Source organism: Amblyomma americanum, chromosome 5 (genome assembly GCF_052857255.1).
Source record: "Amblyomma americanum isolate KBUSLIRL-KWMA chromosome 5, ASM5285725v1, whole genome shotgun sequence".
Taxonomy (NCBI): Eukaryota; Metazoa; Arthropoda; class Arachnida; order Ixodida; family Ixodidae; genus Amblyomma; species Amblyomma americanum.
Window position 1 is genome coordinate 189,916,869 of NC_135501.1, and position 137,685 is coordinate 190,054,553.

General features: G+C 46.3%; 5 protein-coding genes, 4 non-coding genes and 1 pseudogene across 14 annotated transcripts; 5 read left to right on the forward strand and 5 right to left on the reverse strand.

The window, feature by feature from the left end:
- Positions 1 to 5,372: 5,372 nt before the first annotated feature.
- On the forward strand, positions 5,373 to 48,549 carry Amnionless (amnion associated transmembrane protein). Its single transcript, XM_077666216.1, has 13 exons — positions 5,373 to 5,660; positions 7,891 to 8,054; positions 8,507 to 8,591; positions 26,118 to 26,368; positions 30,889 to 31,023; positions 32,222 to 32,321; positions 34,373 to 34,452; positions 36,224 to 36,380; positions 37,360 to 37,455; positions 38,604 to 38,718; positions 44,670 to 44,805; positions 46,985 to 47,132; positions 48,343 to 48,549. The coding sequence occupies exons 1-12, from the start codon at positions 5,609 to 5,611 to the stop codon at positions 47,093 to 47,095; spliced, it is 1,482 nt and encodes a 493-aa protein (XP_077522342.1). The 5' UTR covers positions 5,373 to 5,608; the 3' UTR covers positions 47,096 to 47,132; positions 48,343 to 48,549.
- LOC144135601 (U1 spliceosomal RNA) lies at positions 14,617 to 14,762 on the forward strand (annotated as a pseudogene).
- Positions 26,728 to 26,799, reverse strand: TRNAT-AGU (transfer RNA threonine (anticodon AGU)). The gene has a single exon. It is a non-coding gene; the product is annotated as a tRNA-Thr (tRNA).
- On the reverse strand, positions 48,265 to 66,947 carry yata (N-terminal kinase-like protein yata). Of its 2 annotated transcripts, none has more exons than XM_077666213.1 (19): positions 66,514 to 66,947; positions 66,281 to 66,340; positions 66,107 to 66,187; positions 65,890 to 66,009; positions 65,558 to 65,778; positions 63,927 to 64,017; positions 63,636 to 63,791; positions 63,385 to 63,543; positions 62,026 to 62,133; positions 61,700 to 61,906; positions 61,277 to 61,339; positions 59,709 to 59,897; positions 57,902 to 57,977; positions 57,667 to 57,810; positions 55,025 to 55,179; positions 53,470 to 53,586; positions 52,713 to 52,862; positions 51,851 to 51,941; positions 48,265 to 48,479 (listed from the first exon to the last, which is right to left on the reverse strand). In XM_077666213.1, exons 1-19 carry the CDS (start codon positions 66,625 to 66,627, stop codon positions 48,319 to 48,321), a joined length of 2,463 nt encoding a protein of 820 aa, XP_077522339.1. In that variant the 5' UTR covers positions 66,628 to 66,947; the 3' UTR covers positions 48,265 to 48,318. The 2 variants fall into 2 exon arrangements, with proteins under 2 accessions (XP_077522339.1, XP_077522338.1); XM_077666212.1 differs by lacking the exon at positions 48,265 to 48,479 and adding an exon at positions 50,239 to 50,727.
- A 1,543-nt stretch (positions 66,948 to 68,490) lies between these two features.
- LOC144135446 (uncharacterized) lies at positions 68,491 to 81,571 on the forward strand. Of its 3 annotated transcripts, none has more exons than XM_077668112.1 (10): positions 68,491 to 68,565; positions 69,244 to 69,285; positions 69,844 to 69,897; positions 72,809 to 72,847; positions 74,179 to 74,268; positions 74,672 to 74,740; positions 75,487 to 75,567; positions 78,818 to 78,889; positions 79,756 to 79,785; positions 81,187 to 81,567. In XM_077668112.1, the coding sequence occupies exons 2-10, from the start codon at positions 69,265 to 69,267 to the stop codon at positions 81,472 to 81,474; spliced, it is 744 nt and encodes a 247-aa protein (XP_077524238.1). In that variant the 5' UTR covers positions 68,491 to 68,565; positions 69,244 to 69,264; the 3' UTR covers positions 81,475 to 81,567. The 3 variants fall into 3 exon arrangements, with proteins under 3 accessions (XP_077524238.1, XP_077524239.1, XP_077524240.1); XM_077668113.1 differs by having other exon boundaries at positions 75,487 to 75,564; positions 81,187 to 81,563; XM_077668114.1 differs by lacking the exon at positions 69,844 to 69,897 and having other exon boundaries at positions 81,187 to 81,571.
- Positions 72,248 to 72,321, forward strand: TRNAT-GGU (transfer RNA threonine (anticodon GGU)). The gene has a single exon. It is a non-coding gene; the product is annotated as a tRNA-Thr (tRNA).
- Positions 81,572 to 87,678: 6,107 nt separating the features above from the next.
- LOC144133276 (glutaredoxin-related protein 5, mitochondrial-like) lies at positions 87,679 to 88,908 on the reverse strand. Its single transcript, XM_077666225.1, has one exon. It carries the CDS (start codon positions 88,734 to 88,736, stop codon positions 88,245 to 88,247), a length of 492 nt encoding a protein of 163 aa, XP_077522351.1. The 5' UTR covers positions 88,737 to 88,908; the 3' UTR covers positions 87,679 to 88,244.
- Positions 88,909 to 89,279: 371 nt separating this feature from the next.
- TRNAR-CCU (transfer RNA arginine (anticodon CCU)) lies at positions 89,280 to 89,352 on the forward strand. The gene has a single exon. It is a non-coding gene; the product is annotated as a tRNA-Arg (tRNA).
- A 1,015-nt stretch (positions 89,353 to 90,367) lies between these two features.
- Positions 90,368 to 96,785, reverse strand: LOC144133275 (dnaJ homolog subfamily C member 4-like). 3 transcript variants are annotated; one of them, XM_077666222.1, is made up of 6 exons: positions 96,589 to 96,785; positions 96,399 to 96,492; positions 95,825 to 96,003; positions 92,999 to 93,184; positions 92,036 to 92,125; positions 90,368 to 90,520 (listed from the first exon to the last, which is right to left on the reverse strand). In XM_077666222.1, exons 1-6 carry the CDS (start codon positions 96,657 to 96,659, stop codon positions 90,430 to 90,432), a joined length of 711 nt encoding a protein of 236 aa, XP_077522348.1. In that variant the 5' UTR covers positions 96,660 to 96,785; the 3' UTR covers positions 90,368 to 90,429. The 3 variants fall into 3 exon arrangements, with proteins under 3 accessions (XP_077522348.1, XP_077522349.1, XP_077522350.1); XM_077666223.1 differs by having other exon boundaries at positions 96,399 to 96,488; positions 96,589 to 96,783; XM_077666224.1 differs by lacking the exon at positions 96,399 to 96,492 and having other exon boundaries at positions 96,589 to 96,783.
- Positions 96,786 to 113,061: 16,276 nt separating this feature from the next.
- TRNAS-ACU (transfer RNA serine (anticodon ACU)) lies at positions 113,062 to 113,133 on the reverse strand. The gene has a single exon. It is a non-coding gene; the product is annotated as a tRNA-Ser (tRNA).
- Positions 113,134 to 137,685: the final 24,552 nt, after the last annotated feature.

A 137,685-nucleotide genomic window follows, 5' to 3' on the forward strand; every position in this document is an offset into this window, starting at 1 on the left:
ATAATAATAATGATTGGTTTTTGGGGAAATGAAATGGCGCAGTATCTGTCTCACATATCGGCGGACACCTGAACCGCGCCGTAAAGGAAGGGATAAAGGAAGGAATGAAAGAAATGAAGAATAGAGAGGTGCCGTAGTGGAGGGCTCCGGAATAATTTCGACCACCTAGGGATCGAACCCGACCGCGGCGGCTGCGTTTTTATGGAGGAAAAACGCTAAGGCGCCCGTGTGCTGTGCGATGTCAGTGCACGTTAAAGATCCCCAGGTGGTCGAAATTATTCCGGAGCCCTCCACTACGGCACCTCTCTCTTCCTTTCTTCTTTCACTCCCTCCTTTATCCCTTCCCTTACGGCGCGGTTCAGGTGTCCAACGATATATGAGACAGATACTGCGCCATTTCATTTCCCCAAAAACCAATCATTATTATTATCATTCCTCATTTTTCGTGACAAAATGAGTGAGCACTACTTAGCGGAATCACTGCGACGTTCTGTGTATATGATAAAGATGTCGGGCACACGTGTTCGACTGAAGCCTGCGAAGCGTAAACAGGTTTCTTATGCACCGCTCGTAAGACGACATGCACATCTCTCGGCAGCCGTCAGGTCAAGTCTGTCCGTCTAGACTTCGCCTCCTGTTGGCGTACATACATTGTACAATGAATCGTTTAACTGACGTGAGATGAAATGCGAGCACACAGGTAAAGCTTTCTGACATAATAGCATAGTTGCGTTTTTGTCGTAAACGGGCAGTCATAAGGTACAGTCATGGACACAAGTTTGCGTGATGCAAATTCGCGGGAAAAAAACTGATTTCTGTGTTGCCTCGCTGGCCATTCAGATGGTATTCTTCTACCAGATGAAGCATGCATGTCTCATCAGGCTTCTATAACTTTCATTGCCCTGTTGTGCCTAACCGCTATGCAATAATTTTTTTCCCGCGAATCCTGTCCATGACTGTACAATTAGTAGCAGAAGTTTACGAGATGCGGATGTGTTGTAGAAACAAAACTCACAGGGATACCTAATTACATTATGTGTTGGTAATGGTATAGTATATTAGACGCTGCTGATGTCTTCACATCGAGTTGTCTGTTATTCTTTCATCGTAGCGTTTGCGGACCCATACACGTCGGTCTGCACACAACCAGAAAATGAATAATAATAATAATAATAATAATAATAATAATAATAATAATAATAATAATAATAATAATAATAATAATAATAATAATAATAATAATAATAATAATAATAGGTTTTCGGGAAAGGAAATGGACCGCACCGTAAGGGAAGGGATAAAGGATGGAGTGAAAGAAGAAAGAAAGAGAGAGGTGCCATAGTGGAGGGCTCCGGAATAATTTCGACCACCTGGGGATCTTTAACGTGCACTGACATCGCACAGCACACGGGCGCCTTAGCGTTTTTCCTCCATAATAACGAAGCCGCCGCGGTCGGGTTCGAACCCGGGAACTCCGGATTAGTAGTCGAGCGCCCTAACCACTGAGCAACCGGGGGTATCTCAGTGGTTAGGGCGCTCGACTACTGATCCGGAGTTCCCGGGTTCGAACCCGACCGCGGCGGCTGCGTTGCATGAGCAGGATTGCGTATAAAAGGCGGAGATGTATAGTTGGGCGTCTGTATCACAACGTTTGACATGCATGCAGAGAAGGAGAGTCCAGCCGCTGCTAAACGGCGGTATAGAAAGGAGAAGATTAACTCTTCCGATGCTGAGGTTGTCGCCTGGCAGTTGGCTTGATCCAAATAAGAACGCTGGATTACGTGTGTATGTGAAACAAGGTATCACCGCTGTCAGACATCTCCCTTCGATCGCGGTGATTAATGGTGAAGCCTGTTGTGTTCGGCTTTGGGAAAGCGGCATTATCATCCAAGGAGTCTACGTGGCACTGGGAACATCTGTCAAGCAGACGATTGATGTGGTTGCCACGTGTATACCAGCCTACGGCACGGTTTCACAGTTGTGGGTGACTTTGGGTGATTTTAAGAGGAAACAGGACTCTCTTAGTGTATGAAAGAAAAGTTTGACTTTAGCTTCGGACTCTCACGTCCAGACTGCACAATGGTGAACTACTATAGAGCTTGCATACTAAATAGGCTCTACCAAATCGAAATACTGTATCGACAAAATTGAGACCGCTGCATGCTGCTTCACAGATCATCGCGCAGTCTTCGTCTCTGTCAAACAAAATGAATCAAAGATGTGTGTACCCAATGCCGCTCATTGAATTTTACGGTACTGGGTGCACGCATGTGCCCAACCATAGCCTCCACTATATTTTCAGAAATACAGGAGGCGATGGCCAAACAAAGTATAAAGCAATATTTGCGCGGTTACTTTTTACGTTGCGCGTACTACAACGACGGAAGAGACAACGGGCGCGCACACCAAAACGCCTCTTAAAATATTCAGAGATAACGCGTTTTTATTTTGTCCACTTCTCTCAAGGTACTATGCCTAAACCGTGGCCGTCAGAGATGTGTCGCGCTGTTTACGCCTATACGAGGGATCCTAGAGGGCTGTACATCGTGCCCAGTGCGAAGTCACTTATCAGCTTTTCTAGACGCAGCGAAGGCGCTGTGGCATTATCGTTCTCGGGTAAACGTTGGACCCGGGTTAAAAGCGTGCGGCTGTGCAAGTTTTCCTCTCAAGGGGCAGATTTCGGCACTTTATCACTGGGGGAGTTTGACCTCTAGAGGCCCTCTTAACCGACAGCCTACATAAACAGTATGATGAACTTTGAGAGCGCCGATATTGTATCTAAGTCGCAAATCACTTTGGACTGCGAAGTAGTTTCCAGACAGCACCATGACTGCAGGCTGCGGGGAACTTGCTGCGCGTATAGATGCATTTTTTTGTTTCTTTAGTGCAGTAGCGTTTTCCAATTTCGGGCGCACGTTTTTGACTAAAGTAACCAGGCTGCCCGGTTTGCTTCTTTCTTGTGTAGCAGAACAGTTACCGCACCCATAAACCTATAAATCAATGTGGGGTAAGGAGAACCCTTTTCCTCACCTTCCAATACCTTTTGGTTTTTAGGGAAGCCATGAGGGCTCCGCTATATGAGGGAGAAGAAAACCATGTAGCCTGGTTACTTTTGGCAAAGACTGTACGTACGTAAGTGCCTGAAGCCTGCTTTGTGGCAGGCGGCCCACATTCCCACCTGGTTGCGGGAAACCTCCCTTACAAAAATTTGTTTAGACAGTCTATAGACTTTCCTTACACTTCTGTCTATGAAGTCTAAAGACTTTCTATATATAGACAAATTCTAGAGAATAGTCTATGGGCAATACAAATCCTAGTCTATAGACAATCTATAGACTTATCTATAATCTATAGACTCGTCAGACTTATGGCCATACACTCTTAATAGACTCGTCTATAGACAGTCTATAGATTATGAATACACAAAAAGAAATATCTATAGGAAGGCAATATATTCTATAAAAAGTCTATAGACTGTTTCTATAAGGGCTGCCGTGTGTTTACCATGCAGGCTTTCATCTGGGTGAAGGGTCCGCCTGTGTGAAGGCCTTCAAGGTGAATGCCTTCAAGGTAAAGTCCTTTAGGTGAAATAACTTTGTGGTAAAGGCCACTAGGTCAAACGCCTTTGAATCAGAGGCCTTCATGGTAAATGCCTTTCGGGTTACCATGGAGGCCTTTATGGTAAAGGCCTTTAGGTCAAATGTCTGCAGCACGTAAGGGCCTTAAGTGCCCATCGTAACTAGTGCTACTGCACGATATTCCGCGCTTAGCCATACTAAACCGACTGCTGTTTTCTTTCCTCTGAATACCACCGTGTGTAGGTTCACGTGACCGGCCTGCCTGTCATTTGCCTTTTGTGTTTTGACCAGTTATTTAATGCGCTTGATTACGACAAGTGGGAGCGTCGCTAGAAGAAAGTGCAGCACGTGAAATCACTCTCGCTTATCGCTGATTTGGCGACTAAGTCACACTTCTACCCTGCATTCATGTATACGTTGAACAGAATTAAATGAAACAACCACTGATGTGCGCGCAGAAAATTACGTAGTGAACCTTGTGCGAAGATTTATTTGCAATAACACATATATTAGTTACTTTTATTTAGTTATTCAAGCATTTACAGAAATATATCGCGCGCTGTTAGGTTCACGCGTAAACACATACTTTTTTCAGGCATATACACACATATGCTTCAAAACAAGCGCCTTAAAGAAAAACAGCATTGTAGTTTGGTCACAAACACAGCATTTTTTTTTCCGAATCGACGATTGAACTGTGCTTAACCTAATGCGTCTGTGCGTATTTATTACTAATTTTCATTCAGCTGTCCGGCTGGATCTGCACAGCTTTTCCGCGTTCTTAATTAGCAGTAATATTTATAACTACTACAAAACGATTACGGCTATGGGAGTGATGATTCATTAGCATTTATTCAAGCGAAGGGGTATGGCTGCACTCAGGTGGACGTTAATGAGTAATTACTTCTCTTATTTCCAACTTACTCCACCTCGGGGGATTCCTACAAACACACTGGACTAACAACGATCCCATTGAAAGTTGTTGAGGGTACAAACGCGAGTTAATGGTATCTTAGTTTAAATCAAGAATAAATGGTCATGACATATGGACATGTAGCACGAAGGCAAGAGAACCGATTGTCGTTAAGAGTAGCGGAGTGAATTCCGAAACAAAGCAAGTGTAGCAGGTGGGGACAGAGGGACAGGTGGGCGGATGAGAGTAGTTAGTTTGCAGGGATAAGGCGGCCACAGGTGGCACAGGACAGGGGAGAGTGTGAACGAAGTTAGGCTGGTGCTGCTGCTGCTGCTCCTGATGATGATGATGGATACACGGAGAGTGATTCAGTCAAATAAGGCCTCATTTTAACTTACAAACTCACTCACTCCCTTACTCTTGGCATTCGGTTATTAAGCCGGAGTACCTGGGTTCGAACACGGCCCCATCGGCCGTGTTCCGATGGAGGCAAACATTAAAGGCGCCCTTGTGCTGTGCGATGTCAGTGCACAATAAAGATCCCCAGATGGTCGAAATTATTCCGGAGCCTTCCACTACGGCACTTCTTTCTTACTTTCTTCTTTCCCTCCCTCCTTCCTCTCTTTCCTCATGGCGCGATTGAGGTGTCCATCGAGAAGTGAGCCCGTTATTGCGCCTTTTACTTCCTCAAAAACCAACTGGTTGTAGAGTTATGCGAGTCTTCAACAATTTAGCGGTGCGAAACGCAGCATGGCTCCTGGTTTAGGACAGAAATCGTGCCCTTCTCAGTTAATTGATGTCGCTATTGGCTGCTGCACTGGAGAACGTGTTTACACTCCAAGAAGCGTAAGACTCCGGCATATGTAACGCCCGGCGTGCAAGAGCTTGTCGCCTCGATGTTCTCGACGCGACGGTGGGCGTTCGACTGAGCCGCTCACGAAATTCGACCCCCGCCAAGGGGGAGGTGCGCGCCAGTGGCGGCGGGCCTCTCGACCATCGGGCTCCTTCCGCCGCTGTGCCCTGCCTGGGTTCTTTTATTCATCTCCAGTGCGATTCCGTGCTCTGTAAACCTACAGCTTCGTGATCCCTGCTGTGCGCCACTTGCCTCGTGACCGAAATGCTGCTGCTGCTGCCGCCTCTGCTCTGCCTTGCACTGCGCTGTCTCCCAGGTAGGCGCGGTCCAACGTTTGCGCACAGCCACAGGACGCCTTTCGGGTGTCCTTCGTTCCTGCCTGAAACTTTTCGTACGAGCTGCCATTACGGTTACAGTCGAAAAATACGACAGAGCCGATCCCGAAATACAGCAGACGTTTCCGTCGTGTTGTCGTTACGACAGATTTTTCGGTAGTATTGCGACGTTGTCTGCTGCGACATAACTGGCTTTGTCGTTACGACAGGACTCGAGACAGCTCAATACTACAGAAAATCGCGTAGTTACTACAATAATTTCTGTTATTCAGTCCTAAAATAGTATAGAAAAGTCAGCTGTGAAACAAATTTTTCGGTTGTGTTTTTCGACGGGGATATGTATTTTTTTTTATTATACGTGGAACTTTACGGCCAGTTTCTTTTTGTGAGACAGCGAGGTTGATTATTCTGCAGTAAAAATTGCGGCGTTTATGGTTTTGAGCGACGATTCATGGATAGCTTCGTTTTGCTATAAATGGCGCGGCTGCTTTATCGGCTGCAAGTGATAGACGGGGTAGTTGCGCATAAAGACACTGCGGTAGCGAAGCTAGGACTTTTGTCCTAAGTATGTGCAACAAGATTTGTCAATCACCAAATCCTTACAGTGGTTTTCAGTTAAGCAGAAATATTTTTGGCGACCCTCAAACACTCTAAACTCACTTCGGGCCAATCACCTTCTCCAAAAAAGTGACGAGTGACGGTTTGAAAACACACTTAAGGGAATCTATTCCCAGGTGGCGCCTAATATTAGAATTATGTTTAAAAAATGTTACTGAAGTTGCAGTAACGTTATATGGTAATTTGAACCTTACATTGTCAAAAATTAACATCTAACTTTATATATTATATCTAAAGTACTAGTTTTACATTGACCGCAAACATTTATGTAATGCTGACATCTAAATGTGTTTATATTGTCAAAAATTAACAAAAATACTATGTGTTCTAGCATCATTATAGTTTAACGTTCCAAGTAAACACTGTTCTAATATAGTCTTTTAAGCATTACTATAAAGTCTGAATTACGAAACAACATTAGAAATATATTTCAAGCACTGAGTCCCGGAACTGTTCCCGCTGTCTTTCTGTGAGCATGTTTTTCAACTAGCAGCACTTTGCAACTAAACCTCTCAGAATCTGTACAGCACAGATAGCGTGCACAGCCCCCGTATATTGCTAGAAATATTTATTACCCGTTTGCCCCTATCGCTAATGGGACACCCCTCAGTAACGGGTATATAAGCTTGACATCCTTTCTGAGTTGATTGCATACGAGTTGCATGTTGTGCTGTACTGTTTGGAGCTGAAGTGTCGCCCTCACTTCTGTTCTTTGCAAAGCGTTCATTAAATTGCGTACCGTCACACTGGCGGGCCTTCATGCTTGTGCAGGATTGCTCCGTCATTTTCGAGAATGTTAAATTTATGTTGCCTAAATGCTAAATAATGTTAGGCAAAGGATATCTGAACGTTTATGTTAAAAAAGTAAAAAAAAATGACATTAGGAACACTCAATTACCGTTTGACCAAAACAAAAAAAATGTAACATTGTTGTAATGTTTCGGTGTTATCCGGGCGTGCGATTTACAGACAAGCCGCGGCAGAACTGAAGGTATCAAAGCGAGTGCTGTCGTGGCGTTAGATATGCGGGTCACGTGAGGTGCGGGGGAGGCTCAGAGATCACTGTACACCTGCTTAGAACCTGTGCCTATCTTGTGCATAAAGCATGTAGCGAGGTGTCCACCGCCGTAAAAAGTATGTAGCGAGGTGGACAAACACGCTATAGCAACAGCTTTCACAAGACGCTATCACTTGGTATAAGCGCATGGCGGCAACTGTGTTTCGTCCGCTCCGAGTAGTTCTATTTGACTGGGATCCCTACAAAAATGGTCTATAGACAGTCTATAGACTTCTAATAGACTCTATTGCCTTCCTATAGATATTTATTTTTGTCTATTCATGGTCTATAGACTGTATACCGACAAAAGTGTAATGAAAGTGTATGACCATAAATCTATAGATTGCCTTTATGATTTGTATTGCCTATAGACTGTTCTTTAAGGTTTGTCTATAGATAGTCTATAGACTTTATAGACAGAAGTCTATGGACAGTCTATAGACTGTCCATAGACTTTTTTAAAATAAATTCTTTAAGGGGGAAGGCTTCCTATGGTCACCCCCGTCATCCCTCTACCCCCACGTTGCGCGCTGCAGTGAGTGGCGAGGGTGCCGTGAAGCGGTGGCTCCCGGACACCCGATGGGAGACCGCACGCAACTGGGCCTCGGGGAAGCCGCCGTGTCCCGGACAGAGGACCTCGCTGGGACACGCCCAGGGACTCGCCGTCCACCTCAGCTCGGACGTGCAGCTCGGAGCACTGGTCGGTGAACCTCGTTTATCGATTCTTTTAACGCGACGTTAGCACTTCGGTTTTGCTTCGAGGCTCGGTTTTCAAGGTCAAGCTGTTAACACTGGGACACGGTCCGCGGCGTCCTGTATTAACTCCGTTAGCCAATCACAACAGTAAACGAAACCAACTTTTTGATGTTTTACTATATCAAACAAGCTAAGGTATCACAATTCTAGAGCTTAATTTATTTCTCGTGATTAGCTTCTTGTTTAGTTAAGAAGAAAGTTTTAACAACGGACTACTTTTTTTTTTGTCGCGGAGGAATGCTGTGTGGCGGTCATGAATGTGGGCGGAGCTTTACTGCAGACTTGTTGTATCCGATTTTAATTGAGGAAATTTTTGCCTGCGCTAATAAAAGTCACCGCGGAACCCAACACCATGGCAGCCGCGCTCACGAGCCGTCGATGTCATCGAAATCGCAGGTGTTTCCCAAGACGGGGCAACTGGTGCTCGACGAAGGCGCCGCGCTCAGCTTCGAGAGCTTCGAGAACGATGGAGACTGCGTCGGTAAGTGCACCACAAGTGCATTGTGTAGCATGCACTGCGACACGGTTCGAAAGTTGGACGGGGGTCGGTTTATCGTTTATGGGGGTTTAACGTCCCAAAGCGACTAAGGCTACGAGGGACGCCGTAGTGAAGGGCTCCGGAAATTTCGACCACCTGGGGTTCTTTGACGTGCACTGACATCGCATAGTACACGGGCCTCTAGCATTTGGTTTGGTTTATGGGGGTTTAACGTCCCCAGCGACTCAGGCTATGAGGAACGCCGTAGTGAAGGGCTCCGGAAATTTCGACCACCTGGGGTTCTTTAACGTGCACTGACATCGCACAGTACACGGGCCTCTAGCATTTGGTTTGGTTTGGTTTATGGGGGTTTAACGTCCCAAAGCGATTCAGGCTATGAGGGACGCCGTAGTGAAGGCCTCCGGAAATTTCGACCACCTGGGGTTCTTTAACGTGCACCGACATCGCACAGTACACGGGCCTCTAGAATTTCGCCTCCATCGAAATTCGACCACCGCGGCCGGGATCGAACCCGCGTTTTTCGGGTCAGCAGCCGAACACCATAACCACTGAACCATTTAATTTTGCCCCCGATAGTACGTACATTACGAGCTCAACAAAGTGGCAATTCTCTCGTGCGTCTCGTTTTGTCAGCGCACACGTGGGTAGCTTTTAAAGCGATAGCGTTAACCCTTACAAAAATGTCTTTAGACAGATCATAAACTGACTAGACCTTTGTCTATGAAGTCTATGGACTTTCTATAGACAAACCTTAGACTAGTCTATAGACAGTCTATAGATTTATTTCCGTACAATTTTAGTAGACTTGTCTATGGAGTCTATAGACAAATGTCTACTGAGTATCATAGACATGTCTATGGATAGTCTATAGTTGATATATAGACTTATGGCCATACACTGCCTGTAGAGTTCCGTCTATATACAAAAGTCTACTGGTCCAGTAGACACAGGTCTATAGAATGTCTATAGACATTCCATTATTTATGGCCTGGCAATGCTAAGACCTTTGTCTATACAGTCTATAGACCTCTGTCTACTAAACCTTCAGTAGACTATTGTCTATAGACTGTCTACAGACAGGCAGTCTACAGCCGTTGAGAAAAGCCACCAGATGGTCTTCAAAAATGACATGAAGATATACTTAAAAATAAACTTAAAAATATACTTAAATATCCAGGCTGGGAATATGCAATACATGCACCATAAGAATTCTCGATCCACATTATACAAATACATGTTTAATGTAACAGTCCGGCTAGTTTCCTCAAAAGCATTCTTGCAGCCAGTTGTCTTCAGACCATCATACAGGCATGTTGGCCTGTACAGCGCAAGAAAAAAAATATATGTGTAAATGAAAAAAAATGTATCCATCACCATATATAAAGCAAGGCATATATTGGCTACCCCATTCTATAAAGGTAATCTTGTTCGCTTTGGTTTGGTTTTACGGAGTTCAAAGACCCAAGGCAACTCAGGCTATCAGGGGTGCTGTAGTGGTTTGTGGTTTATAGGGACTTAACGTCCCAAAGCGACTCGGGCTATGAGGAACGCCGTAGTAAAGGGCTCCGGAAATTTCGACCACCTGGGCTTCTTTATCGTGCACTGACATCGCATAGTACACGGGCCTCTAGCATTTCGCCTCCATCAAAATGCGACCGCCTAGTCAGAGCTCGAACTTACGTCTTTCAGGTCACCAGAAATTACGATAAGCACTGGCCCATCGCACCGACCTCATCATTTCAGTAAATACGCATGACAAATTCTAAACGATTTTCATAAAACATTTTAACAAGGACCCATAATCCCTGGAGCAATCTCCATCTGCACTAAATACCTGCCGTCAATACTGTCTCTGTATGGGAAATATCTTACGTTGCAACAGAAAACTTCGAAGAATTGTGCAACATATTAGCATTGACTCAATACGAACAGTTGTGAATGTCATCCCAATAAAATGTACAGTACTCACGGATTGAAATAGGACATTCGGAGCGCGTGGCCGTCGCTTCATGGAGTGCCGCCCGTAGACGCTCATGAAACCAAGGTGGTGCATTGTGGTATGGCGCGAGAGGGAGAACATCTACAAAGCAGAATTGTTCCTTCCAGTAGCCAATGAGCCGGCCTGTGGTTTACCACATGCCGCGTGGCACTGCAAGGTTAGCGCTCCGAATGTCCTATTTCAATCCGTGAGTACTGTACATTCAGTGCTCCTTACAAGGGGATTCCAACAGGAGAATATTGCAGCATTAATTCTTATATACGGTATTAAACAAGCGCTTCAAAATACCCTGCGTGAAGCCTGGCACGTACGCCGCTACTCAAACGGACACAAGCCACACAAAACCTACCAGGCAGACGGGAACCAGGTCACCACAGTTTTGCGCCCATAACTTGAAGCACAAATAGGGAATACCATTGTCACGCATCAGTGCGCGCCTCCATGCCGAATGCATTCAGAAAAACTCAGTGGCTGCATCTGCACCGTTTCAAAAGCAGGCGTGAGCTTGAAACAACATACGCATTAGTGTCAATACCGTCTCAAATTCGCTTAATTTTGAAGCGAAGGCTTCACAACGCCAGGTTTTCAAGAGGGAGTGTAGTTCCGTTTATGATCTTGAAAAGCTTTAGAGGTCAAACCGTGGAGCAAAGTCACGTAGGCCATGGTGGTGCATATATGCCAAGCCAAGATGGTGGGCCACCCCCAAATCTCTCGGTCAAGGTCAAAATCAAGGTCAAAGGTTGAAGAGCTGGGAAAACGTACGGTGCTGTATGACGGTGACGTCATATCCCTAGTAAAAAATGTGTACAGGTTTGAATAGGAGACAAATAGGATTATGGCACATTTCGTTTAACATTATAGGATGAAGCTTCCAAAGCGATTCAGCCTTTGAGTGACTCCTTAGTGGAGGGCTCCGTATAACTACCATTACCCGTGGTTAATTACCGTACACTTACATCACACAGTGCATGCAAGTCGTGGGTTCGAACCCGCCCACTACGGTAGCACTTCGATGGAGGAAAAATGTGAAAATTCCGTGTACTGTGCGTTGTTAGTGCTCTTTTAAGAACCCCAGGTGGTCGAAATCATCCGGAGCCCTCCACTATGGCGTCCCTCATAGGCTGAGCCGCTTTGGGACGCCCATCCTATAAAGCCAAACCAAATGTGCCATAATCCTATTTGCTGACCCGTTCAAACCTATATACATTTTTCAGTAGGGATAAAAGGAATTTGAGCAAACAAGCACATCAATCATGGAGATAGATACTCTGCTTGACAATTGGGGCGTAGCCATCATCTGTGACGTCAGACGAGAGCTGTGTATACATACCAACGGCGAGCCGGTGGGGGGTAGAAACCGGTTTTGCGATGAAGGAGGAAGAACATCCTTCCGTTATAGCGCGCCGGAAAGCGAAGCTTCAGCGTTTCAATGAGGCTAGGAAGGAGCGCCGTACCGGAGAGGCAGAAGAAGAACGTGCGACACGCGTCGAGAAACGACGGAAGAGGGCTACTGGCGAACAAACAGCAGAAAGTACTCCAGACGGTATACGTCCAACCAGCGACGCAGAGTGGGAGGTTTCTTCCGCTTCTCACCAGGTTTAACCAAAGCTAAACCACGGCAAATTTTTTTCCTTGAAGTGCAGCCCGAACAGCGCGCTAAAGAGCTGTTTCTTAAGGCTGCTAGAAATATCAACGAAAGCAACGAACACGCTCCAAGTAGGAACTATTTCAATGAAACAATTGACGTCTTCAACTACAGGTGCAGCCATAACACAGAGCGAGGTGAATTGCATTCGTCTGCGCAAATACGCGCCGAGTTACATCGGCGCTTTCGTATAACGTAGAAATCTGAGAACAGAAAGGCAAACTGTGCCTCTCGCGCAAATGCTGTTAGAGAAATTTGTATACGCGTGAGCGGGGTTCATGAACTAACCTTTCGGAACGAAATGTAGGCCATCTCCTGTTGAGGCGACCTTTACTCAGCTTTCAAAATGAAAGCGCAGCCTAGCGGGTCGTATAAAAGGGATGGACGAATCCATGCGTGTGCAACGTAAGGGGAGACGGGATGCAGCTCGTAGGTTCTTCGCGGTGTTTGTACACGCTGTTCATTAAACCACCACACTATAAGCGTTCCTCCAGCGCAGCTTGACTGCAACTTTGACAAACGTCCCGTGCTCCAGTCTATAACGTTACATCTTTGATAAAACGTCCCTGTCCACGACACGCGCCGAGCGAGCCTCTATGCGTAACTAGCAATGCACACCTCTCAATGAACAGCACTCCATAGTCCGGATGGGCGATACACAAAGATTAAGAAAAAAATTTGATAGCCTAGCTCTATTAGGCCAGGATATACGTAGCGAAAGCGCTGAGGCTTCTTCTGCATCGGAAGAGTGAATTCACTAGATGCGCCTTTATTCATGGTTAATGCTTGAGCCGCCGTGGCGGAGTGGTAGCGTCTCCGGCACTCCTCCGAGTGTACGGCTCCGAGCCGGACGCCGTATGGGTGGACGCCGCCTGCACGGGTGACGAAGCAACCGCAGCCGTGGTGGACTGCTCTTCATCCGCCCTCCTCACACTACCTCTCCCACCTGACACCACCCCAGAGGCTGCAGAGGAAGCCGCCATCGCAATTGCCATCACCCGCACGGAAGCCCAGTACATTTTAACAGACTCTAAAACTGCAATTCTAAATTTTGCGCGAGGCCGAGTACACGTCCCTGCTTTTGGCATACTGGGCTCGCCCGATGCACCCCCACCCCGCCATGTAGAGATATGGGTGCCTGCGCGCTCCGGGAATCCCGGAAACGAGGCGGCCAACCTTTTAGCCCGAGGTTCTTTAAACCGGGTTCAGGTGGCCTCGGATCGGGGATTCGCGAGGGAGCGAATGCATTCGTTCAGCGAGATGACGCAGGCCTACAGAGCCTCGCGCCAGCTCTACCCACCGCCCCACCCCTCCCTAGACAACACGCAACACTCTGGCGCAAACTACACACACACACACTCCCCTCACCCCTGACCCTAGTCCACTATCACCCCTCCTTCCCCACTCCTGCCTGCACCTTGTGCCCAGAACCATTCGCCTCTTCCCTCCACATCCTCTCCCTCTGCCCGGCGGACCCTCCCCCGCGCGGCCTAGAGGACCTCAAGACCTGGGAGGACTGGGAGACCCTGCTGCGCTCGGAGGACCCGGCCGTGCAGACAATCGCCATCGGCCGGGCTGCCAGTGTTATGGACCTTAGGGACAAACACTTGAGTGCAGTGGGGTCGTGCGCAGACCCAGGGGCGTGCCCCGACTTACTCTCCAACAATGAAGTTTTTTCTCTCTCTCTCTCCGCCTCAAACGCCAAAGGCCCAGGTTCGATTTCCCAGCCTCGGCACAGGTTTTTAACGCGACAGCGTTAAGGAGCTCGTGTCGCAGAAACGCCGGTGTCGTCGGCGTCTTTGGCCGTGAGCGAAAAATGGCGCATCTCGGTGGACACCTGAGCCGCGCCGTAAGGTAAGAAATTTTCCTTCCCTTACGGCGCGGTACGGGTGTACACCGAAAAATTCCTTCCCTTACGGCGCGGTACGGGTGTACACCGAGATATGTGAGAGAGGAGTCCAGGCCTTTCCTTAAAAAAATTATTTTCATTTTCCTTGCCTTACAGCGCCGTTTGGGTGTCCACCAAAATGTGTTTAATTTCCTTAAATTGTCCGGACAAGGGGTCGCACCAAAGGACGATGGCGTTCCGTGGAATCCTTGGCAATGCTGCAACACGCTGTCGCGTCCTGCTCTTAAAGGCTGTTTAGGCGTCCTCCAAATTTTTTTTTCTTATTAAAGTCATTTATTAGGTTAACTTCAGTTACTCCTTCCTGTCTGAAGTCCGTCCCCATCCCGCTGTTGCTTCTTTAACAAAATTGCGCCTAATGCGGAACAAGGAACTTCGTAAGAAGTGTTTTGGACACTGGTACTGAACAGAGGTATGAATCGCATGACATAAGATTTCGGTCGGTCTTTCGCAGACCCTGTTTACCTTGTGCTGGGTCACCGGTGATCATGAAAGTCGGGACTCCGTGCTGAGGCCTGCCTGCGGCAGGCTGAAGCACGCCACTGGAATATGTGGGGCACGTAATTTTTGGTAGTCGGGGCTCGGCGTTCGCGCCAGCCCCCTTAACGAAATTCCAAAATCAGAATGGTACCACACATTAGAGCCATTTTTGAAGCGAAAAGCTTCACTACGCTAGTCAACACCGCGCTCGTAAGTGAGCACGAGTGATGTCACGGACGGCGCAGGTGGCCGCCGCCTGACCTTTCGCTGCTACCGTGCGTGACGTCAAGCCGCCGCGGTCGGGTTCGAACCCGGGAACTCCAGAACAGTAGCCGAGCGCCCTAACCACTGAGCCACCGCGGCGGGTACAGACATAAGCGGCATTCTGCTGCTTGTAAACCAGCTTACAAACGAGGATAGGAAGTTTGTCGCTGTGATAATAATAATTGGTTTTTGTGGAAAGGAAACGGCGCAGTATCTGTCTCATATATCGTTGGACACCTGAACCGCGCCGTAAGGGAAGGGATAAGGGAGGGAGTGAAAGAAGAAAGGAAGAATGAGGTGCCGTAGTGGAGGGCTCCGGAATAAGTTCGACCACCTGGGGATCTTTAACGTGCACTGACATCGCACAACACACGGGCGCCTTAGCGTTTTTCCTCCATAAAAACGCAGCCGCCGCGGTCGGGTTCGAACCCGGGAACTCCGGATCAGTAGTCGAGCGCCTAACCACTGAGCCACCGCGGCGGGTAAGTGTATGATTAAGTTGGATTTCGCTCGAAACGTAATCGACGGGAGAACACGCCGATGACACCAACCATGACGGAAGGAAGGAAGGAAGGAAGGAAGGCCTCAGACGTTGCTGGCACATACCCACTACGGGGGAGTGGCCAAGACACAGGCGGTTAATTACTGGATGCAGGAAATTTTTGACGGGAAAAGCAGTGGAAATAGTATGTAGTCTGATAGATTGGAAGAGGGAAGGAAAGGGGTCCAGTTAACTTGGAGATCAAAGACGGGACAATTGCTTAATGAGCATAATAGTACACAATGCCTGTAATGTTGCAATGTCTTACTGACTGAGATCGGGAAAAAGAAATTAGAATGGGAGTCGCTGCGTTTCTTGAAGAAAATTTTGCACAGCAGAGCGCACACTCCTGTCGCTTCGTCCAAGCAAAGAAGCGCCAATGGAAAGAACAACCGCGGAAGACACAGGCAAGCCCAGTTGATGAAATGGAATTTGCAAAAGACGCTTCCTCAAATGAGAAAAGCGGCGGCAGACAGCAGGAAGTGATCTATTGTCTCAGGTTCGGCACAAAAAGGGCACAGTGGGGAAGCTGCCAGGCCAGATCTGTGAAGGTAGAAATTTAGAAGGCGAACCCGGCAACGCAAGCGCGTGAAAGAGACCTCTAGTCTGCGTGAGCGCCAGTCTTTGCTACTCCAAGGATGCAGAAGATGCTGATATTCGGGAGATGATGTAAGAGCCGAGGCAGCAAATTCCTGAAATATTGTGTAGCTGCGAAACCTCAGCGCAGCTGTATATGCACACGATGGTAGGACAGCAACAATTGGGCCGCTGAGAGAGGCTCTTGCTAAGGAATCTGCAACCTCATTTAAGTGAAAGCCCATGTGACCTAGTACCCAAAGCAACCTTACCGAATTTAGATGCAGCGGAATAAGGAACTTAAAGAGGCGTAATGGCCGAGAGTCAGTGGGTGAGGATAAGGAAGAGCAAATGGACAGAGAGTCTGTCATAACCACGACCTGGGAAACGGTAGATTCTAATTTTCGTAAGGCTAAGATTACTGCTGATAATTCAGCCAGAAAAATTGGAGTGAAGTCAGGAAGACGGAGAGAAAAAGACCAATCCAGTGAAAGTGAAAAAATTCCCACACCTGCCTTTTCGCGATCCTGCGAGGCATCGGTAGCAATAAGAACATGAAAGGGAAAGGACCTTAGGTGGTCCTGCAATAGACCCTGAAGAAGCGGGAAGGGCTGCAGCTTTGCATTCGATGGGAAAATGTCATCGAATTCAATCTGGACAGATGAGGAGTTGTTATATATTTGGCGGACATCAGTGAAATGAAAATTTATGCGATCAAGGAGGGACTGCGCGCAACATATCTGCGGGGTATGAAATCGAGACCAGGCAGCACTAAAAAAGGCGGAAGGTTGACTAAGAAATATTATACTGGAAGCGTGAAGAGGTGAGTCGCACAATTTTAAAAATGTTTGAACTGTTAAAAGGCGAAACCTAGCTGATAACGAAGGCATTCGCGCCTCAAGGTGCAGAACAGCATTGGCGACATATTTTGGAAGCCCCAGACAAAGGCGCAACGCCTCACGCTCCAAAAGCACAAGAGGGCGAAGTTTATAGGCAGGAGCACCCGAGAATAAAACACACCCGAACTCCAAAATTGGGCGGACGTACATTTTATAAATCATCAGAAGCGTATGCCTTCTCATGCCTGACCTAGCACTACAAAGCCTGCGCAGGATGCCAATGGCCCGAACTCCTTTTGCAGAAACTTGCTCAATGTGTGGCCGCCAGGAGAGAGTAGAGTCGTATATGACACCGAGATACTTCACCGTCTGAACTTGAGGTATTATGTTATTTCTATAGACCAGGCAGATGTTTACAGGAACAGAAACTGGAAATACTAACAATGCGCATTTCTTCACATTAAGGGACAGATGAATTCTTCCTAGCCAGTTGTCAAGAACATTGAGGTAATTTTGCAGGGTTCGATAAAGAGTGTGAATGTCACCTGCTGATGCAAAAAATGCAATATCAACGGCGTACACATAAGTTTTCACATTTTGAATGCATGGAATTGAGCTTAGAAAAATGTTAAAAAGAACAGGTGAGAGAACTGATCCTTGCGGAACACCTCTTGTCTGTGGAAATCTCCTTGAGGAAACACCATTTTGGCAGCAGTAAAATTCTCTATTTTCTAAAAAAACAGAAATCCAGGCTACAAAATAGCTTGGGAAGTTGAGTTCCTGTAATCTTAGTAATAGAGTGGAGTGCTCCACGCTGTCGTATGCTTTTCTGACATCCAAGGTGACAAGCGCAGCAAACTGTTTTCTATTGCGAGCTAATTTAATACGACTCTCAAGGTCAGTATGAGCACACCAAATTGAACAACCCGGCCTGAAACCAATTTGACATGGATTCAATACAGCATTTTCTGAAATGAATGACATGACACGGCTGAGAAGGACCCTTTCCACCAATTTCACTAGGCTCGATGTTAACGAAATAGGGCGTATATTGTCTAAAGTTAAGCCCTCCCCTTGGTTTTTAAGCAATAGAACTATTTCATCAAGACGCCACTCATGCGGTATCCAAGGGCCTTTAATAGAATGGTTAATTAGAGCCAACAGGTCTGCAGGAGATTCATTGAACAAAATTTTGATCATAGATGAAGTGACCTTATCGGGGCCAGGAGCCGCTGGGGATAAGCGCAGAACCATTTGCGACAGCTCAGGCATAGAGACCTCAGTGAAATCACCTGAGGTGCATGTGAATATAGTAGGAGAAGGTAAAGCAGATGTAAAGCGAAGCTCTAGGCCACACGCAATATCTTCTAAGGCCTTTGCGATGTCAGCAGGGGACTGAACGAGGGATTCGATGTTGGCAGTCGGAGGAATCACCTTGTTGCGCCTCATGAAATTAAACAAAGCTCGTTTACTTCCTGATTGGGAAAGGAAATCATAATGATTTGTATTATACCCCTCCTTTGCACGGGCGACAGTGCGCTTAAATGTTGCTGCAACATACTTATAATCCAGCCAATTTTTTGGGCATTGATTGATGAGAAGTTTCTTCCAAGCTGCTTTCCGTCGCCTATATGCACGCGTGCACTCAGAATTCCACCAACTGTTCGCGATTGCACCCTTTGTTCTCTTAACCAAAAATTCAGACTTTTGCCTTGCATGGTCCAGTACTGAACATAGATGTGCAGCCTTGCTTTCGGCACTAATCTGAGCGCGAGTGTCTGAAGTGATTTGGAGGGCTGATTTTAGAGTGTCTTTAAAGCAATTGCAATTTATTAACGTGCGCTGATGTCGCTCAGGAAGAGTTAATTTACACGCAAACTTGAAACTAATCGGTAGATGATCACTGTTGCACAGTCAACAGGCGCCCAAGACATAACGGAGACTCCTGGGGAGGAAAAAGTTAAATCCAAGGCAGAGCGGCATTGACTGCGAACAAACGTAGGCAATCCGGAATTGTTGCAGATCAAGTTGTTGCCAGAAGCCCAATCAAATAGCCTAGAACCAAAGCTGTCTGTTTTAAACCCCCAGGTCACATGGTGCGAATTGAAGTCGCCAAGTAATAGAACCTGAGATCGGCTACTAGACATGAGTGAGTCAAGGGGCCGAGTGTCACGCACACCAGACGGGAAATATGCATTAGCTACCGTAAAGGGCTGTTGACCTGGGACACTGAGGTCAACCGCAAGGATTTCACATTCATTGTCCGCATATTGAAAAGAAATGCATGCCCTGTGGCAAAACTTTGTAGATATGAGCACTAACAACCCTCACCCTCGTGATGACCGGTCAAGCCGGAACGGATGGTAATCCTTGAGATGATAATTGAAATTTGGAGTTAGCCATGTTTCCTGTAAAGCAACTAAATCTGGTAGAAGCTGATTGCATAGGCAATTTAAATCTATTGAAGCTGAGAATATTGATCGACAATTCCACTGGAGTACACTTAAGAACCCTATCTTGGCGGAAGTGCCGCAGCCGCGACTGCCTTTTCTAGAATCCTGGTCTCAGCATTTTGACTTACGTTACTTTTCTTTGTCTTTGACTGGGGACAAGACGGACCTGCAATGTTCAGAGGAGACCCACTTCGTTTCTGGGCGCGGAGATCAGACTCCATATCCATACAGTCCATAGAGGATGCATCTATAACGCTGTTCGAAGGAGAGGCCTGAGAGGTCTTTTTTTGCTGACATTGTTCTTGGCCCTGTGGAGCGGAATCGATTACTACAGAAGGAGGAGTGGCTTCCGAAGCCAAAGAAGACAAGAGCGGAGCGGTGGACGCCTGCAGAAGATTGGTCATCTGAGCAGCTATGACCTGCGAAATGCACGTGGACACGGTTTCCATAATGCGATCCATTGCATTTGCCACAGCTTTCTCAACTGCCGCTGTAATAGCCTGGGACAAACTAGAATCCATTATGGGTGGGAATTGGGCGGCCACACTAGAGTAGGCTGAGGCTCTCTCCTTGACTGCGGCAAAAGCCTCTCTCCGCGTGCATCTGCGCTTGTCTATAAGATCGAGCACCTGAACTTCTTGTGCTCGTGCAGGACAGTCAGGCGAATCAGCAGGATGAGCACCGCTACACAAACAACACTTCTCTTGCTGTTCAGGACATTCCTCTCTGCAATGACGTTCCCCACAGGCACAGCAGCGTAAGGCCGATTTGCAGGCTTTGCCGCTGTGGCCAAATCGCCAGCACTTTTGACACTGAAGGGGTCGAGAGTTAAAGGCATCTACACGAAAACCCAATGGCCACACCTTAATCTCTGACGGACAAAATATTCCTGCAAATGTGGCAATGACGGACTCCGTAGGAATTTTTACTCCGTCAACCAGCCTGCTGCATCGATGGACAGCAATCACTCCCGCAGGCGAGAGGTTCTCAAGCGTTTCCGCAGGGCTCAATCGAGAGTCGACCCCTCGGACCAAGCCCTTGGAACATGCTAGATGAGGCGGAATGAATGCGCTCACCGGGTGGCTGGCGAAGGTCGTGCACTTTAGAAGATCTTCAATACAGTCTTTATCCGACGACCGGCACAAAACACCACCCCTGCCGAACTGCCGGACATCAGTAATGTGCATAAAGTGCTTCGATGTGGACTGAAGGGCCGCCTGCACTGCCTCCGGGTTGTTCAGTCGTATAGCGCCTCCATCGGAAGGCACTAAAGCGACCGGAATGCTTGAAACTCCACTGCGGAAAAGGAGATCAAGTGGGAGCTGGTGTTGAGGAAGAGATGCCGACCAAGGGGAAAACCCCTGGCCAGGAGAAGTCGACATTAAGCTCTCGTCCCGCACCCAATCACCCCAGAACAGGAGCAAACAGGCACAGACAAAAAGAAGGAGAAATTTAGCAAGCTAACGCAACACCGCCAGGTACATAGCCACTGCCCCGCAGCCTGGGTAGCTGAGCCACGTCAACAGAACAGCAAAACAGAACGTGATCGAAGAGGCATCGGCGCACACGGTTGCTTGCAGGCCGAATGATTTTCCGCCATCTCGCGGTAAAATGAATAATAATAATAATAATAATAATAATAATAATAATAATAATAATAATAATAATAATAATAATAATAATAATAGGTTTTGGGGGAAAGGAAATGGCGCAGTATCTGTCTCATATATCGTTGGACACCTGAACAGCGCCGTAAGGGAAGGGATAAGGGAGGGAGTGAAAGAAGAAAGGAAGAAATAGGTGCCGTAGTGGAGGGCTCCGGTCGTATCTTTACCGCTCAAACTCTTGCCGTGTCTAGCTTGATCTGGTATCCAAGACCACAGGGGGAAATTGGCTTATAAGCGTAATTCCTCCACTCGCGCTTTAAAAATCGCATTGATTACGGAAAACAAATCCGAAACCTTACTGATTTGTCCATACGCTCCGCGTCTCCTATTGAATAGTATGTGGCACACTTTTCGAATAATTAAAAAGTTACAAAGCATAAAGTCTTTTTCTGTGTGTTTGTGTTTAGAAAACTGGCATGGGTGACATCAGCGTGTCATCGGCTCCGAAGAAGCAGTTGTATCGGGAGGAAAGAAAAAATACTGCCTTTGTGATTGTTGCGTCGCAACATTTTCCTGCGTGAATGCAAACGGGAAAGGTGTAAATGGCAGATGTTAATCGCGAAAATAATAATAATAATTGGCTTTTGGGGGAAAGGAAATGGCGCAGTATCTGTCTCATATATCGTTGGATAGGATAGGATAGGAAAACTTTTAATATCCAACAGAAAGAGGGTAGCCAGAGGGCTACCCGCCTAGACGACGGCCGAAAGGTCTTGACTCTCGGCGGCGGCTTCGGCCAGTCGGACGAGTTGTAACTGAGTCGCCGGGTCGGAGCTCAGTAGTAAGGTCTCCCATTGATCTTTTGTGTTAATACCTCGTCCCTCCCGGGGAGCATGAGGACATTCCCATAGTATGTGGTCCGAGGTGGCCCTAAGTTCGCAGTTCGCGCATTTTTCTGAAAATTGCCTTGGGTACATAAGACTCCAGAGGGCCGGGTTTGGAAATGTGTAAGTTTGTAACCGGCGCCAGTTGATGGCTTGGTATCTGGACAAGGATCTATCCGCTGGAGGAAGTCTAGCTCGTTGCAAACGATAGTGTTGTGTAATTTCTCTGTAGGTCACCATGCGATCCCTGTCTGTAAAGACCACCTCGCTCGGGTCCGCCCGGAAAGAAAAGCCTCGGGCGAACTCGTGGGCCGTCTCATTACCAGGCAGGGATGCATGTGCTGGTGTCCAGACTAGCGTAATTTTCCGGTCTATTACATGACGGCTTAGAATTGTATTCGTTAGAGGGGAGACCCGGCCCCTGCTGAAATTTAGTATGGCAACTTTGGAGTCACTGATGATGTATCTCGCTTTTGTGCCTACACAAGCCAGTGCTATGGCAGCTTCCTCTGCAGTCTCTGGGTTATCCGAGAGTATGGAGGCACTTATTTTGAGGAGTTGTTTATTATTGACGACCGCGACGGTCATCGTGTTCTTACCATACTCAGCGGCATCCACGTAGACCACGTCCTCGTCTTTGTAGGAGCGGAAGCGTTTCTCTAGCGCCTCTGCCCGCTTGGCCCGGCGCACTGAGTGATGAATAGGATGCATATTCCTGGGTAATGGGCGTACATCTATATTGTCTCGAATTTTTCCGAGCATGTCAACTTTGGCGGTTGTTCTGTTATCTCGGCTAAGATTGAGTTTTTCTAGAATGGCCCTGCCGGTTGTGGTCCCGGCTAAGCGTTCGATTTGGGACGTTCTCATATATCGTTGGACACCTGAACCGCGCCGTAAGGGAAGGGATAAAGGAGGGAGTGAAAGAAGAGAGGAACAATGAGGTCCCGTAGTGGAGGGCTCCGGAATAATTTCGACCACCTGGGGATCTTTAACGTGCACATCCTTTAATGGGCACATCCTTGAATTCTCACCCCCGTCTTTCCTCCTTTGTTTTCAGGAAGCTTTAAAGAGAAGTATAAAATCGCTGATGAAACGTTTCTGAGTTAAGCGCGGTGGGCATTAACGATCGAAATATGGAATGAAATTGTCTCGAGCAATTCCTTTAAGAGAGAGCCTGTTCTTTTGATACGATACACGCACCCTTACTTCTAAGATGGCTGGCTTTCTCGCTTTACCTGGTAGCATTAAATATTCCTTATTTGTGTTTACAATATACGTCACCGTATAACGAAAACGAGCTTTTCAAGGCTTCTAAGCCCCGCCGCGATGGCTCAGTGGTTAGGGCGCTCGACTACTGATCCGGAATTCCCGGGTTCGAACCCGACAGCGGCGGCTGCGTTTTTATGGAGGAAAAACGCTAAGGCGCCCGTGTGCTGTGCGATGTCAGTGCACGTTAAAGATCCCCAGGTGGTCGAAATTATTCTGGAGCCCTCCACTACGGCACCTATTCTTCCTTTCTTTCACTCCCTCCTTTATCCCTTCCCTTACGGCGCGGTTCAGGTGTCCAACGATATATGAGACAGATACTGCGCCATTTCCTTTCCCCCCAAAAAAACAATTATTTATTATTCAAGGCTTCTAAAAACAATATCCAGGAGGGCGTGGCTTTGTTATCACCGAAACAGCTAATTTAATTCCCGAAACAGCGAAGGAGGTGGAGGGCTCTAGCTATATTTTAAGGCTGCCCGCTGCTGGGTTCCCCTCGGCATGAAGTGCAAAAAGAAATTGAAATTGTAATAGACTCTAGTCAATAAATAGTCTACAGACAGTCTAAGAAAAAAGGAGATCAAGGCTGTTATAGACGTTAGTCTAAGGATAGTGTATAGACTATCTATATACAAAAGAAAATTAAGGGTGTCGTAGACTTAAGCTATAGATAGTCTATAGACAGTCTATAAATTAAAAAGAAAATTAAGGCGGTTATAGACTTAGTTTATAGGCTCTATAGACGAAAGAAAAAGTCTAAAGGATGGCTATGGAGTCTATAAAGTCTATAGAACTTTTTTATGAGGGAAAAGTCCCATTACGAAGAAAATCTAGAGTCGGCGTTGTCGGCATCGGCGGTGTGTGCGATAAATAAGGTGGCGTATAGTGTGGAAGAAGTTAGGACGGCGCTAAAATGACAAAGACAAAGAGGCGCGAACACAACAGGACGGGCGCCCGTCCTGTTGTGTTCGTGCCTCTTTGTCTTTGTCGTTTTAGCGCCGTCCTAACTTCTTTCAAGATATGAACCAACTAGCCCAAATCAAAGTACTTCTTGAGTATAGTGTGGCTCAGGCAGCCACGCCCGAAGAAGCATCCTAGGTAGGCAAGCTAGGTGACGTGACCTTGTGGGTTCTTCACAACCTAGCCGCCAGATTGTGAGCAAACTAATCACGCTGGCAGGTAGCAGTTAAATTAATGGCTGATCGCGAGCGGTTCCTCGAGAAAAGCAACTTGGGTCGCACCAGACCCACAGGTGGCAGCACCTGCCATCTCAGGGCAGTGGCGTGTCCCTTAACCGCTGCACCATTGGGCAGGGAGTGGTGTGAGGACACCCAGGGACATCGGGCTGTGAAAGTGAGAATGACTAATTCCGCATATGGAAATTAACTCATTAACGCTATCGCGTAATATTCCTAAGGCGGAGCTTAAATGCACCCTCCAATTTTTTTTCCTGTCCCATTCCTGCACATTTTTTCCGCGTTTACGTATGTATATACCAACTCGCTAGGCTATATGCACTTTCGTAATTTATAGCATACTAGGTTATAGAGCGCTTTCACGCAAGCAGGTAGTATCATGCAGGGTGCTGAACTGGAACCTGGACATATACACTGGAAAATTAAAAAAAGATACGAATAACTATTCTTCTGGGATCCAAACTGAACAGGAGCATTACAATTTAATTCCGCTCCAGCATTGAGGCGCAAAGTAAAACAGAAATGACTGAATGGTTATTCTGTGGTGATGAGAATTGCAGCGACTTGTATGGTGAGAATTTCTGATGCCAGCCGGGGTGTTTAGTAACTCTGCAGGCGTGGAAGGCGTCTATTGACTACACTTGCATTAGCTCCACGGGTGAGCTCCAGTGCTAGCTGAGAGCCTTTGGACGAGTGCCTTGGAACAGCCGGAAGCAGTATCTAGTCATTAGCGGCGTTTACATGACCCCGACAGGGCCAGGTTTAGTGGAGTTATCGGGTCGAAAGCCGCTTACTGGGTTCATCTGAACGCGCACCAAGTCGGGTCGCTAGTCGACGGGTCGGGTTCAGTCAACTCCGCCGCAAGGGGCAAGCTGACTCTACCCTCCCCGGACTCGACCCAACGCTATCGGGTTCGCGTAAACAGGCCTGCCGCGACGTGCTTGGGAGTCGAAGAATGTGATTAGCGAGAGGGAAGATGATTAATGCGAACCTGTTTTTCGAACCCCGAGACAGCGGCGGTGTACCGCAATCTCGGGGGTTGCTACTGCTCGCTCGCATTGCGCTGCTCGACGCTCGGTGTCGCTGCAGTTGAACCGGTTTCGACTCGCTAAAATCGAGTTCATGTAAACACGCAGTAGTCGAGTTGGGTGACCTTGCTCAGCCCGACCTCCGACCCGCGGCAGGCCATCGTTGTCTCGGAGGCGCGACGGAGCAAGCGAAAAACAGGTTCGCATATATCATCTGCTCTCGCATTAACCCAACTCTTCGACTCGAGAGCGTTTACAAACACATTGAGGCAGGGTCGAGTTGAGTCAGCCTACTCCTTGCGGCGGAGATGACTCGACACGTCCCCTCGACCCCCGACCCGGCTCGGTGCACATTTACATGAACCCAGTAGCCAGTTTTCGACCCGATAACTCGACTCAACACGGCCCTGTAGGTTCATGTAAACGCCGCTTATCTTAATTATGGCGCTCGGCTGCTGACCCCAAAGACGCGGGTGCGATCCCGGCCGCGGCGGTCGAATTTCGATGGAGGCGAAATTCTAGAGGACCGTGTACTGCGCAATGTCAGTGCACATTAAAGAACCCCAGGTGGTCGAAATTTCGGAGCCCTTCACTACGGTGTCCCTCATAGTCTGAGTCACTTGGGGACGTCAAACCCCATAAACCATGAACCAATCTTAATTCTTCCGCTATCCTTGGCTGAAGAATAACTGCTTAGCGGATGTGAACATCAGGGTTTCCAGTTTAGTTTGCATTTAGAGCGTGTAAGTTCAAGCTCAGCACTAGCCAGGTGTTGTCTTTTGTGCGGAGTGCGACCATAAATCATCACGAGCGTACGTGCGCAGGCGAGGCCCAGTTCACGGCGCAGGAGCGCGTGCACTGGTACAACCCGGACCATTGGGCGCTGCGCCAGTCGTCGCAGCTGCTGCCCGAGAACGTGGAGAACCGGCCGGACACGCAGCCCCGGCCTCCGGCGGTGCCGGACGCCGAGATGGTGCCCTGCCCAACAGACTTCGTCGTCTTCGAGGACGAGCGCTTCCGCGTCGACACGGACGAGCTCACGCCCAAGGTCCGCGAGGTCCAGATCGGCGACAGGGTTAGCCTCTACAGCCCTTTTTGATCCCCGAAGCAGCCCTTCTGCTATAGTTAACAGCAGTTATAAACACCGGGCCACGGTCCGCGACGTACTTTATTGCTCCGCTAGCCAATCACAAAAGTAAGCTTCCTTCAATTGGTTTTTGGGAAAAGGAAATGACGCAGTATCTGTCTCATATATCGTTGGACACCTTAACCGCGCCGCAAGGGAAGGGGGAAAAGAGGGAGTGAAAGAAAGGAAGAAAGAGGTGCCGTATCGGAAGGCTCCAGTATAATTTCGACCACCTGGGGATCTTTAACGTGCACTGACATCGCACAGCATACGGGCGCCTTGGCGTTTTTCCTCCATAAAAACGCAGCCGCCGCGGTCGGGCTTGAACCCGGGAGCTCCGGATCACTAGTCGAGCGCTCTAACCACTGAGCCACCGCGGCTGGTAACAAAAGTAAGCGAAATCAGCTTTTTTAAGGGAAAACTTCACTACGCTACCTCGTAACGATTTCGCGGTGCTTGTAGTTTTGGCCTTCAAGTGAGCCAGAGGTCAAACTCCTTACGGCGCAGTTCGAGTGTCCACCGATATATGTAAGACAGTTACTACGCCATTTCCTCTCCTCAAAACCGGTTCGGGTGTCCACCGACATACGTGAGACCGTTACTGCGCCATTTCTTTTCTTCCAAACCAATTTTAAAAACCAATCTTCAATTTTCTTCGAAACCAAAGGAAAGGCGCATAACTGGCCCCCTGGGATGGTGGACACCTCAGTCGCGCTTTAAGCTTATGTGGGAGTAGTGACACATGTGCGCTGCATGCGTTGGCATTCACAACGCTGTAGCAGAAACACGGCACTGAAGCTATGCACATCGGCGCTCTTTGTGCTCATTGGCGTTAGCGATGACAGCGTTATAGACTCCGATGATATTGAGGAAGCGAAGGCTCATAACCGGCTCCCTGGGGCAGTGGACGCCTCAATCGCGCTTTGAGGTACGTCGTGGCGGTGAGAGAGAGATGTGGGCTGCATGCATTAGCGTTGTGGCAAACACGCGCCACTGCAGCAACAAGCCGCAGCGTTCATTCGGTGACCAATCTCTCGCGAACAACCATTAATTTAACCGCCACCTGGCAGGGTGGGCGCGTTGCCTATCCAGTGTGCGGAACGCACACAATGTTATAGGACAAGCCGTGTTTACTTACCCGATACGCCACAGCTTTCGCTCTCTAACCAGGTTCAGCAGCTGAATCACAGCTAATTTTTTAATGCCTAATTTTATGACACAAACCAGGTATCAAAATTATAGAGCTTATAACATTTTCTTGCGATTAACTTCTTGTTTAGGTGACAAGAAAACTTAACAACGTATCTCTTATTTGTCGTGGATGAATTCTTTGCGGCGGTCATGAATGTGGGCGGAGCTTCACTGCAGACTTAAGTTGTATCCGACTATGGGAAACTTGCGATGAAGTTTGCGGTGCCGATTGCAGCGCCATAACACACTGCCTAGCGAGAAGAGCAAGAAGTTTTGGGTAGTACTCTTAGTACTTTCCCGCGCCACATTCAGGCGCTTATTGGCGTGAGCCTCCGCGCTCTGTCGAAGGCGCACGTGCCGTGCGTCTGCTATCTGCGCTACGCCGAGAGAAGCTAGGCAATGAATGCGGTCAGCCAATCGTCAGCCAAAATCACGCAGATTGTGTACTCGCGTTTGCAGCGGCCCAAGCGGCTGACGAAAGCAGTTTTGAGTCACCGAATGGAACAATTGCAGTGCCACTTTGGCAGCGCAGGTTCCCCATAGGCAAATTCGTTTAGAGTGCGACATCAGAAAAGAACTGTGCGAAGTTACATATTATATTATCGTTTACTGCAACAGCTGTTAAGGGCACGCTTTGGCCATTCCTGCGGCGTTGGTGTAACGGGAAGGAGTTCGAACAGGAAAGGGAGAGAGCGAGGCAGGTGACCAAGCTAAGCTGACTGGCCAGTATGTTGTTAGTAACGCCACGCATGGCGTCACCTCAAAGCATCACGCTGATTGGTCTGAACGCAGTGACGTCACCAGTGACAGCCTAGCGGCGTCACACGCCCTCTACGATAGAAGAAGACAAGTAATAAAAAATGAGCAATGAATGAAATAAAGCAATGAAAACTAAATGCTAGAGGTTCATGTGCTGTGCGACGTCAGCGCATGCTAAACAGCCCCAGAATTATCCGTGGCCTTCTACTACGGCGTCCCTCTCACCCAACACATGGCGGAGCAAGACCTCTACCCGCACAGCATGGTGGGCTTCCGTCCCCACCTGTCGGCACAGGACGCCATGCTCCAGCTCACACAGGATATTTTCGACCCCTCATACCAGGCCACACAAAAGCTGTCCTCGCCTTGAATCTCTCCAAGGCTTTTGATCGCCTAGACCATCAAGCTATTATGGCGGCGCTCTCGCCCCTGAACATAGGTCAACGTGTGTACACCTATATTCAAGCATTCCTTACTAACCGCACGGCCGAAATTCACTTCGGTCCCCACACATCCCGCCCATACACCCTTAGTGGGGTTGGCACCCCCCCCCCCCCCAGGGATCTGTCCTCTCCCCCTTTCTCTTCAATGTCACTCTCATTCCCCTTGCCCGCAAACTACAAACCATCCTTCACCTTCGGCATACATTGTATGCTGATGATATCACGCTGTGGACCACCCATGACAGTGATGGAGACAGAGAATACTCTGCAGTCGGCAGCTGCCCTCACCCAAGCACATGCGCGGAGTGTCGGACTCTCATGCTCTCCGGAGAAGTCGGAGCTCCTCATACTCCGCTCCACAACTCGAAACTGCCCCACAGCCCCCATAACCGTGACACTGGAAAGCCGGTACATCCCGAAGGTACACACTCTCCGGGTACTGGGCCGCCACATCAAGAACAACGGGAAAAACACTCTCACCATCCACAAACTCAAGCAGACGGCGGTGTCGATATCCCACCTAATTCGCCGAGTTTCTGGACACCACCGGGGCATGAAGGAGCATGACCTATGTCGCCTCATCCATGTCTTCTTCCTCAGCGCCGCTTTCTTTTCACGCTCCCCTAACTGAAACTTTAGGGCAGAGAAATCTCCACCCTCGATGCCACGATCCGAAAAACATTTAAGACAGCACTACACGTACCACTAAATACCTCAACCGAAAAACTCCTCCAGCTAGGCCTACACAACGCGATAAGTGAGCTTACCGAGGCCCACCGACAGATACAATACATACGTCTCGCGAGAACCACTACCGGCAGACACATCCTACACACCCTCGGCATCAGGATACCAGCCCCGGATCCCACACAGCTCCAGGTCCCCCACCACATTCACCGCGAACTACTTATTAAACCTCTCCCCTAAAACATGCACCCCACCCACCACGAACCCTTCCGCAGAGCTCGCGCATGGGCGCTCCACAAGCACTACGGCACGGAACCGTATGCCGTGTGGGTGGATGCCGCATGCACAGGCGAGGACGCGATTGTAGCCATCATGAACCCCTCCCTCCAACCAATTGCCACCTTTCACATATCCCCCACTGCCACTTCGGAGGAGGCTAAGAGGCCGCTATTGCCCTAGCCATCACGCGCACGGAGGCCCGGTATATACTGTCAGACGACTCTAAAACTGCCATACTAAATTTTGCTCGCAGGAGAGTTCACGTCCCTGCATTTTGCATACTGAACTCCGTCGCCGCACACTCGCCCCGCCACATGGAGCTCATATGGGTGCCTGCCCACTCCGGGAATCCCGGAAACGAGGCTGACAACGCTTTAGGCCGAGGTTCTCTCAACCGGGCACCGGCGGCCTCCGGTCTAGGGTTCTCACGGGAGCGCATGCACTCATTCAGTGAACTGACGCAGGCCTGCAAAGCCGATCGAGCGTCGGCTCTACCCCCCACCCCATCCCTCCCTCGACAATTATCACCAGACACTTTGGAGGCGCCTCCAAACACGCACCTTACCCTCCCCTTATATGCGCTCGCGCTATCACCAAGTCTACACAAACCCCTCCTGTACCTTCTGCCACCACCCCAAAGCCACTCTCGATCATATCCTTTTCTTCTGCCCGGCGGATCCTCCCCCGCGGGGCCTGTAGCACCTTACCACTTGGTAGACCCTACTGCGCTCCGAGGACCCGACCAAGCAAGCCATCGCCACAGGCGGGGCTGCCAGCGTCATGAGCCTCCAGGACATGAACGTTTGAGTGCAGTGGAGCCATGCGGGAGGGGGGGGGGGGGCGGGGGGGCAAGGACCTGCGTGTCCTAAACTCCCCTGTGCCCATTAATGTTATTACCACCACCACCGTCCCTCATAGCCTAAGTGGCAAATCATTTCTCGACATGTTTGCTGAATACACGCTATTACTGCTGTTACTGTTGTGTTATAGATATAAAATACCTTTCCGGGAACTTTCGGTTTTAATTATAAAGAACGTTTTGTCTACCTCGGCTGAACAGGCTGGAGCCAACTGTCTTGTGTCGCGCTGTCTTTGCGAATGGCGGCGCAGATATACGGGCGCTCCGAAATGACGTTGCTGCTCGACTCGGACGAAGGCAAGGCGATGTTCAGCGGCGTTGTAACCAGCGGCACACCGGACTGCGACGATACCCAGGGCTGCGCTTGCGGCAACGACGCGCCTGAAGTGAGTATACATACTGGGCCGCAGCCTTTCGAATGTGTTTTGTATGCGGGAAATATTCATCCGAAGATGTGTCCCACGGGAGCTGTACTAAAGCTCACTGCACTCACCAATTTTTAGCTTACCTGGACAATCCGGGCGAAAGCTCAACTCATCATCATCAGCCTGACTACGCCCATTGCAGGGCAAAGGCCACTCCCACGTTTCTCCAATTAACCCTGACCTGTCCCAGCTGCGGCCATTGTATCCCCACAGACTTTTTAATCTCATCCGCCAGCCTAACCTTCTGCAGCCCCCTGCTACGCCTGCCAAATTTTCTTGAAATCCACTCCGTCACCCTTAAGGACCATCGATTACCTTGTCTTCGCATTGCATGCCCTCATCGATGTGTATGTCTACTACTGTGCGAGTTCACGAAAATTTGCCGTAGTTTGGCTAAGAATAGGTTGAGTTAGGCTTAGTATTAGGTTATGTTTAAAGTAGACGTGCTAGAATTAACTACGGGAGTTCGGACAGACTAATCTATAGGATTAGGTTAGGTTAGATTGCGGTAACTTTAAGATGAAATTAGGTTTTAAACAGGGGCGCTAACAGTCAACTGTTCTGTAGAAGGATTGCTGGGAGGCTTCGGTGTGGTAAGCTTTTGTACGATACCACGAAAGAAAGCGGTAGGCTTTTGTCTGGGTCCGTTCAAAACAGATTAGCTTTTGACTGGTGATCTTTTATCCAGGATTCGTGATGCACGGCTGGAAAATGACGAGAAAAACAAGACGTCGCGCGACATATCAGCCATCCTTGAGGCCCGCTGATATGTCGCCGTTCATAACGACAGCTCTTTACACGTGTCAGTCTTTAAGACTCATCTTTTTAAACAGCAGCTACTATTAATGAGCAGTAAGGAGACTGAGAGCCAAAGAAATAGACTATCGAGTAAAGCAGAGGGACTGCCGTCAAAATGAACTGTTTCATTTAATTTTTTTCATATTTCATGAAATGTTTAACACCATGTTGGCGTTAAGACGCTGCTTTTTCTGTTTTTGATAACTGCAGTTAAGGGCTTCTGGTTTTTATTCTCGAGCTCCCCATCTGAGAGGAATCGGTCGTGGCTCGGTACAGAACAACGGGGTTCCCTTTGGATATTGTCATATTGCCGGTTCCCTAGCGCCGGTTCTCTGTGCATAAAGCCGGTTCTCTTCTGCAGCCGTTAGAACGAATCTGTATCCTGCACGCAAGTCGGTGCTCCGAGAACTTACCCTGCGAGGACGCCATCGTTCCGATGGGGAACTGCTGTCCCATCTGCGGTACGTGGGGCCACCATTTCTCGCGCACATCATTGCATTGATAGCCAACGCTCTCTTTATGCCTAGTTGGTATAGTCGGTATAGGGAAAGCCTACGCAATGTAGAATGTTTTTAAGCCTGGACTCCATGTAAGCGAAAACTCACGCGAAGGCGACGGCGGCAAGCGACGAGCGACGCCGTCGCGCGAAGCAAAATGCATATGTCGCTTGCCGTGTCGCTCGGATCTGCACCCACAGCAAATTTCACTCGTCGCCCGAAAGTCCCCCACGCGACTGGCCAATCAGAGCCCCCCAAGGCCTTTCCGGTTTGTCCACGGTTTCTCACGGGTACATCTCACGAAACCCGCCCGTCGTCTTGGTCATCGCCACCGTCGAGAAAATATTTGGTTTTGTAGCTGAGAGGCAGACCAGCACGATTTAAATAATTGAAACAATCTATTTGTTGGGTGCGGAGGGCTAACAGCATATGGAGCGGGCTACGCGAGCGGGCGTACTGCAGGGAGAGATGCGTGTCGAGCCGCGGGTACCGGCGCTCGATCCACCGTGCCGCTGCGCTCCAAGTGCAGAAACACTCGCGGCGCGCATTCTCACTGGTAAATTATAGTTTGCTCACTTACAATCAAACTACGGTGACAGTTTATGGGAGTGTTTTTACTAAGCCGGAGTGCACAGGCACCGAACGAAAGCACACCTCCCCGTGAACCCGTGATGTGACTTCGTCTCCGCAGGCACGCCGGCTTGGTTATCTCCGCTGCCGTATAGGAAACATTTCATTTGCCCTGACTATGAGGCACACTCACAAAATTTTAAGAGAGAGAACAGGTTACGGGCGTGTTTCTAAGCTTGAGTCCGCTGTGCACGTCGCGGGTTCGCGTCGCCTGCCGCCTTCGCTTGCATGGAGGTCGCCCACAAGCGACGGAGCGAGCGTCGCCGTGCCACCCTGTCGCGTCGCTCGCTCTTTCGCGCACATGGAGTCCAGGCTTTACAGCGAAAGCTGCTATACGCAGGCGGATTCAAAGCGCAGAGCGTCAACGTCCGGTCACGTGATCAGCGTCAGGCACGCGACCATGCACCCGTTGCGATCGCTGTGGCAGCCTAGGTCATTGCAAAGTCTTTAGTTCTCAGACTTTACTGTGTAGGTCTTGACCATTGACAAAATATAGGCAGCAACACGGCAATAGTTTTCGCCGAGTTTAGCGCGATACGCAGCAGAGCATGAACACAACTGGTAACCTTGCAAGGTATGACCCAATGCCAGTTTCACGAGACGTTTCAAAAGTGTCAGTGTCGCACTTTGATAGAGTGTGTGCGTACTTCTGGTTGCAGCAATCATCTCGGCAACCGCTTCTATCGTGTAATATCCAAGCAATCAGTAGAACTGCATCATTGCTTCTATATGCTCATTCGCTTCTAACTTAAGACATTATAGGCTGTTGCAGTACGGCCCTTACAAAAATGGTCTATGGACAGTCTATAGACTTCTTATAGCCTCTGTTGCCTTCCTATAGACATTTATTTTTGTCCATTCATACTCTATAGACTTTCTATAGACAAAAGTCTAATAAAAGTGTATGGCCATAAATTTATAGATTGTCTATAGGCTGTCTATAGGGTTTCTATTGCCTATAGACTGCTCTCTAAGGTTTGTCTATAGAGAGTCTATAGACTTTATAGACAGATGTCTATGGACAGTCTATAGACTGTCTAAAGAAATTTTTGTAAGGGGGTACAGGGTACAAACCCTTTCCACTAAATTAGGTAGTTGCAATTGCCACGAAAGACTTTGAGAAAGATTACGAGAAAGAGAAACAAATAAATCAGCACAATATAGCTCTGGCAACAAAGCGCTTAGCGTGGTTCCAGTTTCTTTTATTGTACAGTTTAGCTGAAACTATCCTTACAAGCCCGTTTCACCTCACTCAAGCCTGTCACATGACTTCGCGTTAGAGAGAGATATGCTTCCGAGGGCGGATGCTCATTCGTCAGCCGGCTGAATCTGCAGCAGCATAGCGCGGCGTTGACGTTCAAAAAAGTTTGACTACTTTTACGCAGCTTCCTCTGTGCTGGTGAGACCGGGGTCTGATTTCGTCTTCGACAACATCGTACAGCTGCTTTTCAACGACATCGTCAAGGTTAGTTGAAAGCATGGTTACATGTTTGTGCGTGCGCCAGTGATTAAGAAAGCATCGAGAATAATTATTCATCCGTTATCTCCGACTTCCGAAAGGTAAGCCCCACTGAATGAACATTGCCGCGATAAGTAAAAAGCAACTCAATCTCCACTGGACCGCCTTTACAGAGAAATTATCTGCATAACTTTGCTATCGCTGAAAAACGTTTGTTCTTGCTGTTTAAGTATTTCAACTACATACTCAACAATTCTGGACAAAAGCATTTTTGAGCAGGAAACAGTTTACGAAAGCATTTATTTCATATAATGCAGGATTTCGCTATAAAATCAATATATCCACAGATCACCGACGGCAGTATTCCATTTTTTTTTCTACTAATGTTTTTGATGATCATGAATTTTTTATGGCGCAAGGGCATCTGTGGCCAAAGAGCGCCATGGCACAATGTTGTTTTCTAGTACTCAAGGTGCGGTCAACGACCCATTTCGTTATCGCCAAAAGCGTTCCCCATTGGTTTTCATGGCAGTTTTAACTTTTCGATGCAATCGATGGAAATAGTTTGATTTCAAAGATCTTGCTACATATCAGAAGGATGGACAATTACCTTCAATATTTCCATAACAGTACCTTACAATTTTCCAATTTTCAAAATTTTTGTCCCAGAATGTTGGGTATGACTGGGAGACTTGTGCCAGTGCTGAAGACCAGCAATAAGGGTTCTCAAACTCTGGATAACTATTCCAGCTTGCATCAAACAGATAATGGAAGGATTTCATCTGGCCGTTCTTCCTAGATCACAACGCGGAAAAGCGGCTCCTGTTTGGTTCTGCAAAGACGGCAGGGGTGCCACACACTCTTTACCCGCGAGGGAACCGGACAGTCAGGAGGACGGACAAAGAACTGGCTTTTCTATGGTTAGAGTCCTTTCTGATATAGTGAAGGAGACTCTGGGGGGGTGCTTGTGCGCGCGGTGACAGAGATCTATCTAGGTCACTGAACCTTGCTAATAATAATAATAATTGGTTTTTTGGGGAAAGGAAATGGCGCAGTATCTGTCTCATATATCGTTGGACACCTGAACCGCGCCGTAAGGGAAGGGTAGAGGAGGGAGTGAAAGAAGAAAGGAAGAAAGAGGTGCCGTAGTGGAGGGCTCCGGAATAATTTCGACCACCTGGGGATCTTCAACGTGCACTGACATCGCACAGCACACGGGCGCCTTAGCGTTTTTCCTCCACAAAAACGCAGCCGCCGCGCTCGGGTTCGAGCCCGGGAACTCCGGATCAGTAGTCGAGCGCCCTAACCACTGAGCCACCGCGGCGGGGACTGAACATTGCTTATTATTAATTGGTTTTGGGGGAAAGGAAATGGCGCAGTATCTGTCTCATATATCGTTGGACACCTGAACCGCGCCGTAAGGGAAGGGTAAAGGAGGGAGTGAAAGAAGAAAGGAAGAGAGAGTGCCGTAGTGGAGGGCTCCGGCATAATTTCGACCACCTGGGGATCTTTAACGTGCACTGACATCGCACAGCACACGGGCGCCTTAGCGTTTTTCCTCCATAAGAACGCAGCCGCCGCGGTCGGGTTCGAGCCCGGGAACTCCGGATCAGTAGTCGAGCGCCCTAACCACTGAGCCACCGCGGCGGGGCCTGGACCTTGCTACAAACTCTCGTTTCTGGTTATTATTTAATACGTCGCTACGACGGAGCGATTTCTGGCAATAACATCGAAAAACTGACCTCACCTGCAGCCCATAACTTCCTCTTCTTTCTAGCCGCAGTATGGAGGGTACGTCCAGGCCTACGTGCACCGAACGCATAACGGGTTCGTCCAAGTGGTAACCGTCGACCTCGGAACCACAAACAACGGAATGCCCATCGCACCGGGGTACGCGCATAGCCTCGCCACAGATGTCTACGAGAGGCTGACGGGCAAGTATTTCACTTTGTGTGCAGTGAAACCCCGTTAATTCCAACTCGCTTTACCGCGAACTTCCAGTTTATCCACACTGAAGCTTTAGTCCCGTCAGCACTGCGCGAGCTCATCTGGCTCCGCTTAATTCGAACTTCGCATAATATGAAAAAATTTTCGATGCCTTTTATTAATGCGAAAGCATTATATGGATATATGTCACGTCAGCAAAAAGTGTCCGCAAATTTTGTCGGCAAGATTATGTCGTTCTGTGGAGATAAATGTGCAAAAGTTTGATTGTGTTAGGTTGTGCGTGAGTAGATCTTGAAATGTGAAAAGTTTGTTTGATGAATTGCATTGAGTTAATTAATTAAATGGAATTAATGAAAATAAATGCTGTGTTTGAAGCATAATTTGTGTGCCTGATTCAATGAAAAACGATGTAAATGCGTGAGAAAGCTTACTTAGTACAAAAAATGTATATAAAAACAAAACAAAATAAAACGAAAATTAATGAGCAAAAACACGAACAAAACAAAATTTTAAACTAACAATAAAAGATGAAAAATGGAGAAAGAGAGGAAAGGGAAAGGCTCTCGTATTTCCACTCTTAAGCAGACTTAAGTGCAATCCTGTAATTTCTTATTCGTTATAGCAACCTGATTGTCCGTGCTGTTCGTTTTAGTTAATACTTCGCGCTCTAATTAGAGTTCCTTAAGAGATTTGCGACCCGGTTCTGCATGAAAACAATACCGTCCTTCGAATCAGGAATCGAAAGCACTAAGGCTTCGAAAGTAAGAAGCTATACCACTACTGACGTAGGTATTTCGGTATGAAAAATGTGTAGGCGTCGGCTGTCGGCACATCGCCACAAGAGCATCTGTGCCGTAAAATGTACTTGATGTCGACTCGCCCTAAATCAGAGCGCTGGCGCCTTCGACACTCGTAGCATTTTCCACGAAACTCGACGAACAGCGAGCATTGTCTTCTTTTGCGCAGGAAAAGATGCGCAGCGGTACAGCGTCCTCAGTGCAAGCCTGAGCAGCAGCCAGAAGTGGAACCTCACATCAACCGGTTCCATCGGTGCATCACAAGGTCCGTGCTGTGATTGAAGCTTTAGAGCGACATCCGTATCTGCGGCTCTCGAAAGGAATGTGTGTGCGTGCACAATTTAAAACGGATCCAAGCCTAACACTTGTGGGTGAGCTCCTGCTCAGATTCTCATTTGGCTGCACCAGTGTGGAAAGGGACCAGTTCGCTGCGGCGCATTGTGGGCGTTGCTAGAACCATCACCGGAACAGAGTGTTCACATGTGCGTGGGTTCACTTGGTCCATGTTCTTCACAGCCGCCGCGGTGGCTCACTGTTTATGGCGCTCGGCTGCTGAGCCGAAAGGTGCGGGTTCGATCCCGGCCGCGGCGGTCGAATTTCCATGGAGGCGAAATTCTAGAGGTCTGTGTACTGTGCCATGTCGGTGCACGTTAAAGAACCCCAGGTGGTCGAAATTTCCGGAGCCCTTCACTACGGCGTCCCTCGTAGCCTGAGTCGCATTGGGACGTTAAACCCCCATAAACCAAATATCACTGAATCTTGAGCATTGTGCAGCGAGAGATAAAGGTTGTCAGTTTTTGTTCACTCAAGAATATACAGAGTAGCTTCTCAGCCACGGAACCGCTTTTTAGCACACACTGCACTCGGAAGCACCCAGCTGCTGTAGGGTGAGCGCTCGAATATGACTCCTCACTACGGCAGTTATCTTCCACCGAAGTGATGAGAAATGAATAATAGGGAAGCGGACTTGGGGTAATTATGTGTTCGAGACCGCCCTATTTCCAGCACATACCGGCGCTTATCTGTGTACATTGTACGCACGTTTGCTTAATTTTCGCGGTTTCTCTACGGTAACTTCGTAGCAATGGTGTGAACTAGAATGTGCAGCCTCGGAGAAGTCTTTTGAACCGTAAGGTATGGCAGCTACGGCACGCCCGAAGTTCCAAATCTCCAGAAGGAAAGGAAAACGCTCACGCTCACTCCCCAGAACTTTCCGCGGCTTCAGTCGTGTCGTAACTGCTTGGATATACCGTGCAAGACTTAATCATATATGGCTTGAGGACTTTTGGTCAAACGTGGACGTACAGAAACCGGCGCTTTTATTATAGGTGTTGCGCTGTAATGTAGTTTCTTCGAAAGCTGCGCACTTTGACGTAGTTGCCTCGCTTGTCTCCCTCCTTTTCCTTTCCGCAGGTGGCTCAATAGCCGGTATGGTAATTGGAATACTGTTCGCTCTACTCATCCTCGCCGGCGCCGTGTACTTCCTGATTCGACGCTACGGATTCACGCACCCCAAGACACTGTTCAGGTGAACGCTCTGTCCATGAAAAGGCATTTCGGCGTGTGTACGTCAACAACGTGTACCTGGAAGCGTGCGTATAACACTGCCTGCCAACATAGGACAACTCCGTCCAGCTTTTGTTCCTTGTAAAATCCGGTAGCTGAGCCTTGTTGCGACGCATGCCTATCGAAGCTCGACCTACGTTGCTATTGGGTAGCGTGGCGTCGTCGGCGGGCTGCAGGCATCCGGTAGACCATGGCGACCGAGCAAGGACGAGACGATTTCTAGTGCGAAACTTGCAAAGTTTATTCCAAAGTTGGTGAAAGATGAAGAGAAGAGAATGAATTCTTTTTAAAAGTACATTTAGAAGCCCCTTAAATAGGCTCTCTACAATCCACGGAGGGATCTTGCTTCCGTCGACGTCACGTGACCGGCACAGAGTCTGATTGGCGGAAAGAAGTCACGCCTCATTTCGACAAGGCATGGTGAGAGAAGGTCGGTCTGCACGTGGTGTCAGACGCCAACCAGCAGAAGTCACGCCTCATTCCGACGAAGCATGGAGAGAGACGGTCGGGTGAAATTCCTTTCTGCACATGGTGCCACACGCCAACCGTAACAGCCTTTCGCGACTCTGGCGACGTTTGTCAGCACCAAAAGACGCTTTCATTCCAGTGAAATTTGGTTTAAAATTTTTATACTTTTTTTCCGGCCAAAATTATTCATATTCGTGAAGCTGGTGATCACGTGGAATGTCACCGGTTTGCTACTCTTAATAGGGGATATTCAAAATTCCGCAAGCGCGCTTTCCCGCATAACAATGTTGCCCAAGACAAGATGGCTAAACATGTGTTTCGAGCTGAAACAAAGTAAACAGGACTAGTCTTTTGTTTGATGCTTTTCAAAATACGTTTCTCACATTCTATCTACACCCTCAGCGCCAGTACTTGACCTGTAGACCACGAAGGATATATATATATATATATATATATATATATATATCAAAAGTGATTTCTGGCAGCTGATTTGGTTGGCTGGTCCTCCAGCCGAAACGTCGTGAATTAAATCCTGTTATGTTTCTTCAATTTTTGGTGATATTATATATATATATATATATATATATATATATATAGAGAGAGAGAGAGAGAAGTCGGCCATTTTGCATTTCGCAACATAGGCATGTGGAAAGCGCACTTGAGGAATTTTGAATATCCCCTATTTCCAACGTTTTTTTTTTGTTCTTATTGTTCGACCGAGCTTGGTACACTCGCACAGAAGGTGCACTTGCGTTACCAATACAAAAGTTACCCAACAATCAGGGTTCGTATATTATAACAGTTCTTTCCCGATTCCATTATGTTTTTGAATTCTCCACCTTTAGCCAAATATGGCTGCTGCAGCGTCGCGCCCTGGGCTTGGGCCAAAAATGAAGAGCGAACAGTCGCTTCAGTGAAGGGCGAGGAACTCAAATATAGAATGTAACCGGAAAGAATCGTTATATTATACCTACGAAGGTGTGCAAGCCTTCATTGTCTGCTGTGCGCAACAAATCTCACATGGCGTAGCTGCAGTGTAATTGCTGAAAAGTCAGTTTCATTTTTCTTTTTTCTATAGGCCTTTTCATGAGTTCGAAGGACGCCGCCATGGTGGACAAAAAATATTGTAGGACTGTAAAAAGAATAAAAAATAAGGTGTCCCTGCTCGTGCCACTAGGTATAACGGGCTAAGGAGAGCGAGTTGACGGGCTAGTTGGTATTGCAAGGTGTAGGAACAGCGCTAAGAACAGAACAGAAGTCCATGTGCTTCCATGTTTGACTTCTGTCCTGTTCTTAGCGCTGTTCCTACACCATAACGGGCTAGCCACGGTGGACAAAAATATTGTGGGACTGTAAAAAGAATAAAAAATAAAGTGAGCCTGCCCATGCCACTAAGTATAACGGGCTTGGGCAAAGATTATTGTGGCACTGTAAAAAGAATGAAAAATAAATTGTCCCTGCCCGTGCCGATCGGGCATAGAAAAATATTAGGTTGGGGCAACCTAAAAAGATTGAAAAATAATAAGCCGTTGTCTGCTCAACTGACGTATAACAGGCTTATTCCAATTTGAAGATAAAAGAAAATGCCCGAGGGCAATGGTAATTTTACTACCCGTAGGTGGGGAAATTGAAAAATAAAAAGGGGGGGGGGGGGGGCGGAAGCTGCATAGCGACCCACAGCCGGGGGAGCGGGCCCGGGGAGACTCTCCTGATCTCCCCTGGGACATAGAGGAGAGGATGGGTGAAATGGATAGGTTGTATGGTTGTCGGGAACAATGGAAAGTGCTCTCGTAGAACAGGAAAAATGAGGAATAAGCTCCCCTTCCAATAGATAGTATTCACTGACGTCACAGCGACCGCCATTTTGTTGTCTGTGGAGCACCGCAAAAGGCTGCGGGCGGGTCGAATGGGATTATCGCCACCTGCTCCTGCCTGCACTGCTGAAGCTACGTGCTGGACAACCTAATGGCGCCCGTGACGTCACGTGAATACCCTTCCCTATCGCGACGGCTGTTTACTAGGCATGCGCGTAAGGCCTCTCCAGCTGAGGCTGCTCCCTGAGATGTCACGTCACGTGACCTTCCTCGCTGCTACACGGTTACGGAAAGACGAACACGCTTCAGCGTCGCACACGCAACATTTGGCCAGAAAAAGTAAAAGAGTCAGAGAAATCTATATCTCGCAGCCTTAGCCCTGCAGCAAAGTACAGGTCGTCAGCAGTGAGGGGACACAGCCGTCCCCTGAGCTCACGTACGCACAGTTCATGCGTAAAATGCGCCAAGAATGAGCTTTAAAAATTATGCTTGCAGTTGTACCACGCCACCATCAAAGAGTGTGGTACTTCACTAGCTGTCCGTACGATACGTTTCTAGTAAACTGAAACTGGCTCTACATTACCCAATGACCACACGCATATTGTTGGCACTCTCCGTGCAGATATCCTATGCCCAAGTTGTCGCCCGTTATGTTGCCAATTCTAGCCAAACGCGTGCCGCAACTAACCAATGCCAGCGCCTCCGAAATCTTGCAAAGTGTGTATGTTTTCGGCAGTTTAATACGTCGTATATCAAACATCGTTTCCATGCAAACTCTACCAGCTACCTATTGGCCCTGCTCATTCCAAGGCGCTGACAAAATACCCTAATGGACATTAACTGCCATGGAAGACCAGTGGACTACTGCTTCCAGATGTTTAGGACATCAGCAGGATGTCCACAGATCACTGACGGATTTACAACAGATGTCCGCAAGTCTCTAACGAACGTACAAATTGGTAGCCCTTATGATGTCCTGCGGGCATCTTAGAGCGCTTATTCGGATGTTTCACTAGTGCAGGAAGCTGTTTATGCATACAGCATTTGAGGCCCGACGGACATCTCCTAGACATTTTCGGGGCTGTAGGTAAAACGTTTTAAATTCAGGTAAAAGTAATATTTCCAAAGCTTTTTCTGAACCTTCACGGAAATGAGCAAACGCGGTGAAGCAACCTGCAAGTTGTCGGACCCGGCAGTGTTTACAGTGCACAACACGTTCATTACAAATAAACACCTTGCTTTAATTAAAGTTGCCGAACAACCTGCAATGCACAATGAACAAAGAGGATGACACTTGAACAATACAATGTGGTAACTTTGCCACCGTAAGCTCACTACACTGTTTTGAACTAGCTGACACCTGGCCATGAAGGGCGTCCACTAAGTGTTGAGTGTTAAGTAAAGTTGCATAATGAAATATTCGCACTATGTATGTAGTCGATATGGCATGCATAATCCAAGGGGTGCTCAGCCGTTTCAGTACCTTGTGGAGTTCACCTACAAGTCATGTGTGGCCAAGGGAGCAAAAAAAAATTTAGAGGACGACGCTGCGACAGCGTGTTGCAGCACTGCCAAGGAGTGCACGAAACAACACCATCCCCCTTCAGGGCGACGCATGGCCCATTGGACAATTTGAGGAAAGGACGCCTGTCCCACATATCTCTGTGGACAGCTGGGCTGGGCCGTAAGGGAAGGAAAATAAATTAACAATTGATTTTTGTCTCACAATTCTCGCTGGACACTGGCTTTTCTGCAATGAGCGTTAAAATCCGAAGCCACCTTGTTACATTTCATGCGCACCAACTCTGCCCGTACTCCTGCATGGATGTATAAGACAGGCCTGGCATCGTCTCCGCTATGTTCCACGTGTGGGGTGTGCGCTGATATGGAACATTATCCTATATGCTGCCCAGTGTACATCGCAGAAAGGTGTGTTGTTTGTTTGCCTCAAGACAGGAGCCCATCACAGTTCCCTTCAGGATGTTGTCTACACATGCGCAAAACACTCAAGTAGAAGAGAGGATGCACGCCTTCTTTTAAAGTTCCTCCAGGACTCAAATCTTGACTCCAGATGATGACAGCAGGTGTAGACTATTGACTATTATGGGTGATTGTGCGTATAACATGTAGCTCAGCCAGGTCTCAGGTATGTGCCTAGTTTGTGGACCTTAAGTGTCGCTACGGTGGAGAAATTGCCGGCAGAATGCGCAAGGTGGATTCCGCCAGTAGCTATCAACCTTAACCTCTCAACCTCGAGGGGTTAACTTCAAAGTACTTTTAGTTAAAAAGCACTGCAGAAAGTGAAAAAATGATCTTGGAAACAGTGCTTGAAATGTATCTCTATTATTATATTGCTGAGTCTATGACATCAATCTTTGGCCGACCTCTTTGCCTTCGTTTCATTAAATTTATCTATCTACAAGCTTCCATTAAAGAAACCCCTGCATTTCTCGTTCTTGCGACTGCTCCAAATGCTGGACAACTACTGGGTCACTGCCGCCAGACAAACTGATTTAAAATCCATTTGGACTTTCTGGCCGATCTTTGAAATTCTTCTGGAAAGATAAGTTCGTTGTGCGTCCTGCGGACGTCGCGATTCCTAAGTCCGTTTTCGTATGTTTTGTTTTTTCCATGGATGTGTGGAACCGGCTTTAGACTTTCGGACCTTAATCGAATACCCGTTGGACACCGTGACCATGTGGCTATTCAATATCCGCCGGACGTCCGTAGGACGAATAGCGGACAACTGGACTCCCGCAAGAATTTGATCTTTATCTTTATGCCAACTGCGTAACGAAGACAATTAAACACTTCCTTCTTGCACTGCAAACGTGCTGTTGTAATCTTGCTATATTAAGGAATGCTCTCTTGGTTAATCCTCTGGCGCCTGTGATGGCCCACATAGGGAATATGCTTGATATCGCTTGAGCTCTATAATCGCAGGTAACTTTACGCGGCAGTCAAACAAGCCCCGCCGTCTCGCACTCGTAACTTCTGTACTACACAGTTAGTCCACAAAGTCGTCTCAGAGTATCTGCCCATCAAAAGAAAAACATTCGATCGGTAGCCCGCGGGATACATTTGTTTCTGTTTATGCTGTTTGTAATATTTGTAATCCTTTTTTTTCGAATCCAAGGGTTTCTTTCAAATTTCATTGGCCAACTTTGAGGTCAAATGAACAAAATTAAGCTAGATGAGGGTTCACATACTTGAATAATTTCTTGAGGCCGTTTTATATATGTTGACATTTGTAGCACAGAAATGGTCACAGCAAAGCGCAGCAAGTTTGCAGATCAAATCCGAAAGAAGGCCGGCTCAGGACGTTGGCAAGATGTCCAGCAAGAACGACCTAAAGACGTCCGCAGAAGAATTAGTTCAGAATTGGCCCAATATGCAATATCCACTGGATGTCGGTAGCACGCCCTCTTCTGGACCTGGACAAGCGGATCTGGGGGGGGGGGGGGGGTTGTTCAATGCTATACGCCTGTCCTTGCTTTCACGACGCTCTAGCAAAAACCATCGTATAACAGCTTGCTATGCTGGAAAAAAAAAATAGGCAGTGAAGGCACCTTTTTGACACAGTTGCTGCCGTACGCGAACAGATGCTTACCATGCTTCATTGGTGCTCCAGGGGCAGACCACTGATGCCCATGGCCCGTTTCGACAGTGGGCGCATCGAGCTGGAACTGGGCACCACGCCGCACGATGCCCTGGTACCCTCAGGGGATGAATCCAGCTTCGAGAATCCCTTGGCTGGACCCTTTGAGGTAATGTCGTGACTGCTCAACTTAGGTCCCCACTGTCTCCATTGACCAGTGTGTAAAAAACTGTCAACTCCTATAAACTAATAATAACTAATGAAGGTACTATCAACAAAGAATGAAATGCAAACAAGATAGTTCAGCCACAAATAGCAAAGTATGAAGCTCTTAGCCAGGGGAAGGTCATACTATTGGATTGTAATTTCACTTTGAAGGCGTGAAGACTCTTCAGAACTGTCAATCAACCTCTCGTATTTATTCTCCAGAAGCTAATATGCTGGTATTTGTGTGTTACCTCCTCAGTTTTCTTGTTCGCATTTCATTCGTTGGTGGTAGTACAAGGGAGGCAGCCCCTTTGTTCGGTGCAAATATTCCAACTTTGGCACCAGACTTAACTTCGTTGTTTGTTGCAATGTTTACTGGTCTCATCTCAACTGCTCCATTCTTTTGTGTGCACTGCCTGCCGAACAGCGAGTGATGCATGAAGATATAAGTCAACTGTTCGAATTCACCGCAATGAAGAAAAAATAAATGCTGAACATTAAAGTCGACCTGGACTTGGATAGCTCAATGCAATATGGAACCGAGATGTATTACATTTGCTGTTTTCAGGCACCTACTTTAAAAATTCAAATTTTTGGCACCAAAAAGCACGCTACCTTGCTGTTATGACCCACAAGTAGTCTTTGCAAAGGTTCCACTGCAAGTACCAATGCGCTCTTGGTGGCCATCAGTGGCATTTATAAGTGACAAATGCAGACCATCTGTTCGCTATACCTCGCACCTGCAAAGTACTTACGCCAGTGCTATGTGCACTTACGTCTCTAATGAAAATAACGAGGCCAGTCCAGCCGCATTTACATGTATTGCGTGCTTCTGTGTTCGAAAGATTCAACAATTATGAAATTCGTTAGTTAGGCTTAAACTCCTTCAATACAGAACACTTAATTTTACCCGATACAATAGCTGCTTCCAAAGATACAGAGACAAAGGTTAAACCTATGTGCTCTACTTTTGCCGAGATAGCTACGTCTGCGAAATTAATCTGCCATATATAACTGAGTACAGATAATCACCCACCGTGGTAGCATAGTGGCTTTGTCGTTTGGCTGCTGATCCTAAGGTTGCAAGACTGAATCCCGATTTTGATGGAGGCAAAATGCAAAACCGCCTGTGTGCTGTGCGATGTCAGCACATATTAAAGAACCCCAGATGGCCTAAATTAATCCAGAGCACTCCACTATGGCAATCCTTCATAGGTCACGTGTCACTTTTGGGACGTTAAACCCCATTTATCAAACAGCATTACCATTGTATAGAGGCAACCTGTCACATGCACAATCATGTACATTATCCATGTTTTTGTAACACTGTCAAGAGTAGGAAACTTCAATACACACCACTGTCTAGTAAATATAGACGTCAGTGCCAATTCCTCCCATAGCGGCCGGGGGGAAGCAAACTAGAGTGTTGCATCGTCGTCATGAAAATAGTAACCAGCAGGAAAAAACTTCATCCCCGAGCGGGATTCAAACCACTGCCGTCGAAAAAAGAAAAAAGAGCAGCTTCGTATCCCGGTCACTCAAACAATTCGGCCAAGGCCGCAACTTTATCACGCTAGGTTCAAGGGCAGAAATTGTTCAATTTTAAGCATCAATTCACCCTCAGCTGCCAGGTGTGCTGAAGTAGATGAAGCCGAAATTTACCGGAGTTTCCTACCCTTGACACTGACTCCTTGTCAAAACAATCTCTGCCACATATTTTGTTAGTATTACTCTGTTGAAGCTAGTTTTTCAAATGCTCAAATAAAGAATAAAATGTAACCAGCAGTGATGACTTGAAGAAAGTTAAATTAACACACAAAAATGATCATGTGACCTTTCACACAGGGCCTAAACCTTCACTCAACTTTTCTCACTTGTCAAGCCTGAACTCTCTAAAGTAGGTTGAGTTGAGATGCTTGTCATCTCTCAAGATTTAATAGTTCTCACTCTAATGCATCATTTTATGATTCTCTTTAATGAAAGCACACTTAGATTTTATTAGGCTTATATGTGCTACCCCTTGAAAAACATCTTTGAACAAGGCTTGGTTCCTCAAAATGTTGGCTAATTGTAACTACAGGAGGTTAGAGCACGGGTTTATTAAATTATTTTAACACACAAATTATTTTCTCTTCTTGCAGAACTTCCCTCATTTTGGCTCAAGCGAGAAGCAGCAACCAGGGACGTTCTCAAACCCAATGTACGAAGAAGAGAAGAAGAGTGAGAAAGCACAAGACGATGAATTGCAGTGATGAAAAAATGTCGGCCCACAACAGTGGCAACGATGCAGTAAGGACTTTTCCAGCATCACCACAATGTTTACGTTAAGCTTAACACTTGACAGTCTATACTTGCACTTTGAATAAAATGGTTAACGTGTTTAGGACATGATGAGATACTGTAGGCTAATAACAGATACCCTATGTGCAACACCTGCCATAAATTCTCTAGAAATCTGCAAAAGCTAAAGGTTCAACTTCAGATGCAACAGTTCCCTGCGTATGAGTGGCAATAATTACACAATAATCACAACCATCATCAGCGAAGTGAGAATGCCTCCTGTGTGTTAGTGCACGCAACCTTTCGAGCAGAAGCGGTCACACGCTTTGCCTCTGTGGCCCAAGGCCGTTGATAAGTTGGCTTTTCCTCTCAGCTCACAAGCATAGTGAGTGAGTGAGCTGTGAGGATCTTATAGAACACTGCAGAAAAAAATAACATCGCGCTGCATTTGTAGTTTAGGTCCAAATATAATGTGAGGCGCTTTCTGAACCAGATGATTCATGGAAAAAAACTATTATGTTTGCGCAAATAAGGTAGTACTGCTTTCGGTAGGTGCCAGTACCATGACTCATCTCATTGAAGTGTGCAGGCACGTTATCAGAACCGCAGCACTTGATGCGCTAGCTCGCTTAAGCAAATGGGGAAACAAGTGTGTTAAGGCACCAGCAGTACTTCATTCATTAAAAGATTCCATGTCCCACAAAAATTCAGACAGTTAAATTAATCACATTTCCATTATTCTAGTATTACTACTGACATTCACAAACATAATCATCAAAAAAAACTATTGCACATTCCCACAAAAAAAATCTTAAAATCTGCGATTTTCTGAGGAATCATGGAAACTAGGGGCCTTAGTCATCACACTGACGTCACCGTTTCCGCAGTATCCTGAAGCAAGCAATCAATGTCTGCTTCGAAAAATTCCTGAGCACTTTAGTTGCAACCATTTGAAAAAGATTTTTTTGTGTAACTGTCCTTTCAAGGCTTAAGCACAGCGTATGTTTTTGGTTCTCGCATTCGAGATTACAGAAATATGGCCTCAATTTGCTTCTCAAAGCAAATGGTTATTTTCCTCGTAACAAAGTTGCCACAGTTTACAAAAAAAAGGCTTGTTTGTGATGAAACCCTGACTACTTGGTTAAAACACTCAAAAACATTGCATTTATTCACAGGTTTCGTAACGTTTTTCTCCTTAAAATTCTTTTTTGACACCTAGCTTCATGGGCCCCGCAGCCTGGCGTGCCGCTCTCCGCTCTTGCAGCTCCTTCTGCCGTTGCTGACGCTTGGCCTCCCGTTGCTGCCGAGACTCTTCGCTCTTCGAGTCGCCCTTGCCACCCAGTGCTGGGCCTGGAGCTGCCGAGGAAAACTCGGGATTTATCTCAAAAGTGCAGCGTGAAAATAAAATCATCCTCAGCAAGTAGTACCCTGTTCAAGTTACAAAGCAAATGCAGTTGAACCCACCTCCACTGAACAAAGGCAATTTGAATACAGTTGACGACCAATTTTTCAGACTTTCTGGGGACTGCGAAATTATCCAAAAAATCAAATTTTACTAAAAAAAGTAACTTATTCTGAATATGCTGTAGGTTGTGGATATTAGTTATGGCCTCTGTAATTAGGCCTAGCGACAAAAGCCAAAATTGGAATCGTAACTGGCAACATGCACTCTGCAATGGTTTGCGTATAATGATATGCATCTTGCCTGCCATCAGAACACCAGTTGCTGATGGTTTTACGATAGAAAAGTCAGGGTTGCGCTCGCCATCTCCCTGAAGCCACACGCCTCCCACACTCTTCACTGCTACTTCTTCCCAAGGTCTGGACGAAGACCCTGGACAGATGACTTCCGCGAAATGCGACTACTGTTTGTTTGTGCAGCGGACGACATTCAGGAACGGTACGAATTTGAAACTACGTGAGCACAATGTACCGACTCACGGAAAATATCAGCCCCACCATTTAAGAGGCTCAGTTTAGCTCAAGTTTCATTTTGTTTGATCAGTTTTCGATCTTCCTTGCAGTTTTAATTAACGAGGCTTTACTGTACACATTATAAGACGGCTTGGGCACTGGTGGCGAGTGAGATCTGAAAAATCGAGCAGTCAGTTGTAGTGCGTCCGAAATTTCAGATGCTCTTATACATTGGCTCTATGGGCCATGTAGTGGCGCCGCAAAAAAGTCCAAATAATCAAGCATGTCTGAAAAATCAGGGGTACAAATTTTCAGTCCTCGACTGCAATTGCCTACATCCAGCAGCAGAAACGTCTCACTGCAAGTATCACGAAACAAGTATAGTAGCGCTGTGCATCTGTATCCGACTCCAAATGCAGCATGGCGTCAGCTAGCTGCAGTGCTTTATGCACTTAAAGGCTACTATCGAGCCAGTGCTGTTACACACGTCAAATGCTCATCAGGGCGTACTGAGTCACTTCAAGCAACTGTAATCCATTATGATGGCATATTGGGCGTGGCATGCAGAAAACTCTATTCAATCCACGCTTAATACAGCCATTGTTTGCTTACTGGCGCGGCATGCACTCCTGCCGTGTCTCGCACGCGAAAATACCAGCATAGAAAGTGCCAGCATATTCTTCACATACAGTAATGAATGTGTTATACCTATGTTACATGCACTTTAATTAGTGCAATTAATATTAAAATCAGTTCCAACACTTGAGAACTTGTATAGGCGGTGTGATAATCATAAACGTACCATTCGTAGCGGACAAAGCAAATATAAAAAATGCCGGACTTGCAACTAGATCTCACATCAGGATAATTAATACAGTGAAATACTGACACATCAAATTATTTTACAATCCCCTTTCAGCTCAATATATCTGGGTTCAGCTGTAATGTAGTACACAGGTTACAGTGAAGAACAGTTTGTGACCAAGCAATACATGTGATGCATAGAAGCTACGGAGTTTGCACACTTGCCAGCACATATTGGAACAACATACTTGATGGCAGAAAAACACAGAAAAATTTTCCAGGTGAAGGCGCTAATAAAGAGAGGCCGCCACCGTCTGGAAGACATTCAAGTAACGAGCGTTAGCTGTTTGGTTTACTAGAATTGATATGAATGAGATTAAAGGGAGGTACACCAATGGAAATACGAATTTGTACATTTATTTCTCCATATGATAAACACACTCACAAACATTTTACTTGTACATACAATGTACATGGTCAATGGTTTTTTCTACCACAATCAATGGCTTTCAATGGTTTTCACTACCACAGTCAATGGATTTTTTTTAGACTTGCAGACTGTTCTTGGCCAAAATTTATGACTCTGGAGACGCAACTGCCGAGGTCGCAGTGCACGCGGCATTCCGAGCCTTCTTCCTTCGGTGTTCCTCGCGCCGTTTCTCAAGACGAGCGACGCGTTCGTCTTCACTTTCTTCCGCAATGCGAGCTCGCTTGCGTTCTCGGTCGTTCTGCTGTCTCGTCTTTCGCTTCTCTTCGGTTTCAGCCGCCCGGCGTTTTCGGAAGTATCCGGGTATGTCTGATCTCTTGGACTTATTTCCCAGATCTTCTTCGGCCACAGCGCAAGATGTTGATGGTGTGGGATCATCTATCTCCTTCTTTACACACACTGCGGTGGTGAATGTATCGGCGAAACGAGCGCATCTGAGAGGAGCTCCCGAGGGAGACAGCTCATTACGGATGGATGGAACATAAAAGCGTCCCATTCGAAACAGGGTGGATTGCCACCATGCTCAGTTATGTGTGCACGAACACTGTCTAGCGGAGCGATTGATGCCTATCGCCATCTATAAGAGAAATTATGATGCACGTCTACCCGTTGTCGAGTTACACCCCCTCAAGATACGTCCCAAATGGAGGGTCAAGGTGGGCCTAGAATTCGGCTTGCGGTGCGATATGGTAATGCTTCAATTATTAATTGCATGTATACAATGTTTACCTATTATTTAATTGTGGTTTTATTTCTATACCACAACCCATAGGGTTTTATTTGCCTACAAAATTCGGTACACAACTGTCCCCAGATGGGTACCCCTTGTTGTTGGAGTCTTATAGCGGAACGAATGCATGCATATGTAGCGGTCTCGTAACCGGAGTTTTCCTACCCGTTATAGGATATTTGTTGGGGAGGGGGGAAAGAGATTCAAGAAACCGAAACTATGCGCCATTTCGTCCCCTGACGTCACATTCACATAGTTCCACCTCTATCCACCATATTGGACCGTGATGTCATCATTGGCACATGGTAGGTGGTTGTTTCTACAATGCTATTGTAGATGGCGCAACAAGTCAATGTGAGATGTGCTGTTTTCTAGTTGCTGCCACAAATGGCGCTATGATCTCATGGTGGTAGCAGACTCCACGAAATATTAAAACGTGATGAGTAAGAGCTTATGCTCTTAAAACATTTCACTGCAATGAACTAATTTTTTGAAGAAGCACATAATAGGTTAACACACCCTTGCAAATATCATACTGCTACAGGAAATGTTGCAAAGCATACCACTGTGTTGTGAGCCTTACAGCAACTCCTATCCCAAGATGATGTGTACAGAAAAATGTCAACCATAAGGTTTAGAATTTCAGTAGCATTATTCAAGACAAGTAGGCAATCTATGGGTGACAGGAAAGCGGGGCACATTAATACAGGAAGGAGAATGCAGAACTATGAATTTCTCGACATACTGATTTGTGACAGGAGAAAAATCAAACACTGCACGCAATAATCTTACCTTTGCTGGCACCCCAGTTGTCCCAGTCATTGTTTTCCCATGCATTTTCAGAACTTGGACTCTGCTTTAAAGTGGCTGCCACTGGTTTAGACTGAAAAGAATGAGCAAAGAAGACGAAATTAAGAAGCGCCACCAAAAGAGCCAATGTGTGTGTGTGTGTGGACACCACCCCATGAAACTCATTGTATTATGCCATCAGCAACCTTCATTCGCTCTTTCCCTTTCCTTCCCTTCCCTTTTCCCCAGTGTGGAGTAGCAGGCCAGGGTCATGCTACCACCAGTCGACCACTCCTACTTTCCTCTCATTAAAATTCCTTTCTCTCTCTCTTTTAAGGCAATATCCTTTAATGGCTCATACTCGCGTTCGCCCATTACATTTTAGGTCACGTGACCTTAAGATCGCGTGACCTTGTGATGTCACGTGATCTCTGTGCCACGCTCGCGCCAGCTGCTCTTCTCCTTTGTCGTGAAATGAATTCAAGCGCGGAAAATTCAAATCAGTGCAATGATTCGCAAACGGATTTTGCCTTCCCGCAGTTAAGAGATATCTAAGTGCCTCCAACGATTATTTGGTACCATATTACACTGCTACTTTCATAGCAATGTGTACAAGAAATAACATGCTGCATGTCCACTATGTGTGACATACAAGTTCATTCTTTTGCGATGTAAGCCTATCAGTAAAGCATCCAACATCTTTTGGAAAAAAACAGGAACGTCTATTAGCAACATCTGCCTCCTCACTATCAGTATTACAAAGAGAAGTGCGGTCTGCTCAGTTGAATATTTTTTTCTCACCCAAATCTTTGGCACAAAAAAGCATTATTATGTTAGAATAAGGTAAAGAGCATCAAGTAGGCACCTGTTTTGTTGCTCCTAGACGAGAGGCACTCGCGAAGAAATCATCCGTTTCATTGTCCCGAGTTGTTCCCCAGTTGTAGGTACTAGCTGGCTTGGCATCCAAGGGAGGTTTGGATTGAGAGCTGGACTTGCTTGACGATTCTTCAGGAGACTGCAACATGCAAGAACAGGTATGCCTGAGAGCCTTTAACAGTTGATGTCATTGCACCAAAGATATTACTGGGCAAAAACTTAGTCAGGTGCAAGCAAAATGAAAGTCACAAACACCTTCACTGCACTTGACTTTTCTATGACATGACATCATATAACACACTCAGTTACTGTGCTCCCCGACACTCGACCACCAGTGAATGACCACAGTCAATACCTGTACACATGGTGAGGGCATATTTTCCAACTTATTTTCAACATTTTTGTTTAGCCAGCAGAATGACACACATGTGAATTGGCACTCCTTTCCAGGATAGGTCCAGAGTAAGCATGCCAAAAAACAGCTAATCAAACAGAAGAGGAAATACTAATATGATTGTGAAATAAGTTAAAAGAACAAAAAGGCGCTATTCCTTGTATCCAAGGCTAACACTAAAGTTTTGTGAGGAGAAACAGATGCAGCTGTCTTGTTTAAGTCTATTGAGTGCTCTCTAATGCGTTCACGCACCAAAAATTTGTTTTGTGGCACGTTGAACAGAAATGATACACAGCACACATCTAAATCCGAACTCTGCAAGGAACAATGCAAAGTAAAGCCCAGTGCTCACAGGTGCACGTTCTTCTTCAAAGCTCTCCCAGCCACCGTCGTCCCAGCCATCTTGTGCCGATGAGATGGGCTCCCGAGATGACACACGGGTCTTCTCAGGGTTGCTCTTATTCTCCTCCTGCAGTGGCAAGAACATGCACATCACAAGTCTCATGAGCAAGCTCTCTTTCAAGGCCTCATACAAGCTCGCGCAAGACCTTGTACATCACCATCCATAAGAAGGCACTGGACCTGAATTCTAAAAAGGAAAAGTCCCCCCTCTACAATACTATATGTATAGGCCAGTTTAATAATAACAAACATTTTATCACACTGTGCAATTAAGCATTTCATCCTAGGTATGAGCGCAAATCAGTAATAGGTATTTTCAAAGTGTACTTTGCTTGGACAATTAGGTCTATAGCACTTAGTTGTGTTTTACATGAAAAAATAGAACAACTGCAGTTCTTGAATGCCAGTTGTTTTCTTTTATGTAGACCAAGAGCACATATGAATCGGAGCTTGCATGATCTGTGAGTGCAGGTTCCGATCTGAAGTCTAGTCTACTACTTACACCACATTACTCGTATCACCTCCTTTGAATTCCAGCTGTTACCACTTGTTGTGGAGCATAGTGAGCAAGAAACCATACTGAGTACTTTTAAACACATATGTATGAGCTTCACTAACATTTTATGAGACAATGAGAAAGCAAGAACCGAACCAAATGCCCTAATAGCAAGTTAATTGTGGCAACTAGTAAGCACTGTGATACTGCAGCTGTGGCTAAATGCGGAGCCATCCCCACAGGTGGCATAGATGATAGCGCCGGTTGTGCGATTTCTTTCTAAAAAAAATGTTACATTATGATCAAGCAAGGTTAAACAATCAAAGTTTGTGTAATCTATTGAAAGAATGAAAAGAATGCTGCCTTAAGTTCATATGAACAAAAATTAACTGTCTGCATGATGCTGAGGCGTAGTGATGAAAAGCAGCATGTTCACCCCAGGCATCTACCATGTTAGCCACAACGAGAGAACACAGGGTGACTCTGCCATCCACTCGGATCTGATTTTCTTTGCTGATTTAAAACATAAATTACCAATTCAAACTGAGTCCCAACCTCATTATTGCCACCATGGTATAAGATTACCAGAATATGCCAATAATGGTCTCTGAGAGTAGACTGTCCCTTTAACACATGGGAACAGCAAACATTTGTACATACATTTTACATTTTTTGAGAACCTAATAAGGGACTAATTTAGATTTATATCCAGTTGAGTGTAGCCACACAGCTTGATAATAAACCTGAAATCCCACGATTCTGTGGCCCGGGGCTCTGACCAGAGGTTCACAGACTCCACAATGGCTCCTCCCCTGACCAAGCTAATAACAATGCTAAAAGATAGTAACAAAAGGTCACTTTAATCAAAAACAGAATGGACAAAATATGCTCATTAGGTGCCAATGGTACATAAAGCAAGCAGAATGATACAAGTATGGAAGGCCCCACAAAATGCTGTTCAACACAAAAAAGTGCCAGGCAAACAATACTAGGGAAGAGTGGTACCTACCTCCATATCTCCCCAGTCCTCTTGGTCTTCCCACTTGTCATCAACTCCTGAGCCGGAATCGACACTAGCATCCTCTGATGCCCGGCGATCGCTTGAAGCAGCACCTTCTGTCGTGGGTGAAGCCATGTTTGAAGATGGCTGGGATTGTGAGCCTCCTGTTATAACGAAAGTCAATAAGATTACTATAGAACCGCTGCCCACAAAACTTGAGTGCCAAACAATATGTGCCATGAGAGTTATTCTAAGTGCATTTACATCTGCACGGTCAATGCTGAAAGTGAAAAATGTTGACTTTAAGCAAAAAAATACCAGGTATGAACCAATAGAAAACAAACGCTTGTAGTGCAAGATTAGGAAATAAATAAGGTTCTACATTTGCTAGGTGCCAACGCAGGCCATTCATGTAACAGAGCTTATGGCTGTGTTCATGTCTGCCAGAGGGAAGTTTTCTTACACAAAGGCCAAAGCGGTAATTGACTTCTTGTGACCAAATGCATTAGTTTCAGTTTCAGTGTTCAAGCTTGAGTGTTCAAGATTGAGCTTGAACACTGAAAGGTCTAGGTCAACTAAGAACAAACTAAACTATGTTACCACACGAAGCACCTGGTGCTGTGAGCCGTGAGAGGCTTTCCTTTTACACCGGTAAGGTCAAAAAACCTCACATCTGCATCACACAAAAATCCTGACGTGCAAGCATCAATGGTTGCAAAAGCAGCATGCCCACAGATGCTAAGCTTAATTCTGTGAAAAAATAAAGCTGCTTCGCAAAAATTAACACTACTCTATAATTATATTTTGTATTTATTATTTTATTTATTTTAATTATCACATACTGCGGACCAAATACGGTCCAAGCAGGAGAGGCACAGTACAAAAAAATAGAGTACAAAACTTCGACCTTGAACGAAAAAAAGAAACATGACGACGAAACAAGTACTAAAAAGGACGACCAACACTTATACAACGCTAAATAGGCACAGGATGAAAGAAACGATACGCAGTGTCAACAACACAGCGCATCACAGGCAGCGCCAACCGACGGTTGAAATTACTCAGGGCAGGCAAGCAAAGGAGAATCATGAGGCAGTGCGTTCCAATCAGTAATCGTATTAGGAAAAAATGAATACTTATAGGCATTCATGCGGGCAGAAATGGGTTCAATGTAGTGTTTATGCTTATGACGAGATTTCTTTGATGACTGTTTAGTTATGAAATCCTGGGGTCTATGCCTAGTTTTGAAAAATACAAATGACCAAGAAATTTAATTCGAGCCGTTTTTCTTCATTCTCTGAAGCATTCAAGCTTTGCCTCTTGCAACATAGCAGATGGAGAGTCCCGGCGTTTGTAGCGGTTGAATATAAGACGCGCGGCTAGCCTCTGAATTTTTTCAATTTTTTCTATATCTACCGTTGTGTGAGGGTCCCGCACAATACTAGCGTACTCCAAGGAAGGCCTTACTAGCGCTTTGTACGCCTTGCTTCTCAATTCGCTTGACGATCTTCCTAATTTGTGTTTTAAAAAGCCTAATTTTTTACGAGCTGAAGAGAGCATATGTTATAGATGTGCGCCGTCCATTTAATCCTGTTTGTAATTGTGACGCCTAAATACTTACATTCCACTACTTGTTTAATCATATTACTGCCCATGCTATATGAAAAATTCCTGTTTTTTTCTTTTATTAGTAACACACATATGCACAGTCTTTTCAATGTTAATCATCATATCCCATTTATCACACCATTCTGCTAGTAATTTTAGATTTGCGTTCAGCTCGAGTTGATCCATAACAGAATTTATGGTTTTAAAAATGACACAGTCGTCTGAAAACAGTTTAACTGATAAAGTTGGCCTGACAGAGTCGACCAAATCATTGATATAAATATTAAATAAAACTGGTCCTATTACAGATCCTTGGGGCACTCCCGAGTTGACATCTAAATTTTCAGAACAAGAGCCATCTATGTTACATACTGTTTTCTGTTCGTCAAGTACGATATAACCCAATTGATTATTTTGGAAGGTATACCAATTGTTTTCATCTTCAGGATTAATTTATTATGAGGCACCCTATCAAATGCTTTGGAGAAGTCCAAAAATATTATGTCTACATGGCCATTCATATCTAGAACTTTAGCGATTTCGTTGATGGTTGCTATTATTTGCGTGTTGGTGGAAAAGCCGTGCCTGAACCCATGTTGCGCTTTACTTATGATCTTGTTTGTATCTAAGAAGGTATTGAGATATTTCACAAGAATATGCTCGAGCACCTTACAAGAAATACATGTAAGTGAAATAGGAATTTCAATATTATTAGTGTTACAAGGTGATTGCTTTCCTGTGTACAACTTTTCAAAAAATTCACACCCCTAGTACAATGTCAACCATGGTGGTTTTGTACAGTAGTCCACACACCTGTCTAGAGCACTCGAACAGTGCACCGGGGAGTACATTTGTGTCTTTTTACGGCAAACCTAGAGCCTTGTCGAGCGTGCATATTTACATGGATTATGCTTCACTCCTTACGTTTTTAAAGGCTGTCATATATCTTCATATGATGACCCCTTTATTGCACCCCTTTGGCCTTTAAAAATTTTGCATGGCCTTATTAAAATCACCCTTATACAATGCAGGCATTTTCTCACCAGTGCCAGCAGCACCAGGATTAGGGGAGCCTGCTGTGGATTTTGACCGGTAAAACTTGGACGTCAGTGACGTCACTGCCCAGCCAGCCCAGCTTGCAGCGAGGCTTGACGGAACGCTTGAACTAGCCGCATTGACATCCGCCTCTGTAACAAAAAAAAAAAAGAACAATCATGGCTGTTTCAGATTCTCTGAAAGCAGTTCGAGGGGTCTCACAGTTGCTAAGAGGCCACATACCCATCTGCTCAGCGAGGCTTGGGTCCTCAGACACCTTTTCAAGTTTCCCCAAGAAGCCCTTAATGGCTCTGAAAGCCTGTGGGGAGAATTCCATCAAAGGATTAGTATTTTGTTAGCTTTCACACTTACCACAATGCGTTTCTTGCAAGCTTACATTAGTGTAGGTATGAAGAATTTCCCTATATTTTAAGATTTCACTAGAGAAAAAATGTTACGGATGTATAATTGTAGGTTTAATTATTTGAAAGCTGGAATAAAGTGGCATGCCACTGTAACAAGTGAGAAGCGCACAGATGAACTCCCTTGCATCTGTGCACTCTCTACCAATTACACTATCTTCAATGGCGAAAATTGGTGGGTGCAATGAACTATTGCTATGTTTCATATATTGCAATATATGAAACTTTTTTGTAAAAGCCGCTGCCAGCATCTCAGGTCAGCACTCACAGGGTGATAGAAGATATATAAGCAGGCCCAATGCACCCCCTACTGTCGCTTCGAAAGCTCTGCTTTGTGACCATTTCCTTTAGGGTTCTCTCATCATACCCCTTTTAGGCACTGTATGTACTTTCTTACACGTATCCTAAATACTGTCAAATCCTGTACAGAAGGCACAATGCGCAGAAATGTTATAGTAAAGTGCTGAAAGGTGCAAAACCATCCGCAGAAACATCTCAAGATAGACACGTGAAATGAATGCAAAAAAATTTCTTTTATGATGAACGTCTCCCCACCTAACAGTAGCCCTGGCATGGCTCGTCAATGCGCATTTTTTTTTCTTGCAGGATGAGAGCTTCAAAATGCTTAAAAACATGCGGATTTGTTTACATGATGAGTTCTTATGACAGGAATGAGCCTAAAGCAGTATTTGTTATCGTGGAACAAGTTGTTGAGCCCCAATGTACAGAAATGAGACCTTGAAAGGATGGAGGGTGAAAAATTCTTTTCTGCAATCTTGGCATGCTCGCTCCCCCCCCCCCCCCCCCCCCCAGAAATTAAAAATTTTAACATTTCCCCCTTGCAGATTATTTGTACCCGCAGGGGACACGTTTCTCCGTCAAACAAGAATTCTGTGGTGGTGCCTCTTATATATTACGGTAGTAGAACCTGTCATGAAGAAATGGCAAGGATGCATGTAGTTTGAAGAAAATACGTGACAAGACCAATAAAATTATTTCCAGACACAGCAAAGAAAAAAGGAGGACAATTATACTAGGACTTCGTTCATAGTAAAATTTGATAGCTGATCCTTTTGTGACTCCATTAGCACTTGTTCGGCATGAGAAAATGCTTCCATAGCAAAGAGATTTTGAGTAAGCGTTAAAATATTTTTCCAATCGCTCCAGTTCAAACCGTGACATAGGTGATGCCGCCGAGTGCTGTGACTTTGCTTCATTTAATTTTCCATGTTTTATTTCTGTGTGCGTCTTGTTTGCAGAATAAAAGCTCTAGTGATCCAAAAGTTACTTTAATATTCAGGTGCACAATCCTTCATTTTCAGTTCTGATTGACAAAACTATCGCAACCCGACATCACCACAGCGAGCTTGCAGAAACTCACTAGTGGTGGCAACAGCTGCACCTCAATTCTCGCTCTTTTCTAGTTACTAACAGCTCTGCTTTTCCTGAAAAAAGCCTCCTTGTCTTTAGACAGTGGTAATCGATAAATCTAAGCCAACTTCGCCTCAGGGTCTCTTTAAAGCCGGAGATAAGAGTGGACTTCGCCACTGAAATACAGCTAAGACAGGAGGATTGAGTGCTCACAACACGACCAGTAAGAGTGCCAATGGGCAAACCGAGTCACTTACGTGGTCCCGCACCGTCTTCTCAGGGTCCATGGTGAGAGCACACAAGGCAGGCAGCACCTTGGTCGCACAGTCCTTGAGGGTAAAGTAACCCTGAGTGGCTGAGAGAGCCAAGATGGCTGCCATCCTCGATGGGTGGAATGGGTCCCGCATGGCACGCGTGAATGCCACAATGAGCACTTTCTGCCGCACCTGCACCAGAAACAGCACATGAGAGCACAACGCAGGACATAAGCAGCACTCCAAGGCAGTTCATAATACTAATTTGTCCAGCAGTGCCAGGTTCACATTCTACCATGGGCATCCCACAACCACAAAACCATCAGAGATGTAGCAAAAGGTTGATAGTTGATAGTTTTCTAGTTGATAGTTGACAGTTGATAGTTTGCGCTCTTTCCGTCTCCTTGACATTTTCCTGTGTTTGTCTCTTTTGAATGTGAAACGTGGTTCTTCAAAGCAATGCACCAACTAGCCCCACAAGAAATTCTTCTAAACAGCAAAAGGTACATAGCAAGTTTTGTATTGTGTTGATGTAACACGAGCAGCGATGAAATTTGCAGTCCAAATAAGCTGAGGCTTGACATTGGTGGCATCTAGAGACTGTGGGACATGCTATTTCTCTCGATCAAATGTTTAGGGAAATCCCCTAAGGCAGAGTAGATTTGCAATAAGGAAGTAATTACTCACTGGCATCCACCCAAGCACAGCCGGACAACTACAGAAGAAAGCTATACAGCTACCACAGAGACTTCGTAGTGAAAGAAGAAAAAAGAAAACGCAGAGCAGCCCATTCCAGGCTCGCACAGTGGTGGGATTTGGAAGTGCAGGCTCCTGTGCCAAACGCCATCCAAACCTGGGGAGCCGAGCACCACGCTGTGGGATGGCTTGTACCTATTTGGGGAAACCGGTGGGTGCCCGGCTAGTGGTGGGAGTCAAACTCACCATTTTTCTTTCATTACGAAGTTTCTGTGGGAGCTGTATAGCTTTCCTCTGCAGCCATATGGCTGTGCTTGGGTGGATGCCAACAAGTAATTACTCCCTTATTGCAATTACTCATGAACTGTGCATAGAAGCAAGCTCCTGTGTGCTTACACTTGAACCTTGTAGTAATGCCCCTCTAGGCATAGTGAAATGAATGACAACTAGCAAGAGAGTTAAGAAATAGATTAATATGAAGAGTTCAGGGCTAAATAAAGAGAAACCCTACTGTGATATGTGGGGTCTAATGCTCCAAATAAAAAATGGGCTATATGGAACACTGTAGTAGAAGGCTTTAATTACTTTAGACACCTCTTGTGTTCTCTAATGTGCACTGACATCACACAGCTCACGCGCACTTTTGCATTTTGCCTCCACAGAAATGCGGCTGCAATGACCTTGGGATCAGCAGCTAAATGTCAAAGCCACTGAGCCACCGCAGCAGGTACAAATCCTACAGTGCATTATGTATACAAGACTGACCGATTTCCCTGCAGCCCATCTACTGCACATGCAGACATCCCTCCCTCAGTACGTAGTGGCACACATCCGAGACTCAGGCAAAGTATGGAAAGGCAGCCAAGATGAGGTACCTGAGGGTGAAGATGGCCGGCTATCTTTCCAAGGCACACAGTGGTGTTTGTTCGTATGCCACCCTGCACATAAAAAGACGGCATAAGGTTAGGTGCACAGCATGCGCTGCTCAACTAAACCAATAGGCAAAAGTTAATGCAATGTAATGACTGCAAGAGTATGCTCCATACAGCTTGGACATATTTCTTTACGAAGAACCCTTTCTTTCCATAGCCTATTTCATGACCACTTATCAGGAGCATTGTGCATGGCATGCAAGAATCCTTCGAGCTCAAGCCAAAGTTACCTGCAGCATGCAACAGCACAAGGCTAGTTAAGAGTTCAAAATTTGCAGACGAAGAAAACATTCAGAGCACAGCACACTAAAATTTCAGCTTAGGACAGCAGTACTGAATTAAGAGAAGCAGCAATGGCTTGCCAACCTGGTCATCCCTAGCCTGGAGGCGGGCAAAATGCCGCATCACTTCTTCATTCAGGTTGTTGTAGCTTAGCTTTGGTGCTAGGTGGACCATTGCTTTGACTGTCTGCTCCCGGATGGTTGGGTTAGTGTCTGAAAAGCCTTGAACAACGTGTGGGAACACCTCCTGGTTCAGGACATCATTGCTCAGGTGGTCAACAAACTGGTCCACCTTGAATATGAAAGATAAGCCATGGGAGAACAGTTCACAAGAGTGAAGGCAGCAGGTGAACAATGATGCAAAGAAACAAATGCAGCCTGAAATGACAATGGATAAGCAGGAAACCTTGCCTGCTGCAAGAGGCGTGCTCGCGTTGCCCTGTCTTTTGACGAGAACAGTTTCACAACACAGGGGACAATTTTTTTCTGGAACTCTTCGGCATCCAGCAATTTTCCAATCTGCAATTATAAGAACAAGGTCCAAATCAAAGTACATGATACAGTCCTCACAACACAGTGCTGACTCCCAGAATCAACTCTACATTAGTTTTGCTATAGTTGCTATAGTATCCCGCTATAGTTGCATAATGAATAGTTCATCTAACGTGCCCATAAAATCAAGAGTTTATCAATCTTATTGTGCAGAATTAGAACTAACATCTTGAAGCTTAATGTAGTCCAATATGTTTGGAAAATCCTCCAAGGTGGAGACTTGCGTCCCAGGTTCAGTCTGCAGGGCAAGACGAATATTCTGTTTGTTTAAATTGACTCCTTCATCCAATTATTGTTCTCAGTAAAATCTGATTATTTGGCCTTTTCAGGTTATGCTAACCTTTGGCCAGCAGCAAAACACGCATTTATGGCTGAGAAAATTGAATTTAAATATTACCCAGCTACTTGATTCAAACTAGTGACATCTACACCAAAAAGGACTCCGTGATCACCGTTTTATAAGTGAATGGTAGTGTTGCCTGGCCTCCGGGATCTGCACCCAAAAAATTGGTGTCAATGCATTACTTGCGAAATTATAGCCAGCTATGCCGACACCTGTATTGTGTTTTTGGGCTTTTTCTAGCTTATAAAAGCTCAGCTTTAGGCGACAGTAGTTTTCGGCTATACCCTATGATACAGGCCAAATTTCTTTTGTCCTCAAAGTCCCTTCAACTGCTAGGTTTTTCAGAAAGCTGCATAACTTTCCTTTGTAGCCATATCGCTGCACATATGCAGAAGTTAAAAAGTAATAACTCCAACTCTTTTTTTCGAACTCAAAATGTACAGTACACTCACATGAAGAAAAACATGGTACATCATGAAAAATGCATTACTCTGTGGTGTGATTCTTGTGCTGATGACATTATGATTGTTGCTTTTGCACATACTGCCACTGCACTGTGTCGAAATGGGCACAAACTCCACAGAATGTTAAGGATGAACCATGATTAAAGTTGAACATCACAAATAACAGGAGTAATCATTCATAAGTCTCCAAGTAAGTGCAGACATAAGACTACAGTGGAAAGCTATATAGCTTTCTCAGAAACTTTAATTGAAGAAAAATTCATCCTGCCCAAGGAGTGAACATCCCTGAATGCCGTTCTCAACCGTGGCATTTATTTCCAAGGTAATAATTAGCTTACTAGATAATAGTTTTCAGCTGTTTGGTTGCACACTTCCTTGTAGTGACACATAAAAGTTATAAAGATGCCTCACCTTGAAAAGTGGCGTAAGAACAGCAGAGCCTGCATCGCCAAACTCAAATGCATTGATCAGTTGAGGGAGAATCTTGTATTTGCACACATTGGCTGGGAAGTTGTCCATGACAGATGTGAGACCCGAGAAGAACCTATTCTTTTCTGTGCTGTCCTTGATCTGAGGTGAATGAAACAGAAAAGCATTTGTGTCGTTCTTCTACCACCTTGGGCCTTGGCAAAGAACGCAATGAAGTTAACACCACAACAAACCTGAATCTCCTCAATGAAAAGCATGGTGTCAACGAAGCTGCTCTTGAAGAAGCCTCCGCTTGAGCGACACCTTGTAAGAACATCTGCAGGACTAGGCCGCGAACCACAGTTCGAATGAGTCAGTTGATTGAAGGCTGGTGTCAGTGACTTTGGGATCTATGCAACAAAAATGGTGATTTCACAGCTCAAAAAAGTGAAAAACCTCACTTCATTCTTGAAAATGCAATAAAACAAAATGTAGAGCAACTATTTGCAGGCATAGTAGGCTGCATAAAGAATGATAAAGCAAACCTTTCCAGGAGATTTAAGAGAGGAAGGTCTTGTCAGTGGTCCATTGAAAACTTCCCACATTAGGCAGCCAAGACCCCAGCTGTCTCTGGCCCTTAGGATAGAAAGACAAATAATGTTAACAATGTCTTCTCAGAAATCTACTAACTGACGTGAATCTGCCTTTGTTTATACCATTGTTAGTACTGCAACTAGAAGACTGAATGTTACTCAAAATGTGTTCAACAGTCACTGAAGGAACCTCCACCCAAATTTTACTCCTGGTAGAAATTGATTGTACCGCTCTATCCATGTACGTTAATGCTCATCCGATACTGAGAGCCACATTTATTGCTGAGACAATTGAATTTAAAATATCCCCGCCATTCCATTCAAATTCATGAATTCTATACCGAAAAGGGCTTTGTGATCCCCATTCTGAAGTGAACAGCAGTGTAGTCTATCCTCCTGGATATGCAAAAAAAATTGCGCCGATGCATACAGTTCACTGGCCAAATCCACCTGCGATGGCAACCACTGTATTTTATTTGCTGTCCTTTTTTAGCCTGTAAGAGCCTAAGCTTCGTATTCAGTAAAAGTGGCATCCTTTTTGTTAGAACGCAGTAATCTATAGATACAGGTCGATTTCAATTTGTCCTCAGTGCCCCCTTAAGGAAAAGCCTTTTGAAACGGGGTAGGTTTTCTTGCAAAGAAGTAAAGGTGGCCAACATCTGAGCACAGATGTAAGGCCACGAATGAAAGCTTTAATGCTTTTTTTCTGCTGCAACAAATATTAAGTATGGCAGGCATTGGACCTAATTTAACCTCGTAATGGAGACATTTTTTTTGGAAAATAGTACCACAATGGTCATTTAGTGCCCGTGCTGTCATCTGTCGGCAAACCAGAAAAATTGTTTGGATGAGTCCTACTCACTTTAAACCGGGCACAGAGTGACAGAAAACACACGACAAGCTAGACTGGTCATAAGCCATAAATGACAGTCAGATTATAATGAGACTGGCTCAGCCAAGTCCATTGGGAGCAAATTAATGATTAACTGGTATATTTAAGGTTAGGCTTTAGAGAACAGTAGCAATTAAAAGGGTAGAAAACCATCTGTGAGTTCACTGAAAACACAACAGAGATTACTCAGTTTGCAAATGATGAGAACAAAAAGGTGATTTCTCGAGGCAGTGTTTAGTACGACAGTACGTTGCAGAATGTTGTGCAAGTAGGCAGCACCATCTCTTGACGTTCTTATTAATGGCATTCTAGAAAACACTGTCTTTTAGATGTTTGTCTCAGTCTGGTATCACACTCAGCTAGATGTATGTTGCAATTATTCCTCTGTTAGGATGAAATTATTAATAATAATAGGTTTTTGGGGAAAGGAAATGGCGCAGTATCTGTCTCATGTAGCCTTGGACACCTGAACAACACTGTAAGGGAAAGGGTAAAGGAGAGAGTGAAACAAGAAAGGAGGAAAGAGGTGCTGTAGTGGAGGGCTCGACCACCACAATTTCGACCACCTGGGAATCTTTAACATGCATTGCACAGCACAGGGGCGCCTTAGCGTTTTGCCTCCATAAAAACACAGCCGAAAACACATTTCATGAAAGGTGAATTCAACGTCCATATCACAAGGCCCTTTTACCATTTTGGCCCTGGCCTTTTATGGGATGATGAGTCCTTGAGTTCTGGTGGCGTGTAATGGTCCAAGGCAGGTAGGCTTTTCCTTGGTGGAGTATCAGTTACAGGACACATGTAGTCCAAGCCACCAATCTTCCACTCTCCAGCACGGTTGACAAAGACAGATGATGAGCAAATGTTGTTATGGCACAGGCCGCAATCTCCAGTCAGGAAAGCAAGTCCTTTCTAAACAGCGATAAAACAGCAGGAGTAAAATATTTCCTCGAGTTACAACTTTATAAAGTCCAAGAGAATGAACAAGCTTGTGTGACAACTAGACTTAGATATAACACTTACTGTAACTTGGTAAAGACCCCATGATGCAACCAGTTTCTTCTCTTCATCTTTTTTTGGCAACTCCAAATTAGTAATGAGCGGCTCCACATATTCTGTCACGAGATAAATTACTTTTTCTGTCTGAAAAACATTTTTATACAGTTTTTCATTACTATGCATGTCACTACAACTATCACCAACGAAAACAATGACTAAACATCACAGAAGTGGAGAATACCTCTAGACTGTCCACAAACTGCAGAATGTTTGGGTGTCTCAGAGTCTTCAGCCTTTTGACGGAAGCCTTGGCAGTGTCCAGCTAATAAATAAAGAATTCGCGCGTTACGTAGCCTGCGGAATAGTGCATTTAAAGTTCCCGCCGCAATAACATATGATGAAAGGTCGCACTCACCAAGCTCTCATTGCCTGCCTTCGCTACAAATACAAAAACGGACACATCTTGGTCACCTCCCTGTAACGGAAGGCGTTCATCAAGTGAGTGATAAGAGTGACACAAGCTTCAGACTGAACGTCAGAAACATTCTGTACGGTCTCCGTCGCGTCATCAATGATGGGCTTTTACGAAGTGCCACGACGCATCCAATCGAGTCGTCTCGACGAGAGCTTAAACCGCAACAGCCGTACCTTTTTCTTTCCCTCGTGAAGTTGCCAAATAGATCTGTCTTCTAGCCCCGGCACGAGCTCGCCGATCTCGTAGCCAAAGTCCTTGGCAGGGTCCCTCGCGAAGAATGACCACATTATGAGCTGTCGCCGAACACAAACGACGCCGCAGCTTCCGACGAGGCAGTCACTTGCTCACTACTGCCCGTCACTTCGACGTAAGACGCGAGTAGCGGGGTGTCGGCGTCAAGTCGCCGATATGACCACCAGACCGGTGGACGGCCTGTTATCTGCACTTATCGGTTGCAAAACTTTTACGTCTCATTTGTGATCAGTTGCACAAAGGCATGTAAAAACACACAGTCACACCAATCAGTGCAGCCACTGCCTTGCAGCACGGAGACGGAGCTTGCGCTGATGCCGCTGGTGCTTCCTTACATTGGTCCGCGACTGTTGCCAACTCAATAAGAGCTGTGCTGTGCGTTGTTGCTGGACGAAAATCTCGGAAGGCCGGACCGATGGCTGATTCGAAAGAGCGCGCGTAGGTTTGAATCAGCAGGTTGCATAGGGCTGTCCAACATGTTTGACGCAAGACAGTCCAGCATGAATGGCGATGACACAGTTTCTACATCTAGGCTGGTACGCGACGATGGGTGTGGCCCAGTAATTAGTAGAATATTCGTAGTTCATGTGAACGCTTAGATTTTTAAATGAAATTTACTCCGCCTTGAAGGGCACACCCACTGGACTGATGAAAGTGAAAAAAGGTGTTGCATCTACATTCAAATGAAAGTCTAGATTGTCCTCTTTTGTCTGACATAGTCCCCACGAGCAGCTATGCACTTCCATGGCCTCTGCTCCATGCGGTCTCTCGACGAATGCCGCCGTGAAAGAATAAAGACGTCTCTTTCCCCTACAGCACAGGGCTAACGCCATGGGGCTTTTTTCTAGCTGTTTCCTGAATATGAAGCAACATCTTAAGCAACGTGCGCTTCGCGTCTGACTGTAACGTCACCAGTGCAAAATGTGCGTTCAGTGTCAACAGCCGCCCTGATTCTGATTATGATTATTTGACTTTAATGGGCGAAAATGCAGCTTGACCAAAGAGCGCCATAGCTAGCGTGCTAGGTCTGCACGGAGTTGGGTCAAAGATCCCTCTTTCAAAGCATTTCACCCCTCAGGAAGCAGATCACCAGGCCGGAGGAAAGCTGGTACCAACTTGTACCTATAGAAAATCGGCGGGTAACCGGCGGCACTCGCTCACATACTAGGCGTATGGTCAGACTACTAGGCCATTACTGAGGGTGTTCAGATTCTCGTCTGACGCTCTGCAGAGGGAGAGAGAACTAGAGAATACTAGTCCTCCCCCAGAAGGACCAAGGTCATCTGGTTGGCGAGGGCCGCAGACGCCAGCCTCACCCACCGGTGGAAGAAGGTGGGTTAGGGTAATGAAGAGAAGAGCGTGTGAAGAGAGGTCGTAGAGCTGCTGGACAGGAGAAGAGAACGTGCTCTGCAGAAGCGCACCGCATATCCTCCTGTAAATGCGTGTATCTGCCCATAAATGTTTTCCACCACCACCACCACTGCATGGTGGGGGCGATATGGGAATAAAGCTTATTTAGAAAAGTGGTGTCTTCCGGGTAAAGAGGGGCTCCGAATTAACATTGAGCTGAATGTAACGCCATTCAATTCCACCGCTTGAAGAAAAAAAAAGTACGGTCCCGGAATGAAAACTTATCGAATGCCTCGTGTTTGCTTTTCCACTATTTTGTTTCCTCCTTCGAAATTTTGCTTACATCTCGTTGTTTAAAAGAACCAGGGAAACGTGCCGGCACAGCAGAAAGTAATCCTGTTGGCGCGGCATTTCAAAATGATCTTTACTGACCGCATCTGGTCTCGGCAAGGGGGAGACCCTCCCTCTGACTGAGCCCCTGCCCCGAGGTCCATGTCGGTGTAAATAAAGTCTTCTATCTCTCTCTGGTTGGTGTCCTTTGCCGATGAAGAAGACAACGTTAGGCCGTGCATGCGACACGCGGTCGGAGCGCGCGTGAACAAGAAGAGCAAAGACAAATACAGGTGCGTACGTTTTGTCGTCCGTCCTTCACAATACATTTCAGCGACGCAGATTTTTATAAGCTCGCAATCGCAGCTATTGCAAGGCACACCGAAACGCCCGCTTGCGCACTTATTGTGTGCCTGTACTGATCTTTAGAAGCGCCAGTAACGGCAGTGGACAGAAGCACGACTCCAGTCAGCCTGCTTCACTAACCGTTGGCATGCCTAACGCACAAATGTAGTACCTGAGGTATGTGACTGGTCCATTGTAATGCAAGAAGGGGTAATGTGTACTTACATGAAGTACCAAGGCCGACAGTTCACCCATGCCTGCCCGCCAGGGGGATTTACAGTCTCACCATTATTATCCGGTCACCACGATTATTGCAGATCATGGTGTACGTACGTATATCAGACGAGCTCCGCTGACACTCTCAGTAAGCTTTCTTTGAGGGTCTCCTTTTCCCAGCGCGCATCGGAGATTTGGCCGGCAACACACTAAGCCATGTAGTAAAACATGCTGAGGATCCCGGTGGCATAGTTAAAAAGAAAGGAGGGAGAAGATAACGGCCATGTATGTGCACTTATCTATATCTTCTTGATATCTGCATAAAGCAAGCCGAGCTATGGAACAGATGTCTGATCGCGCCAATGTCTCGTTCCGATTCAATTTCAATTTCTCTTGTCTTTTCTTTCCAGCCACGTCGCCTTACCAACACAATGGACGAGCAACCAGCCCAAGTAAGTGTATCGTCATCACCCTGTAGTAAATTTCGTGTAGCTTCGTGCCGATCTGAGGCAGCAAAGTGCATATATGTCGTCGCTGCATGACAGTCATGTATGTCGCGTAATGCAGATGATTTTCTCTTGGGGAGGTTCATATTTCTCGCTTTGGTTTCATGCTGAAAGTTTGGGGTCACCCCTGGATACTAAATTTTCGCGAGGTTAGCGGAACGTTGTGATCAATGCTTGCTATCACCAGCTGCTTCTACGTATACCTCTCGCGGCAACGCCAGCTGTAAAGGTGACAGTGTTAATCATTTACTTGAATAGTAAATTCAGGCAAACTGGAAGAAAACGCAGGGTGCTTTGAGTTGTGCTGTGTAAGAACATTTTAGGAACATTTCCATACGTAACACAGAGTAATTCGAGAATCTTGTTGTATTCAATCTTTTAAAAAACAGGATAAAAGCGTGTAATAAGTGCTCACGAAGCTTTTTAACGTTTTAAGCAAGTTTTCCAAGAGGCGGCAAAGGCTGCAAAAGCGTTCATGCCGCGCTATCATTTGTTCCCTCCAAGGATCAGAAGCCCCACCCAAGCGACATGAAAGCCGCGATCGGGAAATATGAACTTGTGAGTCCAACTTCATTTTATACCAATAACCTTGGTGCACATGCACCGAATTATGCCAAACGAAGACAATTGTGGGCGCCATGCTTCGCAGTGCACTACGGATTCCAGCTGTCGTGCATGGACGAATGACCTACGATTGGGGCTAATTGGTATTTCACAAAGGACGAAAACAGACTACGAAGGGAGACTAGTTGAGAAATATGACACCAACCACTAATTTAATTTCAGCCTAACGCTTCGGGACCAACTCGGTCTCTTATTTAGGGGTGACTTAAATGCGAACCAGCAGCAGCAGAATGGGGACTTAAACTCCAATGGACGTCCTGGGGACGTTCGAGACGTCCTGAGGACATCCTGTAGAGCTTAAGTGCCCATTGGGAGCTAGCTAAGGAGCAGCCTTCGCTTTTCCTTTTTATAATCTTTTGAAATGCTGCTGGTAGCTCGCATTTCAGTCACCCCTGAGTAAGGGACCGGGTTGGTTCCGAATCATTGGGTTGAAAACAAATTAGTGCTTTGTGTCAGTATTTCTCAACATTCGTTTCAAAACCCCAACCAGGCGAACTTCCTTCGAATGTGTTCTCGTTCGAAGGGAAAACTATGAAGGGAACAAGCGCTTACTTGCAATTATTTTTCGCCTTCGGAACGGCTTTAAAGAAAAGGAAAAGGAATTCTGCTATCTGAAGTCAGAAATACAGGACAACAAATAACACATGATAATAATAATAATTGATATTGGGGGAAAGGAAATGGCGCAGTATCTGTCTCATATATCGTTGGACACCTGAACAGCGAAGTAAGGGAAGGGATAAAGGAGGGAGTGAAAGAGGAAAGGAAGAAAGAGGTGCCGTAGTGGAGGGCTCCGGAATAATTTAGACTACCTGGGGATCTTTAACGTGCACTGACATCGCACAATAACACATGCCCAACATTCGCTTTAAAATGACTGCTGGAATAAATTGTCATAGTGTGTGCCCCTCCCCGTTTCCTTTCTAAAGCCTTTCCTTGCACGGAAAATAAACAGTTGCGCTCGTCCGTGTAGTCTGCATCCGTCCGTTTTTTGTTTGTTTGTTTGTTTTTTGTCATAGCGCTTTCCAGTTCAGGATGCCATGCAGGATTCGTGCTCTGAGAAAATTCTTGCAGCAGTTCAAGGTTCAGCTGCTCTTCAATTTAACCACTGCTTAGTTGTATGTGTATACCAGCACGTTATATCTATACATACTAGGAGACTGGGCAGTTTGTGGGGATAATGACGTGCATGGCCGGGACGTGGCTGTGCATGGCTAACGCACAAGAATTGGAGAGCGTTATAGGGAACATCATTGTCTTGCAATTCTTGCTTGACGACGCTGCTACTGTTGCTGTGGCTAATACACAAGGATTGATTGGAAAGCATTATTGGAAATCTCTTTGTCCTGCAATTGTCTTTTGGCGACGCTGCTGATGATGGTGATGATTATGGTGGTGGTGCTGATGGTTGTTGTAGCAGTCAGGGGCTTTTTGGCGATTCGATGAAATACGCGCGAAAAAGAACACAGACGATCGTAACCACATTCTGTATAAGCGCAAGACGTCACGCCGCTTTGAGAACGCGGCGCAACGCTTCGATGTCGATATAGTTTCTGCGCCACATGAATGAGGGAGGCAAGGAGGCATGCAGCACGTGACGAGCTATACACTGACTGCGCCCTATAGCCTAATAGTTCCAGCATCCGCCTCGCATGGGTGCGGGGTTCGATCCCCAGTACCGCCGGGTATACTCACCGGTGGTACAATGTGCGCAAGCGTCCCCCTGGCGGAGTGCTCGGCTTATCTGAGGTTAAATGCTCGGAATATTGATCTTTGGCCCTATGAGTAGAGCGAAACGAAACACGAAAGCTGCCCTTGCCCTAAAAAAATTCAATATCATCACCACTTGAAAGAAGAGAAGCTGGAGCTAATAAACGTACACAGTCAGCGCCTTGTGTATAGTATGCGTGTGCCTTTTCGTTGTCCGTGACTACAACAGATTTTCGATCGGCTGAACGACAGCACATACGTAAGATTTCAATGGCCCTTAATCGTAGTGTGTACTACATAGAATATTGGCGCCTCCATACGCTGTACACTGTGTTTAAGTGAACCGGGTATCTCAAAATGGCTCATTATTACGCCATGCTGTCGTTTCCGGGGCGGTGAGCTCTGCATGGGTACACGATAAAGACATTTATAATAAGGGTGTAATTACTCATTGGCATCCACCCATGCGCAGCCTTACGGCTACGCCCTGGGCGATTCCCCTAAACATTTGACCAACACTGCTCCCACTTCAAGTTATTGATAAACTCGCTCTCGCCCTGCCATAAGCTTGCCGTCCCGGTTAGCTCAGTTGGTAGAGCGACTGCTCCGGTGAAGCGGTGGTCCCGGGTTCGAACCCCGGACCAGGACGAATTTTTCTCTAACTGCGAAGTTTTTGAGAAAGCTGTATAGCTTTCCTTTCTAGCCGTACGGCTGCGCTTATTTGGGTGGATGCCAATGAGTAATTACTCCCTTATTACAAATCTACTCCACCCTGGGGGATTCCCCTAAACATTTGACCAACCCGATAAAGGCATTTGCATAAGTGTTACTGCTGCACCTGCTGATTCCGATTGGATTATTTTATCCATCGTATATGTTAACCATTTAAGGTGAAAAATTAGTTCACCTAAGTCAGATTACGAATATATACTGTACGCAATTATCTTCAGTTCAGTAACCTGTATTCAGAATCACACGTAATACACTAGCCCGAATGCTGTACTTATCGGTGGATCCACCCGACAACGAGACTGTGTTTTTCGTGATTGCAGCAGAGGGGGGACAACTCGGCGCGTTTTGCCGCCCGGCAGAGCTTCTCCATATATTAATAATTCAATAACCTTTCCTTTTTCAGACAAATTCGCTTTCTGCACAAGAACTTGCGAACGCCGGGGTAAGATTGGTATACTTTAGTGATTGCGTATTGGTAGACTTTACTAAGAATGCGATGGAACTTGCGCGCGTGCGTCAGCGGTTACCTGCGGCTGAACACAACCACATATGCTTGCAAATCAAGCGCACAGCCACGCTTAATTATAGCCAAATGGCGAGGACTTCGATCTTTTCATAGATGAACTGCGTTAAACCTTTTTCGAGTCATTAACCAAATCCAACCAACCTATAGCTCACAGTTTTGGGGCGCTATACACGAGAGTGCCGGAGCAGCAGCACAGTGCTATAGACGATTTTCATTTTCACAAGCATACGGTGGCTTGCATTATTTTCACAAAGGACGTATGTCACAAGTTCGCAGGTCGAATTTTGATTATTCGAATTTCAAGGGGAGCATTTTTTTTGACGCGATAGCGTCAAGGCTTCTGGTCTGCAGAAAACCCGACGTTGGTGTTGTAAGCAAAAAAGCTGGCGACCCACCCTCCGCTTAGGTCACGTGACCTTGTGAGCAAGCTGCCACACCGTGGCAGGTAGCAGTTAAATTAATGACTGATCGCGAGACGTTGCTCGGGAAGCGTAACCTGTGCCTCACAAGCCCCATTGGTGGCTGTGTTTGAAACAGCCATCTGCCGGAGCTGTGGAGCGTCGCTTAGCCGTTGTATCACTGCGCCAGGAGTGGCATGAGGGCCCCTCGCGATCTACGGCTGTAAAGCAGAGAATGACCGTGTCTGTTAAGTTATACACAAAGGTGTCCCTAGGCCACTGCAGGGACCCGTTAACGCTATCGCGTCATACCCTAAGGCGGAGCCTAAGTATCCCTTCAAGTTTCTTTTTTTCAATTATGCGGACTTTAATTCACAAGACCCTTTTTATTACAACTGATACTGACGAAACCGCGCGTCCGTTCGTATGAAGCGGAAGTTCGAATTAAGCGAGTTTGAATTAACGAAAGGCCACTTACAAGCTACACACAGTGCGCGCGTACTAATGCAGTACGCCTAGCTGTTGGAGTTCGAATTAACGAAAGGCCACTTATAAGCTACACGCAGTGCGCGCGTACTAATGCAGTACGCCTCGAGTTCGAATTAACGAAAGGCCACTTATAAGCTACACGCAGTGCACGCGTACTATAATGCAGTACGCCTGCTCGAGTTCGAATTAACGAAAGGCCACTTATAAGCTACACGAGTGCGCGCGTACTAACGCAGTACGCCTGCTCGAGTTCGAATTAACGAAAGGCCACTTATAAGCTACATGCAGTGTGCGCGTACTAATGCAGTACACCTGCTGCTCGTGTCTTTCTTTCTGCGATGCCGCTTAATTACCTCGTAGCCGGGAGCTGCCGCAGTCCACCGGCAGTCGTCACAGTCGGCGATGTCGAAGAGTCCCACCTTAGCCACCGACACGCCAGCGACGCCATTGGTGAGTGCTGCATATAAGACGCGCGCTTTCGGGACCTCGGCGTTCAGCATAGAATCCAACGAGTCCACAATCTTCACTGTTTCGCTTATGACGGTTAAACCGAAGCTGTGCATGTCTAATTTTTGCCTCTAGAAAAAAAAAGGTCGTTTCGCAACATCTGTTCGGAAATGTGACTGTTAAAACGAGGTATTAAATATCTAATTATAAGGGTTTCCAAGAGGGCGTCCAAATGAAATTAGTTTTATTCCACTTTTACATTGCTACGTTCAGTAGTTCGATAATATACCTATAGTAGGATACAGCTAACAAAAAACAGCAGTTGGTAACACTGGACCACGGTTCGCGGTGTCCTATATATGCAAAGCGGCGTATGCTTCTATGGTTTCGCTTTCCTCGTGGCCAGGAGATGAACCTGTCCAAGGAGGCACTGTGCGGCTCGAGGACAGCCAAAGACAGTAACGATGCATCCATGGTACGTAATTTCGCTGCATATTGTTTACATGCTCTCTTCCTACTGCTCGTGTTACAGTTTTACAGCAATATTTGCGTAAATGTTAGTATGTAAACGGCAACGCTGCCCCGTCGTCGTATACGTTGTAATCAAGAGCTCCCTGACCACCCGGATAACATTCTTATCAAGCCTATATCGATCACTGGACCCAAGGCGTTGGAATGGATTACCACCTGTAGACCTTTCCAATAAGGGCTCCTTGGGCGTCGCCACTAAGTTGTGTGCACTCCGCGCTAGTGCCGTGGAAGCGGCAGCGGTACCAGTTTGCAACAGCCCAGTTAAGAGGTATTTCGACATCCTCCTCGCCCTATGGAAAGGTGTATAGTTCAAATATACGCCTTACTAATGCCTCCGACTGCTCTAACGGCCAGATAGTCAGTTACCCGATTTTTGCATGTTGCTTAAGAGAGGTTAACTTGGCCGCGAGCCGTTGTGTCTTCTTATTAAACAGCTTTAGCGTACCGTGTACTGTGTTACGGCTAGCATGACAGGAGTACCGGTAGCCCGCGCGCCTTCACTGCGCATGCGCGGATAGCCTAGAGTCCTCCAGATGGCGCTAGGTACCCGGCAGCTGCGCGCAATCCTTCCGCATCGGGACCAATCAGCGCACGCTTACTGCCGGTGGCCAGGATTCCGGTAATCCGGTAGTGGTAACACGGTACACGGTATGCTAAAGGTGTCTATTATTTTTTTCCCTTCGTGCGCAGAGGGATTCTGCCCTGCAGCGCGTCCTGAGCCCGCCTGCGCCCATGTCGCCGCCACCGCCGGAGCACAAGAAACTCGAGGTGGTTGGTACACGCCGGCTGATTTCCCGCGACGAGCCGCCTTCACATGGAAACAAAAACGGTCGCGATTTCTGCCGCCGAGGTGTAAAAACCCGGCACGAGCAGCCAGAGCGATGAGGTTCCAAGTTGGAAATCTTTCGCCGCGAAGCACCGCTTAATCGCTCAATTCGCTCAGTCGCTCGTATGTGAGCAGCTTTTTAAAGCACGCACGAGGGGGCGAGGCCAGAGGGGATTTGCAGGTTTTCCAATTTTATGCATATAAATGCGGGAGGTATAGCGGCCAAGTATAATACGCCAGTGGGGCCAGCTCCTGCTCTGCTGAAGGAGCATGATGCAGAAATTTACAGGGATAGGGTGGCCACAGCTGGTGGTTAACTACATATGAATGGGAAATAAACATTTTTTTTTCCTTTAGTGCATGGAGCTAAGATGATACTGATGATGTTGATGACGACGAGTTGACGAAATTTCACAAGAACCGTCTTTAGCAGAGCGTGCTGGAGGCACAGATTGTTTCGGTACGTCAACAATGTTGTTAAATCGGAGGAGATACTCAAACTGAATCGATACATATGATCAAAATTAATTCAGTGAATTGGATATTTCGTTGAATTAGACAGCATTTAGTCAAATGGCAAACCACTGGAAGCTCATTTTATGCCTGTTAAATGGGGAAAGACCAAGCTAAATGGTATTTCATACGAGATGTATTAATTATAGTTAGATATCAGGCGTTTGTTAAATATGCAGATCGAAACCATTGGCTTTTTTTCGGGAAACTTGAGTTCATTGAAACTATTTCGTTCACCTGGGAAAGGTGAGCTCAATCGATTACTGCTGGTAATACGAGAATTCGTTCTCTTAGCCGAGAAGGTTAAGATTTCCCGCTTAAACCGTATAGGACTGTATTTCCAGCAAGCTCCCAGATGAATAAATCTGCAATCAAGGCCTAACTTGTGCCCTTTGTTATATTCTCACACCCATCAACAATCGCCCGTCTTGCCTATGCAACGTCAACCACTCGCCGCATTTGCATCGTGACTCCCCCAAATACGTCACTGGCGTCACTCCGACGCATTAGCACCGGTCACTCTCTCATAATTATTAATGCGAAATCATTATGTGGTTATGTCGTGTCAGCAAAAAGCGTCCGCAAATTCTGTCCGCACGATCATGTCGTTCTGTGGAGATTAATGTGCAAAAGTTTGATTGTGTTAGGTAGTGCGTGAGTAGATCTTGAAATGGGAAAAGTTTGATTGATGAATTGTAATTAGTTAATTAAATTAAATCAAGTACAAAAATAAAACTAAAATATAGTGATAAAATAAAAATAAACTAACAAAATTTCAAAGAACAAAAATTAAAAGTGAAAAATTGAGGGAGCAAAAGAGGAAAGAAAAATGTTTTCGCATTTCTGCTCTTAAGCATAAGCGAAATCCTGTAATTTTCAAAAAGCATGAAATTCACTTGTTTACAGAGATGTCTTCACTTATTCTGACCTTCTGGCCGCGCCCCCCAAAGTGCATGCATGGCAGGGCACGTGACGCATGCCATGTAATTGTTTTTTTTTTTGTGGGGGGCGGGAGGAAATGGCGCAGTATCTGTCTCATATATCGTTGGACACCTGAACCGCACCGTAAGGGAAGGGATAAAGGAGGGAGTGAAATAAGAAAGGAAGAAAGAGGTGCCGTAGTGGAGGGCTCCGGAATAATTGTGACCACCTGGGGATCTTTAACGTGCACTGACATCGCACAGCACACGGGCGCCTTAGCGTTTTGCCTCCATAAAAACGCAGCCGCCGCGGTCGGGTTCGAACCCGGGAACTTCGGGTTCGAAACCGACCGCGGCGGCTGCGTTTTTATGTACACCCGTTTTCAAAAGTGACCCATGTGTAGATATGCCCTTGCAGCCTTGGCGGACTGGCCAAAAGTGGTGGGTAGTCTGCCGTGCTGATTCTCGCACTAAAGAGTAGGTTTAACATTTCGATTTCAGGTTACATAAATTGGCTAGGTCGAAATGCACCTTTTTCGCGACTCGCGTGCTTCGTGAACTTTTGACGCCGAGTGCACAATACACATGCAGACAAAAACGAAAAGTGCATAAAACCAAAAAGCACTCGGAGCGTGCATTAAACGTCCTTCTACTTCTAAAGGCTACGAAGTACTCCACATGATTCGAAGTATACCGCAAACATCGTTAGCAAATCAGTGTAGGGCGAAACATTTGTGTCCCGTTCAGGACTGCACGATATACTTGCTTGATCCTTCAAATGCTGGCTGGCTCATGCTTGCACGCAAGCAAACTTTTTTCTTTCTGTTGTCTCTCTTATAGAAGTTATATTTCCCTGACATCATATTGCAAGTAAACACAGTTTTGAGGTACTGCGTGGATTTCCATGTCGTTGTACATCGTGGGCGATTCCTCGGACTCTGCGCAAAGCACACTCACTTTACCGAATACGCTGCTTCCCTTAGAAAAATCTCTTTAGACAGTCTATAGAATGTCCACAGACTTCTATCTATAAAGTCTATAGACACTCTATAGACAAAGCATGGAGGACAGTCTATAGGCAATACAAATCTTATAGACAGTCTTTATACAAGCTATAGATTTATGGCCATACACTTTTAGTAGACTTTTGTCTATAGACTGTCTATAGGCTATGAATAGACTAAGATAAATATCTATAGGAAGGCTATAGAGTCTATTAAAAGTCAACAGACTGGCTATAGACCATTTTTATAAGGGTTGAATTCAAAATGTTAGACAGGGCTATTAAATCTCACGCTTGCAGCCCAAAACAAGTTCGTTGTCATTTAGCCATGATATGACGTCTTTGAGAAGGGGGAAGTTTAAGAGGGGCGGGGTTGGCCCCCATTCCCCCCCCCCCATTGAGAGAAATTTCACACAAGAAAACCATGTTGGACACACACACACACACACACACACACACACACACACACACACACACACACACACACACACACACACACACACGCACACACACACACACACACACACACACACACACACACACACACACACACACACACACACACCATCCCTCTACCACCTATCGCAGCTAACTCACTGAACTCAAGAGAGTGTCGTGAAAAGCCACCCGACTGTGGTAGCAGTCGCTGAATAAACGGCAGTTGGAACCGCCCGTGTAATAGGGGTGCAGTTTTGTCATGCAGCAATTTCGGATGCTACACCAGCAGGTACACTAAGCAGTGCAGCATCGCGATCGCAGATCGTCAAGGGCACCAAGCAGCCGCCACCGCCGCCCCCACCTCCCGTGGCCATGTCGCCCGATTTGTTCGATGTAAGTGATCGGATACTTTGTTTTTAATGCGAAAGCATTTCTAGGCTATAACGACGGGGTCGTGTCACCAAAGCGTGTCACCAAAACGTATCCGCAGCGATTGTGACGTTCTCAGAAGAGGTTGCATCAGAATAATGGTTGTGATCGATAGAGGACGATGTGAGGATGATGCGCAAGAAATTTTATGTCAATAAAATGATTAGTTAATTAATTAGAGCCAATTATGTAAAAAACGTCGAAATAGTGTGGACGTCGATATAGTGAGATGAGAGAACAGCCGTGGACGGCAAAATAGTGGGAAAATAGGCAAAGAAGTGAAAATAAAGTTTGAAATGTGTTTGATGAGTGATAATTAATAGAACAAAAAGTTATATTGACATAGATTAATTAGTTAATTAGAAGCAAATGTCAATGGACAAAGAGGGGCAAAGAGGCGACGAGTGTCGAGGAGGCGTCAATGCTTTCGCATTCCTCAAATACGGGTAGCCGCAGTGACCTCTAACGTTTTATGTGCTTAGCTTATAACATCGACAGGTCGCAAGTCACTATAGTGGGCAGCGTACGTGGTTTACTTTCATAATACTGTGCGCAAAAGTATAGGTACAATCATGGAGGACGAAGACATTGGTACACATAAAAGCATTCACTTTTCGCGTGCGGTCATTTCTATAGCCTTTTGAATGTCATCGCGTTAAGGGCACTACTCACTGCATCATCGCTTATGGTGCATGTATATATAGGACAGAAACAAGAAAAAGTAAAGGTCACATGTGGGATTCGAACCGCGGTCTTCAGTGAGATTCTAATTTTAGCGATTTGAACCTGCTTGTTCGGGCTTCCGATGTAGCTGTTTTATGTGCTCGCAGGATGACAACTTTTCCACGGTCAGCTCAACCGTAAGCAACCGTTTTTCATATCTTTTTCCTGATTGCAGTGCTTTACTTGGATACAGAGAAAGTGGTTGTACGCTATAGGTGCAATCATTCGAGAACGTATCGCTCGAGTGCTCCCTCGAGACTAATTTCTTAAAAGACCGAAAGGTCGTTTTCGTTTACTTTGGTTCGCCAATGGGCACTGGGACTCTACTGGACGTCCCATGGACGTCCCAAACATACACAGGAAATCCAAGGAACTGCCAGTGCCCATTGGGTCCTCTGCACCTTAAATTACAGCCAACTATTGCAGATTGGTTGTAGCAAACCTAAGCGCGGAGAAACTTTTCGATTTTGCTTTGAATTGATAACTGTCACAACCGCAAGCGGTATCCTGGTCACGAGGTTTGAGCGGGGCAAGCTTGAGCAAGCGGTCGAGTGATTGATCAATCAACCAGTGAACCAAACGGTGATCTTCATCTCCATTTTTGCTTGTCGTCTGTGCTGTGTGATTAGCATTATTTGCTCTGTTGTTGTCAGCCGCATGATATAAAATGCTTTTGTATCCTGTTGCGATTGCGTGCCATAGTACTCATACTTGTCGATATATATATATATATATATATATATATATATATATATATATATATATATATATATATATATATATATATATATATATATATATATATATATATATATATATATATATATAAGCATATTATAGTGTACTGCCTATCAATCGTTCCCGGGCCCTTTCCAGGCCGCTTGTGTGGCTTTTGGCCTGGGGAAACCCTGGGGAAAAAACCATCCAGTGATTGCAGGAAAGAAAAAAGAAACTTGGGGGCCTTCTTAACCACATTCTTAAAGAATAAAATGCGATAGCCTTTAGGTTGCCTGCTACGGAGTTTACAATGAGTGTCTAATGTCTTGCGATTTTCCCGTCAAAACTCTGTTTGGAATGGTATGCATGAGAGATCAGCTTATAGAATGGTCGAGTACCTTCAGTTGGATTATAGTATGAGATTATCCTGATCTTACATACAAATCTAAATTCGTCCACCCACTAATCCCCATCTTGGGGCCGACTTCTAAAATTTCGGGGGCCCTTTAAAATTTTCTCTGTTGGGCCAACATCCGAATTTTGGGGTCCACCTGCCACAAAGTTCGGTGATGGCGTCACAAAGCCACGCAACCTCTCTCGACCAATCGATGGCTTGTGGTGACGTCACAAGGTTGCGTGACCTCTCTCGAACAATCGGGGAAATTCGCTATGGAGAAACCGGAAACTGCATGACGACAGCCTAAATGCTATAGCATTCAAATAATACTGAACTGAACTTGTAGCTAGCTTAGGCCCGCCTGAAACATATCATGGCGACACACGTACTGCTGCACGCCAATGCTACGCCCCACCACCACCAGACGGTGTTCAAGGAGCGCGTGCGCGCCATCCGGCTGGAGCTGCTTCGGCACAAGGGCATCATCGCGGCCACCTCGTTGACGGCCTTCTGCTTCGCCACCTACTTCTTCCTCGTTGCGGTCATCATGATCGTCCTGTACGCCGTGGCCGACCGGCCCGAGGACCGCGTGGCTGCGCGCATGGGCTTCAACCCCATCAACATCGCCATCACGCTGATGGCGATGGGCGTCGGCTGCTCGGCGCTCGCCATGTCGCTGGCCTTCTCCATCGAGGACATCAACTGGGCGTAGCCTTGCAGAGAAGCAATAAAGGCCACTCCAAAGGCTCTGTATCGCCTGATTCGGTGACCCTGAAAGTCCCAGAACGCGGAAGCAGCGATAGGCGTAGAGTTGTTCTGTGTGAAGATGTGCCGAGGCTCCTATAGTCTCAGTTCGCGCCTGTAAAAAACGACAGTTGGTGACTATGAGCCACATGGTCCGCGGTGCCCTGTATTAATCCGCTGTCCAATCACAACAGTAAATCCGCTTTTGTAGCGAAAGCTACATTAATTGGCCACGAACTCGCGGTTTCACCGTGCTCGCATTCCCACCGTGGTCACACCGCACCTCGTGACCAACCGCACGACGAACCACGCGACAACTAGCCAGACAACCAGACTAACCTGGACTTGCGACCAAAATTAACCAAGCCTAACCAAGCTATACCTTAGCTTTCGCTGCGTATATCTTGGCACAGCCGAGCTAAGCCACTGCCAATTTTTTTAATGTTTGAATATATCAACCGAACCAGAGGCATCAAAATTTTACACCTTATAATTTTTTTCCTTGTGAGAAGCTTCTTGTTTAGGTACCAAGGAAAGTGTGGCAGCGGACTACTTTTTTGTCGCGGAGGAATCATGTGCAGCAATCTCGAATGGGTGCGGAGCTGCTTCAGGCAAGTATCCGACAGGGACGAGGAGTACGAGAGACAGACAACACATTAACTTCCAGTCCTTTAGACCACGTGTTGCCTCTGTCCCCGTTTCTAAGGCTGGGCTGCACAACGTTCGATATGAGAGACCAACTCGCCCAAACGGCTGTCATGAGCATTAGACCCACTCATGCTTCATGACAAATTATGGCTCTCAGCAAATTTCGGCCAAAACCAGAAAAAGAAAAAAATGTATGCCGGTGCTGGTGTCTGCTGGCAGGCATGCTTGAAATCGCTCTCTCTCGAGACACTTCTCACCACAAAAAGTGACTAACGCTTTGGAGAATCGGCGCCATCTATTAGCGGAAAATGCGGTAACGTCGACGGAGGATATTGAGCTACACTCATCACTAACTCCATTGGTGGTAAGCTATCGCACGAGCATGCATTAGCGCCCTGCGCCCTGCTTACACCACCTTCTGTTCACGGAGGTTAACAGATGCCACTCCGCAATGTGAGAAAATGCGGGATGACTTGCTGTTTTTAGTCAAATAGCTCGATCAAAAAGTAATTGCCAGCATTCCAACATATGGCAAGCTTCGCTTAATTCGTATACACCTTATAAATGCCGCGATTTACAATTTTTTGGGCCTCAGGAAGGAGAGCACGGTGGGAACTTGACAGACCCAAGCAGCGCCTCCGGCACACGTGCTAGAGGTTACCATCAACTATATCCTCAAAGCTATCTTCGTCAACAAAAGAATACTTGGAAAAAAAAACGTGCAAGCTGATGAGGTTCACAGTGGTGGAACTGACAAGCTTCTTGTAGCAGCATTCGGAGCAGAATAAATTGTAATTTGTAGCAGCAGTTTCAGGTTTTGTAGCAGGAAAAAGGAGTCTTGTAACAGACGCTCCAGCTTTTGTACTAGAAAATAAAATTGCGTTTTGTAGCAAATTTTCAGCTATTGCAGCATATAGCAAATGGAGTTTTATCAAAATGTTGGCCTTTCGAGCCGGCCGGCATGTTCACCGGATGTTCACTCATCATCAGCCTGACTACGCCCACTGCGGGGCAAAGGCTTCTCCCATGTCTCTCCAATTAACCTTGTCCTGTGCCAGCTGAAGCCCCATATCTCCGCAAACTTAATCTAATCCGCCCACTTAACCTTCGGCCGCCCCCTGCTATGCTCGCCTTCTCTTGGAATCCATTCCGCATGGCATCATTCGCATTAAATGCCCTACCCAGGCCCATTTCTTCCTCTTGGATTCGACTAGGATGTCATTAACCCGCGTTTGTTCCTTGACCCACTCTGCCCCCTTCTGGTCGCTAAACATTAAACCTACAATTTTCCTTACCATAGCTCGCTGCGTTGTCCTCAATTTCAGTTGTACCTTGTTGAAGTTTTTACTCAGAGTGAAAAATAATGACATATATCACAAAATAAACAAAACAAAAGTGTTATCCTTGAAACTAAAGACTTCAGGTACTATATACCGTATTTTTTTAAAGATTCTGGCTTAGACAATGCCGCCTGCGGAATGACATCAGAGATCGTTATCGAAGGAACACAAAGTGCTGAACTGCTGATGAAACTCACGAAACGAACGAGAAGCGGCAGCTCAGCGGAACAATGCGAGCGGCACCACCCCAATTGTTTCCTTGCAACGCCTTGAGAGCAGCGCTGCTAACAGAAATCCCACCCAAATGCGTCTTTCTCGACGGGACGTATAGCCCGCTTGGTGCTCGCCAATCGGTTCCACAGCAACGCAGCTTTGCGATGGGCCCATGAGTGTTGTCACGTTTGAACTAAAATCAGCGGAGTGATTTCAGCAGCAATAGAGTGCGTAAGCAGTGCTACTATCACTGCAAAAACGCCAGACATGGTGGCCGAAGCTACGTACCTCCAAGAAGAACAGCGCGAAAAGACAAGGACCACAGGATGATACACAAAGACAAGCGCTTGTCTTTGTGTATCATCCTGTGGTCCTTGTCTTTTCGCGCTGTTCTTCTTGAACATGGCATACCAACTCGCCCAAGCATCAGTCCTTACGTACCTCCCACCGCCACCTTCGACCCACCTCCCCACTGCACCACCTACCTGTACCTTAAGGCCTCCACTCAATGGAAGGCCACAGAGCAGTGGAACGAACAACGGTGCAAATGAATTGAAAGACGGTGGAAAAGCCAGCTGCCTTCCCGAAGTACGTGACTTCCCTCTAGCCACCTCACCATGATTACTCTGCTAGCTATGTAGCTGGCCACCTCCCTTCCCCCCCCCCCCCCCCCGTATGCAGCACTCCCCCTCCCCCAACCACATGCAGCAAATATATAGGCATAAATTCATTAGCGAGCCACAAAAGCCTGCGAAAAAAGAAGTGAAATTAATTGGCGCAACTTTCAGGCAGTGCGGAAGGACAAGGGAAAGGCGACACCAAAGCGCATCTTCTTTACGCAGTTCTTCGCATCAGACCATCTGAGCGCCTGTTACTTTTTTTTCCTTCTCGGCACATCAGCAACGCTTCACTGATCAGATTTTAGCCTATTCAGTTTGTTAAAATTCCGCAAGAAAATTTTCGTGATGCGTTAAATCGCTCGCAAGAATGGAGGTCGTAGGCCTTCGAAGCATGCTTTCACAAGAGCGCCATAAAGTTTCAGTTCCTGAAAAATTCAGGAAATTTCCAAAATGATGCTCCGCGTGCTTATACGCGCTGCGTGCATTCTATTGCTGTTCCCGATGCAGTTCCACCGCCTCATTGAGGCGAGCGCACACAACCGAAGGATCGAAAACGAAACTATAGCGAGGAGGAGGAAAAGGAAAGGCATCGAGAGTAAGCGGGTGTGAGGTCAACAACAAAAACAGCAGAGAGTGCGCATGGGCGACGCTCTGCGAGATGCACATGCCCGGGCTGGCTCCGAGACTGCATTTCCGATCCACGAGAGCGAAGCGGCCGCGCCGACTCTCGATTAGGGCTGCTATCTCGACGGCCGTCAACGAATTTCCTCTGTGCAAGGCCCCAGCATTATCGCGCGCGAGCGCTTTTCATGCGAGCTGGCGATCGGCCACACAAGGAAAGCTCAGGTTGTTTTATGTGACAAACGCGACAGCGCCCATGTAGAACCAGAGAGCACTGTTTAAAAGTGCCACAGTTTTTGACAGTGAGTTCAAGGAAGCAAGGACAATACGTGATTTTCAGATATTTTTTCCAGATTTCGAATGGTAGACAGGCGATGCTACTCAAATCAAAAAGCAGATTCTATTTACGAAGTGTTTTCTTTATGCAACACTTCGTTCTGTTGTGAAAGCACCCAGCCAAGATTTGAAAACGCCGGCTTCAATTTTGTTTTTGTTGTTGCAAAACTTTTCTAACCCCCTTTCAGTGCACGTGTGCCACGAAAGTGAGCCAAAACTGGATTTTGCAGCATGTAGCACAATTTTCCATTTGACGCAGTTTGGTGCTAATGGCGCAGCTGTTCAACCACTCGGTTGACCAACTAAACAAGGATGCGAAAGCTTTCTGCAGCGGTACAAACGGAAGACAGCAAAGCCCTATGACGCTTCCAAGCATTGATCAAAGAACTGAAGGAACAAAACATGTCATGACAAAAATGCCTTGAGGTTACTGAAGCCCACCTTCTGAAATGGTTTTCGGCATAGCTTCTCGCTAGAATCTGTGAAGACCAAGGATACTTCGTAGCTGCTAGGCAGCACTTAGCTGGGCTGACTCAGCATCGTCACTATCTTTGCTGCACATGATTGGCATACGGTATGTTGCAATGTCCCGAAGCAACACAGGGGCCATGAGGAACGACGTGCTGCAAGGCTCCGGATTAATTTAGCGTGCATTGACATACCACAGCACACAGGCGTTTCTGCATTTCACCTCAACCAGAATTCAATCCCATGACCTTGAGATCAGCAGCTAAATGCCAAACATGAATGACTGAAGTTTAACAATGCTTTACCACCACAGTGTACACTGCATGAGTGGTGAAAGTTCGGTAACAGCAAGCCAGGTTTCCCGTACATCTGAGGCGTTTTGAAGTACAGGGCAGAGACGAGCTACTGCTCGTTGTACTTGTGATAAAAAGACGTGTATTAATAAGCATATCCAGCTCGCAGGAAACCGCAAAACCGTATGAACCTGGTAACAGAAATGCCCAGTAACAATTTACGAGACTTGACATTGAAGGTGTACCTTGGATACTTAATCGATTTTTGGTGGGGGATATCAGAGAGTTCAGCTCACAAACAGATGCTTGTCTCAAGTGACATACACTGCATGAGCAACAACTGGCTCAATGGAAAAGATAATACATAATATATATGTATGCAACACGAAGCTCCTCTCCATGACCAATCCTTCTTGCTACTTGAGCGTGGCGAAGTCATGCACTAATGAATGTTAAATTAAGAAAATTTACTTTGAAAGCCTCTGCATTTAGACAGTAATAAACTTTTCTCTTGTCTTCCTTAGTGGACATGTTTTTACTGTCCTTTTAGTGGAATATTCTGCTTAAATGACACACAAATAGCCTTGCATGCTGGAACGGTGAGTGGCTGCTTTAGTTCATTTATTTTTGGAAATATGCCAGCAGAGATTTTTCACAAGCAGAGAAGTTTTAAGTCTTTAAAGCTTAATTATTCTTGGGTTTGAGGAGCACCAATTGGCTTCAGTATTTATTTTCTGCTTGACCTGCTATCAAACTGTTTCACAAAAATTGTGGTCAGATGCGTCATGCTGTATTTTAAAAGGTGAAAAAATATGAAACCTGCCATGACGTTTATTTCACTTCCGAAGCGAGCAAATGCGCATACTCTTTTATACCCTCAATTTTTCCTATAGAGCATTTGCAGCAATTTTAGTACTTAGAAATAGCACAGAAGGCAAGGAAAAATTGGCTGAAAGAATTCAGATCAACGCTTCACACCTTGTTATTTAGAAAGCGACACCAGCACAGACTAAAGTACTATAATCATTGGTGTAGAGCATGCGATAAGCAACGGAACTGCTGCATTTTCTATCTTTGGTGTCACTAAACACTCCAAAGAGAACTCGGCGCGCTATTTTCAACATGATTGTGAGAATGCACAAGACTACAACTCCTTGTGTTCAGTACACTTATTATCTGCATGTGCATGGAATAACTGCAGTTGCAGTAGTGTAGTCTAGCTGAACTGTAAAAAACAAAGCAAGCCCTCTGCTTAAACCTTGTCATTCTGGCCGCTTACTATGTCGCAAAAAAATTAGTACCTCACAATGCGGAAGTTGCACTTCGAACCAGAAAAAAACGCGTAAAAACGAAATAGAACGAATAAAAGAGAAAAATAAGCAAGCAAAGAAACGAGAGAAAAAAGAAAATTGCATTTCTTTGTACGTTTCTGTTTCTGGGACAGAAAGCAAAGATAGCGTCTTGCACACGCTTTAGCAACCTCGTGCTTATCAAAGGAAGGAAATGATTTCACATATTGCGCCAACCAAGTGTAATTAGCATATTTTACCGCCAACGGCTGCATCCAGTGCCGAAGGGGAAATGGGCGCATTCGCGAAAAACATTGCGCAATGAAGGTGCGCGAGGACACAAGTTGATGGAAAGAATAAATTTATTTTATCAGTGCTCTCAATCAGGCACAAGTAAATCACTAAGGTCGTATACATGTGCAAGTCGTCTAAACACGACGAAAAAAAAAAGAAAAAGCCATCGTGATATACTGTGCGTTACTCTACGCCAAGCGAAAAACGAAATTCAAACAATCACAAAACCAGCAACGGGACTGAGGGCGCCGCCATTACCGTGCGTCTTGTAGTCACGTAGCGCCGACAAACACGCTGCGGCGGCATTTTTAATCTTCAGACGCTCAATTCGCCACAACGGCTGCCGATTGCCACTTTTCCCGCCGCACTGGTATTCGCGACAGGCCTGCACAAGCACGCGAGACAAAATTGTGCGTTTTGAACGTTTCGCTTTGACTGAAGCCGCCCGCGACAAACACAAAGGGATGCGCTCTTCGCGCAGCATCACTGGCAACTTCTCTTTTCACGGTCACCGCATGTCCGCGCAAGTTCCCGATAAGTGGTGTTTCACCGCAGCACCCACAGTCAGGAAAGGGGGCGATAGGTTCCCCTCTACAATCTACAACACGCGCTCACGTTACCGCTTCTCTTGCTTCTCGTTAGTGGAGCTTTCGGCAGCCGACGCGGCATCGACGAGCAGGGATTTGATGCCCACTTTGGCAAGCTCGTCGACTAACTCGCCGTTCTGGTGCATCTGAAGGAGGATGTCACAGCCGCCCACAAACTGGCCGTCGATGTAAACCTGCGGGATGGTGGGCCAGTTGCTGAAGTCCTTGATCCCCTTGCGAAGCGTCTCGTCTTCGAGCACGTCGTGTGCGCTGTAGTCGACTCCGTGCATGCGCAGCACTTGAACCACTGCGTTGCTGAAGCCGCACCTGGGGTTTTCGGGAACGCCCTTCATAAAGACGACGACCTTGTCCTCCTTGACGAGCTTTGCGATTTTGTCCGCGATCGGCGCGGTGCAAAGGAGTCGCAGCGGTGATGACGCCGCCGCCGCTGCTGCTGCCGGCGATCGAAGTAAAGCCGTGGTCGTCGCCAGGCCCAAACGACCGGCCAGGGAAAACGCCATGGCGGGTTCTTGTTAGCGTTTGGCTCGAAGAGGCCTTTGCTTTAGGCGGTATCGGCGAGTTTGCGGTGCTCGAGACGGTGCAGCGTGTGTAGTCGGCTGGCGTTATCGCCCCCTGCTTCACCTTCGATGCCTTCGACGTGTTGTCTAAACGCCACCACCTGCCGCTGCTATCGCCACTATTCACCGCCCGTGCCATCCCAGTGTTTGAAGCACAAAACTGGGACTTCGCCTACTAAGGCAGAATAATGGTATTACAAATTAAGGCATTCAAAACGTGCTTGAAAATGTTATTATTTAGCGTCTGAAACTAAAAGTTGCGCTCATATATTTATATATAAATAAGTACGGAGAAATATTTACATATGTAAATGCATGACCCTTAATCTGGTGTCACGTCGTATTATGTACCACGTTGAGGAGATATTATATAAATATTGTGTGCATATTACTTACAAAACTATTATCGCCTGGTTAAACTAAAAATAAAATTAGAAAACGTTTTCACTCTTTTAAGTTGTCATGTCGGCCAGCCCTCGCCGTCTCGCCCTCGTGGCCTAACGGATAAGGCATCGGTCTCCTAAACCGGGGATTGCGGGTTCGAGTCCCGCCGAGGGTAGAATTTTTTTTTACACACAATTTGCCCCATTTTGGGCCACAACAGTCCGGTAGTCTGGCCGGCAGGCCGAATCGACGACGCATGTATACAAGACCACAACTGAAGAATGCAGAGGAAAATGGCCGTAAAAGGACGTTGCGGTCACTCGCATTGCAGCTGTTCGCACCCGCCATGCTATGCCAGCGGGTACAAAACGGTTGACCGCGACGTCAAGGCACTCGTTCGCCCAAAGTGTTTGACGCCTCCTACGAAGGGCAGCTGCTGCCTAATTCATTATATCAGAATACAGTGAAAATTTTCTACAGCATTTACTGCAAAGCCACATAGCTGTTAAACATTGTCAATGCGTGTAATTGAATTTCCCATTACCCCGATTCTCTGCAGCATAGCAATCATGACAGAAGATGAACATAGTAAATGCAGGCCAATTTATGCATTACACGTTTAATATAAGTGGTTAGCTTCAAATTCCACGAGTCTTCAAATATATATATATATATATATATATATATATATATATATATATATATATATATATATATATATATATATATATATATATATATATATATATATATATATATATATATATCTTTTGCCAGCTGCATCCACCCTTTGCCTGCAAACTTCTTAATCTCATCCGCCCACCTAACCTTCTGCCGCCCCCTGCTACGCTTACTTTCTCTTGGAACCCACTCCGTTACCCTATATATATATAGGGTAACGGAGTGGGTATATATATATATATATATATATATAATCAATATTGCAACTTGAAAGGCAGGAAAATGTGCTTTGCATAAAGAGGTCAATGGGTGACTGGAAAGCTTGAAACAGCTGATGCGGATGAAGCAAAGATAAAAATTTCTGCATAGAAAGCATTGCGCTCCAACAATCAATACTTTAGTACATTCTGTGTTTTTCGAAATTGCTTTCCATACTGATTTGGTAGATTTAGTACAACCACGTCGAAAATCAACATTCAAATTTGGATCACACCTTAAATGTGCACATATGATGGAGCCAAAATATCTAAATTTTTATTACAATCATATATAAAATACAGCTGGAAAGGCCTCAGTCTTCATGGCTTCCACTACTTCCATTTTCTTTTGCCTCAGGTCTGTAACCAAGTAGCCTTTCCATCTGTCCTTCCATGCCATACTTCCTGCAAAATGAGTGAGATTTGTGTACTAAATGCCAGGCAGTAAAATCACACACTGCGCTGCGAGCGATGTGCTCCGGTGCATGCACATGGAGCCCAACTGAAACACACTGCCTTCAGAAATAAACCAAGACTGCAAGCAAAGCACAGAGATTAAAGGAACACTGAGGACAATTCTACCAAATTGTTGTTCTCAGTAAAAACTGATTCTCTGGTTCTTTCTAACCAGCTGACGTTTGTCCTGCACCAAAAGACGCATCTATGAGTGAGAGAATTGCACTTAAAAATCGCTTCACCACACAATTCAAACTCGTGACATATCATTATAAAAGACGGAGAGAAAAACTTTATTGTTGGAGAGGAAATCGTGCAGGCTGCCACTGTTTTGAGGTGAATGGTGATAAGGTACAGCCTCTAGGATATCCGTGCCAAAATATCGGCATCGGCGCGTGCATTTTATTTGTGAATATGGCCGGCGATGGAGATAGCTATATTCTATTTGTATTTTTTGGCTTACAAAAGCTTTGTTTTTGGTGAGAGCGGTCTCTGTGTGATTAGAATGCAGTACCCTATTGACACAGGCCAACTTTTGTTTATGCCACGAGTGTTCCTTTAATGGGGTAGACACCAAATTTTAGTTGCGTTTTCTCTCTTTAGAATGATCTGCACCACATTAGAAAACATAGATGGCCACGTGGATTGCGCTAATGAGTGGTAAATAATTTATAATTGAATTTTTTTCTCTCATGATGTTTTGGCTTCAACAGTCAAACGGCGACTGTGCGGCTGTGCCGTACAAGATGCGTTCAGGTCATGTGAGACATACAAAAACTGCAATATGATTGCTGCTTTGTTTTAATTCATATCGACTATTATGCAAGCCTGCTCAAGATTTAGAATGACAAAAAGTTAAAAAGCAGTAACTACATCGCAGTTTTTGCATGCCTCATGTAACCTGAATGCGTCTTGTATGTCAAAGCCGCCATTCAGCTTTTTACACCGAAACGAAAACTAAACGACAAAAAATTCGATTATAATTTATCCACCTGCCACAGGTGAATTCCATGTCAAGGCTTATATATACTACTGTCTAGCGCATCGCTTCTACGCAAAAAAATGTGCATCCAAAAATTTGCTGTCTCTACTCCTTAAGGCTGCTATTAAGGATATCATAAAATTTTCAACCCGTCTTTCAGATTAATATAAGAGAAAATTGTTTCATGATCAAAGAATGCATGTGATGGAAAAAAAGGCCGTTATTTTCACCTTTTAACTAGCGACATGAGGAAACGCAGCAGTGGCTTCTTACAAAAGGGATTACAAGTCCTCTCACGGTTATTGCAAAACAATAATTTTAAATCAAGAAAACCTCATTCATTTTCTTTGGAGTCCTATGCTCGGCTCCGAAGTTCTACTTCAAATGAACACATCTATCAGCCAAAAAACTAGTCTTGTTAGTCATTTTATAAAGTTAAAGGTACAACACAATGCTTTCAAGGCATTTCATTGAATACTCACTTGAAATCACTTTTAGACTGATGGTACTGTGCCCAGTTCTGTCTATTTTTCTCTTGCATTCTACTCTTCATCTCATTGGAGCTCCCATACCTGCAGGCAGAAGAAAAATTTTTGAATTAGAAAATTTTCTTTAGTGTTCAGTAGTTAGAAATAGGTGTACACAACAAAGGAAACCTAATATGTTCATCTGACCATATACAGGCCCAGTGAAAGAAGGCTGAAAAATATGACTGGAACACTAAACTCGTAGTAAACATGCAGCTTGATTCTACATTGGCATATTCCCCCATATTGCACTAGCACATCCAATTAGCAGAGGATAGACATGGGCCAGCAATTTAGATCTTTTCATTCTAGGAATCAAAGCATTGGCACAAATATGATACGGTGCACAAAATATGTACTCTACTACAATTTGACAAGCAGGCTTGTAAAACCTTTCTAACCCTTGCTGACTATTTCGTGTTGCTGCAAGCGGTGAGTTAAATTAAGAATGGAGGACAGCATGCACATGCACATTTCCTTTTCATGCACATTTCCTTTTTCCTGAACATCAGAAAACTCGGTCGGACCACATCTTTAAATGGGCCCTGGAACACTCATCATAACCCTCTCCTGTATGTTTGTTTCAATGCTGCACCATCATTTGCTACTTCTGTTGTATCAGAATGGTCTTTATTATATAAGATAAAATAACATTTCACCATTAACTGCTTCTCTTGTACTACAGAAGAGTGCTTTCTTAATTGCATGGCCAAAGAAAGAACAAAATAAAGAAACAGCACAATGGTATATCAATGGCCAAGCATGAGGAATGTTACATGTATGTTGTCAATGCCATGATAAGCCCCAGAAAAAAAAAAAAGGAATGGTTTTAGCCATCACAAAAGGCGCCCTCTTTATACTGACAGCCTTTCTGCATGATGAAAATATGTGCTCTTCCACGGTAATAAGTGCACTCACCTGAATGCAGCGTAGTGGAGGCAAGCACCCGAGAATATCAGGATGAGGCACCCCAAGACAACATACATCTTGGAACGCTGGTGATACATCCGCTGCTTCTTGAACTCCTCAGCAAAGTCCTCGTACCTCGGTGTCTTGTAGTGCTCCGACTCTTTTCCTTGTCTGTGCATGAATGGATCTTCATAACTGGAAGCGAATGCAAAGGAATGGGTTTATTAGAATTTTGGAGTGATGTGTTTGGAGCCTGTAATTAGCTATACCTATTTTGGCCAGTTGGTACAGTCATACTGAAAATGTTAGTGCCAATAATGTAAACATTTTCTTTCTGCAGCACTAATTTGAACTAGGTCAGCAGATCTGAACAACTCAGACAAAGATAGGAACACTGTTCCTGTTTGCAGGTTGGCCATAACACAAGAGCATTGTAACAACTTCTGCCTTAACAGCCCCAGACAGCTGCACATGACAACAAAAACTGGAATGATTTACAGGTAAGACAAGTTTCTGACTCCTCTTGGTGAACTACCGTCATAGTGCTGTTACTGTAGACATTTGCCACCATGTTCCTGCGTACTTCATCAATTCCCTGATTACTGCAAATTTATTGGCCAAGTTTGGAGAGTCCTCAAGCAACTGACAGATTGGCCTTCAGATCCTTGGAGGGAGATTAGAAACAGTACTGCTCATCACAAAGGCAGGTTGCATTGAGCTTTTCCAGATCCGACAGCACCAGAAAATGCTGAACAAATGAAAGAGCAGCTGCTAAAGCTTTCAGATGGTGCTCTTAACTGCATGCTCCTTGTCATTTTGCGCATGAGAAAGTGCCACAGAACAAAAATTATTTTTCATTTTCTCACACAACTGTGCTAATAGTTCAATGCGAGAAGTTGAAGCTACCTACACCGCTCAAAGGTGCACAAATACAGAATGCATATAATGAGCCCAAAATCAATTGCTTTCATACATATGATTCCAGAAAGCAAAGTGAGCTCTCTTCCTGCAAGATACATGCTCTCCAAATGATTTATGCAACACCTAGGCTCTTGTCAGTGGCATCAGCAATTACAGATAAGCTGAATGCATTGCACAAAACTGATGACGCATTGTCTGCTTGCAGCCCGACATTGAAGAAGAACTGAGCCAGGAACGGTTGTCTTTGTGTCTATGTACTCTCTGTAAACTGGAGACTGGTGAAGTGAAAATATGTTACCTCTTCTCTAGGACTTGAATCAGCAAGGTTATACATCCACTACCTTGTGTGAATGGCTGGCTGATGGCCGTGTGAACGATGGTAGGATGCAATGACAAGTTTTCAATGCAATGAATGTTTCTGGCCACTTAAATTTTGTTTCGCTGGGTGAGACAACGGTTTCAGACCAATTTTTTTTTCTGTGTTCTGTTGCATCGTGCTGCCTTCCCAGGAATGCGTGTATAAAAAGCCCACATTTAGAGAACAATCTTTTTTTGACGTGCAGCGCTCATTTGTAGCTCTTCCTCTCTGCACCAGTTAGTCAGGTCGTGGTTCCGAGGCCGGAACACTGCTGGTGAGGAAACTACATTCACCGAATGCTTTTGCATAAGCAGATGCAGGTCGTAGTAGTAGCAGTTGGGGAGTTAATGGCAAAATATAGATCAAGTTTCAAGTTTGTTTGTAGTCGTGTGTTGTTTTGAGGTCTCATGCACACATGGAGCTAAAGCTATCATGCACCAAATACCTAGCTAGAAAAGTCAGTTGTGCAAACTGACTACTAGTTTCTAAAATGGTAGTTTTTTTATGAAATTTCCTTCCTTTAAGAACCTAACACCTTATAAGTCTACTACTGCATTTTCTCTTGAGAGCTAGTAGGGGTGAGAAGGGATGTGTTTGATTTAAAGTAATATGAAATGTTTTTTCTTAGATTCACAAGCTTTCTGCATGAAAATAAATTGATTTACTGTGACCACTTCACTGCATTGTTCACAAGGGGGCTTTCCTTCTTTCATAAGTACGGAGTTAAGTGTAAGGTGAATGTCTAATGTGAAGGTGGCATTACATAACTTCAATAAAATGTTCTTGGTGCTGACACAACCTTTATTTGCCCACAACTGGCTTTACAAGGTGCAGTTTGTTGTTTCTATATCTTTATTTATTCAATACCTAGATTTCACCTTGAGGGCATTATCATAGGGGGGGGGGGGGGTATTACAAAAAAGAGCGCCAAGTGAAGAAAACGATGGTACAAAAAATGTCAAGCAATCAGAGAGAAAAAAAGATGGAAATAATAATAATGCATGATAGAAAAGCAAGGCCGAGGCAACCAGTATCCAGTTTCATGCAATCTTTGCACAAAATAGTTAATTTCTCTAGTTTACCTTAGTGAGTTTGTGGAGTACACCAATTGGTTCTTTTGTTAATGCTTATGCTAATATGGCACAGGACACAGCACAGTCTTATTGTTTGACTGTGTGGCATGGCTACTGCTTTACTGGGTTTGATGTTTCTTATTACTGCCTCTACTGCCCTTCTGTGCAGTGCATGCTTTAAGTGCACCTTGGTGAGTTACTTAATGTCCACTTGTAATATTTTCCTACACAGACAGTGCAGCATTCAACAAAATGAAATGGTGTCCTCTGAGATAATTATATTGTTCTCTCTCTCTCTCTTTTGTACAACTGCATTTCTGACACAAAGGGCTATTTTTGAGCCACCTGCGTAAAATGGGGCGTATTTTTTCTTCCAGTCAAAGGAAAGCAAAACGGTCAGGCATTTGTAAGTAGAAAAGCTGTTTTACTTGCAAATGCGTAATTTCTTAAGCATAAGAAGATAGGAAATGTAGAAACATTTACCGTGCTGCAGACGGCCTCCACACGACTCCTTGGGCAGTATGATAGCCTGGGTGCTGAAGAGTGTCATCATAGTGCTTACGATCAAGGGGCCTGCTTAAAACTGTATAGGCGTGGTTAAGTTCAGTGAACTTGCTGTGGTCCCTTGATGATGGAGTAGCACCTTTTACGTCTGGGTGGAGCTTTGAAGAAAAAAAAGGCAAAAAACATAGATGCTTGTTCGTATCTTTCGGTGAATCTTGGAGAGGAATTCGTGTGACAGGTTAGAACGTTCAAACAACTGGCATACTCAGCCGCTTCTTGAACCATGAGCAAATTTTCATGCATTTCTGCCCCTGGTAATTTAAATCCCACGACCCCGGTTGAATGATCCGTGGCGCAACTATAGACTACAGCATCTGCTGAAACCAAGTAGCAGAATGTCAGCCACAGTGCCATTTAAAAAGAAGTGATTTTGCGATTTGGTAAAATGTCAAGGTTACAGTGTCAAGGTTGCATTGCAACGCTTAGTGTGAGCACCCAAGACATGTCTCGACACGCGACCTGCATGTGTAAACAATGCATCACGTTTTCGTACCTGTTTGCATAGCTCGACGTAGGCATCTCTGATTTCCTTTTGTGTGCAGTCTTTTTTTACTCCCAACACTTCATAATAGGTCTTGCTCAACTGCCTAAGCAAAAAACAAGAGATTGTCAATAGTTTCAACACGAGGCGTCACGGTGCCACGCCGAATTCTTCGGCAAACTCTCTTGGAACATCAGCTCACCTCACTAGACGACATGTAATCCCATGCCTGCTTCTTGCACTAAAGTTCAGCTTGCCAACGAGTAACAACATCAGGAGCCGAAAACATGTCGCTGCAGAGACCACATTGATGACCCCAGAATGAGAAACCACTCAGCAGCCAGCTTCTAGCAGCCGCAAAGTCGTGTGGTTTCGTACTATTTATCCATTACCCTTTGCGACCGGGCTGCAAAATATTTCTGGTCGGAGATAACAGATGGCTCTACCGGCCCAGAAGTGGTTCGACGGTTGTGACATGGTGCTTTCTAGGCAACCGAGATGGCGCTACTAGCTTTTTCAGATGTTTTGGATTAGCGGCGGCGGGGAGCGCGCCCATCGAGTAACCCTATTTTAACTCTATGCCTATTTTAGACTGAGGCTTATTTTAATGCTCTCTAGGGACCAGTAGTTGCCCAGTGATTTTAAGTCGCCCTATTGTTGCAGTTTAGTATACTTTTCATTAACAGCGTGGTTTTAAAAGTAGCCTATAGGTCTCGACGGGTGCCGAAGCAATAATGTGAGTTACAGGCGTTCATGAAATGATGACAGGCAGTAATTCGTTGGCCGTCATGTCTGTTGCACATCGCAAAACGCCGGAAGGAGGGGGGGGGGGGGGGGGGAGGGGGGATAGGCAAGGGCGGAAGGGAGGCGGTGGCGCAACACCCTCTAAATAGGGTGTTGGGTGGCGGAGGCGTCCGAATGATTTGAGCAAGACAGGCGCTTTCGCGGCAGCATATGCAGAATTACGTTCTACTGCCGGTCGTCATAAATTCATACTTGATCGAAAGCGCGTCATTGTTTTCTCAACAGGCTAGATGCGAAACGGATGCACAGCAGGAAATTTCTGCATTGCGCTTCACAAACTGGGCATGGATAAAATGTAATATCTACATCAGCCGCTTCCCATATATTGTCAGTGTTTCTAAAAATTCCTCGCAGAGGGTCAAATTTTTAAAGCCAAAATGCTCAATGAAACCCCTTTTCAGAATTTGTTCGCTAGAATTAATCATTAAATGAGGTGCGAACCGTATATGTTGACCACGGAATTTCTCAAATGGATTTTTCGACTGCCGTTCATGCACAACAGAGGGGTAAAACCACCCCCACGTTAAAAGTCAAGAATGCAGCTCTTTTTCCCGCGATACATATATAATGGAGGGCCATGATGCAGCATTCGTGTTACGCTTGGGCTTGAGCTAGGTTTAAGTTAGAAACGTTGGTGTAAAAGTGGTGCGCTTCTTACGCAGCTCAGAGTATTTTGCAAGGCTCCATGCAGTGACGTTAGCCATAAACTTACGTATGGGCATAGCTGTCCAGGCTGACAGCGTTACGGGTGTGCGTGTGCATAGCGTACTGTACGAGTAAATAGGGAAATAACTATTACGATTAAAAAATCACTACTATTCGCCTCACTTCACGTAAGGTGGCCTAGTCGTTTGAGCATCCGCCTCGCATGCGGGAGGTTCGGGGTTCGATCCCCAGTGCCGCCGGGTAGAGTCACTAACCGCCGGGCACCCACCTGTGATACAATGGGTACAAGTTTTCCGCTGCCTGGTGCTCGGCTTCTTTAGGGTGAAATGATTGGAAAATGGGTTTCTGACACAACCTTGAGTATACGAAAAAAACCTTGTGCCATGGCGCTCTTTGGCCAAAGATGCCCTTGCGCCATAAAAATCCATCATCATGTACGGCGCACTTAGGGTGCGAGAAAACTGAGCTGCAATACATAATGATAAAGCCAGCATCGAATGTTGAGCCATTTTGGTACAGGTAGACCTACCATGAAAGGAAACACGAAATCTGCATTTAGCCAATGATTATCCCATAAGCCCTGAGCGAAAACCACTATTTTCCCTAATCCCCAAGAAAAGTTTTGGACTCCACTAAGATTTAATGGAAATCGTACTGGTTTGTAAACCGACTTCCCGCTTTCATATTAAAGGATGGACAGGTACCTTAATTCGGTAGGAAATTTGGGGACCGTCAGTTTGCGAACTAGGACCCTGCTTGTACTGGCATATCGATTCGGAATTCTTGCGTGTGGGTATGCTTTGGAAGGCCACTGTAGTGACCGCCAGTGCACTTTGCATATACCGCTCCCAAAGTTCACTGTGGCTTGAGCAATACAGTGATGCGATTAAAGTTATGTGCATTCATTTTCGCTGCACTGACATTCCATACAAGCTCAACCGGGTTTCGTCATGCCTTGACTGACGAATTCAGTGCTAATCTCAGCACGGGTACGTGTAATAATAATTGGTTTTTGGGGAAAAGAAATGGCGCAGTATCTGTCTCACATATCGGCGGACACCTGAACCGCGCCGTAAAGGACGGGATAAAGGAGGGAATGAAAGAAAGGAAAAATGAGGTGCCGTAGTGGAGGGCTCGGGAATAATTTCGACCACCTAGGGATCTTTAACGTGCACTGACAGCACACGGGCGCCTTAGCGTTTTTCCTCCATAAAAACGCAGCCGCCGCGGTCGGGTTCGAACCCGGGTGCTCCGGTTCAGTACGTGTGCAAATCGTATTTTAAAACCGAAACGAACAAGATTAGTGTTGCTAAAAAAAAACTCACAGGACGGTTACTACTGTGTAACGCGACATTCGGCGATAGCTGTTTAGTAGGCGTTTAGTTTTGGGGACATTTTGAGGTAGTAGTAGTAGAAAACATTTATTCCAAAAAGGTAGGATAGAGAGGCGAAAATACAGATTTTGGGTGGGGTCCTGAAATGTCCACCGCATTGCTCTTGCTTGGGATATCAGCTTTCGCTGCGTCGCCAAGTCAGAGCTGAGCAGGGCAGACTCCCACTGTTCCTCGGAGAGATGTTTGTCCAGTTCGGGGGGCTTGGGACCGGAGCAGCCCCATGTTACATGGTATGTTGTTGGAATTCCGCCACACCAGGGGCAGATGCTGTCATATCTGTCGGGGAAGATGATGTGGTACTTGTGTAGGTTAGGAAACGTGTTCGTCTGTAGTTTTCGCCATTCCCTCGCCTCTGCCGCCGTTAGCTTACGGTGTGGTGGGGGATAGACTTGTCTTTGTGTTCGGAGAAGGAGGAGGCGCTCGCCGTACGTAGAGGGGAGAGGGGTGAGGTCGGGGAGGTTAGTCGCTCGGTTAGTATATCCTCGAGCTAGACTGTCCGCGGCCCCGTTTCCCTCGAGCCCCTCGTGCCCAGGGGTCCAAATGATTTGGTGCTTGCATGCGGAATTTTGAACTTGGGGGGTAGTCAGAATGGGAGCGACGGAGTGTGGAAGTCTGCCAGAGAGGAAGAGGCGACACGCGGACTGGGAGTCGGTAATAATTTTTAACTCATATCCCGTAGCATCGCCGTGCTGGATTGCGAGGGCAATTGCAGCAGTTTCTGCTACTGTGGGAGAGCAGTTTCGTAGGGAGGCGCTGGCGATTTCATTTTGAGGTAGAAAAGATAGAGCGACATCCACCCGGATGTGGATGTCATTAACGCACCCACCGGTTACGCCGACGGCGACGCGCAAGCCAGGGACAGCGCCTAACAGATGTCGCTGTAAAACAGAATCGAATGCGAATCAAATAGGAATCGATAGAGCCGAATTCAATAGGAATTGAATATTTTTACGGTTATTCCCTGCTTGTGAGAATGTCCATGCAAAACGAGTATTAATAGGAAATAGCGAAGTTGGAGTTGGCGCAACGCCATGGGCTGTAGCGCATAGCTTATGGAGTTATTGAGCAGACAAGTATAGGGAAATGCGTGGCTGGTAATCACATACATATCAGAGAAACCAGCAGACTATGAAACCAAGAAAAGCAAAGGGTAATGTTTCTGTTATTATTTAAAAAAACAAAAATTGTGGAGTTGAAATTTAATGGCTGAAAATAAATAAATCTACTTTCTAATCAATTTTCTTTCAGCCATTAAAATTACGCTAGTAATTTCCCACTAACTCCGCAGTTTAATAAAAAATTATAGAAACATTGCCTTATACTTTTCTTGGTTTCAGTGACTGTTCGCTTCTTTCATATCCAGGGAGTTACAGCTATAGATGTCGGAAGACACAACCAACGCAAAGCTGATCTACACTAAGGGGGGGGGGGGGGGGGGGGGGTTGCCAGCACGAAGTCGTACATTAATTATATGGCCATCATGCTACTTTTTGGTACTAATTACAGTGAATAATTTAGCGTCACGTCTCACTACACTCTAAACACGAGTACGCCTATATGGGTGTAAAAAGGGAGTAAGCTGTCTTCTAAGCGACTCCCTTTTATAAAAGGGAGTGCGCTAGGGAACAGCTTACTCCCTTTATTTAACTCATTTCTGTTTAGAGTGTAGACGAAAGGGGCGAGAACTACGTATGAGCCATGGCCTCCGAGATCGGGCATTAAAGCAGGATTTATCGAACCTGTCTGAGCCCTGCCGGGTCGCCCAAACTTGGAAGCCACGCATGAGCGTTACGAACGCTGCTACTCGATTAGACCGCGTTGTAGTGCTGACCCCCCCCCCCCCCCCCCCTATCCCGCGCAAACGGATTGAGGCAGCAAGCAGCGATGCTTTGGACTGGGCGGCCCTGTTTCTGCAACAGTCGTGTGTTGTGAAATGTCCGTGCACGTTAAAGATCCCCAGGTGGTGGAAATTATTCCGGAGCCCTCCACTACGGCACCCCTTTCTTCTTTCCCTCCCACCTTTATCCCTTCCCTTACGTCGCGGTTCAGGTGTCCTCCGAGATGTGAGACAGATACTGCGCCATTTCCTTTCCTCAAAAACCAAATTTTTAACTTTTTCCGCAGAAAACCTACAATGTGCCCTATTCGAACTTCATGCCAACAATGTTGATGATGATGATGGCGATGTCCTCAGGCTGAATGACAATGTGTCGGAAGGTGAAGCACGTCTTTCTCTACACCACCGGGGCTCCAGTACACTTTGAACTTGATCGCAACTTCTGACGCGTTCTCTGCAGAACATCACGAAGTTTTCACACTTCGCCTAAAGTATGTCTTGCGAACATGTCGTGGTCTGTGGAATAAACGAGCCCACTCTACCGCCGCTTCAGAAACAATTATTAAATAGTTAGAAGGTCATTTCTGAGACCTGTTAAACTCCTTTTTCGACTCTCTGGTGTGAATCCTTAACATAAGTGCTGCCGGAAAAGACTTGGACGGCCTTTGCAGGGGTCTACAGGTACCACCTTTCCAGCGCCCACAGTATCTGCAGTTCGTGAAGGAATGTTGCGAGGTGAATGTAGTTTTAATGGCACGTGCTGGGGTGTTTTAATGACAATGAAAGCAAAGCCCAGAAATTTTTATTTCGTTAAACAAACCTAAATATATCTCGATCTTAGATTTTTACTAGAAATTTACCTGCACGAGCCAGGCTTGAACATGGTCTAAGGTTAGTATACAAGCTAGCAAACCACGCCTTCTAACTATATTTCCCTGAGGTTCGGCTGACCGCCAACCATAATTCGTTGTTAACTGACTACTTTAGGACTAAAGAATCGGCTCGTCCGGCGTTCCAATTAACATTTCGTGCGGTTATAAACTACCATGAGTTCAATCAAGTGTAGGAAGCGAACAAACATTTCTTTCATCAAGTACGCAGGTATGATGAAGCCCTTAGTTTCGGAGGCTGGCATTGTCCAAAGGGATGAGAACATGTTTATGGGTTACCTGCTCCCCACAGTCACTGTACTTCAGGTCCTCATCGAACATTCGCGCATGGAGAGTCTTCGTTTCGGCACAACCCTTGCCGACGCGCTTCCGATCGGCATCCAGCAACAGTAAGACACTGCACAGAACACGACGCGTGCTTGCGCAAAGTGTTGCGTTTTCTGGAATAGCTAGAATTTTTTCCTTCAGTAGTTTACATTCCTGCCAGAAAAAAAAAAACCTCATAAAAGATTGTGTACTTGATTCCACATACGCAATATTTTCATTAATTGAACCACATAAAAACAGACCTTTTTTTTTCCTTCTTCATGCAAAGCTACAGGCTTGGCCACCTCTTTGAGGCACGCGAACTTCTGCTTGCATCCGTTGAAATAATAATTGGTTTTGAGGGAAAGGAAATGGCGCAGTATCTGTCTCATATATCGGTGGACACCTGAACCGCGCCGTAAGGGAAGGGATAAAGGAGGGAGTGAAAGAAGAAAGGAAGAAGAGGTGCCGTAGTGGAGGGCTCCGGAATAATTTCGACCACCTGGGGATCTTTAACGTGCACTGACATCGCACAGCACACGGGCGCCTTAGCGTTTTTCCTCCATAAAAACGCAGCCGCCGCGGTCGGGTTCGAACCCGGGAACTCCGGATCAGTAGTCGAGCGCCCTAACCACTGAGCCACCGCGGCGGTTGCAACTCTTCGATTTCAGGCCAGGTTGTGACTATACAGTGACGGTTAACGCCGGGAGCTTCGCCAGCTTTTGACCGAAGAGTTGACCCGCACTTGCTATGGTTCCATAGCAGAAACCGCGTCTGATGTTCGCAAGAGAACACCTACAGACGATTTTTTCAGCTCTTCAACGGCCTTACCTGCAGGCAGCGCCTTTTCACAGCGCCAACAACGAAACGCGGAGCTTCATAGAGGACGTTGAAACTGGCATCGAAGCATTACGTAACTGCGAGCTGGTGCGCAATGTGTTCGTACGGTATGTATATAGACCGCCCTATCATCCAGCGCTTACATCGAGAGAGTGTTCAGTGTAGCGGCCGATGTCTTAATGAGGAAACGTTGCACGATCAGCGACGGAAGCTTAGAAAACTAACATGTAAAGAAATATCAAGCGAGCCGCGCTTGTTTATTGTAGTATGAGTGGGTTTGTGTTCGGCAGTAAAGTTCATACTGATCCGGAGTTCCCGGGTTCGAACCCGCACCGCGGCGGCTGCGTTTTAATGGCGGAAAAAGGCTAAGGCGCCCGTGTGCTGTGCGATGTCAGTGCACGTTAAAGATCCCCAGGCGGTCGAAATTATTCCGGAGCCCTCCACTACGGCACCTATTCCTTTCTTCTTTCACTCCCTCCTTTATCCCTTCCCTTACGGTGCAGTTCAGGTATCCAACGATATACGGGACAGATACTGCGCCATTTCCTTTCCCACAAAACCAATTATTATTATTAATAATAATGTTTAAAAGTAAAGTAACGGAGTAGTAATCGAATAATATTCCGCAATTATTCAGTTACTTTTCTGGGGCTCCAATCGATTGCTGTAATCAATTACATTTCAGATGGAGTAATTGTAATTGTAATCGCTTACTTATTTTGTTGCAACTTGCACATCAGGACACTTTTGATTCTTTATTTGTTTTGGAAGTCTGGGTGGTCTTCATTGTTATACAAGTTAGCGGACGCATAAGTTTTGCCGCGAAAAGCAGACGCAAGGGGTGGCCAGCAAAGATGTGGCATATGCGCGCAAGTCGTACATGATCGGTGGATCTCAGTATTAAAAAAAATTAACGGAGATGACGCCTTAAGGTTATGACGCGGCAGCGTTAACTGTTTTTTTGCTACTTTTGCTTAATTAGTTCCTCTTTCTAGCTACACATAATCATTAGCATACACCAGTAGGCCTACTAGGCCATGTGATAGACCAAAAAACCCACAAGGTCTTCTTTAACCAAGTGTGACGAGCTTGCTTCAATGGCAAAGGGGGCGAGCGTGTGGCTCGCAACACAAGGGTCATGGGCTCATGTCCCCTCTAATTGCCCCAATAAGTGATTTGTTTTTCATTCTTATATGCTACAACGACACTTCAATCATGCTACGATCTCACTGTCACAATTTAACTCCAACTTAATCGTTTAAATTTCTCAACTGAACGTGTGACGTCAGAACCCTCACGACCAATCTTGAATTGGTGTGACACAACGCGCAAGGGCTTCTTCTCCGAGCGTCCGCTCTGACACCGTCTCGTTAAAACTCCTTTTGCTCGTCGGCAGATTGTTCGTCATGATCCGCGATCACGGACTGCGTATGCGATAAAATAGAAAAACAAGAAAAGGCAATCGACTTTTTTGTCGTTACTCATCTTTGAAGCAATGCAGCTGTCGTCTGCGTGCCTGTTCTCTCTCCTCAAAAAAAGAAAAAAGAAAAAGAACACCGGGCGTGATAGGCGCTGTCCACCGAAGGATTTGGCTTCCAGCCAAACGTGCCTACCGGTGTTAGCAGCGCGTTAAAAAACGCCTTCCCCTACATTCCTTCCACCTCCTCGCTTTTTTTCGCGCCCACAAACTCTGTTCTGTACTTTATCCTTTCGCGCATCCTCATACGTGTCGGTGCGCTAACGCAGGCTCTCTCTATTCTCTAAATAGAGAGAGACAGTTGCACGCGCTGCACAGAACTATTTCCAACAAGAATAGAATCACAGGAGAGAGAGGAGAGGGCTGCGAATGAGGGAGGAAAATGGGGTTCACTCGAGAAGCAGGGGTCCCCCCCCCCCCCCCCCCCTCTTGTCCCCTCCTTACATGAGCGCGCGCAGCTGGGAGTACACGATAAGCTCCAGCGACGGGAACGCGCCGCCAGAGCGCGCGCATACACAAACACACGCACCGCCTTGGCCGGTGGGGAAAGGTCGCTCAAATGCGCGCGCCGTGGTCGTGGTTGCGTTGTGCCCCCCGGCGTACGGTGGATCCGCATCTCCTGGCTGACGAGACCGTTGGTGGTCGTCCTTATGCTTATCACTCATTTTGTCGTCTTGGGAATGAGTAATTAGCGTAGTAGTCTCGAGACGAACGTTTTATCGGCTAGCTCTGGCTAATTGCTGGCTCTGTTTGCGGCATTCTATAGTCGGGTACAACTTAAGTCTGCAATGAAGCCCAGCCCACATTCAGGACCGCCGCGCAGAATTCCTCCACGACAAGAAATTTGTCCGTTTTTAAAGCCTTTTTTGTTACTTAAACAAGTAGCTAATCACAAGAAACAAAAATATAAACTCTAGAATTTTGATACCTGAGTTGTTTACTAGAGTCGGTCATTAAAAAGTTGATTTCGTTTACTGTTGTGACTGGCCAGCGGAGTAACACAGGACAACGCGGATCGTGGCCCATGCAGTGTTAATAATAATAATAATAATAATAATAATAATAATAATAATAATAATAATAATAATAATAATAATAATAATAATAATAATAATAATAATAATAATAATAATAGGTTTTGGGGAAAAGGAAACGGCACAGTATCTGTCTCGTATATCGTTGGACACCTGAACCGCGCCGTAAGGGAAGGGATAAACGAGGTAGTAAAAGAAGAAAGGAAGAAAGAGGTGCCGTAGTGGAGGGCTCCGGAAAAATTTCGACCACCTGGGGATCTTTGGCGTGCGCTGACATCGCACAGCACACGGGCGCCTTAGCGTTTTTCCTCCATAAAAACGCAGCCGCCGCGGTCGGGTTCGAGCCCGGGAACTCCGGATCAGTAGCCCAGCGCCCTAGCCACTGAGCCACAGCGGCGGGGTAACAACTGCAGTTTAGGTTCATGTAAGTCCCTTCGCTTTCGGGTACAATCTGGATTTACTAAATTCTTGCCCCCCCCCCCCCCCCGCCTTCTCGAATAGATGTTTTAAATATTGGGTTAAACCCGATATTTACCCAGAAATGAGCATTCCAGAGAACTAATTAGCTTTCCAGTGCATAGGGCTGAAGGCACCGCATAATTTTTTAGAGATATCTTGTGCTTATTCCAGATCGATATATTTAGTTAACTAATGATTCCAATCCTCTTTTAACGCTTGTTTGTCATGACACGGCTTAACTTGAGAATGATAACTTGAACTTGAGAACTTGAGTTTGGAAAGGTGGTTTTAGATTAAGGGGACAAAGCACGGGCAATGACCAGATGTACTGATGGCATCACTAAGCGCTACTCACGTTTAAAAGGGTGGCAATGGAATTGATGTTTTCGTAATGTAGTGAGGCAGGCAAGTCTTTTATATGGACGTGGTAGGGCTTCATGCGTAGGACATGACAATGCACTCGACGAAATAATAGCGATAAATAAGTTTTTCAGCAAAAAATACAGCATTTTATGTCCCATAAAATCGTTTATGTAAACTGTCTTTCGCTTCTTAAATGACCCGAAAAACCTACAAATATGAAACTTGGTGCTGAATTAACAAGATTTTGTGCCTGAACTTTAGCTGAAAGAACACCCCGATTTTACCCCCCCCTCTCTCTCTCTCTCTCTTCCCTCATACTTCAGAAAAAAAAAACAATGAAACCTGGAAACGAAGGGCTCATAAGTATTTTCTGTAGGTCATTATATTCATTGTCAGCCATGTTAGTTCACTTCGGGCCATGGGCATCTCTCATATCCCTCCAGCTAACCTTGTCCTGGTGCCAGCTGCGTCTCCCTTATCCCCGCTATAGCTTCCCAGTCTTGCCCTTTCATGTGACACTCTGTCGCCTCCTGTGCAACGCTCGCCTTCTCTTGGAATTCATTCCGTCAACCTGAAGGACCGTCTGCACTCCCCGCACTGTACCTGACCTGCCCTCGTCCACTTCTTGATGGTTATGCAACTAGGTCAGAGAAAAAGTAGCCTTATAAAAAATTGCAGCCATCTTCTAGAGCGTTCTACTAGAAATGTTATTTCTGACCTGCAGATATGATGTAGCGCATCGCGGCTCATTGGCATTAAGATGGCTATCCTAGAGCCCACTGAAGATGGTAGTCACCTTGGAACAGTGCATCCAGAGAGAAACCGCATGCGGTAATTTGGTTCTTGAGAAGTGAGGCTGTAGTGCCAGCTGGTAATCATGATGACTAGATTTTTATGGCGCAAGGGCATCTGCTGCCAAAGAGCGCCTTTGCACAGGGCATTTTCGTTTGCTCAAGGTGGTGTCAGAGTCCCATTCCCCAAGCATTTAACCCCGACTAAGCCGAGCATCAGGCCAGGGGAAGCTTGTACCCATTGTATCAACGGTTGGTACCTGGCGGCACTGGGGATCGAACCCCTCACCTTGCGCATGCATGCAAGGCGGATGCTCAAGCCACTATAGCCAACGCTGCGGTTAGCTGGTAATCATCCAAAAATGAAGACTCAGCATGGGGGCTACCTGTATGCTGCTTCAGCAGTTTTAGGTGCGGCACAAAAACTTCAAAAGTGGTGCTGTCACCATAGCTGACTCAACACGTTGGGAATACCCGGGCACTATGTCTACTCTGGACGTTATCGCTTCCGTGGAAGCCATGATCCGAGAACCGCCGGTCGGCTATTGAAGAGAAGGCACAAGGACTTAAAGTTAGTCATGACAAGACGTGTCAAATAATCTGGGTCGACTTGCACTAACGTAAAGTTTCCACTATGTAGGTGCCAAAACAACTCACTCCAATTGAACGTATGCCATACAAATGCGCGTGAGGAACTGTTACGGCGTTTTAAAGCTGAAGAAAATGGCTTCCTTACAGCGTGTCGCCAAAGGATACGAACGCTGAATACATTACTTCCAACCAGATACTAAACGAGCAAGCAAGAGATGGTGACACCCATCGTCGCTGTAACCAAAGTATTGAACAACACCGTCACCGGACGTATTGATACTGACCCTGTTCAGGTAGGGGCCGCCCCTACAAGAACAGAGGGACTGACGGTAGAGTTTTATATGCCCATAAGATTCACTGTGAACAGAAGTTCGTACTGTAACCTGCTCGGAGTGGAGTGTATTAAAAACCGTACTCATTCAGACTATAGCGTCTAGAGATTACCACATTTTCAGGCCCCTTGAGCCATATGGCAGCATATGTCCAGCACGGTCGACGATGCGTAAGAAGCTGTGGACGCATGACTGCAGGGCTTCCTGAAGAAGTTTTTTTCTTCTGAAATCACGGCATCGGGGAAGCGGTGGCGCACATGCACAGAACGCGCTTTATATACTGCGTTGAAAAATTATACTATACTTCTCTGCCTAACTCTGCACACTATTTTTTAAAGGTAAACAGTATATCCGGTTACTTTTTGACTATTCCTTGTATCTGGGGTTTATACCTGTATACACCCGGAGGTTGCTTGGTTTGGTTTGGTTTATGAGGGCTTAACGTCCCAAAGCGACTCAGGCTGTGAGGGACGCCGTAGTGAAGGGCTCCGGAAATTTCGACCACCTGGGGTTCTTCAACGTGCACTGACATCGAACAATACATGGGCCTCTAGAATTTCGCCTCCATCGAAATTCTACCGCCGCGGCCGGTATCGAACCCGCGTTTTTCGGGCCAGCAGCCGAAGGCCGTAACCACTGAGCCACCGCGGCGGCTTTCCCGGAGGTTGTATATGGGCTACAATACAGAATGCGTCGTGGAATGCACCATATTTTGACCGCCTGGCGTTGAAGTCACGCGGCACAAAGGCATGCCTTGCGTTTGGCCTCCATCGAAATGTTGCTGCTGCGGCCGGGATTCGAACCCGAAACTTTAGGCTCAGCAGCCGAGCGTCATAGCAATTGAGCCACCGGGGTGGGTTGAATGTGATATATGGTATGATATGGTATGGTATGTCAATAACACTTCTGTTGGGCCTAGTTGGTACATGGTGATACAGATGAACGATGTGCGCAAAACATTCGGCGAACCACGTACACGGGAGAAACACAAGGACTGGCGCAACTGTACCTGTATGGTATGGTATGGTATGGTATGGTATGGTATGGTATGGTATGGTATGTATTGTTATGAGCGTATGCCTTGTGTATAGCTCCTATGCGCTGCATATACCCGACATGTCGGTGATAAAAAAAGGAAGCGTTCTAGGGCTTAATGACGACATTTATAATTTTCCTGCGTACCGCGTCCTGCTGCGTCTGGAACAGCCGACGAGTATTTCTGCAGCGATCGGAGGGCCACGAACATATCTGTAGCGGAAGCTTTTTTTAATGCCATACTTCTCTCCGGACACCGCTTATGCGGACGACTGACACATTGGAAGAGCCTTGGCGTTATGATGCCGCGTGACGTCACATAGCGCTCGCGCGCTAATTCTAATTCCAGCTAATTCTGTAAACAGAAGTCAGCTTATTAGTGCTTTAAATGTGATAATTGTTACTTCCCCATTGTCTCACTTCTAGACGCTGCTATTGTCTCAACGAAATCAAGCACTTGAAAAAAGTGTGGTCCTCGCACTGCGGGAAGTTAGGCGCCACCTGGAAAGCCCGCTTCGCTTGCTAGCTCCCCCCCCCCCCCCCTTCACCACACCATTTTTGTCTGCGTTTTTTCTTCAATGCCCGCTCGTATTTCATTATTCCATTAATTTTTTCTTTTCCACTTCCCGTCGTCAGGGCACCGGCGACGCCTGATCAAACGTTCTGTCTTCCAGCAACACGCGCGCGCTTCGAGTTCGTGCCTGGCCGCGGATTTTGGGCATCGCCTCAGCTGCGCAGGTGCGCGCTGGCCTCTGTGAAAGGATGCTGCTGCCGCTCTCTTCCCTCTCCTCTCACCGCGGCTCAGAGCAGAGGAAGAGGCAGAAGAAAAAGGGAGCCCCCCCCCCCCCTCCCCCCCTTCACGTCGTCACCGTCACCTGCACCGCCGGGTCACGCTTGACCGATAGCTTTGTTCGGCGGCATCGCGGGGGGAACTATGGCCGCCCATACCTCCCTTTGCTGTCTCGCCTGCTCTGCGCTGGTGTCCGCGTGGTGCAGGCCGCGCAGCGCTGGCTTGAGCGCTCGAGGCATTCGGTACGAGAGGAGCTGAATGTTAAGCGTTTACAACGGAGCGCACGTGAGGTTTCTGCAAAATGAAAACGACAGTTTTGCCGAAGTTTGAGCATGGCGTATAATTTGCAACGGGTTATAGTCAAGGTGCCTTCACGTGAAATCCCGCTGGATCCGTGGCACAGCGCAATAGGGATTCAACACAATGGCAAGACGGGCGAGTTGGTGGTACATACTTAAGGGAAAATAGCGCAAAAGACGGGGACAAGTGAAGAAAACAACAGGACCAGCGCTACGAAGTTCGGTTCCTCGATCCCACATAGCTACACGTTTGTTTGCCTTGTTATCTTGTTTGATTGCGCTGTTTATATTCCTGGTTTCCTGTGAATAAACCTTCAGTTGTGAGTTAGTGCTGGTCCTGTTGTTTTCTTCACTTGTCCCCGTCTTTTGCGCTATTTTCCCTTAAACAATAAGGATTAACTTACACCGCCTGAGGTTCTTTAACGAGCACCGATATCTTGGAGCACGGGTGTTCTTGTATTCCTTTTCCATCGAACTGAACTGTCGCTGCCGGGGATCGCGTCCACGACCTTTTTCTCAGTAACCGAAAGCCGTAGCCTGCCACTGCTGGTGTAACGGTCCTTTTACGATTCGTTCTCCTGCCTATCTACCATTTGATACCGACCGCATGTGACGTCAGGGACACCTGTCCGGCATTATGTCAGTCACTGGCTTCGATACCGAAGGTGGCACCAACAGATGGCTAGAGAAAGAGAAAACAGAGAATTAGGTAGGCATAAATGTTAACCAGATGAGGAGGTGGCGCACTGTACTCCTACACTGTCTAATGGGAGCTAATACATTGCAGATATGGCTCGTTAATATGAACTATATACGGTAATGGTTACGATAGATTACAACAAAGCATTTCACTCAGACGAAACATCAGCAGTCATGCAGGCATTGCGTATCCAGCGCGTATAGAAGAGGCTTATGTAAAAGTACTAGAAAAAATATATAATCGTTGCATAGCTACCATATTACTTCACAAGGAAAGAGATCAGATGTCAATCAGGAAGGGTGTTAGGCAAGAAGACACGATCTTTCCGGTACCTTCACTGCGTGTTTACAGGAAGTGTTCGGAGAACTGCATTAGGAAGAGTTGGGGTTAAAAACTAATGGAAAATACATTGGCAATTTCTGATTGGTGATGGCATTGTCTTGCTGAGGGGATGATCGGATTACTGGAAAAACGGAAAGTTGGGTCTAAAAACTAATAAGGAGAAATATATAGCAACGTCAAACACTCACGAAAGGGATTGGTTTATACTATAGGCAGCGATGCATTGGAAGAGGTGGTAAGGAAGTACATCCACAAGGGCAAGTGGTGACCGCAGATCCGGATCACGAGAGTGATTCACAAGGGTGATTCACGCTACACTCACATGCCATGGATCACAAGAGTGAAATAACTAGAAGATTAGGAATGGAATGGATCGCATGTGGCAGGTTCTCTCAGGTCATAAATGGCTGTTTACCAATATCCCTCGAGAGAAAAGTAACAGCTGTATATCACTGGCGCTAACTATGGTGCAGAAACGTGGAGGCTAACGGAAATTGTTAGACCTAAAGTGGACCTAAAGCGCAGCGAGCAATTGAAAATGATAGGTGTAACCTTAAGGGACAGGAAGAAGGCAGAATGGGTCAGGGTACAAATACAAGTTAGTGATATCCTGGTCAAAATGGGCATGTGCGGGGCAGGCAGCATGAAGGCAAGATAACGAGTGGTCCTTTAAGGTTATGGAACGGATTTCGAGAAAGGGCAAGCGCAGCGTAGGACCTCAGAGGGTCAGGTGTGCAGATGGGATTAAGAAGTTTGTGGGGATAAGGTGGCCTCAATTGGCACAGGACAGGGTTAAATGGAGAGATAAGGGAGAGGCATTTGTCCTGCAGTGGACGTAGATAGGCTGATGATGATGACTGTAATGAACAAATAAATAAAGAAGCGTCGAAGGGCATTGTACATTGGAGCGCGCGCAAGGAAGCGCAGTTATCAGGGGATTGGTCAGCCACTTTGGGTGCCACGCCATGAATGGATAAGTTCACACGAGCGAGCACCCGCAACGCGAAGTCGAAAGTGTTCGTTCGGTCGAGCCAGCGTTCTTGGGAGACCGATGCAGCGCCCTCTACTGCGTCTTGTGAACTGACGGTCAGCGGACGCATCGCTTATCAGAAAATAACCACCGAGCGAAGCATGCAGTGCTGCGGAGGGCAATCGCCGCTCTGAACGGTGCAGGGGGACACTGATGCGATTTTATGGTTTATGGTGGGTTTAACATCCCAATGCGACTCAGGCTATGAGGGACGCCGTAGTGGAGGGCTCCGGAAATTTCGACCACCTGCAGGGGTTCTTTAGCGTACACTGGCATCGCACAGCACACGGGCCTCTAGAATTTCGCCTCCGGATGCGGATTTTCACAAATGCAGTCAGGAGCTGTGCAGAAGTTTTTGGAGGCCACTCCGGGCACAACTTGCACAGTAGAGCTGCCTCCCGTGGCAAGAACCCCGCAGGAAGCCGCGTAGAAGAAGTGATGGATCCAAGTAATGCAATAATAATAATAATAATAATTGGTTTTTGGAGAAAGGAACTGGCGCAGTATCTGTCTCATATATCATTGGACACCTGAACCGCGCCGTAAGGGAAGGGTAAAGGAGGGAGTGAGAGAAGAAGGGAAGAAGGAGGTGCCGTAGTGGTGGGCTCCGGAATAATTTCGACCACCTGGGGATCTTTAACGTGCACTGACAGCACACGGGCGCCTTAGCGTTTTTTCCTCCATAAAAACGCAGCAGCCGCGGTCGGGTTCGAACCCGGGAACTCCTGATCAGTAGTCGAGCGCCCTAACCACTGGGCCACCGCGGCGGGGTCCAAGTAATGCAACGGTCATGCGTTGAAGGGACGCCGTCGACAAACTGAAGTTGGTCCTTATTGGTGTATTACCACGTTCTAACGACGAAGAAACTGGCTTCACTGAGCAGCGCTTTAATAATCTAGAAAGGGGAAAAAAAATGAAATACAGGTGTCACCACCAGCGGCCGTTTTCACAAGCAGACTGCGTGGCGTCAAAACTGATTATATCTATGTACAAACGTTAGCGCAAAATAAGGCACATTCACAAGAAAGGTGGACAAGACAACGCGCTTCACAAGAAAGGTGGAAAGGTGAATGTGTCTTATTTTGCGCTAACGTTTGTACATAGAAATATGCCCCAACTAGCCCAACAACAAGTGTTACTTGAAAACTGATTATATTGCGCGCATCCTTGAAGCTAGCATATACTGGGTGTTGCAGGGAAGCCAGCCGCCAATTTTTTATCTAAAGTAGGGCGTTTGAGGCAAAGAGAATGTTTCTGCTGCGTAGTTATACCTGTGATGACGGACGTCAAAAAAACAGGCGAATCAGGTAAACTGGTAAAGTGATTGACTAAATTCTAATAGTTAGCTTTTACAGACAGGCGCCTGATTGCAATTAGCTACTTGTAGCCGGGTGGTATGAAAAGCCATATCAGTTTTTGGAGTTTAGGAAACGCGATTACCCTCGGCGCTGCGGCCTAGAAAATTGTGGCTGCATCGTGCCAAGATACACGAGCTTTCGAAGAGCATTTTGTCGAGCTACAGCGGGAAGGATAATAGCGTTTCCGCAAATCTAAAAATTGCTATGGCTATTACTGACGTCCTGCAACAAATCTCCGATTGCAACCAGGTGCCTAACTGAAGTATTTAAAAAGTTAATTATCAGAAATTAGTTACATGGATATTTGACTTTATCCACCTGTTTTCTGACGTCCGCCAACGCAGGTATTGTGCTGCAGAAGCCGTCTTCATACATCAAAAATCCTTTTTTTTATTCTGGTTCACCTTCGACGAAGCACCTTATTTAGCAACATCGGATCATATCTGCGAAGTTTCTGAGACAGCCCTACAACTCAGATGCTAACACTCGAGTCTGAACCCTCAAAGATGAGCTGTGTAAATGTATACACTTTAAATCAGGGCACATTCTGCCAGCCTTCATGTCCTGCACTTCATCATCGGGTGGTAGAATAGTGTGTCTTGGTCTACACATTTCAGTAAATATTTTACTCTGCAGCTTCAGGTACATTGTATTCTGGCTTCAGCCATGCACTTGGCTTACACCGCACTGCGTGTAGTTCTTTGTGCAGGCAGCCGTGTTAAGCACTTTGTAGCGAACGCAATACCTGTAAGGTTTAGGCACAACGATAACTTGTGGACAGATGGCTGCTACCTGGCACATGCACTGTCACTTAATATTCCATCCTTCCTTTCTGGGCTTCTTAAGAAACCGTTCAATCATCGCGGCATACTACGCGCGATCGACGGTGGAGGAATCGGGAATAGAAAAAAAAAAAGAGCTTGTGAACCGTTGGTGAAACGTGACAAAAAATTTATCCGTCCCCAGTTTACACGGATTGAAGTCCCTCCAACACTCTCTAGAACGGTTCAACAACAAACCCCTGTTGTCTGCTGCTGCGTCCGTTCGTTTTTATTTTTTCACCGGTAAGCCTCCCATAAGAAGGCAATGCATAAAGTCGAAAAAAAAGACAATATCATACCCTGCATCCGTGTTCAAATTATTAATCGTCCTTTTTTTTTTTTTCTCCCCCGTCTTCTTGTCGACCGCGCAGACGGACACCCAACGCACGACGCTCGTTGTTGCGTCGGTCTACCACCGTTGCTAATCCGCGGAGGCGATAATCCCCTCTGTGCCTTGCCAGGATTAACGGCCACATAACAAGAAGAAGCCCTGAACGTGTTCGCGGGCCCCTTTGGCTTTTCGTGCGCAAGGCGATGCGGGCAGGCTTGTGAAGAATGCGAGGACGATACCGACCAGGGCGAAACGAAAAACCGGGAAGGGGGGGGGGGGGATTAACAACGGCGCGCTCTTCGGTTGGGGGACGTAGGGCGGGATCGTCGTTGTCGAGTCGTCCTCCAGTCTAGAAACATAACCGCGGAAGCTCTTAAAATTCCCGGCGATGGGGCTGAAAAGCAGAGCGCACAAATATGGGGAAGACGAGTGACTGACTCCTCAGTCGAGGGGGCTCCTAAGAGGGAAGCGCTGTTCCGCCTGCGTCGTCAGGCATTATTGGATCTGACGCCACTGAAAAAGCGCGAAACGGGAAAGGAGGAAATTGTGTGGAGAGCGCGTCCCCCTAGCGGCGGCAGCGGCGACAGAAACACGTCTGCACTTCCGGATTAAAAAGGAGCTCGCTTCTTTTCTGCCGCGTCCTTTGAGAGCTTAGTTTGGCGGTCGGTCGGTTGGGGAGATGCGACGTGTTCGACGCGCTGTGTTGAGAGCGTGTGACAGGGACGGTTGCACGCACCATTTACCGGAGGCGGAAATAACGAATAGAGAAATGAAAAGATGTTTGAGTGAGAAGGTTGTTGTGGCTATAGCGCAGCACTCACTATAGAGAGAGGATGGAAGATGTGTTAAAAAGTAAATAGGTACGCATACTGCGTACCCCGTCTTATTCGCGTGTTATGTTTATGGTGGGGCAGAAGACCTGAGGCTCCCGATATTTCGGAAGTAAAAGGTTTGCTGACCTAAAAAATTCGTGGCTACTTTTTGCCGCTAGCTTGCTATATGCGGGCGATGTGCGCCTTTTGCGCAGACTGCATTTTACTGTGTGGCTACATTTTAGTACAATTAGGAGAAACATCTCAGTTGTACCCAATAAGCCTTACAGCCCGCGGAGTGAATTCGAGGCGAACTGCTAAAGGTGGCGGTGGTGTGCAAGGTCAATGTCCTTCACAGAACCGAAGGTAGTCGAAATTAATTAGGTTCCATTTACTGTGACTTTTCCTTTTTTCCTGTTTCACAGTCTATACCTGTTAAAACGGTCTGTGGAGGCTGTACCTGTATTTAATATTTTATCATATATGCTAGCCTCCAACAGCTCCATTCTGCGCGAAAGTGGCTCCTGTGTCATTAGAACCCGGTAGTCATTGACGCATTGCCCAACTTCAATTTGTTTTCCGTGTCCTGCTAATTTAACGCTGAGTCCGGCAATATATAAGCAAAGTAAGTTGTGGACCTCCATGTCTGGTATTGCATCAGACGTCTTAATTACCTTGGTATAGGCGCAGGGAAGGAGGCTTGGTGCAGCGCGATCTGGAGAGGCACCGAAACTCGCAGTAAGGAAGAGCAAAGCTCCAGTTCGCTTTTAGAGAAGGAACATCGCTCGCTCACACCTTGGTATGACTAGGATTAGCATCATGGTAATTGAAGAGTTGCTTTTTTGCGCCCTTACTGTACTGGTGTTGGCATATCGCTTTTAACGTCCAAAAGTGCAGCGCGGGTTACGAGGAACGCCTTACAAGAGGGCTCCGATTAATTTCTAGTTGTAATAAAATTAACCTGAACGTTTCGTCATATTACTATTGGGCACGGTGATCTTTAATGTTGTTCTGCGCCGCTTAATTAACTAAACTAATCAAGCTAACCAGCCTCGGTGGCTTAAGGATTGTGGCGTTCTGCTTTATGTGCAGCTTAAATAACTAAACTAATCAAGCTAACCCACCTAGGTGGCTCAAGGATTGCGGCATTCTGCTTTATGGGCCCAAGGTTCGCGGACCAAATCTCTGCTGCGGCGGGGGCACTCAGATGGAGGCGAAGTGCAAAAACACCCGCTCGACGTGCAATGAGCTGCGCTCCCTGGCATTTTTATTTTTATTTTGAAGGCGCACCATAACTTTATAGGTCATGTCGCTGCTCGAGGTCGCGAGTTGGATAATTGGCCTTGCTGGTCATATACTTCATTGAGGGCTGAGTGCAAAGAAAAGCGATCCGCAGCGTCCTGCTGCTCGCGAAGAAGCTATAGCGAGTGTCCCACACCATAGCACTTGCTCCCAAGTCTGGCTGGATCACGTGACTGAAAATGACATATCCCAGTAAAAAGACTGCTGCGGTGAGAGTAACGCAGAGTGTTTAATTCATTGTCAGCTTTTTTAGTTAGTGGCGTTGCTGCTGACAACCGTGGCGCCGTCATTAATTCGCGAATTGCGGTAGGTGCAGCAGGTGTGTTGTTCGCTGCTTGAGTTATTCGGAATTTAAAAAAAAAAGTTGAATATAAAACGACATCGACGTTTTTTTCTGCGCGGTTTCTTTAACATACACACCCCTCGCGCATACATACATACATACATACATACATACATACATACATACATACATACATACATACATACATACATACATACATACATACATACATACATACATACATACATACATACATACATACATACATACATACATACATACATACATACATACATACATACATACATACATACATACATTATCTTTATTTAAGAAATAATGCAGGCATACCATTCCCAAGCAGGAGAGGTTAGTACAATCAATATACAGCAAAAAGAAAAACAAAGAATACATAATCCAGTAGCACATTGTTAATTACAATGAAAAGGCGGATCACAGTTCAACATATCACACATCAATTACATACATACATACATACATACATACATACATACATACATACATACATACATACATACATACATACATACATACATACATACATACATACATACATACATACATACATACATACATACATACATACATACATACATACATACGCTGCAAGATTCTTCACTATACAGGGCGTAGCAGCTACAACGCGTGCGCTGTCTGTGTCGGTACAGGCATCGCGAGGTAGCAGCGTCGTCGACGAAAGGAGGCCAATATAAAGCTTCACGCCTCCTGCCTCCAACACGTCTCGCCCCTCCATTGTGCGCGCGACTTTTAGAGACTCATTCATGGGGACGCCCCAAGGGGGCGCCACAGGGGATTCCTTTGTGCTCGCTAACCCGCGTGACTTGTACATGCTCTGTCTTTACAAAGCAGGGCGGCTTGTCTCCTTTCTTTGGGCTCTTTTCCGGTGCTTGTATGCTTTTCTCTGCGTTCCGTCACGCTGTCAAATAACAACAAAAAAAGGTGACGAGAAAGTCGAGAATGGGCGTGCGCAAAATGGGGGAGAGAACAAGTGATATAAAAACCGAAACGGGGAGGGTGTTATGAATCATAACGAATTCCCTGTGCCCGCCATGTATAGCCGCCGGTGAAAGCGGGAAGAGTAGCGGAGGAACGAGCGCGGAAAGGCACTTATTTTAATCCCTTTTATTCGTATTCTTCTTTTTCGAAGTGGCGCGCGGTGATTTATCACCTCGAAGGACCTTGCCTCGCGCTAAAGGCCCACATCCTGGAGGTGGAAGACTTTGCAGCTCTGCAGTATGCGCTCCATGGAAGAACGTATGTCAATGGGTTGGCTTTGCGCGAGCATTGCTCGAGAAAGATGTGTAAACACTGCTGAGAATACGGGCATTGGCTTCGTTTGTTTAGTAACGCCAGCCAGGAATGGGACGGACTCTCCTACGAGAGGCCGCTATTGTAATATAACCAGCAGGTATGCATGTGAACGTGTCTCTACAAGCCAAAATTGAGATCGGTAATTCGATCCTGATGTTTTACATTCGGGCAAGTTAAGAACGGTAAGCACAACTAGTGATGGAATGGAAGATGAGAGGCATACTGTTGCTCGACAGAGAGAAGCCTGCTGCGATATTGAACAAACGCGAGCTGATGTGGTAGTTTAAATATAAAAACAGGCTGATGGACTTGGACAGGACGTGCAATGCACCGAAAAGAAAATCAGTGGTCTACACCGGGGTCACTGAGTGTTTCCTGATGGAAGGGAAACACACTCCAGGGGGGGAAGGGATTATAAGAAGTGATAAGGTTGAGAACTTTGCTTGGATATGGTGGCTGCCGCGGGTGGCAGGAAACAAGGCTATAAAGCAGGGCTGTATAGTTAGTTTGACGTCTGTGAGGGAGCCTTTTATTTTATTTTTTCCTGCAGCGGATGAACGCTGTCTGGCTGTAGAATAATGAATCCCGTGTGTGAGCCGTGTGCAAGGTTCATTTCTTCAAATTTTTTACCGAGATAGCAGAAAATGGAGCCTCCTCTGGGTTGACGTTGTCGGTGTAGATACCTCGAACACGAATACTAGTGCGGGTTTCTTTCTCGATTCCGGCTTTCGACGAGAATGAAATGTCTCCGAGATTTTCTTTACGGTCCACAAAAAAAGTAGACGACCGAAAACGAGCCGACAATTTCAGACACCAGTTTAACAGACCTGATGCGGCCGTCACCTTATAGTCGTTTCGTGCTTGGCGATCAGTGTTTCAGCTTCGGCACTCCAGGAGAACGATTGCATGGCCATAGCTGAATGATCTACGGCACTGGAATAAATTTCTTACAGGTGACACGCAGTCAAAGGATGGCTTCAGTAAACTTCAAATTATTTCGATTGATGTCAACAAAATTCGTTAGATCCAAGCACTTGCTTGCAACCATGGAGCACTTTGTGAAGAAATAAAAAAGAGAGAGAAAAAAGGAATTGCTTTCTGCAATAAAGGGTAGCAAAATCACATTTGTTTTTCGTAATGTATTTTTTATAGCTGTAGCTGTATCAGCCTAGTTACCTCGGTTTCGCGTCGTCATCGACCCATCCACTTGACACCCCCCTCCCGAAATGGCCGCTCTACCCTGAATATTCTCCACCCCCTGGCGAAGGCGATTGGGCAACCGAATTTGAGCCAGCGTCTGTAACGCAGATCATGATGCAGATTAGGCAGCTCCCATCAGCCAAGAATCCGCCCAATCACAGGCACTGCGGCTATTTTTTGCGGTCGTTCAATGGCACTCATACGTGACGCCATCATTCTGTTAAACTATTTGGCGAACTAGTCAGCGTTTATGACCTGTTGTACGCTAAGGGCGAGTGGCTGCAACTTTTTTGAGCAATGATTGGCGAAATATATCGGCGCTAGACGGACAAAATTGCTCCAATGCGACCTGCTCGCCGAGCTACACTAGACATTACTTGCTACATCTATACATGAGGTTTCAGTTAAAACGTTGACGAGCTTCACGTGTACTGACGGACCCCAGGTATCAAGCCGCTGTGCCCTGGGTTGTATGGGGCTTAACTTCCCAAAGCGACTCAGGCTATGAGGAACGCCGTAGTGAAGGGCTCCGGAAATTTCGACCACCTGGGGTTCTTTAACGTGCACTGACATCGCACAGTACACGGGCCTCTAGAATTTCGCCTCCATCGATCGAAATTCAGCCGCCGCGGCCGGGCATGATAGGCAGCTCCCATCAGCCAAGAATGCGCCCAATCACAGGCACTGCGGCTATTTTTGCGTTCGTTCAGAGGCAGTCATACGTGACGTCATCATTCTGTTTGGCGAACTAGTCAGCGTTTATGACTTGTTGTACGCTAAGGGTGAGTGGCTTCAAAAATTGCTCCAATGCGACCTGCTCGCCGAGCTACACTAGACATTACTTGCTACATCTATACATGAGGTTTCAGTTAAAACGTAGACGAGCTTCACGTGTACTGACAGGGCCCAGTTATCAAGCCGCTGCGCCCTGGATAGCTGCAAGCAGCGCAACGCTGAGGTATGGTGAGGGTGGCGGGGAGAGACAGAGAAGGTTCGAACAGCGGACGTGACGTCATCGCTCCCTCCCTCGCCGACCGCACGCGTGCGCCTCGCGCGCCGGATGTGACGCCACGCTTCCTGATCGGATGCGGTCAGCCTCTCCCCTCCCGGGTCGAAAAGGAATTCCTCTCCCGCACTGGGGAGTGGTTCCACGGCGCCCTCCTCGCGTGAGTTTGATGGACGATTTCAGGAAGGAAGTGATTTTCCGCGCCGGCACATATCGCGCCCTTATCCGGCCGTGCGCTATACATGAATCGTGGATGCACGCACTACTATACCATAGGCGGTCGCATGCACGCAGGGCCCGCTATTCGGCCGCTTCTCTCGCTATTATTTAAGACTACGACTGGCGAGGAGCCTCCGTTCTGGCTGCCGCGATGAACTGCCTCCATCACCGGAAAACCGCCAACGTCCGCCACTTGTGCGTAAGCATCCTTCTTAAGCGCGAAAGGGCAACAACTTAATTTGCGCCAAGGTATACGGGTGGTGTCGCCAGTAGGCGTCGTGCTAAAGCCCTCGTTTGATTTCCGCGGTGACGTCGAGGCCGTGCCTTCCTCCTTAAATTTGGTTGTTAGGAGGCGAAGTTGACATTCACGGCAGTTGCTCTATGCCGCCGGGAGAGCCCTTCCGTCTTAATCTGCTTCACGTGTGTGCGTACTGCTTGGATCCACGCGTGAGTGCCATGCGTGCGTGGGGCGGATGTGGCGCGATGGGCTTGTGTATATAGATTAGTGCTGTGTACATATCCGGCTGATTTGTTCCCTGAGCGGGCTCCAGTGCACATGGTGAAACGATTATTGGAACGGAAAGCGTAATTTGTGTCGTGTTTGTTCCGCTAGTTAGAGTGTGCACTATCGTGTTCCAGGGAACGGCTTGTTGGAAGAAGAGATTAATTTTTAACGCAGACCTTCGAATTCAACGGCAGCTGCTGTCAACTGTCGAACGCGGGTTTATCGCGTGTGCTTCGGAGAAACAAACTTGCTGCTATCGATCTTTGGGGCACGTGTAAGTCTTGATTAAAGGTTGGGGGGTAAGACTTGTATGACTCAGATGGGGCGGAAGCTGCTGAATACCTTGAAAATATAGTTATCAATTGCATAAGTTATGATGCGGGCACACGCAGTCAAATATTCTAACAGCTGCAGCTAGCGTACTTATGTCCAATGGCCACGCCTGCTTTTTTCTACGGGTTCACCGTATGACTCGTACCACAGGTATAAGCGTCACACGTCGGCACGACTGTCCGTCCATGTCTCCATTCATCCAACTCTCGCCATGCAGGAGGTTTGCCTTCTCAACATTCAAATGAACGCACTCATCATCCCTTCCCGCCACTTTCTCTACCGCTATTGATCAGTCCGACCCTTCTTGTCCCATCTGTTCCTCTTCGTATGCTGACCTACCCCACTGTCTTTACTACCGCCTGGCTGCTCGGCAGTCTGGTCCTTGTGGTTTTCAACGTAGCGTAGAGAAAGATTTTTTTATTCGCAGCCATTCATGCAGGGAGTCAAATGGTAAGGTGCATTGACCGGGCTCCTTGTCGCTGTAAAGCATGAAATCAAACACACACAAATGCTACTGCTGCGGCATTTGCACTATCACACTGCTTTTCGCTGGTGTTCTGTACTCAGAATACAAAGGGGTGAAACATCTGGCAGAGATACTGCCCATGTTGACGGGACAAAAATACATGGATGCCAAAGAGATTCGTGCATTGCCCCCCTGTCCATTGCCCGGACAGCGTGTTTTCATAATAACGAGGCCTAAATGCACTGAGAAAGTTTGGTCCTCAGACATACTGTCCATAATTCGATCGAGTCGGCCATATATTAACGGGGTCGTATTAACGAGGCACCACTGTGTACGGTTTACGAACAAAAATTATATATATATATATATATATATATATATATATATATATATATATATATATATATATATATATATATATATATATATATATATATATATATATATATATATATATATATTATTTTAACTGAAATAACGAGTGGTGCTTGAAAAGTCCATAGGGCAGCCGTAGAGTTTCTCAATATTACTTAGAGGGAAAAGCGGTGGTATACGAGTTTCTTAAAGAGCACTTCATCCATTGCAGGAATGCCGGGCAGATGAGGTTTAGTATTTGGCTTGCCTAGTGTTGGATCGAAAAGGTGGATTCTGGCTCGAAATCTGTAGCTGCGGCGCTATGATCTCATCTGTGGGCAGAATCAGTGATTTCAACAAAGCGTCCTCCACTTCTTTAATAAATTTAACGCCAGTGTAAGTTCGGTGTTAGGCTGGTGCGGAAACGTTCACAGCCTTTCTTCGGGGCCTGTCTCCAGAAGAGTCGTATTGTTACGGCTGAATCCGTGTGTCGTGCCCAAAAAAACTCAAGCCAAATGCGAAACCTCATCTCCCCTCAAACCTGCGCCTGTTCATGGCGGACCAACTATCGCAGCACCACTTTCCCATATATAAGTAATATTGAGAAACTTTATTTTATTTATTTTACAATACTGCCGCTCTCAGTCGAGAGCTTAGCAGAAGGGCATAAAAAATGATTTCTTGTACGCGTACAAGTATACGTGTGAGTGACACAAATCACTAAGAAACAACATAATTCATCAAAATACAAGCGACAAGGTAATAGAAGCACACAATAGAAAACAACGTAGTATATAATGACAACAAGTGTGCACCTCATAGTCATAAGCAAGAACGAGAAAGTTTAAAGAAGCAACTGCATTTCAATTCTACTTATTGAGAGTGCTACCTAAAACAGAATCGCGAACATTAGAAGATCTTAATAATATTTTGTGATTAATCCTAACTGTGAAACAAACCCGGATAATGAATTTGTCGTTGTTAATGATGAGCTAAGTTCATTCCATTCTCTGATAACGCGAGGAAAAAAAATGAGTACCTGAATGTGTCGTTAGAGAAAGAATACTCAGTTAGCGTATGCTCGTGTTGATACCGTGTTTTTCTAGCTTGCGAATATGAAATGTACTGGGTGGTATTCATTTTATACTGACGATGCAGAATTTGAAACAGGAACTTAAGTCGAGCTTGTTTTGCTCTCGTTGATAGTGTGTTAAGGCCTGAACAAGCTAAGAGACGCGAGGGTGAGTCTTATGATGGCAGCCCTAGTCGAAATCAAGAGAGAGAAATGGGCTTGGGCTGGGCATGCAATGCGAAGGCAAGATAACCGCTGGTCCTTAAGGGTAACGGAGTGGATTCCAAGAGAAAGTAAGCGTAGCAGGGAGTGGCAGAAAGATAGGTGGGCGGATGAGATTAAGTGGTTTGTGGGCATACGGTGGGCGCAGCTGGCAAAGGACAGGGTTCATTGGAGAGACATGGGAGAGGCCTTTGCCCTGCAGTGGGTGTAGTCAGGCTGATGATGATGATGATGATGACGATGATGGTGATGATGATGAGGAGGATGATGATGATGATGATGATGATGATGATGATGGTGGTGGTGGTGGTGGTGGTGGTGGTGGTGGTGGTGGTGGTGGTGGCGGTGGTGATGATGGCAGTCGCACAGTATAATGCGCCTATCTGCGCGGAGCCTGAACACCACGTGCGTTTCGGTGCATGCCAATTTGTCGTCAATAAAGTTGGGTCGCTGAACCACGCTAGGGGAGTGTATTGTGGGCTAGCCTGAGGATAAATTGCCCGAATGGGGCCTATAAGAAGATTTCAGGCAGTTTCCAGCCAGATTTCATGGGGAATCTGGGAGGAGGAAGGAGTGAGATAGGATGCATCAAGTGTCTCAAGAAAGAGTGGGGTGTAAAAAACAGACTAAAATAAGAACTTTGGGCGCGCATAACACTTGAGTGTAGAATAGTATAACAGATATCTCTATTATGCCGGCCGAAGGCAACCGATATCTGCAGGACCTTGCATGCTGCCGCACCATAAATATGATGCAGGCGTTAAACTGCGCAATATTAGAAATTGGATGGACAGTAGTGGCAATATATATGGCATGTATGATGGGAAATAGTAAAATAATTTTTAAAATACATGAGTAATAAAAAACAGAAGAGTGGCGAAGTCACTTGCTTTCTGCACGAGTTTTGTTGTTTTATAATAAGAGGATGGGGCCGTGTCCTTACATATATGCTCGCATTAGTAGTAATACCTTGGGGTTAATGATTGTGATAAAATGTGAGTTGACGTATTGGAACCCGTAGGGGCCTTGGTTTGCAAGATTTTACTGCCATGCTGCTATCTCATTACACGGCATTCTCGACTAAATGCTACCGCTCAAATTCAATACGCTTCTGATTGCTAACGAAAGCCCAATATATAGCGTCAGAACCGCATCAAATTACAACCGTTTCGTGTAAGTCTTCGATGCTAGGTGCTGGAAGAACTCTATTTACGTTGTTAGTGCCAGTTCGCGCTCGCTTCAGCTGACACTGCGAAAGTTGTTCTCCCGCTGACATTAAACAAACAAACAAACAAACAAACAAACAAACAAACAAACAAACCTGCGCGGGGGATTTTTGGGTTACTTGGAGCATGGTCTTGATTAGTTTTTACTATTTCGACTATCCACATGCTGTACAGCGAGCGCAAGATTGACACGCGGTTCTGAGAAGAAGACTAATTATTGTACCTAATTATTACTAATTGTTACTTGGTTTTCAGGACAACGGTGCTGCTGTGACTGCGGTCCCTACAGGCATTCGTGCTTGGTCCCTTACAAAAAATGGTCTATAGACGGTCTATAGACTTCCTGTAGACTCTATTGCCTTCAATAAATATTTCTTTTTGTTTATTCATAGTCTATAGACTGTCTATAGACAAAAGTATACTGAAAATGTATGATCATAAATCAATAGATTGTCTATAGCCTGTCTATAGGATTTCTATCGCCTATCGACTGTTCTCTAGGGTTTGTCTATGAGAGTCCATAGACTTTATAGATAGAAGTCTATGGACAGTCTATATATAGACTGTCTAAAGAAATTTCTGTAAGGGTTATTAGGACAACCTGCGATACACGGATGAAACACCTAGTTTGGTCATAAATCTATAGATTGCCTATAGCCTGTCTATAGGATTTCTATAGGCTGTTCTCTACGGTTTGTCTATGAGAGTCCATAGACTTTAAGACAGAAGTCCATAAACAGTCTATAGACTGTCCAAAGAAATTTTTGTAAGGGTTATTAGGACAACCTGCGATACACGGATGAAACACCTAGTTTGGTCACAAATCTATAGATTGTCTATAGCCTGTCTATAGGATTTCTATCGCCTATAGACTGTTCTCTAGGGTTTGTCTATGAGAGTCCATAGACTTTAAGACGGAAGTCTATAGACAGTCTATAGACTGTCTAAAGAATCTTTTGTAAGGGGTTATTAGGACAACCTGCGATACACGGATGAAACACCTTGTTTGCAAAGACATATACCCTGCAGCTTCAAGACATGAGCGCTGCATAACGAGAACCGCGCGAAGCTCGGACACATGCAAACTCCTAAACCGTGGCAGAGAGAGGCTCAGCTGACAGCTCTCCTGACCATAGACGTTAGACCACTGAGGGCATCTCTATAGTTGTCATCGAGACCCCATAAGAGCAAAACCGGCCTCAGAGCTCTCCATACACACCAGGGAAACGCACACAGGCATGCTCGATATAGCCCGCTTCTACTCGCAGCATGTAGCTTTCCACACACCATCATGGAGATCAGCACTGCTTCGTTTCAACGTGTATCCATCCTTTAGCAAGCATAGCGTCAAGCTTATCCGTTGATCGCACCTGAACGATGGCGTTCGCTTTCAGATTTTATCCACGAGAGCACAGGGCCTGGAAGAAGCACGTCTGAACGACGCGTACTCCACGCACAACGTTGGGATTGGTATCCGTGCTGCCTGTTGATTGCTGGTCGCTGTGGATAAGTATAATCCGTGCTTATAAAGATCGAGTTCATGGTGGGCTGCGCGCGTTGGCCGCATAAATGGGCTTGGAGACACGTGCACTACCACAGGAGATTTATCGGGTGTGTTTTAACGAACACGATCACCTCTACGACGTTACGAGAACGCAAGGATGTCGCTGGGGCGCCACCGTATTCTGTAGTCTGCTTGGTTCCTTTTCCACTCGGCATTCCATCGCTAGTACAAAGTATACGAAACATTCTGGAGCTGATTTGCATCGCATACTAAGATTGCGCCGAGCGAACCGCGCATCAGAAGCAACAGCGCTGTTGCCGACCCACCAGCGTGACGTCACCGGTTCGGCGGCACCGAATCGCTCGCCAGCGAGCGGCCGCTTCTAGGCAGGGCGCCTTTCCATCGTTGCCTGCTGGTCACTACGCGTCCCCTGGTGGGGAAAAACTCCGTGAAACAGTCGGCGGCGGCATCACCAGCTTCTCAATGAGCACGTCGATTCGAAAGCACTGTATAACAGTACACGTGTACACACCAACACACACTCACACACACGCTTCATAACATTCCCGTCGAAGATGCGTCAGTGCCTCCATGACGGTGCCGCTCTTCCGACTGTCAGCGCCGGACGAGGGGTCTCGGTAGCTGGCCGTTGCAGTAGAGTCGGCGTTGCAGTAGAGACCCGAGTCCGCGTCGCCTTTTATACCCTAGCACGCACACTCACTGCTCTGAAGACGAGAGCGACGCAGTGCCGCCTCTTCTCCTTACGCGCGCAGCGACGCATCTCTCCTCTCTGTGTCCTAGAGCACGCGTTTCTAACCCCCTCTTACACTCAAACACACACACCGTATCAACGGCGCCCCAGAGGCTGCAGCCAAACGCGCTCACTGCACATATATGCACAGAGCGAGCAGGCATTGAGCAGGCGGGGGAGGACACACGCACCCACTTTGTGTGCGAACGCCCTGTATGTTCACTACACATATACGGTCGGTGCCTCGCAGTAAAGCCCGACGCTCGCTGCGCTGCGGTGGGCGAGGGATTGAAAACAGAGCCCTTCGCGAAGACGACGGTTTGACACAATATTTACCCGTCCGACGCCGCCTCCCGATATCTCTGGATAAATATTTTACCTCCTCCGAGCTGTGCAAGCGAGCGGGCGGACGCTGCCGTAGCTTGGAGGACAAACTGCTCGCGGTATATATACACTGCTGCCAGCTGTTTGGTTTGGTTCCCTTCGCGCCATGCGCGCGCTGTCCCTATATACGTGTCGCCTCTCGCGCGCACTGTGTGTTCCCCTCTTCCCCTTTCCCTATTTGCTCCCTATCTATCTAGCTCATGTGTGTATGCGTGCCAGTGCCACTCACACAGATCCCTAACCAAGAGGAACTGCCGCCTCGCATTTTCAGAATGGACACGTTCGTTTGCATCACGAATTATGCTCACTCGTCGTAACTCCCCCCCCCCCCCCCCCCCCCATAGTGGGCTGTGTCGCTTCTCGTCCCCTCTCGGATTTTCTCTTCTCCACGAGAGTCTTTATCTCTCGCCCTCGTTTCGTGTCCGCATATTAGGACAGACACATTCGTGCCTGTCCACATTACGCATGCGAACTATAGCGATCATAACAAAAGTATTCTACATGTTATGGTGATTCATCATCATCATCATTTATCTATCCTTAAAGGCCTTTGGGTTAGGGCATTACATAAAGGGGGGAGCAGCCGAAACATAATACATTAGTCAATAATAACAAACAGAAATATAAGGTACCGGGTCCACGTTACAACTTTTCTACAAGCATAAAAAATAGCATAAAACATCAACATAGAAGAGACAGCGGCTCAAGAACAACCCGGGAAAAAAAACATAGAGACACTCAGAACGTCGAAAAATAACTCAATACTTGAGATGCGCTGTTAACAACTTCTGAATTTATTTGGCTCTTGTTATACTTCTAGTTATACTCCATGTGTTTATACTTCTTGTTATTATACTTCTTGTTTTATCACCGTCATTGTGCTGGTTGGTTCCTTTTACGGCACTGATTTACTTCCTTGTCGATGCGTTTGTCTTTTCTTTGAAGTTCTGTACATTGCATCATCTTTTCGTTTTAGTGTTGTCTACTTTTTCTTTGGCTCTTGTGATACTGCGACCACTTTCAGCAATGCGGCAGTGTCCACTGCCGATGCAGATATGTTTATAGATAAATAATAAATGAGCACATACGCGGGCAGGTTGGAAAGAATGGAAGATGAAACGTTTCTTCAAAGAGGACTGCCAGCACACTCATTTGTCGCGGTTTAAACAAGTCTAGGATACTCCGAAAAAAATTTTGAATACTGAGATATTGTAAGGTACATATGTTATGGAAATATTGAAGCCGAATGGTCAGCTCTTCCGACGCGTATAGCAAAGTCCCTCTTTTAAAGTTTTCTATCACTCGCATCGAGTAGTTAAGACTGCCGTAGAATACCAATGCATGGGAACGTTTTTGACAACTGCAAAAACGTTAACAGCAAAACAAGACACAAGTTTTTCAAGGGGAGAGAGATCTGCGGATATATTCATTGTTATAGTTAAATCTTACAATATATGAAAAAAATTGCGTTCATAAACTATTTCGCGCAGGAAAACGCTTTTGTCCGGAATTGCTCAATATAAAAGCGAAAAGAGAATGAAAAAGCTTATTGCTGTTCCTTCTGCTCCCAACTCCCTCTGTTTTTTTTTTTGTCTGGCCTCGTATCTTCCAAATGTGTGAATCGGTGACGTTGCCAGAGCGCACAATACTGCGTATACATATTTCGCTCTCGCGCGTGAGATCTTAATTCGCTTCTCTGTTGATTATCCCAAGCAGCACAGAAGATTGGCCCAATGATGGAGATATGTGCTTTAACACCGGTACCTTGTCGGACCGGCATTGCCAATATATGCCCAATATTGGGCCAATTACCTGCGCTGCTTGGGATATGCTTCTCTGTTCTCTTCCTCGTTTTTCTAAGCTTACCTTTGTTCTTCTCTCGTTCTCTGACCGTTGTTACTTCTCACTTGCGTAAGCGACCCGTCGGTAGCGCTGGCGAAGCGAGAGATTAACTTTTAAAAAGTGAAAAGACTCCGTCCTCTACGCATGCCTGTCAGCAGAAGATTAGACAACTCATCTCCATGAAGCTACTTGTTTTTGTGTCTTTTCATCTTAACAGTTCATGTAAAACGAATTTCCCACGCAATAAAATCAGTTGATAGTTCGCGCCCTGTCTGTATGTGTCGTTCTTGTCTGTGTAAACCTCGAGTAGCGCTATAACAATGTCGAAGATTACTTCTCTTTTTATGGAGGAAAAACGCTAAGGCGCCCGTGTGCTGTGCGATGTCAGTGCGCGTTAAAGATCCCTAGGTGGTCGAAATTATTCCGGAGCCCTCCACTACGGCACCTCTCTCTTCCTTTCTTCTTCCACTCCCACCTTTATACCTTCCCTTACGGCGCGGTTCAGGTGTCCAACGATATATGAGACAGATGCTGCGCCATTTCCTTTCCCTCCAAAACCAATTATTATTATTATTATTATTATTATTATTATTATTATTATTATTATTATTATTATTATTATTATTATTATTATTATTATTATTATTATTATTATTATTATTATTATTTTTATTTCTCACCACCGTTTCCATTCTCTGCTCCCCTTCACTGAACTAACCCGCTGCATGGGCCCTGTGTGCACGAATGGTCGATGCGTGTCGCCGCCCATTCAGGCTGTTGACGTACACCGGGCTCTCTGTTTTATCGCCGACTTGCCACCAGGGGCACGTATAGAGGTTTTCTTTATTTTGCGATTGTTCATTTTCTATTTTCTTCAACCATCCGGGATACTGCAGTTCTTTTTACTTGAACTGTTACAATGTACTTGAAATCCATTTGGGAAGCCGTTTTTTAAAACTTCACGAGAAGCCACTTCTATGGGCAATGATTTGGTGAGCATTAATGCGCCGGAGGTCTTGTTTGCTGAGCACAGAAACCTCGGTGCATGGGCGGCCTCGGCGGCCGCGTTTCGATGGAGGCGAAACGCAAAAGGCGCCCGTATGCTGTGCGATGTCAGTGCACGTTAAAGATCCACAAGTGGTCGAAATTATTCCGGAGCCCTCCACTACTGCACCTATTTCTTCCTTTATTCTCTCAGACCCACCTTTATCCCTTCCCTTACGGCGCGACTGGTGTACCCACTGAGATGTGAGAGAGATACTGCGCCATTTCCTTTCCACAGAAACCAATTTTCAATTTTGTTTGCAAACTCCCAAAAGCGACCAATGTGACGAATGTTGTCATTTCATATGATTTCTCTGTGCCTTTTCGTGGTAAACATACACATCGCAAAATACAACCAACTGGACGCGAGAGATTACTCTGAAATTCCATCTGCCACTTGCTTCCGTTCAAGCAAAGGATATATGAGCTTTTCTTTCGAGCAGGTACGTGGTGGTATCTTTTTCCGCGAGAGTTTTGCGTGACGATTATCTATGCGAATTTTACTTTCTTTGATCACTTTGAAAGGAACAGGTCTTCAGTGTTGCCAAAAGGAAGGCAGGAGGCGCGCTTGCATTTTAAGCGGCGTCACTGACTGTACGCGTCGATGCGAAGACACTGGATGAAGTTACATCTGGTTGTTTGGGTTTATGGGGGTTTAACGTCTCAAAGCAACTCAAGATATATGAGAGACGCCGTAGAGAAGGGCTCCGGAAATTTGTAACACCTGGGGTTGCACTGACATCGTACAGTACATGGGCCTCTGGAATTTCGCCTCCATCGAAATTTGACCGCCGAGGCCGGTTTCGAACCCGCGTCTTTCGGGTCAGCAACCGAGTGCCGTAACCACTGAGCCACCGCGGCGGCCTCACATCTGGTTGCAGTCAGCCTCAAAGGAGGCATAGGACGTACCCACTGTGCATGTAGGAGTGGCATAGAAAACTGGCTCAAGCGTACCCTTGTTTCCCTCCTGGACGCCTTATGCGCTCCGTTCTCACATAGGTCTTAAAGCGTGAGCTCGGAGGTGTGATGTTAGGGAACTTTTGGGTTACCGCACGCAAACAAGCATACCAGGGCGCCGGAAGGCGACGAGGACGACACTGTGAGCTCCGGAAAATCTGCCGTGTACAGACGATGCCGCAGTATACATTATTAAAACTCCAAGAAGGCTAACAGAATGACGACGGAGATTTTTCAAATCGAAAATGTATTCAAGGCTACACAAATTGATTGAATCACAGAGAACGTGTCGAATACTATTATTTAAAAAAAAAAAGCAACATATTCAAAACCAAAGATTTTCTCGAGCCTTAAGAACGCCCGTGTTATAATTGCGCGTTTCTGTCGAAAATTCTCGCCAAGGTGCACGATGAACACAGATTTCCGAAAGCGACCACTGCGAAGCGGGCTATCAGTGACTCTAAACTCTCACTTAAAACCAGCACGAGAGAAGAACCCGACACAAGGAAGAAACACGTAGACGTGGACGAAGTGCAGACTCTATAACGTCTGCGTGTTTCTTCCTTGTGTGTTGTTCTTTTCTCCTGATGGTTTTAAGGGATCATGCACCAACTAGCTCAACAATCCACCTTATTAACGTTCATTTAAACTATCTCTCTCTGTATGTTAGGATAAAACCGACCGGCTGGCTCCTTTCTCAAGCGAAACGCGGTCAACTCTTCGATATATGATTCAGGGCCGCCGCCGCGCCTTAGAATTAATGGGCAGCGTCGTGCAACACGACTTGCGCGCCCTCTTTTGTGGGTATAGCACGGGCGAACCTGCATATACAACGGCATCTCCACTATAGAACCGGCACCCATAGCCGCGAGTACACGCTGGAACCGTGGACGCGTTCAACGTTGACGGATTCCACATTAATTCTCCAGGACAGGCTCATTCCCTTTCTTCCCTTTTCCCACACGACCCGACAATCACTCACTCACTTTGTCACTCTTCCATGTAGCGACGTGCGAGCGCTACCCCATCCCTGCCCTCTTGCCGGAGGTGTACGCGTAGTGCGTACATAAAGATCCACACCTCCGCGTAACGTGTACAGACGCATTGCGTACACACTTGTACAAGCCAGGTATGGCCCGCCGCCTGACACGTGTTCCTGTGTCGAATGTAACGGGGCGACAGACCGTACGTGTATACCACTGTACATCTCTGCACTGCGGAGGCGACACTAATATATACACAGAACCGTCGAATCGTTTTTCCATCTTTTCAAACATGAACGAACAATATGCTCGGCCTCCCGTCAGGTGTAAAGGGATGGGGGGCGACTTCGATCCCCGCCCATGTCGGCCATTTTTCCTTTCGGTACGGGGTTTTCTGTACCGACGGCTTCGCGACTCCGTTCCTTTCAGGACGACTTTTTTTTATTTTATATTCGCGCAGGAAAGGCGGCTCTTCCGAACCGCAATTCTTGGCGCCGTGGCCTGCGCACGTTATATATGCCCTCTTGTCGCTCAATAACACGCTTAGTTTTTGCGGTATTTTCATTTTTCGTAGCTTAGCAGTACTTAATGTTTCGTGTTCTGTTGCTATTCTTCCCTCTTCCGCCATTCTCTGTGCCTGAAAGGTGCACTAAAGAGGAATCTGAACTCGTCTTTTTACCGCGGGAACTCTATCTACACGTTCCGGGCATTCTTAGAAACTGCGAATGATTGTCCTGTGCGGCCGTTTGCCCTAATGAAATCGGATTAAACGTACCGGCTCCCGTCTTTTTTTGAACTCGACGCGGTAGGTAGGCGGAGTCAACCAACGCGTGGAGTGCCTTTCAGCCAGTCCAAAGACGTCTTCGCTTTCGCTTTTATCTTGTTTTGTTTAGGTTTCTGTGAATAAATGGTTTCAGTCGCAGACAACATACCCGCAAATTAGGCCCAGGGAAATAAAAATCAACGTGGACTCTTTGATTTGCGTATCACTCCGCCGATGGTAGAGCGGCAAGCCGCCACAGGACTGGCCCACGCGTTGGTTGACTCCTCCTACCTACCGCGATGAGTTCAAAAAAAAAAAAAAGGCGGGAGCCGGGACGCTTAACCCGATTTAATTAGGGAAATCGGCCACATACAACAATAATTCGCAGTTTATAAGAATGCCCGGAACGTGTTGATAGAGTTCCCGCGGTATGAAAGACGAGTTCAGATTCCACTTTAGTGCACCTTTAACATTGGGACATGTCAATTCGTTCTTGAGGAAATTTAACGGCTATAGGACGACCGTATAGCTTTATTTGGAAAGGCACTAATGTTCTTAACTTCTTCTGTAGAGTTTCTCCTTGCGCGTTTATATCCAGAGAGCCTTCAAGCGCTTTTATCTCTTTAACATATGCAACATACAAATACACTCGCACCCACATTAAACGAAGGTATTAGTGCAGAGACTGAAGTGTATATACCGTTACGCAATGATCTCCTCACCCTGATATAAGACATACAGAGCGTAACTATTTCACTACTTTATATACCTGCGGTAAGGGGATACAGAAGGTGGTGGGGGAGTATATACCTTCATAGTACAAATACCTGACTAAGCTTACTCTCCTGTAGCCGGCTAGCTGCATGGAAGCACTAGCCAACCTTGAGGTCAACGCTGCGTACGTTAAGGACGCATCAGTGCTTAGCTAGCCGGAGTTATCTTTGCCAAGTGTGCGTTATGTCGGTATGTTATAAATGTTTGATTTCTCTCTATATGTAACTGCGGCATGTATGTGTGTTCATATAGGAATAGAAGCCGATTATAGAGTTTGCTCCTCAGCATAAACACGTGTGCGTTTTATACGCCGGCTGCCTATTCTTGAGCGTGCAAAGAATATACAGGCAAATCCAAGCCTTTCCCTCATGTTCGACAGATGTGTAGCTTTTGCCGTGATCGTGTAGTTCGCACGTCACCGCTGAGGTACAAGGAAATGGGGAAAAAGGGGTGGGGGAAGTTCAAACGGAAAGGCGTTTCGGGGAGACTCCCGTGCCCTTTAGGGGAAGCCGATGAAAGGCGATTGAGAAGCAAGGGGTTCATTTCTTATGCCGGACGGAGACATATTAGGTGCGATTTGTCTTCACAGCTTAGCATGAGCGTGTCTTCCCGCCCGCGCTACGAGTTGGCACCACGCGGCCGTGAGGGTTCTTGCAATAGAGTGTCGACCCCGGAACAAGGGGACAGCTCCCTGCCCCGTATACACCACACGCCTCGCTCCCTACTCGCTGAGCTTGTGGCTTCAATACGCTCAGTCATGCGAGCTTGAAATGAGAGCGTGAAACGAGTACGAAGTATGCTTGTACTTTCTGAATGCGTCTCTGCGCTTGCGTGTTGGTATACGTGACGTAATGGATGGGCTACGTAAGACGGAGTAAGACGTTGCTCCTTGGCCTTCGGTGGATGTTCTGTCACGCGGATAGAATGAAAAACTAAAAAGAAGTTTTTTTTTTTCATTGCGCGCTTGCAAAGACGTGGGAAAAATGCGTGCGTGTACCATGCTTGCCTCATGTTGCCTTAGGACGCCACCTGTCATTTCCATCTGCAGACGGTGTGTATCAGTTAAGAAGTGTACAATGTCTTCTTGTCTCGTCAATGTGACGTCGTCTGTGTCTTGTTACTGGCATCAGGTACGTAGAATTCGCCGTGTCGACGGGACATGGAAACGAAATTCCTTCGAGCTGTTCTTGCGGTGTGTTGTCGCGTGAGTTCACGACCGAGCGCTGTTGTCGAGGGCCTCACGTGTGCAGAGCGACCCGTCACCCTAACCGAAAGCATCGACCAGGAACACAGTTCACTTCTTTTAAGATAGAACCAAAAACAGAATGCGTGTAGGAATGGGACATATAATCGCAGCCACTTAAACACTGCTGCTCCTTTTATTAGCACAGGAACAGGAGTCCATATGTGAATGACTACTCATTGATGACAACTTTTACAAAAATGGTCTATAGAAAGCCTATAGACTTCTTATAGACTGTATTGCCTTCCTATAGATATTTATTTTTGTCTATTCACTGTCTATAGACTGTCCTGTAGACATAAGTATACTAAAAGTGTATGGCCATAAATCTATTGATTGTCTATAGAGTCTCTATATGATTTGTATTGCCTATAGACTGTACTCTAGGGTTTGTTTATGGAGAGTCTATAGACGTTATGGAAAAAAAGTCTATGGACAGTCTATAGACTTTCTAAACAAATTTTTGTATGAGGGGTACTCCACCCCTAAAAAAGTCTAAAATTGATAATGGCTAAGACTAGGAAGAAATTAAAAGCAAAGAGAAAACCTAATGCTAACGCACTGCTATCGCATGTGGATAATTAGGCTCCCCTGTAATTATTTTAACTCGCACCGTGCCACTGATGGTACTGAATGCTAAGAAAACAGGAAAATGCATAAAACATCGACACAGCTGGGGAACGCACATCACATGCGTTAGTTTTTTTTTTTTTTTTGTCCTATAGGTATTTCCAAGTTAGGGCCGCATCTCCTGATCGGCGAACAGCAAGCACTTAAAAACAAAGAAGGGGGACAAGCAGACACAAAATGAAAATTGTCCCATACCAGTACACACGCTCAAATCCTTTCTCTCATCTTCGGTGCATATACAGCGGCACGGCCCTGTATACGTAGCTTGCGGCGCCCTTGAAGAGCCGAGGCCAGTGCAGATATATACGCATGCAAAGGCCGCGGTTGCAAAACAAAAAAGCTGCTGGCGCCGGTTAATTCTGCGTCTCTCTCTTCGCGTCTATGTTACGAGCTTTGGACGGGGGCGGTGGACGCCGAAGGGGGCCACGATTTACGACGCCGAGCCTGATTCCGAAACCTCCCCCTTCCCTCGAAGAGTTGCCTGTTTTTTTTTTCTTCAAAATTAGCAACCTGCATGCATACAATGCGCGCCGTCTCGACGTCCTGCTGTGAAAGGTGACTCCCTTGACAACACCGTATTATGAGCACTTCCATTTCTTCGTTATATTTTTGTTCGAATTGGGGGGTGCGTCTGAAGGCGCCCCCGACATCGCACGTTCGCCTGCGTGGTTGCACATTGTGACGTGCGACGGCTGTCTCTTTTTCATTGTATGCTGTGTACTTTCCCTCTACTGTGCATTATACATGCTGCGTACCGTGCATGCCCTATGCTTGTGTGCTATACACTACACTTTATGCACTTTAGAATAGTCATTCTTTTCGTGCGCATTGCGTTATGTTGTAATCACCTCTTTCCTCGAGTCTCTACCTCCTTCTTTCCTTCCCTCTTCCCGTATCCCCTAGTGTGGAGTAGCAGACGGGAGGCACGCTCATCTGACCGACCTCTCCTTTTAAAGGCCTTTCTATGTATCTCTCTCTCGTGATGCGTACCGTGGCGGTGATCCCAGGCTAAGTCGGGGCGTGGGTCATTCTTCGTTGCATATGCAGTGCGTTCCTTCACAACGATTGTAGCGTGTAAATAACTTTGAGTAGGTTGCTGCTCTAAGTCGGTGGTCTTAACCTTGTTTAGCGTTTTTCCTCTTGGCGATGCTAGCGCTATGCCAGCTGCTTGCTGAGGCTGAAGTCATTGCCGCGTCATCTAATTTTGTCCGTGGTACATGTGCGATTATGTATAAAAAACGTTTGACGCGGCCTCAACATGAATTGGTATGGTCATGATACGGGACGTCCCCCTTGCCAATACGAGCATTTTCGCACATGGCATCACTCACTCGGAATATATGGACAGGATCTCATGAGGATCATGTCATGACAAAAGATGTCTCTTACACGCACGCACGCACGCCCCCCCCCCCCCACACACACACACATATAGGGTTACTTTTTATTATAAAAATGAGACACCAATTTAAAGAATGCCTCTTCACGATAACCTGTTGCCCGTCAGCACTTTGCATGCAGCCTGCGTCGATCACTGCTTGATACCATCAAGGCATGAAATCTAGGAAGCTGTCAGTGAAC

Coding starts and splice junctions, on each gene's coding strand:
- Amnionless (XM_077666216.1), top strand. CDS start 5,609: ATGCTGCTGCTGCTGCCGCCTCTGCTCTGCCTTGCACTGCGCTGTCTC. Junction 8,055..8,506: donor ACGTGCAGCTCGGAGCACTG/GTCGGTGAACCT, acceptor TCGAAATCGCAG/GTGTTTCCCAAGACGGGGCA. Junction 8,592..26,117: donor GAACGATGGAGACTGCGTCG/GTAAGTGCACCA, acceptor GTACGTGCGCAG/GCGAGGCCCAGTTCACGGCG.
- yata (XM_077666212.1), bottom strand. CDS start 66,627: ATGTGGTCATTCTTCGCGAGGGACCCTGCCAAGGACTTTGGCTACGAG. Junction 57,978..59,708: donor AGAAGACGGTGCGGGACCAC/GTAAGTGACTCG, acceptor TTCTCCCCACAG/GCTTTCAGAGCCATTAAGGG. Junction 57,811..57,901: donor AAGCCTCGCTGAGCAGATGG/GTATGTGGCCTC, acceptor TTTTTGTTACAG/AGGCGGATGTCAATGCGGCT.
- LOC144135446 (XM_077668112.1), top strand. CDS start 69,265: ATGGACGAGCAACCAGCCCAA. Junction 74,269..74,671: donor ACACGCCAGCGACGCCATTG/GTGAGTGCTGCA, acceptor CCTCGTGGCCAG/GAGATGAACCTGTCCAAGGA. Junction 75,568..78,817: donor AGCACAAGAAACTCGAGGTG/GTTGGTACACGC, acceptor TCGCGATCGCAG/ATCGTCAAGGGCACCAAGCA.
- LOC144133276 (XM_077666225.1), bottom strand. CDS start 88,736: ATGGCGTTTTCCCTGGCCGGTCGTTTGGGCCTGGCGACGACCACGGCT.
- LOC144133275 (XM_077666222.1), bottom strand. CDS start 96,659: ATGTTGTTACTCGTTGGCAAGCTGAACTTTAGTGCAAGAAGCAGGCAT. Junction 96,004..96,398: donor ACGTCGAGCTATGCAAACAG/GTACGAAAACGT, acceptor TTTTCTTCAAAG/CTCCACCCAGACGTAAAAGG. Junction 93,185..95,824: donor TGGAGGCCGTCTGCAGCACG/GTAAATGTTTCT, acceptor ATTCGCTTCCAG/TTATGAAGATCCATTCATGC.